The sequence below is a fragment of the Lycorma delicatula genome, chromosome 13 (assembly GCF_047948215.1).
Source record: "Lycorma delicatula isolate Av1 chromosome 13, ASM4794821v1, whole genome shotgun sequence".
Classification (NCBI taxonomy): Eukaryota; Metazoa; Arthropoda; class Insecta; order Hemiptera; family Fulgoridae; genus Lycorma; species Lycorma delicatula.
Window position 1 is genome coordinate 15407787 of NC_134467.1, and position 144179 is coordinate 15551965.

Here is a 144179-nt window from a genome sequence, read left to right on the forward strand (position 1 = left end):
TGTTAATTTTAAATATTATATGAAATTGCAAAAATGTAATTGAAAAGTTTCAAAACCAGAAATTACTAAATCTAATGGATTTTGTTATACCCTTTGGATTCATTTTATATAGTATATTTTGTTGGCTGGCCAGCCGACTAATTTTTATAAATAATAATCTCAATTGATTCTTGTATTGGTAATAATTTTAGTTATTTCATCTTTATCATCAATGTCTAATATTTTCAATAAATTGAAAAGTTAAAATTTAACCATAAATATGGATTACTATCCTTTGAATTCAATTTATATAGGATATTTTGTTGGCTCGAATTTGGGCCAACTAATTTTTGAGAATAATAATTCTTGTATTGGTAATAATTTTAGTTACTTCAACTTTATCATCACCTTTAACATCATAAAAAGATGATACTCGTGTGCGAGTAATTGGCTTTTTTATTGTAAAATTCAATTAATTCCTTCGTTTCATTATTACAAAACCAATTTTTAAATCATTTCCCATTCATTCATTGTGCCAAAGAAAAAGATAAAAACAAAGGTCGATATAGAAACGTTAAACGTTACCTTCAAAAATGATGAATTTATCGAGGTTGTTTCTATATGGATCAAAAGGTAACCAATCATAAGGTGAGAGTAATTCTTATCGTTATCGGGCACAAAATTCCAACCAATTGTATTTTTTTTATTTTTTAACCAATCATAAGGTGAGAGTAATTTTTATTGTTATCGGGTACAAAATTCCAACCAATAGTATTTTTTTTTTAACCAATCATATCGTGAGTGTAATTCTTATCGTTATCGGGCACAAAATTCCAACCAATCGTATTCTGTTTTTTACCCAATCATAAGGTGAGAGTAATTCTTATCATTATCGGACACAAAATCCAACCAATCGTATTCTTTGTTTATTACCCAATCATAAGGTGAGAGTAATTCTTATCATTATCGGACACAAAATCCAACCAATCATATTCTTTGTTTATTACCCAATCATAAGGTGAGAGTAATTCTTATCATTATCGGACACAAAATACAACCAATCGTATTCTTTGTTGTTTAATCAATTATAAGGTGATTATAATTCTTATTATCAGACACAAAATCCAACCAATCATAAGATGAGAGTAATTCTTATCATTTTCGGGCACAAAATTCCACCTTTGTTTCACAAAAAAGGTAGTTTATCTGACATCTAAGAAGAGAGTTGCACTATAATAAGAAAAAATCCAAAAGAATCTGTCAAGTTGTGATTTTTTTATTCAGAAACTTTGTGGTATATATAATGATCAAACATCTGACAAAATCAAATAAGTGTAGCATGATGGAAGAATTTTTTTACCAAGAATTCAATACAGGCTTTTAATGCATTTAGTACATGTTTAATTACATGAAAAACTAAAAACTTGGATTTGCAGAAATAATGTCATACATAGTAGAAAAAAGAGTCCATATCTGACAGCCCGAGCTATTTATGATCATTTGAAAGCAGATGTAGAAGATTCTTACTCCCTGTGCTTTGATCTACAGTATATCCAACTGATACCAAAGACACCGATACAAGAAGAGAGATGTAAAACATTATTTACATAAATTAATAAATATTTTTTTCGTTTATGATCTAGAATGGGGTGTATCCATAGACCAGTACTGAAAGTGAATGATTTCTGACAAAAATCACAAACATACTTTACTTCTTTGTGTGAATATTAAGATAAATATTTAAATTAGAACTTTGTTTGAAAGACTTATGACAAAAGTTACAGATATAATTTTTCCCTTTTGTATTAGTATTAAGATGAATCTTTAAATTTGAAATCCGATTGTAAGACTTTTGACAAAAATTACAAATGATTTTTTTCTGTTTAGTGTGGATATCAAGACGTTTCCTTAAAATAGAATTATTTTTAAATGATTTTTGACAAAAGTTGCAACTATATTTTTTCTCATAATGTGGATCTCCTAATTTTTTCTTAAGGTATCTCTATGAACTGTGTGTGTGAGTGATCTCCCCCTTCCTGAAATAATGCTTGTTGAGAAAAATTACAAAAAATAAAATGACACATAGCTCGTTTTTGCCAAAATAATTGGATTTTAATTAATCACACAAATAAACTGCAAATAGGCTAATGATATGAAAATCTGTAATTTAACAAAGCCTGAAAACAAAAGAACTTAAATCACCTTTTTTTACAATCATATACTTATAAACATAACATCAATAAACATAGTGTAACTGGAAAACTGTTGCATATTCTGTAATAATAAAAAAATTAGCAATGAACAAATGTCATTAACTTAGAAAAATAAACTACAATAATTCTTATCATTGGCACTGGCCTTTTCTGATTTATGAACATCTTCATACTTATCATTAAATAATTAAAACTTGCATTTCTAGTTTGTTATAGAAAAAAGGCCACGATAATATTCCAGTGTAAAAAAGAAAGTTAATTACAATATAATCAATTACATCCAAATTTCATGTAGTTAATATTATTCTACATGTTTTATTCTTATAAACTAGGCGTAAAGCTAAACAAAAAAAATGTATTTAAATTTAAACAAACAACATAATAGATTTTGAAAAATATGTTATCTCTGTAGTAAAAATTCACAACACAATTATCGGTGACACAACTAAATCGCATACAGAGCTTCTAAAAACAAGATACTTAATTCTGAATTTTCAACTTTTAGTGGTGACATCTCTTAGTTACAAAATGCAATGAGACTGAACATCATCGAAGAAATTCATAAACAATACACAAAAATGTGACAACCACTGCACCGTTTTAATATTGAGCGTTAATGTAAACTATGTATAAGATCAACTGACATTTAATGAACAACTAGAATATTATTAATAATAGTTATTCAATGACCTTGTCACTACATTTTGGCCATTAATAGCAATAATGCTTAAGTGATTTACTGATGATCATTTAAATAATTATAATTGAAATGATATCTCAAATAGTGGAAAAGTACTGTACAATTTACAAGAACATACGCATACGATAAATAACAAATGTATAAAAACTAATAAAACATTCTGAAATTTACTTATTTAAAAAACATTATTTCATGTATATCTTAAAATACCAGAGAAATAATAATTCGACCAATCAATACATATGGCAATTCATTTCACAATTAATAATTTTAATTGACCTTAATCACACATTATTTTTTGTAAAAAATGAACTCGTGAATTAAAGTACACATATATACATACAGTTTATCCTTGGCGTAATCTACAGTGATGTATTAGAAAATACAGAGGTAACAGTTTGTTATTAGAAATTGAATAATACAGAGCATCACAAATTTGTAATAACCAGTTTGGAAAGATCCTGCTTCAATAAATTTGGCTGGTTTGTAATAACTGAACCACTTTCAACAGAGTACAACAAGACGAAATTGCGACCGAGTATTACCACAATGAACGAGGAAGAAAACGTGACTTATTTTCAGTAACTGACTTCTGTAAGATCGAAATAAGTATAGGTCCAATATTGATTGTGTAACACATAAAAAGAACGTTTCTAGTACGAACACGTTTATGAATGCACAAAGGCGATGAATATAACCACACTATACGAGAGAGAGAAACAGGAGCGAATTGCAGGCAACCACACATCGTGAAAGTCAGTCCTGGACTATATGAGAGAGAGAAACGAGAATGACCCACACATAGTGGAAGTCAGGTCCAAACTGAAGAAAAAGGTGGCGTGATGAGAAGAGGAGGAAACAATAGACAGAAGAGAGTGTGTTGACAACAAGAGGTAGTGTGCAAGTATTGGTAAGAGAAAAAAATTAGCACAAACGGGAAGTTTGGGTAAGAAAGAACGTAATAAGATTATTTTTATAAGCAAGCAGACCATTAAAAGAGTTATGTAAGACTGATAAAATAATTGCTGAATACGAACAAGTTGAGGAAATGACATCATTGCAGACAAAGAAAATTAGACTTCTAGGAACTTTGACAACATTAAAATTAGAGATAACAAAAACAGTTAAGACTAATTTGGTTAAATAGAAATTGCTTTTATGAAACATTGCGATCACAGCAGAAAAATAATAACAAAAACATTATTGGAATAAAACAACTTTTCGCATTGGCGTAAACAATGTTTTTTTTAAATTGTGCCAGGGAGGGAGGATAAACAGGGTAGGAGGTTTACTCGGTAATGTGCAGGAACACATACGAACTTATTAACATTTTGCGGAACATGCAATGAGCCTGACACTGCTTACGAGCGCATAAATGGGGTTCCTCAATCTCTTAAAAAAAAAGGTGTTTCTCAAAATCATTATTGAAAAACTTTTAACTAAAATTACAAACAAGATTTTGCTCTTTTGTATTGCTGTTAATAAGTCTCTTTAAATAAATATAGCTTTTAAATAATCTCTGGCAAAAGTTACAAACATTTCTTTTTAGTATGGATAAAAAGGTGCATCTTCAAAGTAGAACTTTGATTAAAAAAGTTTTACAAATATTAGTATTCTGTTAATCCTCAATTTTTTCTCCATTCTGTAAACTGATAATTCATTTAAAAAAAAAACAATTACAAATTACATATTGAGATACAGTGTAAATAATTTCCGTTATACCATATATATATCATTATGTAGTTACAACACAGGAATGTTGTATCTCCTGTATATGATAAGAGGGAGATACACCTCAGAAGATTTTGAGAAATATGAGTAGGTATTAGTTGCTATTTGAAAATTTGGTTTCTAATGCATCGAAGATTTCAATTACAGTAATAATGAACATGACTGCCACAACTTAGATTCACCGCTAAGCGAGGACTAATTCGGTTTCAGAAAAGAAAGAACCTCATGGGAATCCATTCTAGTAATATAACTTTTCTTTCAAAAAAACTTGTAAAAGTAAAAATGTATTTATTACATTTTTCAACCCTATAGAAAAAACTGATATTAACTGTTACAGTAGAATAAATATGTATGTTCATGGCCAGTTCAAAGTCACAAAGTCAGGTCACTCCTTGGGAGTGACGTCACGTTTGGAGTGCCTCGACAAGGTCTATCTCCCTAAATCTAAATCTCATAGCTTATGTTGGTCCAATGTAAGGCATCTCAAGGCTGTGCGAGGTCAGAGCAGCGTGTGTTAGATCGAGACATTTCAAGGTCATGCGATGTCAGTGCAGTTGTCGCCTGTAGCTGGGGTTTGAGACACTGGCACTGACGGTTGAGATACAAACTTGTTGTAGACACTAGCATTGCAGGGTGTTAGAGCAGAACTAAGTAGGCACTAGCACTATGGTGTGTTACGAGTGGAACTGAAGTCGATAATCTAAACAGTAATAGCACGAAATATGACTGTGTAAATAACAACATCAGAGCAGTTGTCGCTAATTACCTTTCAATACACAGTTCATAATCTTTCACTTTTGGATTGGTCCATTACAACAGTCTATATCATTTACGCTTACCTTTGCAGTACCCCACTTGTAATGCTCACGACATCTCTCTTTTATCATTTCTTCACCTTGCTAAAGATATGTTGGTAAGGAATCCCAAATGGTACATATATATTCTCTGTACTTGTAAAGTAAGAAGCTTTTAGGGACGTATTTAAGACGTCAGCTTCAGGAACTGTGTACCGCATGTTGATGCAAGTTCTGATGCTTTCATCTACCTTAGCCGCCTTGTTACGCTATCCATTGTACTGTAGACTGCAGCCGATCTAAATCTAGTATCATATTAGGGTCAGGTGGAAACGCAGAAATTCAAGGCTGTGTGACATCAAGAGTAATTGTCAGCAGATGGGGTTTCTAATACGCGAGTAAATATGCAATATGCAAACTATAATCTCAGTTTAAGTTACATCATAGCCTAGCTCTACCATGGATTTACACAATGTAAATGAATCACGACTGGATATCATGGCTGAGGATATTAAAAGAAATAAAGCAAAACACAAAAAAGCAATATAAAGAAAAACTAAGATCTTTCAATAATCAAAATGTAAAGAAAAACAAATGGCCCACATTTCATTTTTATTCCTCGAGCTGGTTGGCGGCAACATCTCTACAACAAATGTGAAAAGAATGTGTAACACAAAATGGCAAAAGAATAAAGTTCATATCATTTTACATTTGTGATACACACTTTTGAATTTTTGAATGATAAACATCTGTTGCCGTGGAGACTAGATGTTATTTAATTTTTTTAAATGTTATTTGAAAACATTGGTCAAAATAATTACACCAATAATAAGACCCCATTTCAGAGATTAAAAAAAAAAATTAAAAATAAAACATAAAAGTTAAAACACAAAAATAATGTTGTAAAAATTATCTTTAACATGGTCCATAAATGCCTAAACAAAAAAGTAAGATTACAATAATGACGTATAAAAGAATAAGGAGAATTGAATGATCTGGTTCATGATCTAAATTAATAAAAATTTATAACTTTTAGCCTTGATCCCAGAAATAGTGGCATAAAGACTGTCTTGGATACCAGTATTCTGGCATCAAGAATGGCATTTTTTACAACCAAACACTAAAATAAGTGCTTTTTGTGACAGACAGTCAAAATTTGAACATCTATTCTCTCAGCAGGAAAACTCAGCATACTGTAATGATGTGGACTCTTTACTGGAAGCTTTGGAACATATGCACTATCCTGACTAATGGCGACTTTTTATTAATTCGTCAAAGCCTAGTTTGAAAGCCGTTCTACTTCACATTGGAAATAAATACCCATCAATACCATTAGCATATGCTATTCAGGTGAAGGAGTCTTATAAAAATATGAACCTTATATTAAGCAGGATTCAATACAAGAAATATTTATGGCATACTTGTGGAGATTTGAAAGTAATAGCACTTTTACTTGGCTTGCAACTTAGATACACTAAGTTCTGTTGCTTTATGTGCGAGTGAGACAGCAGGGATAGGAAAAACCATTACATAAAAGAGCAATAGCCAAAGAGAGAGGTAGCTACCGTAGGAGAGAAGAATGTTATTAGTTAGGCATTAGTAAAACCAAAAAATGTTAACGTCTGCCAGTATACATTAAGCTAGGTTTACTCAAAAATTTTGTTAAAGCAATGTATTGTAATAGTGCAGGGTTTCAGCTTCTAAAAAACAAATTCCCTAATATAAGCGATGTTAAAATAAAGGATGGTATATTTGTTGGACCACAAATAAGAAAACTAATGAATAATCCGGTGTTTGAAGAATGTTTGAATGACTTGGAGGTTGCTGCATAAAAATCATTTCAAAATGTGGTAAACATCTTTCTTGGAAACCACAAGGCCAGTAATTACAGAGAATTTGTGAGTGAACTTCTTCAAAACTACAAAGAACTTGAATGTAACATGTTGCTCAAAATCCATTTCTAACATTCAGAATTGGATTTTCCCAAAACTCTCAGTGCTATCAGTGATTCTTTCACCAGGGATATCTACAATGGAAACATGATACCAGGGAAAATTAAACCCAAAAATATAAGCCGACTATTGTTGGAATCTAAATTTTTAATTCCATAATGGCTTGAATAATTATGTTCAAAATTAGCATGGTACTTACTAAGATAAAGATCTATTGTTAGAAAAATAAACAACATTATCCAATAATATTTTTCAAAATGACACCATTTAAAACCTTTAATACGAAAACAATAAATTTTATTAAAAACTACAATAAAGTTTTTCTTTTTTAATTAAAAAAAACCCTGGCAAACTTGGTTTGTTTTACTTGCTTCGTAAAACAGATTTACCTATAGCAAATTACAGCAGAAAATCCAAAAGAAATAAATTTTAGGGGAGTAGAAAATGCATATATTATCATATTACATTCACGATACATTTTTTGTTTCAAAAGAAATTTCAATACAAAAAAAAATAAGAGACTGATGGAAAAAATCTAATAATATATATGAAATCAGCATAAAAAATACTAAAAGAATCAGCCACTCAATCTCATTTAACAAACAAAACATTTAATTTTGTTGATCAGTGTAAATTACCCCTTACACCATCGACCCCCATGTTCAATGATATTCTGACCAATTGGTTGACCTTACCTTTGTGTTGATCAAAAAACTTTTATTTTTTTTTTTACTCAATAAATAGTATATACAAATTACATATATAACAACTGTATTTTTAGTTTTTTAATAATTTTATTAAAAAAATCATCTTGTTTGAGGAATACAAGGTAGAAACCTCTCTGCATTAGTTGTAACATAAAAAAATTGAGATAAATGTAATATTAAATTATATACAATAGATAAATTTTGTTATACAGATGTATAACAAAAATTATGCTTAAATGAAAGAATGCTATAATTTTTTTTCCCTTAAACAAATTTCTTAATATAAGACTTTAAATGTCATAATAATTCTCTAATATGGATATTATCTTTTTAAAGTACTGTCTTTTTAAAGTATAACTATCATTAAAAGATTTTTGACAACAGTAACAAACAGAAATTCTTTTTAGTGTATATTAATGTGTTTTTAAATCATAACTGCGATTAAAAGACTTTTGACAAAATTTATAAAAATAACTTTACTCTCTTTGGTGGTGTGTAAATTAATATGCGCACCTTCATACTAGAAACATGATTAAAAATCTTTTGTCAGATTACAAATATACTTTTTTCCTTAGTATGAATATTTAAATGTAATTTTAAAGCAGAACTTTCATTACAAGAGTAGTGTGACAAAAGTTCCAATTACAACTAAATGACAATTAAATATAATGAATCCTTTTTATGACTATTAAAATGTCTCTTTAAATCATATTTACGATTAAATGACTTTTGACAAATGTTACAAGTATAATTATTCTCCTTAGTGTGAATATTTAAATGTAATTTTAAAGCATAACTTTGATAAAAAGACTTCTGACAAAAGTTACAAACATAATTTTTCTCTTTTGTATGAGTATTAAGATGTGCTTTTAGATTGTTTTTACGATTAAATGACTTTTGACAATATTTACAAATATAATTTTCCTCCTTAGTATGAATATTTAAATGTAATTTTAAATCAGAACTTCGATTAAAAGACTTTGAACAAAAGTTACAAATATAATTTTTCTCTTTTGTATGACTATTAATATGTCTCTTTAAATCATATTTACGATTAAATGACTTTTGACAAAAGCTACAAATATAACTGTTCTCCTTAGTATGAATATTTAAATGTAATTTTAATGCATAACTTTGATAAAAAGATTTCTGACAAAAGTTACAAATATAATTTTCTTCTTTTATATGACAATTAAAGTGTCTCTTTAAATCATATTTACGATTAAATGATTTTTGACATACATTACAAATATAATTTTTCTCCTTAGTATGAATATTTAAATGTAATTTTAAAGTAGAACGTTGATTAAATGACTTTTGACAAAAGTTACAAACATAACTTCTCTCATTTCTATGAATATTAAGATGCGTCTTTAAACTGTTTTTACGATTAAATAACTTTTGACAAAAGTTACAAATATAATTTTTCTTGGTACTTCCCTTGATTCCTTTATCGATAGTAACCTGTAAAATTAAAAATAACTAATAATTACTTCTATATCCATGTTGATCATATCTACAAACCATTTTATATATATATATTATATACAGGATATATGGTCTAAAGATCAATAACTAATGGCCTATATTTAGAAAACCAGTTTTAATCTCTTAAATGTAGACTCAAACAGGATATACTTCCAAGATTTGTTCAATATACTCTCAGAGCCAGCACAAAACTGTAATGCAGACCAATCCAATTGTAGTCAGTTGAGATGTAGAGCCCACAACAAAAGGTTCCGTGTGTGCTTTGGTTAGTGAAGTTTCACTCATTATGCATGTTCAACAGCTTGTACCAACTTAATGGAATATCAATTCTCCTATATCTAAGAATATTCATATTCCAAGAATATGACTACGAGAGACTGAAAGCTTGGTTTCACAAACTGGAAATCATCCAAAAGTTTCAGTTAGTGAAGAAGACTATGCATCAAGTAAGTGAAGCATTCATTGCTGAGCCGGTCTGCAAGAATACAAGTTATAACTCCTTCACATTAAAACAAATGACTGCTGCCAATAATATCATTCTGCTGCAGAGGTAATGATGTACCATACAAAAAGCAAACCTAATTATATTGATATTTTATTTAGTGGTGAGCAAACACTTCATACATGTGGGATAGTTAGACACAATTTTAAAATTTGGTGTACTGAAAACCCCTCACAGAGTAATCGAAAATGAAAGGGACACATTGAAAGTCAATGCTTGGTTATGACAGGAAAAAAAATGTTTTTTTTTTTTTTTTTTTTTTATTTGACAGGTCACATATACTTCCAACATACTTGAGACCTTTGCCGTTTCTCAGATTCCAGCAGGATTCAGTTTCCAATAGGGTGGTGTTCCACAATATCAAGTTGTTACCATGTTGCTGAAAAATGCTTCCCCATATGTTAGATCAGACAAGGAGGCCAACTGCATGACCATCTAGATCTCTCAGATATCACTACTTTGGAATTTTTTTAAAGTAGTAGGAATGAGAAAGTTTGAGAATTTTACGATTTAAAACTGAAAATTGTTGAAGGTATTGGTCTAATAATGTTGAAAATGCTCCTAAAACCTGGAAGGAGTTAGATTATCGTCTAAGTCTGCTGAGCTATAAATGGTGCTTACATTGAAGTTGACTAACCTACGTTAAAACATGGTGAGTTGATGTGTTTATTTAAAAAAAAAAAATTGTTAAATAATATTAACCGGTTCCCTTAAAATAACCTGTTCTTTTGGATACTTTTGTCCAGACACCCTGGAGATTATAGTGTTTACACGCATGCATGCACACACTGGTTCTGGTAATCATATAGTGGGGTGGAGAACCAAATTTTTTTTACCATACTGTCAATATAAAAATGTTCTGTACAATTTTAAAAGAATTCTATACTTGATTAACAGATTGTGAAAAAAACTATGGCTTCTTCCAAGACAAAGAAACAATGTGTTGTACACCAAACAATTCATTAGCACATGTTCATGCAGCTTTTACTATGAGCAGAGGGAAATGACCACCTTGTTCCCATGATTTATCTAACTGCAATCTTTTCCTTTAGGTTATTTAAAGGATTAGAGTTTATAAATTGAACTCCTACACTTCTGATAACTGAAGGCAAACATTCACAATAAGAAGGTGAAATCATTGACAACATTTTGCGTCAGATGACTCTCAGTTTGACTTCTTTAGGATTACTGCATCAGCTGTGCAGGTGTTCATTTTGATCATTTGTAAAAATATGGTAAATATGTTAAATTTTCCTAATGTAACTACAGAAATAAATTTTATTTTATTCTCCTTTTATTAATAAAATTTTGTGTCACTACTGTGTTTAGTCTGTATCGTGTTGGTTTTAAATTGCTTAGTTGATAAATATTCAAACATGAAAAACAAAATACAATTAACAATAAATCACCCACAGCTTAATAAAATGTGAACTCTATCTACAAGTTAGAATACAAACATTTTAGTGTTCATTCAAGTTTCAAAACAAAACTTTTGTCCTTACACATTCACCATTTATCATTCACACACACCTTAATAAGTTAATAGAATTAACATTTTTTTCCCTATAGAACACATTGAAATACTAAAATGTATGTGCACAACACACACACACACAGTAATAAAATTGAACAGACAAATCATGTTTGTTACAATATCCAATAAATAATACTTACATGACCCGGATAAAATCCGATCTCTTCTTCTGTCTTCACTGTATGTAAATATTTATCATTTATTTGAAGTTCATCTGTTTTTATATTGAAACTAAGCTGTGATGAAACTTCATCACTCAATGAGATCTCAGATTTCTTTAAAAAAAAATATATAGAAACAACCTTACAAAATGTGAAAACTAACTGATATTCAATAAATAAATTTTTTTTATTCTTACAAATTAAATAATATCAACATATAAATGAATTAGTGATTTGTTATGCTTTAGAAAATTTGATTTAAAAAAAGAAAAAATAGAAATTACACAAAAATTGTAAAATAAAAATCAGATAATATTTTTTTTTATTGAGAGAAACAAAATAAATTATTTGAAACTATTATTTCAAAGTTGGCAATAAAATAACTTGAACAAATCATTCTATATGGTTCATTAACTACATCGGTAATATGAACTGTGCAGTCATTAGTGAAGGTTTTCTGTGAATTCTAGTTTGAAAGTTATTTTAGTTTAAATACTTAGCCAATCACATTCAAACTAAAATACTTTGCCATTGAAGTAATACTGTATTTATGTCCAACAGAGGAATACATTGATATGGTATTCATCTTGAGTGTGTGAAATAGTAATATTACGGCTACTGCAATAGAATGTAAGTTTTCAGAATTGCAGGAATCAAGATCCCAAAACAATTAGAATGACTTTTAGCAATCTTTGGAAAACAGGTTCACTACCTAATATTTGTACCAGCTATGGACGGTTTGTCCAACCAACGCGCAGTTATTGATAAAACTATTACGACGCAGTTAAGCACAATCCAGGCATCGGTACATAACGTCCTTCTAAGCAGATTGAAGTTTCTCATTCAAAGAGTTAAAGTACACTTAAACAAAAACGTACAAGTACGTTTTGTTTACAGTCAAGAATTTCACTCGAGATGGCATCAACAACTTATGATATGAGCATACAGGGCAGAAGTAAAACCTCATGAAACGGTGGAAAGCTATTTTCAGCACTGACTTAACATCAATGTACAGTGCAACCTTCTTCACAACAGCTGTTTGGACAGTTTATATTACCTTGCTGCTTTAATGCTGAGGTATACTAGCACTTTCTTCAGGAAGAATGGCGGCAGCTGCTTTAGTTTGTCTGGCGCTGGGACACAAAGTATACCACCAGTATGATGACGTGCCTCACTGCTTCTATTGTGCTGTTTCCACTCACTTAAATCATCATTTCTCTGAGAAATGAATCGGTCGTTGAGATCCACATTCCTGGCCACAAGATAACCTCCTAACACCTTTACATTTTTTCGGCTGGAGATGGATGTAAAATATTCTATATAAAACAAAAATACATTCTTGAGAGGAATAATATATCTGCATTATGGATGAGGCTCAGCAACTTAAGGACAGCACTGAAGAATTAAAAAGTTTAATAAAATCAATACAAAAGCATGCCAAAGAATGTGTAGAAATGGCAGGCTCATTTTTGAACATTTATTATAAACTGGTACATACAATGCACCTAGATATAGTAGTCTGTTTCTAAATAAAATTCAAATTTGTCTAACTTTTCTTTGTTTTATTTAACTTATTCAAAATAAAATTTTTTACAAGTTTTGCTTAAAAGTTTTACAAGCTCATTACCCATTCAACAAAATTACTGTTTGTCAAACATAAAAAAAAAAATGGTTCTCATTCTAGATTTCTCAGAAGATACTGCAAATATGGTTCTGGAACATATTTTATTTAATTTTTGAGGTCAAAAACCATAAGAAATCAGTAATCCTGTCTCTTAATTAACATTCTTAAAGTTTCAGTAATACTTCATTTCAACGGGATAGCTGAAATCCGAGTGAAATTTGTAAATAGCCTAACTCACAAATGAAACATTTTAAAACAAATTTTATATGAACTTTTTCCATTATTGTCATGAGTAGAAATAGGTTATAAAAACTGTGGGAGAAGTTTGTGATACGCTTTATATATGAGTTAACAAATGAATTGTGTGTAACACAAAATTTTATTTTTAATTTCTATTTTATTCCACATTTATTCTTAATTTTACTGAAACACATTTTTTTTTTTTTAATTTTGCGTATTACCCACTAAACATTAGAATGATTAGTCCAATATAAATAATAATCCTTTTCAAATTATACTTTCCAATTATCTAGATTTGACCTTGAAAAGGTCCATCTGGATAACTGGTGTTGCAATGTATGAAAAATCTAACACCCTTACCACTTCACTTTCAACTTTTAAATTTTCTGATTTAACTAAGGTGGTCTCTTCAATTGCTAAAGGATCTTCTGGAATATCACCATTAATAATATCAAGCGGTTCCTCCTTCAGTTGTACTAAATCTACTTGCTGTAACAAAACAAAAAATGAATGCTATAAAGTAAATATGTTCATTATTTTTTGTATAACTTATATTAGAAAGATAAATTTTATTTCCAATTCACTTAGCACGTACATTAGTGCAGTCATGGTTAAATTATTATTATTATCAGGCAACTTTAATGTGCTATTTTTTGTATGGGAAAACCATGAAAATGTTTCTTTTGCTAAGTGTTATCATCCAAATTAAAAATCCTGCTACTCACCTAACACATTTTTCTATAAATTGGCATATTTTACAATAAAATAATTTGTTAAACTTTTACAATAATTCTCTTTATTTTTTTAGAACCTTACTGACATTAGTGTTAATATTGTTAACAACATTTGTTACTGTGATAAATATCATTTATTTTTGGATAACCTTACCTAAGATTTTGAATTCTATTCTTATATCTAATAAATTCATATTAGATTATAAAAATATAAATTTTGTTAGATTCAACATTTACTAAATGAGAATATGATTCTAAGTAATAGTTATTTATTATAATTATTCATTTTTAACACATAACCTGGAAGCTTGTGCATCAAAGATAGAAATTGAATACTGTAGCGCATGAAAAATGCCATTCTAGGTATTAAAAATTTGATTTAATATTGATCATGACACAGAAATTTTTGCTGAGGAATTACAACTATGAATTAATAATTTTGGTAGTTATGTACCAAATGTACTTCTAAATAATAATCTTATCAATACAAGATGGATAAGATCTACTAATTTTGTCCTTTTTATTAGCAAGTTTAAAAAAATCTTTGGGATCATTAGATAAACATTCCTTAACTTTTAACGGTATAATTTAATAATAAATCTTCACGACTAAGAGTATTACATACAATTCACTCTTAAATAATTCTTAATAATTAAATCTATATTGTTTTTGAAGCTTACTGAAATTAAACTGTGATAATAATTATCACGAAACGCGCTTCTGTAATGAACTTAATAGTTCTTAACTAAGTTTTTTAATTAAGCTCTTCAATTGTTACTTAAATACTGGTGTTTTCCTAGTGACGACATTCAGATACCAATAATTATTGTTCTATCAGCAAATGCAAGTTGTTGCCAAAATCTTGCATAAATTAGGTTTTTTGAAAATTACACCTTACCTAAAGAAATTTATAGTTCTGAACATGGTTTTTTTGGAAGATAAATCTACGCAAATGAACTCATGTGTATATATGGAAGATGCTATTCATGCACTAAATGATGGTTATTATCTTGATGCAAATTATCATTGTTTGATGCAGTTATTATTTTTATTTCAAAACTTTTGTCAGCTTGCTACCAAATCTGGATGCGTGTGTGCATAGACCAATGCACTGCTAGTAGCTGCCAGTCCTGTAGCTGAAAATGGAAATGTACCAGTAAACATGTAATCCTGAACAGATGCAGGTCAACCACTCCTGAGACATGTGGTTAATTGAAACCCTACCACCAAAGAACACCGGTATCCAAAGTGTCTAGTATTAAAATCCATATAAAGTATGGATATTGCATAAAAAAATAAAGAGCCAAATCTATTGTCAAGCTGAAAAAACAGATTTACAGGTTTTGTGAGTCTGAAAAGTTTGTAAAAAAAAAGTGATTTTACCACAAATACAGTAAAAAGAACGGATATCAATAGATTTCTGTATTTTTGAATGAAATGACATTTTTGAAGGAGACAGAAAAAAAAGAAGTAAACAGAAAACCAATAAAAGATTTCAGGGTTTTCAAAGGGAAGGAGAAAAATAAAATGACAGTTGGTCAGAACAAAAAAAGGGAAAAACAAAGCAAAAGAATCAAGAATTGTTAGAAAACTAAGTAATAAAACAAACAGAAGAAAGAGAAATGAATCCAAAATACTGCTTCAAGGTCATCAGATGGCCAAACCTACACAAAAAAATTAAAAAAACTTACATGCTCAGATGATGTATGTGATGTATCAGTTTCAGTCACGTGATTTGGTAAAAAAATGCTTATCATTTCCCCTACATTTTCTTGTTCATCCTCTAATTTAATATTTTTATTAAGAAACAGAGATTCATTAATAAAAGAATTATTTACAGGCTCATTCATTATCTGAAAAAACAAAAAACAAAATATGATGCATTTTATAAACAAAATATAAGAAATGAAAATAAATATTCTCAATAATAAAAAAAAAAAAAAACTATAAAAATAATACAGTTCATAAACACATCTCTTGTAATTCCTTAATGTTTATTCATGTTTTAATGTTTTATGGTGACTTGGATTTTGGTTATATTTGATATTGATGCAAGCTTTCTTAATGAAAAAGATAAGAACAGAACAGGTAAATATTAAAACACTGATTACCACATGTGACTCACATTATATCTGTCTGTGAGGCAATATGACATGCCATCGGCACACCGATTCTTCGAATCGGAGACCATGTTAATTACATATGGCTCAGATGCATATCTTTACATCATGAAACTCATAGTGCTCACAACAGAATTCTTTTTTCTTGTAAAGTAGAATCAAGACTCACAGTTTGCTGCACGAACTTTAGCTTTCCAGAAATTCTGTTGGCAGCAATGATGAGATGATGAATCCAGCTGCTTACATATGTTTGAAACAAAGAATGCAGTTTGTAAACCACAGTTTTTAACATCTTATCCCACTATTATAAGCTCCAATTTCGTTTTTATGATGGATCAAATGTCACTAACAATTAGCAATTTACAATAACTGGTACAACCTATACCAATTAGCTAATGAAACTCACTAAGGTAAATAAAGGTGATTCCAAATTGCACAGCAATCTCTCAGGAGATGATTCTATACCCAAAAATTAAAAAAAATATTCATATAAACATAGGTCAGAAAACAGTTTGTTACAGAGTTTAGGCTCAAGAAACATTTAGCCCTGCTTTCTGCTCTCTCTGTAAAATTAAACCATACTAAAATTCTTGGGATAAAAATTGGCTAAATCAATTTTTGATCTAAGAAATTGAATAAGTGGTCCTAGACACCTGTATCTTACTTAGGCCAAGAAAAATTGCTCAAAACAAAAACATTTTTTATCAGAAACACACATTTTTGGAATTGGAATAAAATAAATTTGTTAATTTACCAATAAACAAATAAAAATTTCTCATTAACTTTGTAGAGAATTTACTCCAGAGAAAATTTACATAAATAACGTCCGCCTATTAAAATTAAACACATATTTAGGAAGTTAAACTTAAATAAAAATCAAAACACACTAGCCACATCAGAAATGTGATAAAATTTCCATAAATGTTTGAACATAATGTAAATGAAAACATTAGAAAACTTATCAACAAAAAAGAAATGAATAACAAATACATTTAAAAAAATTAAAATTACATTCTTTTTGAATTTTTCTAAACATTATTGAATATCAAAACAATTACTTGATAAATCTGCAAGCATTTCTTCAAAGCAGTTGCTCAATGTTGCTGTCATTCTGTTCAATGCATAGTTCAGCTTAGTGAATCCATGCTAGCCATATACATCAAATAGAATCATTATTATTCCTAATAGTAGCTCCAGCTTCTATTACAATGTCTCAATCCTTCTTGTGTGCGATACGAACAGAATAGATTAATGACTTTATCCAATGCGAAAGGAAAAGGTTCACTGGGGTGAAATTGCAGTGGCCATTTTCGACCAATCCTTTGATTACTAAATGTGTTATTTAAATGATTCATCACATACGACAGCAGTGAGTAGGTGTGCCATCACTGAAAAACGACATCTGTACTCTATCTGAAAGTGGGATATCTTCCAAGAATTCCACCAGATTTGTTTGTAAAAAATGCAAGCACCACTCTCCATTGAGCGCTAAGATAAAAGGGCCTATGAGAGTATAACATAGAAGTCCACACCACATACCAAAAGTGCAATGAAATGACTTGTACCAGTCTCATGGGAATAACCCACCAGTTTGGTCTATTGGTAAACTCATCGCAGATCAGTTGATTTCAAAGTCAAGAGTTCCAGGTTCAAATCCTAGTAAAGGCGATTACTTTTATATGGATTTTAATACTAGATCGTGGATATCAGTGCTCTTTAGTGGTTAAGTTTCAATTAACCACAAATTTCGGGAATGGTCTACTGGAGATTGTACAAGACAACATTGTCAATCAGTTACATTGATACATACCATTTTCATTCATCCTCTAAAGCAATATGTTATGGTGTTTACAGAGACTAAACAGAAAAAGAAAAAGTCTCATGAGAATTTTCTTCTGCCCAAGTGTCAAAAGTTTTTAAGTTTACAATGCCATTCATCAGTAATTAATTAATTAAGATATTGGGATGATGTTCACATTATCTAATTAACCAACAATAAAATTTCTACCAGTCATCAAAATCAGGGGTAATGACTCTTGTACACATGTTGTATGGAATGTATATAATTTTTGCTCCTGTAACACTCACTACACACTTGACTGCAAAATATGAATGCGATGTGACAACCTTAAGGGCTTAAGGTGAGAGATACTTATATCGCATTCAATACTGTTTCTTCAGCATTGGCATCTTTCACAAAATGTTCACGATCAGCAATGATTCAATGTGGTTTTGGCACATCTATTTCTTGAATTTACCGCTCCAAAACTTCAAATGTTTCACCATCCAGTACACTTCAATCTGGATAATTTTCCCAACATTTGCACGCAGCACCGAATTCATTTTTATTTAACATAGATTAACATGTCCATCAACAATCCAAATGAAAACAATTTTGTGTTATCACACACTGCAAATGACTGACTGAACAATAACAGCACAAACACCGCTGCAATGAATATTCAAATCCTAGACACACAGCTTGATTGTCGATCAGGTTAATACCTGATCGACAATTGTCAATCTATGAAAAAACACATTTTTAATCAATTTAGTATTAATAAATTTAGTTTCATAATTTTTGGCATTTTATATAAATTGTTGCGTTTAAAATCATATTACTTTTCCGATCCAGTTTGTGTGAATTTTCCTAATTAAGGTGGCCTTCTCAAATTAATAATATAATAATAGTTTAATTTTGATAATGTTATTTACATTAATTTTCTCAGAAGTAATTTCTCTACGAAGTTAATTCAAAATTTTAATTTTTTTAAGCGTATTTTCCGACAAAACATTTTTGTTTTACCCCATTTTTCATAAAATCTAAATAAGATAGAGGTCTGGAACCACTTTTACTTGATTTCCTAGATAGAAAAAAATAAGGAAACACAATTTACACCTTGATTTGACCCCCAAGAATTTTAGTATGGTTTATAGTTTAATTTCCCAGCAAGTGGAGAAAGCAGCGGTAAATGTTTCTCAAGCCAAAACTCACTAAGGAGCCATTTTCTGACATATGTTTATATAAACTCTTTTTTCCTTATTTTTGGCTAAAGAATCATCTCCTGACAGACTGCCGAGCAATTTGAAAACATCTGTATATAAATGATGCTTTGTTTTTCAATTCTAGTGATAATGCAAATTCTGATGAAAACGCTATATACAGATCAAAATTAGACAAACCAGTTGTAAATGAAAGGGGCAAAAAAATCAGAGCTTTATAGAGAGTGATACAAAGGAATGTTATGATGGAACATCATCATCAGCTGTCACATTTTATTAGTAATTTAGCTGATATACGTAGGGGTAACAATAATCACATTTATTGTATTCCTGATTTACTCAGAGCATCATGAAGTGTACGCCATTGGAGCCTCCAATGCTCCAATGTTTTTAACGATGCGCAAGACAATGATAACAGTGAAGGAGGTAGTGAATTTAATCTAACTGCAGTTAATAACTTAGATATATGTGATTATATAAAATATATGTGTTACTGGGGATATTGGGACCAAAAAAATAACAATATCTTAATTGAACCGGACAACAGAATTGTTTTTATATAACTCATCACTAAATTTTGTCTTATCACTAAATTTTGTCTTACAAGAGAGATTGTTATGCTTCTGCTACCATCTTTAATAAATTGCAAATTATCTGAAAAATTTTCCCACTAAATTATTTATAATATAATTGAGGGATGTTCTTTTATGTTAACAATATTTATTACTCAGTTGATAAATTTTTAATATTTTATTTTTAAAAAAAATATTTATCTACATCCTGTTCAGAAATCATTTTGTGATTTTTTAATAATTAATATATTTACCTTCGCATTATTTCATATGTTTTATTTAAATATAAATAATAATGTACTCTTCAATCACATCTATTTTTTATTTTATAATCTACTTTTACACTTGCAATTTATTTTAGAATATATATTGAATTATTCTACACCAATCACAACAAACATTTACTTGTTTACAATTAAAAAAATTTAAGTGTTATAAATTACAATTATGTGAATATTTAACATATACAGAATGCCTAAAATAAATAAATGTATTTTAATTTTTTTTAAGTTTTATACAAAAAAAATATTTGTTTTTTGTCTATTTATTATACTTTAATAATAATGATGGGAAATCCTTTATTCCCCATCATGTTAATTTTATTCTCATATTTTCATAAATTTTTCTAGGTTAATGATTGTTATATACAAATAAAATAATAATCAGCAAACATTTTTTCCACATTCTTGTATTATATAATAAAAAATCAACTGTGATAGTGCATACAAAAGAAAAAGTAAAAGTTAAAAAAGAAAAAGGCATTATGGAAACTAGAACTCAGATCTCCCAGTTGTAAGACTGGAACACTCGTTATTTGGGTGTTGTGATTGAAAATATACAAGCAAATTACTTCAACCATTCAAAAATGTTTAATTGCAGTTTATTCCAACAACAAGTTGGAAACTGCCATTTTGGATTTAAAGGAAGAACCCCTCCACCGACAATCATGCAAAAGGGTATCAACAAACTCCATTGTAAGTTGCCTACTCACCCATGTTAGGTAAAGTTTTCATATTTATATATTTTTACGGCACTTGAAGCCGTATTACCTAACACCATGGTTCAATACATTACAGATAATAACAAAGTTTCTCAGCTGCAGTTTTATGTGGAAGTGTTGGATAGAAATGCAGACAACAATGCATTGACAATGTAATTTTTAGTGATGTGTCAATGTTTCATATCAGTGGAAAGGTGAATAACCATAACTGTCAAATATGGAGGTAGTGAAAACCCTTAAGAAACTTGGCAGCACATTTGTGATAGCCCTGGGATCAATGTTTTGTGCCCTAAGAAAATAAAGATTGTATGATCCATTTTTCTTCCAGGAGGCAACTGTAAATGGTATTGATTATCTGGACATGCTGCAAAATTTTCTGATTCTTCAGTTAAAATGATGATGACCAAGCTGGATGTTATTAATATGAGCAAGTTGAGGCATCACATCAATACTGCCTAGATGTCTGAGATTTTCTTGATATTCAATTCTCATGTCTGTGGATTGGTCATGAAGGTCTAATTGCATGGCCACTTCGCTCCCTAAATTTTTTCTTGTGGGATTTCATTAACAATCAGGTTTATGTACCACTTTTGCCTGCTCACCTTGTTGAGCTAAGACTCTGAATTAATGCAGCAGCTGTAGGAGTAACGTTGGACTTGCTAGCTAGTCTGGAATGAGAATAACTTCAGGTGGAATGTATGTTGCATTACAAATGCAGGTCATATCGAACAAAAGTGAATGTTAGATTACAAACTTGATGTGTTTTGCTATAAAATGAGACCTGTACTAAATCTGTAAGTTATCTCAATAAATTTTTATACACTTTTAAAGTTGTGAAGTCTTTTTTGAATCATCTGGTATTTGGTTAATTGTGTGGATATTTTTGTTCCTTTGTTGAATACCAAAAAATATTATTTTTTTAACACATCTTCATTTATTATAGTGAGTTTTACCAAACATGGTTGCAGGACAGACAGTTTTCAGTTACTAAAATGTTAGATGGCTAATAGGTATATGGGTTTTTCTTTACATTGCCGGAAATATCAGTTTAGGCTTATGAAAGCAACGTGGTATTTTGTTTTTTTTTCTACTTCTAGTTAGCAATCTATGAACTATTTTATTTCAATGATGTTGGGAAAACTTATAAGCATATTATTGTGCAGATGTGTTTGGAAAATTATAATTTTTTTTAAATTGTTAATGGAATCTTTGTAAATCAGAAGAAATGGAACAAAGAAAATGGAGAGGTTAAGAAAAGAACTATTCTTTCTTTAGACAGAATTTTCTTATAAGGGTAGCTAGTTGCATCATTGCCCACAAAGTATGGCTGTAAATTTGAAGATGACGAAGTTCTAATGAAAATGACACCCTTGGGCAAAATATGTAGATGAGGGTGATATATGCATAGTGCTTTTACAAATATTGCCTCAAGAATTTGACCACATTTATATCACATGGCATGACTTACCAGCAGAAGGTAAGACATGGTTTAAATTGCAGCTACGACTTTTAAAATATGAATTCAGGTTAAAAGGCTTTGAGGAACCAGTTGGAGCCATGGCTAAGTAATCTAAACTCAAAGTCGATTTTCAAACCAAGAAGAGTGCTTCTACATCTAATTCTAGAAAGGAGAATCATGCTAAGGCTAATCACAATGACAAATATTTCTCATGTGGAACATTAGGCCATCACTCACCGATTGATATAAAATGATACCGATTATGTTGGTGACTGTCACTAACTCAAAGATTAAGTGACTGTCACAATGTGTTGACAACAGTTTACTGTAACCTATCTCCGTTTATTTTAGTAAGTTTTACCTTAAACTAATAAGAAAGATTAACATATGTATAAGTTATCATATTTATATATTAGACGGATCTGTTTCCAGTTAATTGTAACATAATTGAAAGCTTCAACAGTCTTATTACAAAATTGTAAATTATCAACTGTTTTTTTTTATTGGAATACGAAAAAAACCATTATAGTTAGAAAAATAATAATAGTAAACTATAATAAACTCTAACAGTATAACAACTTTAGTCAAAATATAATAGTTAGAAAACTATTATTTACAAAAAAACTAATAATAATAATAAAAATTTGCCCACAATATATGACGAAATATTTAGTAACACTTTGTTTAAATAAACGATTTTACAACGAACTAATTGAATTTTACTTCCCAGGCTAAGGCTCACACTACAGAGTGTTAGATAACAAAAAAGAATCTAACTTAAATTCTATTAATTTATATTAAAAGAGTATAAATTACTTACTTTGTCAGATAAACAAATAAGAACACAACGAATAAATAATACTGAAATTAAAATATAGATCTTTCCGTAACAACCTGTCAGACGAACGCTAAGGTGTTGATCAATGATGCCAACACATGCAGTTTTATACATCAATACATATGAAATCTCGTTAAAATGTTGAAAATAAATATTTATATATATATTCACACACATACAAATACTATTGCACAACAGATTTAATAAATAACGTTGCATTCATTTATATTTAAAGTCGTTTAATAAAAAAATTGAGAATTTACTGAAACTTTCATAAAATTTTATGCAAAATCTATGCAAAAAAAATTGGGCTAACGTAGCAGATAGCTATGAGAGTTGTATCTCAGCCCAGGGGAGTATCCTTCAAACTGCCTCAAATTGTCAGGGAAGGGTTAACCACGCCTGATTATGTCATTCCTGCCAACCCCTCAAAGGACCGGGACTCGGTCGGTACATTTTCTCGCCTGCCTCTAACTACTAGGGAGGGGGAAACCGTGCTCGATTAGGTCGTTCCCAGGCCCCACCCGGCAAATGGGATTCGGTCTTTTGATTCCCCAACCTACAGTACCAGGAGACCCCGGCTGATCATCGGAGCTGATGTGTGTTGCCGGCGCTGTCCGCCCAGCCTTATCTAAAATCCCCTTCGACGTCCTTCGTCATCTTTTTCCCTCAAAATCGTTCTCGCCAAACCGTCGATGACTCTCCAGTTTGCCGCTGAAGCTAGCATATAATCTACTAGTTCTTCTGGTATTAGGGCAGTGACTCTCGCCCTAACCCGAGATTTTTGCCATTTCTGGTAATGGAACACAGTGTGCTCTACTAAATCTTTCTCGTGACAGTACATACACGTTGGCAATTCCCTTTCCTATTAATGCTATTCGGTGGACCCTCTGAAGCCTGTCGATATTTCGCTGGATATTAATTGTCCTGTCACAGGCCAGCGCCGCATACAGAACTGAGGCTACGAGCGACATGATTACTCTTCGTTCAGCCGATCTAGGAGCAGCACGTGAAGACGTAAGTATATTTAAGGAGTTCACTGACCTTTCCGCTTTATTACAGTGTTCTGTGCAGTGTTCACCGAATCTGCATGGGCTATATATTATTACGCCGAGGTTTTTGACCTTATCCCTCTCATGCAACAGCTGTTCACCGATTATCAGATCTATTGGCTCCACCTTGCTTTTCCCAATCAGGATTATGAACTCAAATTTGTTAACCGCCAGTTTCAGCCCATGTGTTTGCATCCACTCGTCAATTAATGATAATGCAGAATTGACCCTTTCTGCATTTCCTGTTACGTCCTACCACTGACAAGGATCGCAAGGTCATCGGCGTTAGCAATGGTCACAACACGGCGTCATAAACCAGGTTCCAAAGCAGAGCCACAGCACCGACTCCTGCGGAACACCTCCAAATAGCTGAAACCGGTGGCCACCTTGTTGTGTATCAGCTGTGGTCCACCTTTCGATAATCTCCGATCTGCCTGCACAGGTAATTACTAATATCTTTCACTCTCAATCATGTTGTTGTGGCCCAACCACCTTCATCGATTCCTTTTGTCCTTTGTGCAAGTATATTAACATCTTCCTAATGTAGGAACCGACTCGACCACCAGGCAAAGTAAAACCCAAAAACTTTGAGCTACGCAAGACTCTCTTAACTGAACTCAGGAGTAACAAATGAGAACTTTGTTCCCCCTCCGCTGTATTATAATATACTCGATACCTGTACTTCTTTTTATCCACTTTGTCCGTTCCCAGTATAATTGACACGTCACGTTCAATGTCACCCGGCTCGATCGACGGGTCCACACCCTGAGCCTGGGCCAGGTTTCTAAAGGAACATCTATCGTCAATTTCTGCTGCCAAGTCATTTATCTGCTTGACCCGATTTATAATCTCAGCCGGCCATCTACGAGGGATGAGGTTCACAAGCTCATCGTCAGTTACTTCCTCCTGTAGAGTGTCTTTGATATTGATCTTTTTTGGCCCCTCTGTCTGTGTAGCCTGCGTTATTGTCGTTATCGCTGATGATGTTTCCGATAGAGCCTTAAGCTCATTAAATATCTTTAACAAAGCCTACTCGTGCTGTCCTATAAACCTGGGCAAGCCAGACCCACGATTCTATTTTAACGCCAGCATTACCAGCCCATGCTGGTTGGTAAGCCCCGCAAACAATTTTGGGGCTGGGTCGTTTTCTTCCGAGGACACCGGCCTAACTCGTTTTTTGCCTTTGAAGTCGGGCCGCTTCTCCGTTTTCTAAGATTGCGCACTTCCAGACATAGAAGACCTTCTCCAACCGATTGCTTCAACGGGAGTGCTCGTCTTCTCTGTATTATGCGATTTTCTGCTTACAGGCCAATCCCGTGTTCAACGAGACCCCCACTCGATGGGTTTCGGGGGACTCGGAGATTAAGGAAAATGTATCCCTCAAAAATCAAATAAAAATTTTAGGAGCATCAAACGTTTGGAAGGGGTCAAATAATGGGGATGGGCGAGATTTGCCATGAATCGAAAGGAGTTTGAAATCGGGGAAAGGGTTCAGAAGATATGGATGTTTAAAGATTCCCAGTTATAGCTGTAGCATTTAGAATAGTTCACAGTTCTCACCGAGAAGAAAGAAAATATAAGTCCTTTTAATACTAACAACATGTTTACTCGTTCACCGCGTAGATTTAATAAATTATCATTTTCATCAATCAACGATATAACTAGATCACAAATTTGTCTCATCTACCGGTACAAATTCAATATAAAATGGATACTCTTCAACCCGGATCTACACGTAATTGAAACGCATGCAAAATACGTTCTTGATGTTCGTTTCTAAAACTAACCGAAATAATATTACATTTTACACGTATTACATTTACAGAAGTGATATTTATTATTTGATCTAAAAGATGTGTTATATTCCGTTTGAGAATTCTCGGGTTGTAATCCAACAGACTGCCGATACTACAATTTTAACCGAAAAATCTATCCATACAGTGCTTTTAATTTTACACTGTTATGTATTGGTGTTTGCTCGCAAGAAAATGTTTTTTTTTTTTAACTATTTCATCTCATTCTGTAAACGGTGAACGTTTACAGAATGAGTAAACGTTCACCGTTATTTTCACTTTCATAACTACGAGTCGGTATTGTTATATAATTTTTCTTTGTAAATGCATTATTATTATTTTCATCTTTTTTAACATTCTTATCCAACACAAAACACAATTTATTGTTTTTATTCTCTTCAGCGTTTGGAATAGTGTTGGTTGTCATCAATAATTTTAAACCCAATTCGTATGGGCATTTTGAAAGGTTGATGGAGGAGAAAATGATTTTTTAATCTCCGAATTATTACCGTCAATTGATAATAGACACGACATAATTATTTAGGGGAAAAAAATAAAAACAAACATATAACTTATTCACGTAACTCTAAACATAATCGACCTCAAATTACATCGTCGTCGGCTTGACATCTAGTATAATTGTGCTTTACATTAAATTTCCCGAAATAATTCATCAATTCTTGGGGAGACCGAACGTCACCTATGCTATCCAAATAACCTACATTTTTATTGATTTTTTTATAACAAACCCTATGCGTTCCGCGACCATTTGAAGTATCTAAATTGATTATAGCGCGTTCATTTTTTATAATCTTTTTCGGTAAAGAGTCCAGCATAAAAACACCACTAAAATGGGATTTTCAACTGTTTCGCAATCAATTCATAATCGCATAAAGCGCGTTTCCATACTGAATCGATTATTTATTTTTTCTTAGCAGTATTGCTGCCACCTTTCTTTAATCTACCGTCCTTTTTCAGTTTCAGTCTACCACCAAATTTAGATTTACCTTTCATCGCATTAGTTAACTGCGTAAGCCGCCACTCTTTCAGCCAAACTGCTCCGGACCGATGTGATATATTGTAAATAGCTCTTTAGATTGTTGGTTTCGCTGTCAATGTTTAAAATCTTTCCCACTATTTTAATATAATATTGTTGCATTAAAAGAACAAGTATTTGTATCGATAATTAGCTTAAAATCACCAAAGATACCGTTAGAATAGTTATCTATAATCTGTTCGTAACATACATTGATTAAATTCGTTTCTAAATCTATAAATAACACTATAATTTTTAACAATAATACATATTCGTTACTTTTTATGTAGATTTAAAAAAATGTGTAATATTTTCGAGAAATTGAATAGTTTAAATTTTAGCAATAATATTAAAAATATTAATGAAATGAATCTCAACTGGAAATATGAAATTTGAAAAAAGTTTACAAATACTAAAAATGGTGAATCAACTGAAGTAGTGAAAATATTTTTATCGGAACCATTTAGCACCCACTAGATCGCAGCACCGGACGGCTCGACGTAGAACGGAACATCATATATTCATCGATTTCTTCATGACCGTACGGGAGTATATCTATATTGTTTTCTAACACGAATCTTTTGTCAACGTACGCGGAAAGAGCTTTAAGATTTATCAATCGAGTAAATTTGATGATTAAAACTTTAATGATTTTGATGTGGAATATGAAACATTTTTATTAAACAAAGAACGTTTATATAGTTTGTGATCTTACGTGATCAAATTATGATCTTTATCAAATTTACGAGAACCATTTTTAATTCCCTTGGCTGTCTTTTTTGTTGAAAACCATAATCATTTCTTCCCCTAAGGAATACATTTTAGCTCTTAACCCGACAAATTCATAGATTGGTTTCCCCGTCATTTCATCTTTTAAACGACCTAAACCGTATTTACTCGAAGCGTAAACATTTCTATCTTTTTCAATCAAAACGTTTTCTCCCCAGGATTGGTCAAAATGTTCATCTTTGGGTATAATTGAGTATAATAACGAATCTGTAATGTCATTAAAAGTTTTATGTTTTCATGACCGTACCTAGGGTAAATGTGATTGTAATGATAACCGTACGATTAATTTTTTTTCAAATCTGTTACTTTTAAACCCACATACATGGGTTTGTTTAAGTATATATTTTTCTTCGACATTGATATTCCAACCACAATCTTTCCGTAAATATAATGATGTTTTACTCTTTGACTAGCGTTCAATTTTTTAAATTTTGATGTCATTGATCGAATTCATATAGATTCGTTTTCTTACATTTTCAATAGTTTTTCCATATACACTGTTAATTAATAGTTTTATAAACTTTTTTCTCCCATCTTTTTGTACACCACCCGCGGAAATATTTATCAACATAATCTTTCAACCATGGCTATTGATTAAAACAAACGGCTCTATGTATTTTTAACAACATCAAACCCTGTTGAAGATAGAATTTTAACGTTCTGTAATGTAGAACGTATTTGTGTTTATCTTCCAAAGTAGACAGAAACGTTTTACACGCTACACGTTTTTCATCACAAAAAACGGAGAAATCATACTATTTGGAATGGATTTTCTCTCTGGTGCGAGTGGAAAATCTTTGTGCAATTCATGTAGGAGTTTAGGATATTTTAAATCAACTTCTAAAATATAACCAGTCTCTGTATCATCTTTCACATCGTTAGCGATATCTGTGGCGACTTCCCAGGCGTTCCTGGATACTCTGTTTCTACATGCTCCGGAGGATGAAGCAGAGGACGGCGTTAGGGCTGGGGCTATGCCCTTCCCTGGCGTACGGGCTGTGGATCCCGTAGATATAGTTCGAGTGGTTTCTCGAATGGCACCGGCGATTGACCAACTTGACCCGGATATATTCTACCATCTGCTGCCTGTCATAAGAGAGCCGCTTGGCAGGCTGTTCACGAGATGCCTTCGTTGAGGCTGCTTTCCGACTTGTTGGAAAGTAGCTTTGGTGAGGGTGCTCTTAACACCAGGAAAGGATCCTAGCGAGGTCGGCAGTTATAGGCCAATCAGTTTCTTGCCGGTAATCGGCAAGTTGCTTGAAAGGCTGGTTGTAGAACGGCTCTGGGAAAGCATTGAAGTAAACTCTTTTCTAAATCGAGGTCAGTATGGCTTCACGAAAGAAATTAGCACCCCTTTCGAGGTTTGCATCTAAATGCTCTTGCCGAAATGGGAAACGCCGACAGTAAATATGTTTAGGCAATTTTTACAGACACAGAGGCTACTTTCCTTTCTTGTGTTAAAATTCTGTCCTCTATGAGTAGGAAAGCCACAATTTTCCCGCAGCCGTGCACTATTTATCTAATTGTACGGCTGTTAAAAGATGCGCTCCTAGCTGTGGAAAAATCCGTCACCAGGGGAAGCCCGTAAAGTTCCATTCTCAGTCCCCTGATGTGGAACCTGGTATTTGGCGGGTTTCTGGTACTGACATTCCCAGAAGGGGTCTCGGCCCAGGCTTTTGCCGATGACAGTCTCCTTTTAGTTCGTGGTAATTCAGAACCGCAGCTGCAAGATCGGGCACAAGCGGCCTTGTCGACCGCGGAGGGCTGGATGGATATTCAAAATTTAGAGATTTCTGTGCCCAAGACGAAGTTTATGCGTCCTCAAGGGTACACCGAAATTATCGTACAGTCGAAACCCCCACATTAAGTATAAAGGCTGTGTAATCAGCCCGGTGAGAGTTCATAAGTACCTAGGTGTTTTGTTTGATAAGAAGTTGCTGTTTAGCAACCACATTAGGCAAGTAGCGGCGGACGCAGTCTCAGTGATGTACAAAGGTGTATTCGAAAACATGATCTCTTACGCGGCGCCCGTTTGGGCACAGAGGTTGGATATGAATAGAGCACTTGTTCAAAATTTAAGGAGTGCCCAGGGCAGAGCCTTAATAGTAGCAGTAGTGTTTTTAAAACAACCTCCTACGAGACTACCACCATATTGGGAAAGGCTCTCCCAATCGATTTAGTGGTGAAAGTTAGGGCAGGTGTGTGGAGATTGAGGCCAGGAGGCAGAGGTATTTGGGATGCGGTTTCAGGCCAGAACGGAACGGTGATCACAATGCACCGAATCAAAATTTTGTTCAGTGCAAACCTCCCGCCTGCGGAAGAGGCTGCAATCTGGAATAGGATACCACAACTAAGGGAAGATCCCTGTGCAAGTTTACACAGGATCTGGGGGTATGGTATATACCCCCAGATATATACCTGTATTACTACAGGTAATGGTTCCATCATAGATTTTCTGTTAAGAGATCACACGCTATATTATTTCATTAATTTTACTGGTTTATTTTTATCATACATTTAATCGTGAATCAGACTGTTTGGTACAGCAGAACGATTAGGAATCTGATACGCCACTGAGAATACCTTTTTCAAAAATTAAATACATCAGGATGTGTAACGAGTAGCCTTGATGGTGGCAAACCACGATAAATGTGGCACAGATATGTAATGTCAAGGATCTAAATTGTTTGTTTCCATTATTTTAATACGAAAACTCTCAAATATATCAGTTAACTGAATGACGTCTTATTTCATATAGAAATCGTAATATTAATTTTAAAATGTTTCCAAACATTTCGCGAGTGGTTATAAGCCCATTCGGAGATGTGTTGTCTCTTTAAATCATAAAACGATTTCATTTGCGGTAGTTGGTGTTTCATTGAAACGGATGCAGATTTAATTTACGTATGTGGATAAACGGCTTTTTGTCTGAATTAACAACTTTAATCTATTTTTTATATCACTTCGAAAATGTGAATAAGTTGTTTTAAAGAATATATATGGTATGTGACCGTCTGACAATTCACAACAAATATAAAATAAACTTTGCACCAGTTCATCAAAGCTATAAGATAGAAGTCTATATGAACTGTAAATTGATACAATATTTTATTCTAAGTCATCGTTGTAAACTTAATTACTACACATTGAAGATTTAAAATTATTTCCATTAAAAAAAAATGCTCCAGCTAACGTGTTAAATAAGTTTGTAATTATTTTGTTAGAATTAAATTTTTTATTTACACACTTTTCTCTTCACAGTTTAAGAGATGACAGGTGGTTTACCAAAGCAGAAGAAATCTCTTGGCTGCCAGTTTTTAGGACCAAAAATAAAAATATGGAGATTAGTAATAATATTTTTATTGTGTAAAAAACAATACAAAATTGCATCACAATAGTCATAATCAGTAACTAGAAAATGTGTTTAAAAGTCTAGTGAAATGATTCAAATTCTGAAGTCCTTTCTATCCATTCAGTCACTCCATTCAGACAAACAAAACACATCGTTCACGCACAATTCACATCTTTTGACATCAGGTTCTGTCCCTATAAAATTTTGATTAATTATCCCAGCTGCCATCTATGAACTCAACAAAAAAATATCCGAGACAGTATGGTGATGTAAAAAATGTAAGGCTGCCTTCATATAGAAAACTGTACCATACTGAAATAAGTAGTAATTATTTTTTTAGCAGTGTAAATATTGAATGTATATTGTGTAAATAAAATTTAGTATAAACTGATTGGTGATATATGAATAATAATTCTGGTAAAAAATTCCTATGCTTTCTTTGCATGTCAAACGTTCAAATTTATGGGTCAGGTTTATGTTTTGTTGTAAAATTCAGACAGGAATGGATAAAATAAAAAAAGGTATACAGTTGCATTATCTAATGCTTTTACACTACCTTTATGAGACCTTTTGACTCTGATCTCTTTCTAAATAGTCATAAAAGAATGGAGAAAACCACTGCAAGTAAATGTGGTAGAAAGTTTAGGTTGCAAAAAAGGCAATCTAAGAATAGATTGTATTGCTATTATTATTATTCAAACATTATAAATTTTCATATTCCAATGCATAACCTTCTTTGTAAGCTTCTGTGGTGAATTAATTCATCAATTAAAAAAAACCTTACACACACACACATACATATATATATATATATATATATATATATATATATATATATATATGTATACAAAACTAAATCTCTTTATAAAAATGTATCAGAAATACCAGTACAGTGATAACAAAATATTTTTTTTTAATTTTAAAGATTCTTAATTTTTTGGGAAGTTTTTATCCTTTTGGGAAAAAAAAATTTCTATACAAAGTCTCACTTGTGAAATTTACACACATTTTCTTTACACACTTTGTCCGAACTGGTGGAATTCCTCAAGCACCCACCAAGTTATCTGTTTTGTCATAGTTCTGGACTTAAAATCACCCGAATATTATAAACTAGAATAATATATAAATCTAATTTTTTTTTTAATTATTATGTAGCCTTGCTAGATTCTGTGGCATGAGTGGTAGCTCATGTCAGTCAATCCCAGTCAGGCATCGTATTTTTCACATGCTACAAAAATTGCAATTTCATCTCAACCTGTGATGCAGTACCTAACAGTGGTCCTACAGATTAAAACAAAATAAAAAATTTACTTTATAGCCATAACCAAGCCAAAAGTTGGTTTTTTAATTTCATTCTAGTCTACTTTATTTTTTAAAGTTAGCCTATTATAAAACTGCCAGATTTTTACTTTCAGATAATTCCTTCAATAATTATCCCTTACACCACTGAACCCCATGTTCAGCGATACCTTGACTGATCAGGTTTTCCTTACCTTTGCGTTGATCAAAAAAATTTTTTTTTACTCTATAAATATATGTAAATTACATATTTAACAATTTCATTTTTATTAGTTTTTAATAATTTTTTAAAAAATTACCTGGTTTGAAAAGTACAAGAAAGAAACCTTCTCGCATTAAATTGTAACAAATACAAAAATGAGGTAAATGTATGGTTAAATTATAAATATTAGATAAATTTTGTTATACTTGTTTTAAATTGTGCATACTTGAAAGAATGCTATAAATTTTTTCTTTAACCAAATTTCTTAATATAAGATTTTTAAGGTCATAACGATTCTCTGATGTGGATATTAAAAAATGTTTTTTTAAAGTATAACCTTCATTAAAAGATTTATAAAGTTACAAAGTTTTTTCTTTAGCATGGAAAGTAATGTGTTTTTATTAAATCAAAATTGACACAAAAATTTTGACAAAATTTATGTACATAACTTTCTCTTTGGTATGAATCTTAAACAAGAAAGATTATTAAAAACCTTTCAGTAGAAATTATAAACATAATTTTTCTCTTTTGTATGAATTCTTAAATGTGATTTGATAGTAGAACCTTCATTAAAAAACATCTGACGAAAGTTATAAATGTAATTTCTCTTTTGTATGCCTCTTAATGTCGCTTTAAATCATTTTTTTGATTAAATGACTTTTGACATCAGTTACAAATATAATTTGTTTAATTAGTATGAATACTTAAATGAATTTTTAAAGTAGAACGCTGATTAAATGACTTCTGACAAAAGTTACAAATATAATTTTTCTCCTTAGTATGAATATTTAAATGTACTTTTAAAGTATAACTTTCATTAAAAGACTTTTGACAAAAGTTACAAACATAATTTTTCTCTTTTGTATGATTCTTATAATGTCTCTTTAAATCGTATTTACGATTAAATGACTTTTGACAAAGGTTACAAATATAATTTTTCTCTTTGGTGTGTAAATTAATATGCACCTTTAAATTAGAATAACGGTTAAAAATCTTTTGACAGAAGTTACATATATAATTTTTCTCCTTAGTATGAATATTTAAATGTACTTTTAAATCAGAACTTCGATAAAAAGACTTCTGACAGAAGTTACAAATATAATTTTTCCCTTTTATATGTCTATTAAAATGTCTTTTTAAATTGCATTTACGATTAAATGACTTTTGACAAACGTTACAAATATAATTTTTCTTGGTATTTCCCTTGATAATTCCTTTATCGATAGTAACCTGTAAAATTAAAATATAATTATGAATTAATGTAAAATTATATCAATTACAATAATATAAATATGCCACTAAATATGTAAAAAAAAATGAATATTTTAAACATATATATAATCAACATGGTTTTGAATATTAATTAATCATTATAAGGAACTTTACTTACCTTGTCGTATGTTTACACACTTGACTGAAACTTTATTCATATCCATATCTTAGGAAAACCAACAGAACTAACTATTTGGTAAATTTATAACAGATAGATATATTTATTACTTCTATATCCATGTTGATCAGATCTACAAATCCACACATTTTTACATATATATATATATATATATATATATACATTTTTACATATGCATACATACATATATATATTTTATATACAGAATATCTCATCTAAAGGTACCCAAAAGTAATGGTTATATTTAGAAAGACTCCCATAATATGGAGTTTCACTCAATTACACATGTTCAATGGCTTGTGCTAACTGAATGGAGTAACAATTCTACTATTTAATTGAGACTGGAAGCTTGGTTTCACAAACTAGAAATCATTTAGAAGGTTCAGTTAGTGACAATGCTGTGAATCAAGTGATGCATTCACTGCCAGTCCTGTTATTACATCAGGCAGCTAGTTACGAACTGCAAATTCCTCATTCTACTGTTCACAAAACATTTCAAACGAGAGTATTTTACAATCACACATTTATCTAATTTTTCCATTTTTGGGAGAATAACAAAAGCATCTTGCTCCAGATGGGATCAAACATATACTACACAAGCTATTGACCTGAAATTATATATATATATATATATATATATATATATATTTATAAACTAGTGAAGGATAATACTATATCAGTAAGATATTAGATACGTTGGCGCCATCTCTGTCAGGCTTGAGACTTATCAGCACACACTTGTATATATACAGGTTATCACAAACTTCTCCTGGGAATTTCATGACCTATTCCAATCGTGAAAGTAATGGAAAAACTACATATAAGAATAAAACGCTTAGTTGGTGAGTTACGGCTAGTGAAAGATTTTGCTTGGATTTTTCAAATACTTGGATTCTGCTTGGTGAAATGAAGTCATACTGAAATTTTTAGGACATTAATTAAAGGGCAGAGCGATTTATGGTTTTTGAAAAATTTTCTTTAAAAAACTAGAAATTACACAATAATTGTAAAATTAAAATAAATAAATAAAAATTACTTAGATAATAATATTTTTATTGATGACAAAAATACAATAAATAATTTGAAAAATTGTTATTTCAAAGTTGGCAATAAAATAACAACAGATGATCATCAACAATCTGCAATACTGTGTTAGTATTTAAAACATTCTTTAAGGTACATTAGGTAGACAGGATAATGTGAACTGTGCTGTCATTAGTGAAGAGTTTCTATGAATTTTAGTTTGAAAGTGAATTTAGTTTTAACAATGAACCGATCACATTCAAATTAAAAAAAATATGGTACTTACGTATTAACGCCACCGCAGCTACAGCTTTATTCAAAAACAAAGTAGTCAATCAGATTTCTTTATTAATTTCTCTTATCTCTTTATTAATTTTAATAAATGGTTAATATTTATTTATTTATTTTATAAATATATAACCAAACTTAACATATTCTCGCTAACCTTGACTAATTAACAGGAGTGTTTTGATTATTTAAATAATAAATAATTGCAATAATTATTGCAATTATTAAATAAATACTCAAAAAATTACGATGTTAATTAGTCAAGGTTAGCGAGCGAAGGTTAAGTTTGGTTAATAAAATAAATAAATATAAATAACCAATTATTAAAATTAATAAAGAGACTGACTGTTCATTTTCCACCGAAAACCGATTGACTACTTTGTTTTTAAATAAAGCTGTAGCTGCGGTGGCGTTAATACGTAAGTACCAAAAATACTTTGCCATTGAAGTAATGCCGTACTTATTTAACAGAGGAGTACGACATAGTATTCATTTTGGGTGTGTAATGACAATGTTAGAGTTCGCCTGTTTATTATTGCCAACTGAACATAGGTATGTAAATCATAAAATTAACCCCTCCGAAACAAGGAGTACGCATTCGTTTTCACCACCTACAAAAACTCAGCTGCAGATGGTATAGTCATAGTCATAGTCATAATTACTGTTAATTACTGTTACTGTAACCTTGTTGCATGATTTTTTAGAAGGCACATTTACAATTTGATATAAACAAAATACATTTATGTCATAAAATACACAATATAAACACAATTATATGGTAATTTGCATCTCACTTCTTGTGTTGACTGTTCAAGCATTGACGTTGACAGTACAAACCCGGTTATGGAATGAAATGTGCACGCGCTACTATTGCTAATCTCTAATGAACACCTTAAAGCACACTGTGCACAGAGGCTATGCAGGTTAATTATATTAACCTAGAGAATTAAATTCTCTACAAGTTTTGTTAAAAACGTTTTATCTATTCATTACCCATTTAAAACTGTTATTGTACATCAAACATAAAAAAAAAATATTTTATCCCACAATTTATTGGTTCTCAACCAAGATTTCTCAAAACCTATTGCAGGTATGGTTCTGGAACTATTTGATTTTCCAGGTCAAATACCATAAGAAACCACTAATTCTGTTCCAAAATTAACATCCTAACAATTTCAGTTTGACCTCATTTCATAAATATCTGGAATCTGAGTGAAACCTTTCACTAGCCTAACTCACAAATAAAGCATTTTAGGACATATGTTTATATGAACCTTTTTCATTATTTTCATGAGTATAATAGGATATGAAAATTGTGAGAGAACTTAGCAATACATTCTGTATATGAGTTAAGAAATGAACTGTACGTAATACAAAATTTACATACTATAATATATAACAATGAATCGATAATACAGCAGAATGCCAATTTTCCAGATGTCCAACTGTCTGCACTACTTAGATCCAGATTAAGCAATTAAAAAAAAAAACATATACATTATTTGTAAAATTAAAACACCATTCAAACAAAGCTTTACCTCAACAGGAATTTTTTTTATCGATCTTTATTTTACTGGATTTTTTAATTGACATGTATTTAGACCTGTGTTAAATCCATCATAAAAGCAAATTTCTACACATTGCATTTTTGATACCATATGACTATATCTGTTTTTTCTTACACTGTATGTATGCTCCGAAATTCTTTTTAATTTTACTGAAATATATTTATTTATTTTTTATTTAGTGTTGTCCACTAAACATTAGAATGATTAGTACAATATATATGATAAAATCTTTTTAAATTATCCTTTCCAATTTTCCAGACTTGGCCTTGCAAAGGTCCATCTGGATAATTGGTGTTCCATTATATGCAAAATCTAAAACCCTTACCACTTCATTTTCAACTTTTAAATTTTCTGAATTAATTAAGGTGGTCTCTTTAATTGCTAAAGGATCTTTTAAAATATCACCATTAACAACAATATCAAGCGGTTCCTCTTTTAATCCTACTAAATCTATTTGCTGCAACATAAAACAAAAAATGAATGGTACAAAGTAAACATATTTATGATTTTTTTATAATACATATTACGAACATAAATTGTATCTCCAATTCACTTACCATATACACTAATAGTGCATATACATTAAATTATTAAGTGACTTTAATGTGACAGGTTTGTATAAGAAAACCTAGAAAATGTTTCTTTTGGTAAACGTTATCCTAATTTAATGATAAAAATGCTGCTACTCACCTTACAGAATTTTCGACAAACTGAAATCTTTTAAAAGCAAATGATTTGTTCAACTATTGCCGTAATTTTCTTGATTGGTTTTTTTTCTAATCATATTATCATTAATGATAATATTGTTTATGATGAAACCTTTTATTGTGATAAATAGCATTTACCTTTAGAGATAACATTACCTAAGATTTTGAATTATTATTCTTACATCTGATAAACACATACCAGATAAAAAAATATAAGTTTTGCTAGATTCAACATTTACTAAAATGACAGTTTGATTCCAAACAATTGTTATTAAATTATTTTTTTTTATATCCTCACATAAGCTAGAAAGAAGCTTGTGCATGGAACATGGAAATGCAATTTTGTAGCATATGAAAAATGCCACTCAGCCAGAATGTAATACTGATCATTGCTACTGTGCATTAATACTTTTGATAGTTATGTACAAAAAGTACGTAAAAAAAAAATTAAGTTTACGAAATTATTCTCTAGTCAATAGTCATTAATAAGAAAAGGTTCTATAAGCTTCAAAAACATATATACAGGTTGATTTAAAGAAACGGGAAATTTTGAAAGTTGTGTTGGTAACCGTGGGCGATTGGTACCACTTTATAAGTGGTGCCAGCCTCTCTAACCTAACCTGCCATTTAGTTGTCATGGATGTTTGGAGTGGTGCAACGTGCATTTGCGTTTTACAAAAACAATGACAGTGTGGAGGGAACGCGTAGAGAATTTCACCGTCATTTTAATCTGGGACGGCACGACCGTGTTCCATCAGCACATGCAATTAAAACACGGATATCTAATTTTGAGAAAACCGGTTCGGCAATGAAAAAGAAACCTCCAGGCCGTGAGCAAACCATCCGTACACCACACAATGTTCAAGCTTTACAAGATGCTGTCTCACGAAGTCCACATCGGTCAATCCGTCATCTCTCAGCATCTTTACAATTGCATAGTTCTAGTGTTCGAAGAATGTTAGTGAAGAACTTGCAATTCCATCCGTACAAGTCGCATATCGTCCAGGAACTGAAACCGAACGATGCAGTTGTGCGAGCACAATTCTGTAATGTAATGCTTCAGAAGATAAATGATAACGAAGAGTTTCTTCACGAACTGTGGATGTCAGACGAAGCGCATTTCCACCTCAGTGGATCTGTTAACAAGCAAAATTTGAGTACTGGGCACAAGAAAATCTTATGCAGCTACACCAGCGTTCGTTGCACAGCCAGAAAGTCACCGTGTGGTGTGCTATGTCATCTTACGGTGTTATAGGCCCTTATTTTTTTGAGGATGACAACGGTCTTGCGATTACAGTGACGTCAGCTCGTTACGTAGCCGTGCTGGAAACCTTTGTTGTGGAACAACAAAAGAGATTTCCACCAATTCTTAACACAACCTCGTTTCAACAAGACGGAGAAATGTTACATTCTGCACCAATACCGATGGTAGCTGTAAACCGACCTTTTGGACAACATGTCATTTCACGAAATGGTGACATTAGATGGCCTCCCAGATCGCCTGATCTCTCAGCTTGCGATTACTTTTTGTGGGGTCACCTTAAAAGCAAAGTGTTCCACTGTAGACCTGCTACAACGGAAGAACTGAAGGCAAAGATCCGAGAAGCAATTGCGGAAATTCCAGTTGAGATGTTACGTCAAACCATGTACAATTTAACGAAGAGACTTCGTGAGTGTTTACGTAGAAGAGGAGGTCACCTGCAAGATGTCATCTTTAAAAAATAAACTAAAATGTATGTATCCTAAAATGGCAACATTTGTACAATTACATGAAATAAAATTCATTTTCTAAAAAAAATTTTTCATTAACGTTATTTAGTTTATTAAATTTCCCGTTCCTTTGAATAACTCTGTATAACAATGAAAAGATAACACAGCAGAATGCCAATTTTCCAGATGTCCAACTGTCTGGACTACTTAAATCCAGATTAAGCTATTAAAAAAAAAACAAATACAATATTTGTAAAATTTAAACACCATTCAAACAAAGCTTTACCTCAACAGGAATTTTTTTTATAGATCGTTATTTTACTGGATTTTTTAATTGACTTTTTGCAATTTATTTAGCAAAAAAATACATATATTTAGACCTGTGTTAAATCCATCATAAAAGCAAATTTCTACACACTGCATTTTTTATACCGTATTACTATATCTGTTTTTTCTTACACTGTATGTTTGTTCCAAAATTCTTTTTAATTTTAGTGAAATATATTTATTTATTTTTTATTTAGTGTTATCCACTAAACAATAGAATGATTAGTCCAATATATATGATAAAATCTTTTTAAATTATACTTTCCAATTTTCCAGATTTGGCCTTGCAAAGGTGCATCTGGATAATTGGTGTTCCATTATATGCAAAATCTAACATCCTTACCACTTCACTTTCAACTTTTAAATTTTCTGATTTAACTAAGGTGGTCTCTTCAATTGCTAAAGGATCTTCTGGAATATCACTATTAATAATATCAAGCGGTTCCTCGTTCAGTCGTACTAAATCTACTTGCTGTAACAAAACAGAAAACGAATGCTATAAAGTAAATATGTTCATTATTTTTTGTATAACTTATATTAGAAACATAAATTTTATTTCCATATTACATACAACATACATTAACAGTGCAGTCATGGTTAAATTATTATTATCAGGTAACTTTAATGTTACCTGATAAGATTAATAATCTTATCAATACAAGATGGATAAGATCTACTTTTGTCCTTTTTATTAGCAATTTTAAAAAATCTTTGGGATCATTAGACAAACATTCCCCTTAACTTTTAACAGTATAATTTAATAATAAATCTTCAACACTAAGAGTATTACATACAATTTACTCTTAAATAATTCTTAATAATTCAATCTATATTGTTTTTGAAGCTTACTGAAATTAAACTGTGATAATAATTACTGCAAAATGAGTTTCTGTAGTGAAATTATTAGTTCTTTAACGGTTTTTACCTAAGCTCTTCAATTGTTACTTAAATATTGGTGTTTTCCTAGTGGCGACATTCAAATACCAATAATTATTGTTATATCGGCAAATGTAAATTTTTACCAAAATCTTACATAAATTAGGTTTTGTGAAAATTACACCTTGCCTAAAGAAATTTATAGTTCTGAACATGGTTTTTTTCGAAGGTAAATCTATAAATGAACTCATGTGTATATATGGAAGATGCTATTCATGCACTAAATGATTGTTATTATCTTGATGCAAATTATCATTGTTTGATGTAGTTATTATTATTTCAGAACTTTCCCCAGGTTGCTACCAAATCTGGATGCGTGTGTGCATAGACCAATGCACTGCTAGTAGTTGCCAGTCCTGTAGCTGAAAATGTAAATGTACCAGTAAACATGTAATCCTGAACAGATGCAGGTCGACCACTCCTGAGACGGGTGGTTAATTGAAAACCTACCATCAAAGAACACCTGTATCCGAAGTGTCTAGTATTCAAATCCATATAAAGTAACTACAAGTACAACGTACTCGAACCTTAGTAGTCTCGACATCAAAAATTAGCTGATTTTGCGATGACAAGTTGAACCACTACATAACTGAGCAGGTTATATCAAATTAAATCACACTGATGTAGTTAATAACAACTGCTAATTACACACTTGCTGCTTGTGGATATAATAATACACTCTTGTCTTTGATACATTCATTTTGTACAAACAGAATTTCCTACATTAATATTAATGATTTTATCTCTAAGCCTATTTATGTTAGATCTGCAGAAAGACAAGGGCAGGCAAGCATTTGAGATCTCCTTGGGAATTTTCTGAATTCGCAATTCGTGCTTGATTTGAAACTGTTTAAAGCTATTACAAATCTAGTTGATATTCAGTTACTTCAAATTGATATGAACTCTGTGTAAAAATAACGGACTTAAATGGTATATCTTAAAACCTAAAAAAATTGTTTTCATATTCAATTTGGAAGGTTTGCAAATGTTAATATAATTATTTAATGAATAATAATGCAATGCAAAAGGTATCTTCAATTAAAAACTTAGGTATATATTTTGATAGCAACTTATCCTTCAGTAAATAGATTGGTTATACTGTATCTAAGACACTAAAAATTGAAAATATTATTAGAATCTCAACAAATTTTAGAAATAATAACGCTTCAGAACTTTAGCTTATACTTTTATGAATCCAGTACTAAATTATGGCTCTGTTGTCTGGTAATGTTTTACTGACTAGGAATTAAAATTAGAAATACCACATAGAATCTTTCCAAGATATGCAGCCTACAAAATCCGTGATGCTATGCACTTTTCTAGTCATCATTTTATTCATATTTCAAATTTGTTAAAAATACAAAGTACTGAATCATCTCTGATGAGGACAAATTTAATATTTGTGTAAAAAATTTTCAGTAATTATTTTGCCTATCTAATCTATTGCAACCTTTTGACTTTCATAAATCAACTAAATTGCTTAGGCATAATTTTCAACATTTTTATATCTTTATAGATGATTCTCAAAGGAGATCACCTATTACTAGGCTATCTTTACTATGTAAAGTAACTTAAGGTGGTTAGACATTTATAATACTAGATTAAGTACACTTAACACCTTATCAAGAGCTATTCTAACTTATTAATAATAAGTTTATCTATTAATTTTTTTTTAAGATTTAGTATTCATGGGTTTCAAGCCTGTTTATTTTGAAATCAATAAATAAGGTTTAAAATTTACCACACTTACCAAAATTAAAAACTTACCAAATACCAATTAACCAGCCAATACTTTAGGATAAAAATGGAAAATTAGGCCTTAACAACAAAGAAATTTCAAAATTATAGTATGTACTTTGAAAAATTATTAACTATCAAGAAACTGAGGTAAGATTTCAATTCCAAAATATAACATGAAATGAAAAATCCAAACCATCTAATCAAATAAAAATAAACAAAATCATCCAGCAATTAAACAAGGTAGCAAGTTATGGCTTGATTGCAGAAGAATCACGGACATAATTGGAAAAATACATTAATACACCCACTACCACAAATAAAAAGATAAAACAGAATACCTACAAAGGGATTTCCCTCTTACATATGATATACAACATCCTTTCAAAAGCAATTTGAAATAGAATCAAATTAATCGTAGACTCTAACAAGTAGGAGAATACCAAGGATTCAGAAAAGCAAGATCATGTGCAAAACAAATCTCAAATCTTAAAACAATAATTAGGGGAAAAATGACAAGGCATAAAAATAAGTATTAGTCTTTGTAGATTTCAAAAAGACATACAGGCTAAAATGTTTTTTCAAAAAGGCAGAATTCATGATGAACAAGTCTACAGATTTCCTCAAGTCCCTAAAAACAAATATGGAAAAATCAATAAAGTAAACAAATATAAATAAATTGGAGAAATAATTCAAATTAATGATTTAGATAAGGAAACCAATCTAACAAGAATGAGAAAAATAAAATTAGCCTACAAATTAAGGAACAGTATTTTCAACAAAACAACATCTCAATAGATGCTAAAATCAGGCATTAAAATATGTAATCAAACAAGTTTCCATCAGATGCATCTTAGTGAGAAATCACAAAAAAAATTAATAGAAAAAATCAAGTAAAAACTTCAGAAAACTCCTAGGACCAATAAAAATACAAAAAAATGGATACAAATTAATTGGTAATAAAGATATTTAAACATACAATGAAATTGGGAAAATGTCAGATTACATAAAAAAATGAAGAGCCAAATCTATTGTCAAGCTGAAAAAACAGAATTACAGGTTTTGTGAGTCTGAAAAGTATCTAAAAAAAAGTGATTTTACCACAAATACACAAAAAAGAATAGGATATCAATAGATTTCTGTATTTCTAAATGAAATGAAATATTTGAAAGAGATAGTGCACAGAAAACCAATAAAAGATTTCAGGGATTTCAAAGGGAAGGAGAAAAATAAAAAGACAGTTGGTCAGAACAAAGAAGGCAGAAAAACAAAGCAAAAGAATCAAGAATTGTTGGAAAACTAAGAAATAAAAGAAACAGCAGAAAGAGAAATGAATCCAAAATACTGCTTCATGGTCCTCAGATGGCCAAACATACACAAAAAAAAAACTTACATGCTCAGATGATGTATCAGTTTCAGTCATGTGATTTGGTAAAAAAATGCTTATCATTTCCCCTACGTTTTCTTGTTCATCCTCTAATTTAATATTTTTATTAAGAGACAGGGATTCATTAATAAAAGAATTATTTACAGGCTCATTCATTATCTGAAAAAACAAAAAAACAAAATATGATGCATTTTATAAACAAAATATAAGAAATGAAAATAAAAATTCTCAATAATAAAAAAAAAAAAAAACTATATAAATAATACAGTTCATAAACACATCGCTTGTAATTCCTTAATGTTTATTCTTGGTTTAATGTTTTATGGTGACTTGCATGTGGTTATATTTGATATTGATGCAAGCTTTCTTAATGAAAAAGATAAGAACAGAACAGGTAAATATTAAAACACTGATTACCACATGTGACTCACATTATATCTGTCTGTGAGGCAATATGACATGCCATCGGCACACCGATTCTTCGAATCGGAGACCATGTTAATTACATATGGCTCAGATGCATATCTTTACATCATGAAACTCATAGTGCTCACAACAGAATTCTTTTTTCTTGTAAAGTAGAATCAAGACTCACAGTTTGCTGCACGAACTTTAGCTTTCCAGAAATTCTGTTGGTAGCAATGATGAGATGATGAATCCAGCTGCTTACATATGTTTGAAACAAAGAATGCAGTTTGTAAACCAAAGTTTTTAACATCTTATCCCACTATTATAAGCTCCAATTTCGTTTTTATGATGGATCAAGTGTCACTAACAATTAGCAATTTACAATAACTGGTACAACCTAGACCAATTAGCTAATGAACCTCACTAAGGTAAATAAAGGTGATTCCAAATTGCAAAGCAATCTCTCAGGAGATGATTCTATACCCAAAAATTAAAAAAATATTCATATAAACATAGGTCAGAAAACAGTTTGTTACAGAGTTTAGGCTCAAGAAACATTTAGCCCTGTTTTCTGCTCTCTCTGTAAAATTAAACCATACTAAAATTCTTGGGAAAGAAATTGGCTAAATAAATTTTTGATCTAAGAAATTGACTAAGTGGTCCTAGACCTGTATCTTACTTTGGCCAAGAAAAATTGCTCAAAACAAGAACATTTTTTTATAGAAACACACATTTTTGGAATTTGAATAAAATACATTTGTTAATTTACCAATAAACAAATAAAAATTTCTCATTAACTTTGTAGAGAATATACTCCAGAGAAAATTTATATAAATAATGTCTATTAAAATTAAACACAAATTTAGGAAGTTAAACTTTAATGAAAAACAAAAAACACAAACCATATCAGAAATGTGATAAAATTTCCATTAATGTTTGAACATAATGTAAATGAAAACATTAGAAAACTTATCAACAAAAAAGAAATGAATAACAAATACATTTCAAAAAGCAAAAACTACATTCTTTTTGAATTTTTCTAAAAATTATTATATATCAAAACAGATACTTTATAAATCTGCAAGCATTTCTTCAAAGCAGTGGCTCAATGCGGTCATTCTGTTCAATGCATAGCTTTGAACATAGCTTTATGTTAAGTAATTAATTAAGATATTCGGATGATTACATTATCTAATTATCTAATACATTATCTAACATTATCTAATTAACCAACAATAAAATTTCATCCGTTCATCAAAATCAGGGGTAATGACTCTTGTATACATGTTGTATGGAATGTATATAATTAAATTATTTCTCCTGTAACACTACTCACTACGCACTTGACTGCAAAATATGAATGCAATGTGACAACCTTAAGGGTTTGAGGTGAAAGATACTTATATCGCAATCAATACTGTTTCTTCAGCATTGGCATCTTTTACAAAATGTTCACGATCAACACTGATTCAATGTGGTTTAGGCACATCTATTTCTTGAACTCACCTCTCCAAAGCTTCAAATGTTTTACCATCCAGTATACTTCAATCTGGATAAGTTTCCTCACATTTGCACGCAGCACTGAATTCATTTTTATTTAACATAGATTAACATGTCCATCAACAATCCAAATGAAAACAATTTTGTGTTATCACACACTGCAAATGACTGACTGAACAATAACAGCACAAACACCGCTGCAATGAATATTCAAATCCTAGACACACAGCTTAATTGTCGATCAGCTGTTATTGTCAATCTATGTAAAAACACATTTTTAATCTATTTAGTATTAATAAATTTAGTTTCATAATTTTTGGCATTTGTATATAAATTGTTGCGTTTAAAATCATATTACTTTTCCGATCCAGTTTGTGTGAATTTTCAAATTAAGGTGGCCTTCTCAAATTAATAATATAATAATAGTTTAATTTTGATAATATTATTTACATTAATTTTCTCAGAAGTAAATTCCCTACAAAGTTAATTTAAAATTTTTTATTTTTTTAATAATAAATTAACAATGCTATTTTATTTCAAACCTAAAAAAGCGTATTTTCCGACAAAACATTTTTGTTTTTTACCCCGTTTTTCATAAAACCTAAATAAGATAGAGGTCTGGAACCACTTTTACTTGATTTCTTAGATAAAAAAAATAAGGAAACACAATTTACACCTTGATTTGACCCCCAAGAATTTTAGTATGGTTTAATTTCACAGCAAGTGGAGAAAGCAGCGGTAAATGTTTCTCAAGCCAAAACTCACTAATTTTCTGACATATGTTTACATAAACAATTTTTTCCTTATTTTTGGCTATAGAATCATCTCCTGACAGATTGCCGAGCAATTTGAAAAGACCTGTATATAAATGATGATTTGTTTTTCTATGATTCTAGTGATAATGCTAATTCTGATGAAAACCCTACATACAGATCAGAATTAGACAAACCAGTTGTAAATGACAGGACAGAAAATCAGAGCTTTATAGAGAGTGATACAAAGGAAAGTTATGATGGTACATCATAATCAGCTGTCACATTTTATTAGTAATTTAGCTGATATACGTAGGGGTAACAATAATCACATTTATTGTATTCCTGATTTACTCAGAGCATCATGAAGTGTACGCCATTGGAGCCTCCAATGCTTACAACGATGCGCAAGACAATGATAACAGTGAAGGAGATAGTGAATTTAATCTAACTGCAGTTAATAACTTAGATATATGTGATTATATAAAATATATGTGATACCGGGGCCTAAAAAATAACAATATCCATCTTAATTGAACCAGACAACAGAACTGTTTTTATATAACTCATCACAAAATTTTGTCTTACAAGAGAGGTTGTTATGCTTCTGCTACCATCTTTAATAAATTGCAAATTATCTGTAAAATTTTCCCACTAAATTATTTATAATATAATTGAGGGATGTTCTTTTATGTTAACAATATTTATTACTCAGTTGATGAATTTTTAATATTTTTTTTTTTTAAATATTTATCTCCATCGTGTTCAGAAATCATCTTGTGATTTTTTAATAATTAATATATTTACCTTCGCATTATTTCATATTTTTTATTTAAATAATAATGTACTCTTCAATCACATCTATTTTTTATTTTATAATCTACTTTTACACTTAGAATTTATTTTAGAATACATAATGAATTATTCTACACCAATCACAACAAACATTTACTTGTTTACAATTAAAAAAAATTACGTGTTTATAAATTACACTTATGTGAATATTTAACATATACAGAATGCCTAAAATAAATAAATTTATTTTAATTTTTTTTTTAAGTTTTATACAAAAAAAAACTCTGTTTATTGTCCATTTATTATCCTTTAATAATAATGATGGGAAATCCTTTATTCCCTATCGTGTTAATTTTATTCTCATATTTTCATAAATTTTTCTAGGTTAATGATTATTATATACAAATAAAATAATAATCAGCAAACATTTTTTCCACATTCTTGTATTATATAATAAAAAAATCAACTGTGATAATGTGTACAAATGAAAAAGTAAAAGTTAAAAAAAGAAAAAGGCATTATGGAAACTAGAACTCAGATCTCCCAGTTATAAGACTGGAACACTCGTTATTTGGGTGTTGTGATTGAAAATATACAAGCAAATTACTTCAACCATTCAAAAATGTTTAATTACAGTTTATTCCAGCAACAAGTTGGAAACTGCCATTTTGGATTTAAAGGAAGAACCCCTCCACCGACAATCATGCAAAAGGGTATCAACAAACTCCATTGTAAGTTGTTTACTCACCCATGTTAGGTAAAGTTTTCATATTTATATATTTTTACGGCACTTGAAGCCGTATTACCTAACACCATGGTTCAATACATTACAAATAATAACAAAGTTTCTCAGCTGCAGTTTTATGTGGAAATGTTGGATAGAAATGCAGACAACAATGCATTGACAATGTAATTTTTAGTGGTGTGTCAATGTTTCACATCAGTGGAAAGGTGAACAACCATAACTGCCAAATATGGGGTTAGCCAAAGCCCATAGAAACTTGGCAGCTCATTTGTGATAGCTGTGACGTCAATGCTTTTGGCCCTTAAGAAAATTAAGATGGCTCATTCTTCTTCCAGAAGGCAACTGTAAATCGTATCGATTAGCTGGACATGCTTCAAAACTTTCTAATTCTTCAGTTGAGACAATGACCAATATGGACACTGGTAATATGAGCAAGACAACGCAGCAACATCACTACCTCCTAGATGTCTGAGATTTTCTTGATACTCGATTCTCAGGTCTGTGGATTGGTCGTGATGCTCCAATTACATGGCCACTTTGTAATCGCTAGATTTCTTCTTGTGAGATTTCATTAATGATCGGGTTTATGTACCACTTTTGCTTGCTGATCTTGTTGAGCTAAGATTCTAAATTAATGCAGCAGCTGCTGAAGTAATGTTAGACTTGCTAGCTAGTCTGGAATGAGATCAACTACAGGTGGGATGTATGTTGCATTACAAATGGAGGTCATATCGGACAAAAGTGAATGTTAGGTTAAAAACTTGATCTGTTTTGCTATGAAATGAGACCTCAATCAAATCTGTAAGTTATCTCAATAAATTTGTATGTACCTTTAAAGTTGCGAAGCCTTTTTTGAATCATCTGGTATTTGGTTAGTTGTGAGGATATTTTTGTTCCTTTGTTGAATACCAAATAAATAGTTTCTGTAACTCATCTTCATTTATTATAGTCAGTTTTACCAAACACGGTTGCAGGGCAGACAGTTTTCAGTTACTGAAATGTTTGATGGCTAAAAGGTATATCGGTTTTCTTTACATTGCCGGAAATATCAGTTTAGGCTTATCAAAGCAATGTGGTATTTTGTTTTTTTTTCTACTTCTAGTTAGCAATCTATGAACTATTTTACTTCAATGATGTTGGAAAAAAGCAAATTTGAAAAACTTATAAGCATATTATTGTGCAGATGTGTTTGAAAAAGATTTTTTTTTAAGTTGTTAATGGAATCTTTGTAAATCAGAAGAAATGGAACTAAGAAAATGGAGAGGTTAAGAAAAGAACTATTTTTTCTTAAGACAGAATTTTCTTTTAAGGGTAGCTAGTTGCATCATTGCCCACAAAGTACAGCTGTGAATAAAACAAATCTGACATCCAAATCTTGCCAAAAATTTTGAAGTTCAAATGAAAATGCACCCTTGGGCAAAATATGTAGATAAGGGTGATATATGTGTACTGCTTTTACAAATATTGACTCAAGAATTTGACCACATTTATATCACTTGGCATGGCTTACCAGCAGAAGGTTCTTACCTTCTGCTGGTCTAAATTGGAGTTACAACCTTTAAAATATGAATTCAGGTTAAAATGCTTTGAGGAATCAGTTGGAGCCATGGCTATGTTATCTAAACTAAAGTCAATTTTCAAACCAAGAAGAGTTCTTCTACATCTAATTCTAGAAAGGAGAGTCAGTTATATTTCATAAAAGTTTGTGTAAATAAACGATTTTACAACAAAGTAATTGTATTTTACATCCCAGCATAAGGCTTACACTACATTGTTTTAGATAACAAAAAATAAAATCAAACTTAAATTCTATTAATTTATATTGAAAGAGTATAAATTACTTACTCTGTCAGATAAACAAATAAGAACCCAAAGAATAGATAATACTAAAATCAAAATATAGATCTTTCCATAACAACCTGTCAGACAAACGCTAAGATGTTGATCAATGGTGCCAACACATGCAGCTTTATACATCAATACATATGATATCTCATTAAAATGTTGAAAACAAATAAATATATATATATATATATATATACACATATACATATACTATTGCACAACAGATTTAATAAATAACGTTGCATTCACTGATTATTTAAAGTGGTTTAATATAAAAATTGAGAATTTACTGAAACTTTCATAACATTTTTAGAAGCAATTCTTTTTTATTAAACTATGCAAAAAAAAATTGAACTGGCATAAAAGATTGCTATGAGAGTTGTATCTCAGCCCCCGGGCTGAGCTCTCAGCCCAGGGGAGTGTCCTTCAAACTGAAACGAGTCTCCAGTTCGGTTCGATATTTTCTGCCTCAAATTGTCAGGAAAGGGTTAACCACGCAAAACTACGTCATTCCTGCCAACCCCTCAAAGAACCGGGACTCGGTCTATACATTTTCTCGCCTGCCACTAACTACTACGGAGGGAGATACCGTGCTCGATTAGGTCGTTCCTGGGCCCCACCCAGCAGCTGGGATTCTACCTTACGATTCCCCAGCCTACAGCACCAGGAGACCCCGGCTGATCATCGGAGCCAGCACACCTCAGCATGTCGGCCCTCCCAGCCGGGGCTGTCCGCCTTGTCCTATTCTAAAATCCCCTTCGTCATCTTTTTCCCTCTAAATCGTCCTCGCCGACTCTCCAGTTTGCCGCTGAAGCTAGCATATAATCTACTACTTCTCTGGTGTTAGGTCGCGACTCCCGCCCTAATCCGAGATTTTTGTCATTTATGGTAATGGAACACGGTGTGCTCTATAAATATTTCACGTGACAGTACATACACGTTGGCAATTCTCTTCCTTATCAATGCTCTTCGATGAACAGAACTAAGGCTACGGCCGACATGATTACTCTTCGTTTGGCCGAGCTAGGAGCAGCCCGTGAATACGTAAGTCTATTTAAGGAGTTCACTGACTGACCTTTCCGCTTTATTACAGTGTTCACAGAATCTTCATGCGTTATATATTATTATACCGAGGTATTTGACCTTATCCCTGCGATGCAACAGCTGGTCACCGATTCTCAGTTCTATTGGCTCCACCTTGCTTTTCCCAATTAGGATTATGAACTCAAATTTGTTAACCGCCAGTTTCAGCCCATGTGTTTGCATCCACTCGTCAATTAATGATAATGCAGAATTGCCCCTTGCCTGTATTTCCTCTTTCGTCCTTCCGCTGACAAGGATCGCAAGGTCATCGACGTATGGAATGGTCTCCGTCCGTGCTGGCAGACGGAGGTTCAACACGCCGTCATAAACCATGTTCCAAAGCAGGGACCCAGCACCGACCCCTTCGTCGGGCCGCATCTCCGTTTTTTGAGATTGCGCACTTCCAGACATAGAAGAACCTTCTCCAACTGCTGCTAGCATTTAGAATAGTTCACAGTTCTCACTGAGAAGAAAGAAAATATAGGTCCTTTTCATACTAACAACAGGGTTTCGGGGGGGGTCGGGGATTAAGGAAAATGTACCCCTTAAAAATCAAATACAAATTTTAGGGGCATCAAAATTTGGAAGGGGTAAATAATGGGGATTGGCGAGATTTTCCATGAATCGAAAGGAGTTTGAAATCGGGGAAAGGGTTCAGAAGATATGGATGTTTAAAGATTTCCAGTTATAGCTGTAGCATTTAGAATAGTTCACAGTTCTCACCGAGCAGAAAGAAAATATAAGTCCTTTTCATACTAACAACATGTTTACTCGTTCACCGCGTAGATTTAATAAATTATCACTTTCATCAATCAATGATATAACTAAATCACAAATTTGTCTCATCTGCCGGTAGAAAATCAATATAAAATGAATACTCTTCAACTCCGATCTACACTCAATGGAAACTCATGTAATAGGTTCTTCATGTTCATTTCTAAAACTAACCGAAATAATATTACATTTTACACGTATTAAATCTACAGGAGTGATATTTATTATTTGTCCTTGTAAGCATCCTACCATCTGCTGCCTGTCATAAGAGAGCCGCTTGGCAGGCTGTTCACAGGTGCCTTCGTTGGGGCTGCTTTCCGACTTGTTGGAAAGTGGATTTGGTGCTCTTAAAACTAGCAAAGGATCCTACCGACGTCGGCAGTTATCGGCCCATCAGCTTCTTGCCGGTAATCGGCAAGTTGCTTGAAAGGCTGGTTGTGGAACGGTTCTGGGGAAGGAAAGAGGTAAACCGTTTTCCAAATCGAGGCCAGTATAGCTTCACGAAAGGGATTAGCACCCCTTTCGAGGTTTGCATCTTAAATGCTCTTGCCGAAAAGGGAAGCGCCGACAGTAAATATGTTTTGGCAATTTTTATAGACACAGAGGCAGCATTTCCTTCCTTGTGTTAGAGTTCTGTCCTCTATGAGTTAAAACGCCACAATGATCCCGTAGCCGTGCACTATTTGTCTAATCTTACGGCTGTTTAAAGATGCGCTCCTAGCTTTGGAAAAATCCGTCACCAGGGGAAGCCCGCCGGGTTCCGTTCTCAGTCCCCTACTGTGGAACATGGTATTTGACATTCCCAGAAGGGGTCTCGGCCCAGGTTTTTCCAATGACAGTCACCTTTTACTTCATGGTAATTCACGACCGCAGCTGGAAGATCGGGCACAAGAGGCCTTGTCGACCGCGGAGGGCTGGATGGATATTCAAAATTAAAAGATTTCTGTGCCCAAGACGAAGTTTATGCTTCTCAAGGGTGCAGAGAATTTATCGTACAGTCGAAACCCCCACACATTAAGTGTAAAGGCTGTGTAATCAGCCGAGACGGAGTTCATAAGTACCTAGATGTTTTGTTTGATAAGAAGTTCCTGTTTAGCAACCACATTGGGCAAGTAGCAGCGGGCGCAGTCTCAGTGATGTACATGATGTACCGAGGTGTCTTCGAAAGGATGATCTCTTACGCGGCAGCCGTTTGGGCGCATAGGTTGGATATGAATATAGCACTTGTTCAAAATTTAAGGTGTGTCCAGCGCAGAGCCTTAATTTTAGCACTAGTGTTTTTAAAACAACCTCCTACTAGGCTACCACCGTATTTGGAAAGGCTCTCCCAATCGATTTAGTGGTGAAAGTTAGGGCCGAGGTATTTGGGATGCAGTTTCGGGCCGGAACGGAACGGTGACCACAATGCACCGAATCAAAATTTTGTTCAGTTGCCCACCTCCCGCCTGCGGTAGAGGCTGCAGTCTCGCGATGGAAGCTGGAATCGGACACCACGACTAAGGGAAGATCCCTGTGCACGTTTATACGGGATCTGGGGGTATAGTATACCTCGAGTTCGTTCTTAAGGGCAACGGGTGCCCAGGTGATCACAAACCATGTTAATTTAAACCAATATCTCTTTCGGTTCCGCCTGGCAGCTGATGAGCTGTGCATCTGTGGGGAGGTCCAGTCAAATGAACACCTGGTTTGACTGCCTTGGTCTTGGGGGAGCCACCCTGGAACTTAAAGAGGTCAAGGGGAAAATTGGCCACTCACAAGCGGCGAGTCAATGTGGCAAGAGCCACGTTGTCGGACCGTGTGGGAGTTCCTTGATACGGTTGCTATTTTCAACAGACATCAGTAGTTTACTTTAGGGAGACTCCTAACGCACTGTTGTGGGAGCTAACCTTGAGATATATGGCCGACTACCAGCCAAATAAGGCTCCAAGCAGGGTGCGTCTACCCATTTTAATAAATATACAAGTGGGCAGTTGGGCCATGTAAGCCGTTAGTGTACGGCACTGCACTCAGTCCACACACGCCGCTCAAGCAAACCAATTCACATCGTTAAGTTGCTTTGCAGATATTCAATTTCTTTTACATCACACAATCTGTGAATCCGTCTACAGGTAACGGTTCCATCATAGATTTTCCGTTAAGAGATCACATGCTAATATTATTTCATTAATTTTACTAGTTTATTTTTATCATAAATTTCATCATGAATCTGATTGTTTGCTACAGCAAAACAATTAGCAATCATCGATATGCCGCCGTGAATACCTTTTTCAAAAATCAAATACATCAGGATGTGTAGAGTAGCTTTGAGGGTGGCAAACCACGATAAATGTGGCACAGATATGTAATGTAAAGGATCTAAATTGTTTGTTTCCATTATTTTAATACAAAAACTCTCAAATGTATCGGCCAACAGCATGACGTCTTATATAGAAATCGTAATATTAATTTTAAAAAGTTTCCAAACGTTTCGCGAGTGATTATAACCCCATTCGGAGATGTGTTGTCTCTTTAAATCATCATAAAATGATTCCATTTGAAACAGATGCAGATTTAATTTACGTATGTGGATAAACAGCTTTTTGTTTGGATTAACAACTTTAATATCTATATTTTATATCAGTTCGAAACTGTGAATAAGTTGTTTTAAAGAATATATATGCTATGTGACCGTCTGACAATTCACAACAAATATAAAATAAACTTTGCACAAGTTCAACAAAGCTATAAGATAGTAGTCAATATGAACTGTAAATTGATACGATATTTTATTCTACCTCATCGTTGGAAACTTAATTACTACACATTGAAGATTTTTAATTATTTCCATTAAAAAAAAAATGCTCCAGCTAATGTGTTAAATAAGTTTGTAATTATTTTGTTAGGAGAATAACATTTTTTATTGTACACACTTTTCTCTTCACAGTTCAAGAGATGACACAGGTGGTTTACTAAAGCAGAAGAAATCTCTTGGCTGCCAGTTTTTAGGACCAAAAATAAAAATATGAAGATTAGGAATAATATTTTTATTGCGTAAAAAATAATACAAAATTGCATCACAATAGTCATAATCAGTAACTAGAAAATGTGTTTAAAAGTCCTTATAAAATTTTGATTAATTATCCTAGCTGCCATACATGAACTCAACAAAAAAATATCTGAGACAGTATGGTGATGTAAAAAATGTAAGGCTGCCTTTTGACCTTTTGACTCTGATCCCTTTCTGAATAGTCATAAAAGAATGGAGAAAAACACTGCAAGTAAATGTGTTAGAAAGTTTAGGTTACAAAAAAGGCAATCTAACAATAGATTGTTTTGCTGTTACATATATATATATATATATGTATGTATGTATGTATACAAATCTAAATCGCTTGAAAAATGTATCAGAAATACCAGTGCAGCGATAAAATATTTTTATATATGTATATTTATTTACTTATTCTGTGCGTATGTGTCACTGAACTTCTCCTAAACGACTGGACTGATTTTGATGAAATTTTGTGTGTGTGATCAAGTTGATTCGAGAATGATTTAAATTCACAATTTGATCAGATAGAAAATATTTTTTTAATTAATTTATTTATTTACGTGTTGTTGTTGAGGTTAAGGTGGTTGCAATGGTTAAGGTTCACAATTAAATCCGGTAGGCAGCACTGCGATTGGATTCTAGGAATTTTTTTAATTTTGTTGCTTTTTCGCATATCGGTTACTTGCGTCGTAGCTTAATGTTGTTATTACATTAAAATTCGTATTTTTAACGGTCTACTGTGTTTAGAGAGTAGTTTGAATTAAATCCGATAGGTAGTGGCGTTCTGACAATTGGATTTATTTACATTCTGACTTTTTATAAAGTGAAAGGTTAAATTTTATGAAGTTCCGTAATGTTCATTGTTTTTAAGGTTTTATGAAACTTTCAATTGTGTTCATTTAATTTGTATATATACAAAATCTAGCAACAGCAAAGCATTGCCGAGTCTGCTAGAATTGGGCGCTTATTGAGAATATTATTTATTTAAATAACGTTTTAAAATGTAATTAAAAAATATATATTGTGCAAATTTGTAAGATGCAGTATTGACGTGAGTATTTTACATGATTTTTCGTGAATTTTAATGATGTATACACCTGCATTCAATAACAATCAAATTTAGATTGCCAGTTCTCATTTGATTCTATGCAACTTATGAAGTATTGAATGGCTCTTTGAAAATAAAAATGTCAGTTTATAAAATAAATTATAGCATTTATAAAATTAAAATATAATTTACGTATAATAATTATAGTTTAAAGTATATTTAAAAAATTGAAGTTATAATTTTTGTTGCTGATAAATTTTATAAAAAATGTTCTAAAATTGTTTTTAATTTACAATTATCTAAAATTTGGTAAAATAGATGTTAAAATACAGATTGAGAAAAATGATAAAAATTTCTACTAAAATTTTAACAACGTTGCTTTTTTTACAGTGCTTTAATTTTTTATTAACTGATTAATTAAGCTATCACATGGTTATGAAACTTAAAAATTAATTAATTTAAAAAAAATGCAGGAGGTACTTTTTTAAAATGATCTTAAGTGAAAATTAGAAGTAATGGGGATGAAAATTTAGGCACTTACGTATTAACGCCACCGCAGCTACAGCTTTATTTTTAAAAAAGTAGTCAATCGGATTTCGGTGGAAAATGATCAGTCTTTTTATTAATTTTAATAAATGGTTATTTATATTTATTTATTTTATAAATATAATTTAACCAAACTTAACCTGCGCTCGCTAACCTGGACTAATTAATACCGTAATTTTTTGAGTTTTTATTTAATAAATTCAGTAATTATTGCAATTATTTATTATCTAAATAATCAAAACACTCCTGTTAATTAGTCAAGGTTAGTGAGCGTAGGTTAAGTTTTGGTTAAATGTATTTATAAAATAAATAAATATAAATAACCATTATTAAAATTAATAAAGAGACTGTTTTGAATCTATGTTAAACTCTATATCGGCCCATTTTTCACCGAAATCCGATTGACTACTTTGTTTTTAAATAAAGCTGTAGCTGCGGTGGTGTTAATAAGTAAGTACCAAAATTTATTAATTACACTAATTATTAATTTTACGTCGTTTCAATTTTCATCAGATATCTCAATATTTAGTGAAAATAAATATTAACCATACTACACATAAATAATCAATAAACCCAATACAATAATACAACAATTGCAAACTGATAATAGTCATATTAATGAAATTTCATTCACATTCCTGCTAATTTTAACTTAAATAAGTTAATATTTATGTGTTGTGCATTTATTACAGAACAATGCCACGTCAGGATAATGTCTGTCGGTATATATATATATATATATGTATACAAATCTAAATCTCTTTAGAAAATGTATCAGAAATACCAGTGCAGTGATAAAATATTTTTTTTTAATTTTAAAGATTCTTAATTTTTTGGAGGTTTTTATCCCCCCTCTTTTGGGAAAAAAAATTTCTATACAAGTCTCACTTGTAAAATTTACACACATTTTCTTTACACACTACAAAGTTACAAATGTAATTTCTCTTTTGTATGTCTCTTAATATGTCTCTTTAAATCGTATTTATGATTAAATGACTTTTGACATAAGTTACAAGTATAATTTTCCTCCTTAGTATGAATATTTAAATGTAATTTTAAAGCATAACTTTGATAAAAAGACTTCTGACAAAAGTTACAAATATAATTTTTCTCCTTAGTATGAATATTTAAATGTACTTTTAAAGTATAATTTTCATTAAAAGACTTTTGACAAAAGTTACAAACATAATTTTTCTCTTTTGTATGATTCTTATAATGTCTCTTTAAATCGTATTTACGATTAAATGACTTTTGACAAAGGTTACAAATATATTTTTTCTCTTTGGTGTGTAAATTAACATGCACCTTTAAATTAGAATAACAGTTAAAAATCTTTTGACAGAAGTTACATATATAATTTTTCTCCTTAGTATGAATATTTAAATGTATTTTTAAATCAGAACTTTGATAAAAAGACTTCTGACAGAAGTTACAAATATAATTTTTCTCTTTTATATGTCTATTAAAATGTCTTTTTAAATCGTATTTACGATTAAATGACTTTTGACAAACGTTACAAATATAATTTTTCTTGGTACTTCCTTTGATTATTCCTATATCCTGTAAAAAATAAAATAACCAATAATTAAAATATAATTATGAATTAATGTAAAATTATATCAATTACAATAATATAAATATGCCACTAAATATGTACAAAAAATGAATATTTTAAACATATATTTATAATCAACATGGTTTTGAAAATTAATTAATCATTACAATAAGGAACTTTACTTACCTTGTAGTATGTTTACACACTTGACTGAAACTTTATTCATATGCATATCTTAGGAAAACCAGCAGAACTAACTATTTGGTAAATTTATAATAACAGATAGATATATTTATTACTTCTATATACATGTTGATCAGATCTACAAATCCACACATTTTTACACATATATTTTATATACAGAATATCTCATCTAAAGGTACCCAAAACTAATAGTCTATATTTAGAAAGACTCCCATAATATTAAGGTTCACTGTGAAATTAAAAGTAAAATATAACGGATAAAAGAGAAATTCACTGCTAATAAAATTGCTTTAAAAACAAGTGTACATTACCTAACCACAGTATTAACACTAACAACAATACAACATATCATATTGAAATCAAAACAGTAAATGAGCCTTCTACAATGTTTACATTTAGGATTACCCAAACATTCATGTCCATGCATGTCTATTCAAATTCATGTTTAAAGATGAGTTTGTGTGTATGACTCATACTTTAAGTAACAAACTAGCTAGAACATAAGCTATCTTATTATAGACAAATCAAAATATTTCATATAGTAGGCCTACATTATTATCTGAAAAAATACATGCTCTGAAGGAGCATTTTTAATGAAGGACACTTGGTAGCAGTCCAATTTTTTTATAAGTACTACTAGTAAAAGGAAAAAATAGGCCTGTTTCACTAAGCTTTTCATTCATACACAATTTAATAAGTCGGTGTTAATTAAATAGAACTAAATAAAATAAAAAATTTATTTTTTCTGACAGAACATATTGGAAGAACCAAAATATACATTTATACACAGTAATAAAATTACTAAAAGACAAATGTTTGGATGTTAATACAAACAATAATTAATACTTACATGGCTCGGATAAAATCCGATCTCCTTTTCTGTCTTCACCATGTGTAAATACTTATTTATTTCAAGATCATTCGTTTTCATATTAAAATTAAGCTGTGATGTAACTTCATCATTCAGGGAGATCTCAGATTCCTTTAAAAAAAAAGATATAGAAATAACCTTACAAAATATGAAAACTATGAAAAATATGAAATATTCAGGAAGCAATTTTTTTTTTCATTATAACAAACTGAATATAATATATAAATGACATCATCATAAAATAAATACTAATAGAAAAACAAATTATAAGATAAAAAAAATAAATTACTATTCTATTATTATTCTATTACTAAAGTTGGCAATAAAATAACAACAGATGATCAACAATCTGCAATACTGTGTTAGTATTTAAACCATTATTTAAGGTACATTAGGTAGATTGGATAATGTGAACTGTGCTGTCATTAGTGAAGAGTTTCTATGAATTTTAGTTTGAAACTGAATTTAGTTTTAACAATGAACCGATCAAATTCAAATTAAAAAAAATACGGTACTTACGTATTAATGCCGCCGCAGCTACAGCTTTATTTAAAAACAAAGTAGTCAATCGGATTTCTTTATTAATTTCTCTTATCTCTTTATTAATTTTAATAAATGGTTAATATTTATTTATTTATTTTATAAATATATAACCAAACTTAACATATGCTCGCTAACCTTGACTAATTAACAGGAGTGTTTTGATTATTTAAATAATAAATAATTGCAATAATTATTGCAATTATTAAACAAATACTCAAAAAATTACGATGTTAATTAATCAAGGTTAGCGAGCGAAGGTTAAGTTTGGTTAATAAAATAAATAAATATAAATAACCATTTATTAAAATTAATAAAGAGACTGTTCATTTTCCACCGAAATCCGATTGACTACTTTGTTTTTAAATAAAGCTGTAGCTGCGGTGGCGTTAATAACTTAAGTACCAAAAATACTATGCCATTGAAGTAATGCCGTACTTATTTAAAAGAGGAATATGACATAGTATTCATTTTGGGTGTATAATGACAATGTTAGAGTTCGCCTGTTTATTATTGCCAACTGAACATAGGTATGTAAATCATAAAATTAACCCCTCCAAAACAAGGAGTACGCATTCGTTTTCATCACCTACAAAAACTCAGCTGCAGATGGTATAGTCAGTCACACTTACTGTTATAAGCTTCTCCTTGTTGCATGATTTTTTAGGAGGCATATTTACAATTTGATATAAACAAAATACATTTATGTCATAAAATACACAATTACATGGTAATTCGCATCTCAATTCTTATGTTAACTGTTCAAGCATTGACGTTGACAGTATGAACCCAGTTATGGAATGAAATGCGCATGCGCAATTATTGCTAATCTCTAATGAACACCTTAAAGCAAACTGTGCACAGAGGCTCCGCAGGTTAATTAAATTAATTAGAGAATTAAATTCTCTACAAGTTTTGTTAAAAACTTTTTATGTATTCATTACCCATTTAAAACTGTTACTGTACATCAAACATAAAAAAAAAATATTTTACCCCACAATTTATTGGTTCTCACCCAAGATTTCTCAAAACCTATTGCAGGTATGGTTCTGGAACTATTTAATTTTCCAGGTCAAAAACCATAAGAAACCACTAATTCTGTTCCAAAATTAACATCCTAAAAATTTCAGTTGGACCTAATTTCATAAATATCTGGAATCTGAGTGAAATTTTTCACTAGCCTAACTCACAAATAAAAACGCATTTTAGGACATATGTTTATATGATCTTTTTCCATTATTTTCATGAGTATAATAGGTTATGAAAATTGTGGGAAAACTGTGCGATACATTCTGTATATGAGTTAAGAAATGAACTGTACGTAATACAAAATTTACATACTAAAATATATAAAAATGAAACGATAACACAGCAGAATGTCAATTTTCCAGATGTCCAACTGTCTGAACTACTTAGATCCAGATTAAACAATTAAAAAAAAAAAACAAATACATTATTTGTAAAATTAAAACACCATTCAAACAAAGCTTTACCTCAACAGGAATTTTTTTTATCGATCTTTATTTTACTGGATTTTTTAATTGACATATATTTAGACCTGTGTTAAATCCATCATAAAAGCAAATTTCTACACATTGCATTTTTGATACCATATTACTATATCTGTTTTTTCTTACACTGTATGTATGCTCCGAAATTCTTTTTAATTTTACTGAAATATATTTATTTATTTTTTATTTAGTGTTGTCCACTAAACATTAGAATGATTAGTCCAATATATATGATAAAATCTTTTTAAATTATCCTTTCCAATTTTCCAGACTTGGCCTTGCAAAGGTCCATCTGGATAATTGGTGTTCCATTATATGCAAAATCTAAAACCCTTACCACTTCATTTTCAACTTTTAAATTTTCTGAATTAATTAAGGTGGTCTCTTCAATTGCTAAAGGATCTTTTAAAATATCACCATTAACAACAATATCAAGCGGTTCCTCTTTTAATCCTACTAAATCTATTTGCTGCAACATAAAACAAAAAATGAATGGTACAAAGTAAACATATTTATGATTTTTTTATAATACATATTACGAACATAAATTGTATCTCCAATTCACTTACCATATACACTAATAGTGCATATACATTAAATTATTAAGTGACTTTAATGTGACAGGTTTGTATAAGAAAACCTAGAAAATGTTTCTTTTGGTAAACGTTATCCTAATTTAATGATAAAAATGCTGCTACTCACCTTACAGAATTTTCGACAAACTGAAATCTTTTAAAAGCAAATGATTTGTTCCAACTGTTGCCGTAATTTTCTTGATTGGTTTTTTTTCTAATCATATTAACATTAATGATAATATTGTTTATGATGAAACCTTTTATTGTGATAAATAGCATTTACCTTTAGAGATAACATTACCTAAGATTTTGAATATTATTCTTATATCTGATAAACATATACCAGATTAAAAAAATATAAGTTTCCAAGATTCAAACATTTACTAAAATGACAGTTTGATTCCAAACAATAGTTATTAAATTATTTTTTATATATCCTCATATAAGCTAGAAAGAAGCTTGTGCATGGAACATGGAAATGCAATTTTGTAGCATATGAAAAATGCCACTCAACCAGAATGTATTACTGATCATTGCTACTGTGCATTAATACTTTTGATAGTTATATACCAAAAGTACGTAAAAAAAAAATTAAGTTTACGAAATTATTCTCTAGTCAATAGTCATTAATAAGAAAGGGTTCTATAAGCTTCAAAAACATATATACAGGATGATTCAAAGAAACGGGAAATTTTGAAAGTTGTGTTGGTAACCGTGGGCGATTGGTACCACTTGATAAGTGGCGCCAGCCTCTCTAACCTAACCTGCCATTTAGTTGTCATGGATCTTTGGAGTGGTGCAACGTGCATTTGCTATTAAAGCGTTTTACAAAAACAATGACAGTGTGGAGGGAGCGCGTAGAGAATTTCACCGTCATTTTAATCTGGGACGGCACAACCGTGTTCCATCAGCACATGCAATTAAAACACAGATATCTAATTTTGAGAAAACCGGTTCGGCAATGAAAGAGAAACCTCCAGGCCATGAGCAAACCGTCCGTACACCACACAATGTTCAAGCTTTACAAGATGCTGTCACATGAAATCCACATCGGTCAATCCGTCGTCTCTCAGCATCTTTACAATTGCATAGTTCAAGTGTTCGAAGAATGTTAGTGAAGAACTTGCATTTCCATCCGTTCAAGTCGCATATCGTCCAGGAACTGAAACCAAACGATGCAGTTGCACGAGCACAATTCTGTAATGTAATGCTTCAGAAGATAAATGATAACGATGAGTTTCTTCACGAACTGTGGATGTCAGACGAAGCGCATTTCCACCTCAGTGGATTTGTTAACAAGCAAAATTTGAGTACTGGGCACAAGAAAATCCTACACAGCTATACCAGCGTTCATTGCATAGCCAGAAAGCGACCGTGTGGTGTGCTATGTCATCTTGCGGTGTTATAGGGTCTTATTTTTTTGAGGATGGCAACGGTCTTGCGATTACAGTGACGTCGGCTTGTTACGTAGCCGTGCTGGAAACCTTTGTTGTGGAACAACAAAAGAGATTTCCACCAATTCTTAACACAACCTGGTTTCAACAAGACTGAGAAATGTTACATACTGCACGAATATCGATGGTAGCTGTACGCCGATCGTTTGGACGTGTCATTTCACGAAATGGTGACATTAGATGGCCTCCCAGATCGCCTGATCTCTCAGCTTGCGATTACTTTTTGTGGGGTCATCTTAAAAGCAAAGTGTTCCACAGTAGACCTGCTACAACGGAAGAACTGAAGGCAAAGATCCGAGAAGCAATTGCAGAAATTCCAGTTGAGATGTTACATCAAACCATGTACAATTTAACGAAGAGGCTTCATGAGTATTTGCATAGAAGAGGAGGTCACCTGCAAGATATCTTTAAAAAATAAACTAAAATTTATGTATCCTAAAATGGCAACGTTTGTACTATTACATGAAATAAAATTCATTTTCTAAAAAAGTTTTTCATTAACGTTATTTTTTTTTTTAATTTCCCGTTTCTTTGAATCACTCTGTATAACAACGAAAAGATAACACAGCAGAATGCCAATTTTCCAGATGTCCAACTGTCTGGACTACTTAAATCCAGATTAAGGAATTAAAAAAAAAACAAATACAATATTTGTAAAATTTAAACACCATTCAAACAAAGCTTTACATCAACAGGAATTTTTTTTATAGATCGTTATTTTACTGGATTTTTTAATTGACTTTTTTGCAATTTATTTAGCAAAAACATACATATATTTAGACCTGTGTTAAATCTATCATAAAAGAAAATTTCTACACACTGCATTTTTTATACCGTATTACTATATCTGTTTTTTCTTACACTGTATGTATGTTCCAAAATTCTTTTTAATTTTAGTGAAATATATTTATTTATTTTTTATTTAGTGTTATCCACTAAACATTAGAATGATTAAAATCTTTTAAATTATACTTTCCAATATTCCAGATTTGGCCTTGCAAAGGTGCATCTGGATAATTGGTGTTCCATTATATGCAAAATCCAACATCCTTACCACTTCACTTTCAACTTTTAAATTTTCTGATTTAACTAAGGTGGTCTCTTCAATTGCTAAAGGATCTTCTGGAATATCACTATTAATAATATCAAGCGGTTCCTCGTTCAGTCGTACTAAATCTACTTGCTGTAACAAAACAAAAAATGAATGCTATAAAGTAAATATGTTCATTATTTTTTGTATAACTTATATTAGAAACATAAATTTTATTTCCAATTTACATACAACATACATTAACAGTCCAGTTAAATTATTATTATCAGGTAACTTTAATGTTACCTGATAAGATTAATAATCTTATCAATACAAGATGGATAAGATCTACTTTTGTACTTTTTATTAGCAATTTTAAAAAATCTTTGGGATCATTAGATAAACATTCCCCTTAACTTTTAACAGTATAATTTAATAATAAATCTTCAACACTAAGAGTATTACATACAATTTACTCTTAAATAATTCTTAATAATTCAATCTATATTGTTTTTGAAGCTTACTGAAATTAAACTGTGATAATAATTACTCCAAAATGCGTTTCTGTAGTGAAATTATTATTTCTTTAACGGTTTTTACCTAAGCTCTTCAATTGTTACTTAAATATTGGTGTTTTCCTAGTGGCGACATTCAAATACCAATAATTATTGTTATATCGGCAAATGTAAATTTTTACCAAAATCTTGCATAAATTAGGTTTTGTGAAAATTACACCTTGCCTAAAGAAATTTATAGTTCTGAACATGGTTTTTTCGAAGGTAAATCTATGCAAATGAACTCATGTGTATATATGGAAGATGCTATTCATGCACTAAATGATTGTTATTATCTTGATGCAAATTATCATTGTTTGATGTAGTTATTATTATTTCAGGACTTTCCCCAGGTTGCTACCAAATCTGGATGTGTGTGTGCATAGACCAATGCACTGCTAGTAGCTGCCAGTCCTGTAGCTGAAAATGTAAATGTACCAGTAAACATGTAATCCTGAACAGATGCAGGTCGACCACTCCTGAGACGGGTGGTTAATTGAAAACCTACCATCAAAGAACACCTGTATCCGAAGTGTCTAGTATTCAAATCCATATAAAGTAACTACAAGTACAACGTACTCGAACCTTAGTAGTCTCGACATCAAAAATTAGCTGATTTTGCGATGACAAGTTGAACCACTACATAACTGAGCAGGTTATATCAAATTAAATCACACTGATGTAGTTAATAACAACTGCTAACTACACACTTGCTGCGTGTGGATATAATAATACACTGTTGTCTTTGATACATTAATTTTGTACAAACAGAATTTCCTACATTAATATTAATGATTTTATCTCTAAGCCTATTTATGTTAGATCTGCAGAAAGACAAGGGCAGGCAAGCATTTGAGATCTCCTTGGGAATTTTCTGAATTCGCAATTCGTGCTTGATATGAAACTGTTTAAACCTATTACAAATCTAGTTGATATTCAGTTACTTCAAATTGACATGAACTCTGTGTAAAAATAACGGACTTAAATGGTATATCTTGAAACCTAAAAAAATTGTTTTCATATTCAATTTGGAAGGTTTGCAAATGTTAATATAATTATTTAATGAATAATAATGCAATGCAAAAGGTATCTTCAATTAAAAACTTAAGTATATATTTTGATAGCAACTTATCCTTCAGTCAATAGATTGGTTATACTGTATCTAAGACACTAAAAATTGAAAATATTATTAGAATCTCTACAAATTTTAGAAATAATAACGCTTCAGAACTTTAGCTTATACTTTTATGAATCCAGTACTAAATTATGGCTCTGTTGTCTGGCAATGTTTTACTGACTAGGAATTAAAATTAGAAATACCACATAGAATCTTTCTAAGATATGCTGCCTACAAAATCCGTGATGCTATGCACTTTTCTAGTCATCATTTTATTCATATTTCAAATTTGTAAAAAATACAAAGTACTGAATCATCTCTGATGAGGACAAATTTAATATTTGTGTAAAAAATTTTCAGTAATTATTTTTCCTATCTAATCTATTGCAACCTTTTGACTTTCATAAATCAACTAAATTGCTTAGGCATAATTTTCAACATTTTTATATCTTTATAGATGATTCTCAAAGGAGATCACCTATTACTAGGCTATCTTTACTATGTAAAGTAACTTAAGGTGGTTAGACATTTATAATACTAGATTAAGTACACTTAACACCTTATCAAGAGCTATTCTAACTTATTAATAATAAGTTTATCTATTAATTTTTTTTTAAGATTTAGTATTCATGGGTTTCAAGCCTGTTTATTTTGAAATCAATAAATAAGGTTTAAAATTTACCACACTTACCAAAATTAAAAACTTACTAAATACCAATTAACCAGCCAATACTTTAGGATAAAAATGGAAAATTAGGCCTTAACAACAAAGAAATTGCAAAATTATAGTATGTACTTTGAAAAATTATTAACTATCAAGAAACTGAGGTAAGATTTCAATTCCAAAATATAACATGAAATGAAAAATCCAAACCATGAAATCAAATAATACAATCAAATATAAACAAAATCATCCAGCAATTAAACAAGGTAGCAAGTTATGGCTTGATTGCAGAAGAATCAAGGACATAATTGGAAAAAATACATTAATACACCCACTACCACAAATAAAAAGATAAAACAGAATAAATACCTTTAAAGGGATTTCCCTCTTACATATGATACACAACATCCTTTCAAAAGCAATTTGAAATAGAATCAAATTAATCGTAGACTCTAACATGTAGGAGAATACCAAGGATTCAGAAAAGCAAGACCATGTGCAAAACAAATCTCAAATCTTAAAACAATAATTAGGGGAAAAATGACAAGGCATAAAAATAGGTATTAGTCTTTGTAGATTTCAAAAAGACATACAAGTCAATCAATAGAACTTCTTAATTTAAAATCACAGAAGAATTTGGTGTAGATCCCAAAATAATTAAAATTACTATAAATTGCGTAGAAAATAAGGTTAAAATGTTTTTTCAAAAAGGCAGAATTCATCTCAATTCATTTCAACAACATCTCAATAGATGGTAAAATCGAGCATTAAAATATGTAATCAAATAAGATGTCCTGTTTCCATCAGATGCATCTTAGTTAGAAATCACAAAAAAACATTAATAGAAAAAAATCAAGTAAAAATTTCAGAAAAATCCTAGGACCAATAAAAATACAATAAAATGGATACAAATTAATTAGTAATAAAGATATTTACACATACAATGAAATTGGGAAAATTTCAGATTAAATAAAAAAATGGAGAGCTAAATCTATTGTCAAGCTGATAAAACAGATTTACAGGTTTTGTGAGTCTGAAAAGTGATTTCACCACAAATACACAAAGAACGGATATCAATAGATTTCTGTATTTCTAAATGAAATGAAATATTTGAAGGAGATAGTGCACAGAAAACCAATAAAAGATTTCAGGGATTTCAAAGGGAAGGAGAAAAATAAAAAGACAGTTGGTCAGAACAAAGAAGGCAAAAAAAAACAAAGCAAAAGAATCAAGAATTGTTGGAAAATTAAGAAATAAAAAAAAACAGAAGAAAGAGAAATGATTTCAAAATACTGGTTCATGGTCCTAAGATGGCCAAACATACACAAAAAAATTAAAAAAACTTACATGCTCAGATGATGTATGTGATGTATCAGTTTCAGTCAAGTGATTTGGTAAAAAAATGCATATCATTTCCCCTACATTTTCTTGTTCATTCTCTAATTTAATATTTTTACTAAGAGAAAGAGATTCATTAATAAAAGAATTATTTGCAGGCACATTCATGTTATCTGTAAAAAACAAAAAAACAAAATATGATGCATTTTATAAACTAAATATAAGAAATGAAAATAAATATTCTCAATAATAAAACCACAGTTTTTAACATCTTATCCCACTATTATAAGCTCCAATTTCGTTTTTATGATGGATCAAATGTCACTAACAATTAGCAATTTACAATAACTGGTACAACCTAGACCAATTAGCTAATGAAACTCACTAAGGTAAATAAAGGTGATTCTAAATTGCACAGCAATCTCTCAGGAGATGATTCTATACCCAAAAATTAAAAAAATATTCATATTCATAAAAATAAACATAGGTCAGAAAACAGTTTGTTACAGAGTTTAGGCTCAAGAAACATTTAGCCCTGCTTTCTGCTCTCTCTGTAAAATTAAACCATACTAAAATTCTTGGGATGAAAATTGGCTAAATAAATTTTTGATCAAAGAAATTGAATAAGTGGTCCTAGACCTGTATCTGACTTAGGCCAAGAAAAATTGCTCAAAACAAGAAACATTTTTTATCAGAAACACACATTTTTGGAATTGGAATAAAATAAATTTGTTAATTTACCAATAAACAAATAAAAATTTCTCATTAACTTTGTAGAGAATTTACTACAGGGATAATTTATATAAATAATGTCTATTAAAATTAAACACAAATTTAGAAAGTTAAACTTTAATGAAAAACAAAAAAACACAAACCATATCAGAAATGTGATACAATTTCCATAAATGTTTGAACATAATGTAAATGAAAACATTAGAAAACTTATCAACAAAAAAGAAATGAATAACAAACACATTTCAAAAAGTTTGGTAAAGTTTTCATATTTATATATTTTTATGGCACGAAGCCGTATTACCTAACACCATGGTTCAATACATTACAGATAATAAAGTTTCTCAGCTGCAGTTTTATGTGGAAATGTTGGATAGAATAGCAGACAACAATGCACTGACAATGTAATTTTTAGTGATGTGTCAATGTTTCATATCAGTGAAAAGGAGAATAACCATAACTGCCAAATATGGAGGTAGCGAAAACCCTTTTGGCAGCACATTTGTGATAGCCCTGGGGTCAATGTTTTTGTGCCCTAAGCAAATAAAGATTGTATGATCCATTCTTCTTCCAGGAGGCAACTGTAAATGGTATTGATTATCTGGACATGCTGCAAAATTTTCTGATTCTTCAGTTAGAATGATGATGACCAAGACGGATGTTATACAAGGATAAACTGCGAAGAATGCACAGAACGGCATTGTTGGAAGTGATGGCAGGGAATCGTAACCTGTCATATGAAGCTATATGTGTGCTTTCGTCGGTCCCGCCGATAGAACTTCAGATCAAGAGCAGGAAAGTGAGAGCGGAAGGGTGTAGTACAGCTGAGACTGAGGTGATGACCTGACAGTGGTGGAAGGAAGTATGGGCAGTCACTAACGCTGCGTCCTGGACCAGAAGGTTAATAAGTGATTTGGACGCATGGCTGAATCGCCAACATAGCGAGGTGAACTTTTACATACCACAGATGATGTCGGGTCATGGATGTTTTGGTTACTATTTAAAAAGATTCGGCAAGAGAGACACCCAACTGCGACTACTGCCAGGAGGTGGACGACGCAGAGCATACGATGTTCGAATGCTGGAGATGGGCACAATACAGACAATTTATAGCAGTCAATAACCTGAACGCGAATAACATAGTAGAGTGGTCGCTAAGGAGGGAGCAGAACTGGAACGTTTTTAACAATTTCGCTGGTACGGTTTTTCACACTAAGGAAGAGGAGGCGTGATGAAGGAATCGTTAGGTTCAATCGTAAATAGGGATAGGTGGACAGCCCCGTCTCTGAAAGCCTGTATGACCTGGCGTGTAGGTTTTGGTGAGGGGACAGGGAGATTTCGCGGGGATAAAATTAACAAACCTAGACCAGGCCAGTGTGGCTGGTTTTGGGGGTGCGTACGTTCCTTGTACTGGTCACACTGGTTTGAGGCAATTAGCATAAAGACAGAGACCCGGTTTCTATCAGCGGGGGTGGGGAACGGCATAGCCAGGCTTTGCCCTCATCGGCGGGAATTAGAGGCAGGCAAGAAAAAATCTAGTACCGGGGTAGTTGACCTGCCGTGCCGGGTGTAAATCCGGTGGGTGGGAAGACCGCCTTAGAGTCAAAAGACACATCTCTGGGCCGAGAATACTTAATTGGATGTCCGGCCTAGGGATGTAGGAGAAAAAAAGAGAAAAAAAAAAGATGGATGTTATTAATATGAGCAAGTTGAGGCATCACATCACTACTGCCTAGATGTCTGAGATTTTCTTGATATTCAATTCTCAGCTCTGTGGATTGGTCATGAAGGTGGAACTGCATGGCCACTTCACTCCCTAAATTTTTTCTTGTGGGATTTCATTAACAATCACATTTATGTACCACTTTTGCCTGCTCACCTTGTTGAGCTAAGACTCTAAATTAATGCAGCAGCTGCTGAAGTAACGTTAGACTTGCTAGCTAATCTGGAATGAGATCAACTTCAGGGGGGATGTATGTTGCATTACAAATGGAGGTCATATCGAACAAAACTGAATGTTAGGTTACAAACTTGATGTGTTTTGCTGTGAAATGAGACCTCAATCAAATCTGTAAGTTATCTCAATAAATTTTTATGTACTTTTAAAGTTGTGAAGCCTTTTTTGAATCATCTGGTATTTGGTTAGTTGTGAGGATATTTTTGTTCCTTTGTTGAATACCAAATAAATAGTTTCTGTAACTCATCTTCATTTATTATAGTCAGTTTTACCAAACATGGTTGCAGACAGTTTCCAGTTATTAAAATGTTAGATGGCTAATAGGTATATGGGTTTTCTTTACACTGCTGGAAATATCAGTTTAGGCTTATCAAAGCAATGTGGTATTATGTTTTTTTTCTACTTCTAGTTAGCAATCTATGAACTATTTTACTTCATGATATTGGAAAAAACAAATTTGAAAAACTTATAAGCATATTATTGTGCAGATGTGTTTGGAAAAAGATAATTTTTTTGAAGTTGTTAATGGAATCTGTAAATCAGAAGAAATGGAACAAAGAAAATAACTATTCTTTCTTTAGACAGAATTTTCTTTTTTAAGGGTAGCTAGTTGCATCATAGCCCACAAAGTACAGCTGTGAATAAAACAAATCTGACATCCAAATCTTGCCAAAAATGATGAAGTTCAAATGAAAATGCACCGTTGGGCAAAATATGTAGATAAGGGTGATATATGTGTACTGCTTTTACAAATATTGACTCGAGAATTTGACCACATTTATATCACTTGGCATGACTTACCAGCAGAAGGTAAGACATGGTCGAAATTGCAGTTACGACCTTTAAAATATGAATTCAGGTTAAAATGCTTTGAGGAAGCAGTTGGAGCCATGGCTATGTTATCTAAACTAAAGTCAATTTTCAAACCAAGAAGAGTTCTTCTACATCTAATTCTAGAAAGGAGAGTCAGTTATATTTCAGTAACAGTTTGTGTAAATAAACGATTTTACAACAAAGTAATTGAATTTTACATCCCAGCATACGGCGCACACTACATTGTTTTAAATAACAAAAAAAATTCAAACTTAAATTCTATTAATTTATATTGAAAGAGTATAAATTACTTACTCTGTCAGATAATCAAATAAGAACCCAACGAATAGATAATACTAAAATTAAAATATAGATCTTTCCATAACAACCTCTCAGACAAACGCTAAGCTGTTGATCAATGGTGCCAACACATGCAGTTTTATACATCAATACATTTGATATCTCATTAAAATGTTGAAAATATATATATATATATATATACACACACATATACATATACAATTGCACAACAGATTTAATAAATAACGTTGCATTCACTGCTTATTTAAAGTGGTTTAATATATAAAAATTACGAATTTACTCAAACTTTCATAACATTTTTAGAAGCGATTCTTGTTTATTAATCTATGCATAAAAAAATTGAGCTGGCATAACAGATTGCTATGAGAGTTGTATCTCAGCCTCCGGGCTGAGCTCTCAGCCCAGTGGAGTGTCCTTCAAACTGAAACGTGTCTCCAGTTCGATTCGCCGGTTGGGCCTTTTCTGCCTCAAATTGCCAGGGTTAACCTCGCCAAACTACGTCATTAGTACGTCCCGGTCCTTTGAGGTCCTGACTACGTCAGGACTCTGTCTATACATTTTCTCGCCTGCCACTAACTACTAGGGAGGGAGAAACCGTGCTCGATTAGGTCGTTCCTGGGCCCCACCCAGCAGCTGGGATTCTACCTTACGATTCCCCAGCCTACAGCACCAGGAGACCCGTCGGAGCCAGCACACCTCAGCATGTCGGCCCTCCCAGGCGGGGCTGTCCGCCCTGCCCTATTCTAAAATCCCCTTCGACATCTTTTTCCCTCAAAATCGTCCTCGCCAAACCGTCGACAACACTCCAGTTTGGCGCTGAAGCTAGCATATAATCTACTAATTCTTCTGGTGTTAGGTCAGTAACTCCCACCCTATTCCGAGATTATTGCCGGTGTGCTCTATAAATCTTTCTCGTGACAGTACATACAAGTTGGCAATTCCCTTCCCTATTAATGCTCCTCGTTGGACCCTCCGAAGCCTGTCGAGATTTCGCTGGATATTAATTGTCCAGCCACAGGCCAGCGCCGCATACAGAACTAAGGCTACGGCCGACATGATTACTCTTGGTTCGGCCGAGCTAGGCGCACCCCGTGAAGACGTAAGTCAATTTAAGGAGTTCACTGACCTTTCCGCTTTATTACAGTGTTCTGTGCCGTGTTCACAGAATCTTCATGCGTTATATATTATTACACAGAAGTATCTGACCTTATCCCTGCGATGCAACAGCTGGTCACCGATTCTCAGTTCTATTGGCTCCACCTTGCTTTTCCCAAATAAGATTATAAACTCAAATTTGTTAACCGCCAGTTTCAGCCCATGTGGTTGCATCCACTCGTCAATTAATGATAATGCGGAATTGGGATACGGGAAGCAGAAAATCCGTTACGTTGAATCCCGCGTTCATCGAGACCACCAATCGATGGGTTTCGGGGGGCTCGGGGATTTATGAAAATGTACCCCTTAAAAAACAAATACAAATTTTAGGGGCATCAAAATTTGGAAGGGGTAAATAATGGGGATTGGCGAGATTTTCCATGAATCGAAAGGAGTTTGAAATCGGGGAAAGGGTTCAGAAGATATGGATGTTTAAAGATTTCCAGTTATAGCTGTAGCATTTAGAATAGTTCACAGTTCTCACCGAGAAGAAAGAAAATATAAGTCCTTTTCATACTAACAACATGTTTACTCGTTCACAGAGTAGATTTAATAAACTATCATTTTCATCAATCAACGATATAACTAAATCACAAATTTTTACACTCAATGGAAACTCATGTAAAATACGTTCTTGAGGTTCATTTCTAAAACTAACCGAAATAATATTACATTTTACACGTATTACATCTACAGGAGTGATATTTATTATTTGTGCTTGTAAGCACTGAAAAAGGCACCGGGGCTTGACCAACTTGACCCGGATATATTCTACCATCTGCTGCCTGTCATAAAAGAGCCGCTTGGCAGGCTGGTCACGGGTGCCTTCGTTGGGGCTGCTTTCCGACTTGTTCGAAAGTGGCTTTGGTGAGAGTGCTATTAAAACCAGGAAAGGATCCTAGCGACGTCGGCAGTTATCGGCCCATTAGCTTCTTGCCGGTAATCGGCAAGTTGCTTGAAAGGCTGGTTGTGGAACGGCTCTGGGAAAGGATTGAGGTAAACCGTTTTCCAAATCGAGGCCAGTATGGCTTCACGAAAGGGATTAGCACCCCTTTCGAGGTTTGCATCTTAAATGCTCTTGCCGAAAAGGGAAGCGCTTACAGTAAATATGTTTTGGCAATTTTTATAGACACAGAGGCAGCATTTCCTTCCTTGTGTTAGAGTTCTGTCCTCTATGAGTTAAAACGTCCCAATGATCCCGTAGCCGTGCACTATTTGTCTAATTGTACGGCTGTTTAAAGATGCGCTCCTAGCTTTGGAAAAATCCGTCACCAGGGGAAGCCCGCCGGGTTCCGTTCTCAGTCCCCTACTGTGGAACCTGGTATTTGACATTCCCAGAAGGTGTCTCGGCCCAGGCTTTTTCCAATGACAGTCACCTTTTAGTTCATGGTAATTCACGACCGCAGCTGGAACATTGGGCACAAGAGGCCTTGTCGACCTCGGAGGGCTGGATGGATATTCAAAATTAAAAGATTTCTGTGCCCAAGACGAAGTTTATGCTTTTCAAGGCTGCAGAGAAATTATCGTACAATCGAAACCCCCACATTAAGTATAAACGCTGTGTAATCAGCCGAGACGGAGTTCATAAGTATCTAGGTGTTTTGTTTGATAAGAAGTTGTTTAGCAAACACATTGGGCAAGTAGCAGCGGACGCAGTCTTAGTGATGTACCGAGGTGTCTTCGAAAGCATGATCTCTTACGCGGCGGCCGTTTGGGCGCATAGGTTGGATCTGAATGTAGCAATTGTTCAAAATTTAAGGTGTGCCCAGCGCAGAGCCTTAATTTTAGTACTAGTGTTTTTAAAACAACCTCCTACGAGGCTACCACCGTATTGGGAAAGGCTTCGATTTAGTGGCGAAAGTTAGGGCAGCCGCGTGGAGATTGCGAAGAGGCCGAGGTATTTGGGATGCGGTTACGGGCCGGAACGGAACGGTGATCACAATGCACCGAATCAAAATTTTGTTCAGTTGCCCACCTCCCGCCTGCGGAAGAGGCTGCAGTCTCGCGATGGAAGCATGGCAGCTGGAATCGGACACCACGACTAAGGGAAGATCCCTGTGCAAGTTTATACGGGATCTTGGGGTATAGTATACCTAGAGTTCGTTCTTAAGGGCAACGGGTGCCCTCTTAACGTCATCCCGTGCACCCGTTAAGGGCAACGGGTGCACGGGATGACAAACCATGTTAATTTGAACCAATATCTCTTGCGGTTCCACCTGGCAGCTGATGATCTGTGCATCTGCGGGGAGGTCCAGTCAAATGAACACCTGGTTTGACTGCCTAGGTCTTGGGGGGGCCACCCTGGAACTTAAGAGGTCAAGGGGAAAATTTACCACTCACAAGCGGCGAGTCAATGTGGCAAGAGCCCTGTTGTCAGACCGTGTGGGAGTTCCTTGATACGGTTGCTATGTTCAACCGACATCAGTAGTTTACTTTAGAGAGACTCCTACCGCACTTCTGTGGGAGCTAACCTTGAGATATATGGCCGACCACCAGCCAAATAAGCTCCAAGCGGGGTGCATCTACCCATTTTAGTAAATATACAAGTGGGCGGTTGGACCACGTAAGCTGTTAGTGTATGGCACTGCACTCAGTCCGCTCAAGCAATCAAATTCACATCGTTAAGTTGCTTTGCAGATATTCAATTTCTTTTACATTACACAATCTGTGAATCCGTCTACAGGTAACGGTTCTATCATAGATTTTCCATTAAGAGATCACACGCTATATTATTTCATTAATTTTACTAGTTTATTTTTATCATAAATTTCATCATGAATCTGATTGTTTGCTACAGCAAACTAGAAAATGTGTTTAAAAGTCTAGTGAGATGATTAAAATTTTGAAGTCCTTTCTATCAATTTAGTCACTCCATTCAAACAAACAAAACACATCGTTCACGCACAATTCACATCTTTTGACATCAGGTTCTGTCCTTATAAAATTTTGATTAATTATCCCGGCTGCCATCCATGAACTCAACAAAAAAATATCTGCGACAGTATGGTGATGTAAAAAATGTAAGGCTGCATTCATACAGAAAACTGTACCGTACTACATTAAGTAGTAATTATTTTTTTAGCGATGTGTAAATATTGAATGTATATTGTGTAAATAAAATTTAGTATATACTGATATATTCTTGTAAGAAAACATCCTATGCTTTCTTTGCATGTCAAACGTAGAAATTAATTCAGTCAGGTTTATGTTTTGTTGTAAAATTCAGACAGGAATGAGTAAAAAAAAAAGGCGTACAGTTGCATTATCTAATGCTTTTATACTACCTTTATTAGACCTTTTGACTCTGATCCCTTCCTAAATAGTCATAAAAGAATGGAGAAAAACACTGCAAGTAAATGTGGTAGAAATTTTAGGTTACAAAAAAGGCAATCCAACAATAGATTGTTTTGCTGTTACATATATATATATATATATATATATATATATATATATGTATGTATGTATGTATACAAATCTAAATCTCAAGAAAATGTATCAGAAATACCAGTGCAGTGATAAAATATTTATATATATATATATTATATATTTATTCTGTGAGTGTGTGTCACTGAACTTCTCCTAAACGACTGGACTGATTTTGATGAAATTCTGTACGTGTGATTATCTCAACCCAACAATAAACAAATAAAATCAGGTATTAAAATAAAAAAACCATACTTAAAATAAATAAAAAAACCAAATAATAAAAGCGAACTAATAAGTTGATTCGAGAATGATTTAGATTCACAATTTGATCAGATAGAAAATAATTTTTTAATTAATTAATTTATTTATGTGTTGTTGAGGTTAAGGTGGTTGCAATGGTTAAAGTTCACAATTACATCCGGTAGGCAGCACTGCGATCATATTCTAGGAATTTTTTTTAAAAAAATACCAAATAATAGAAATTTATAAAATATAAATTAAATTTAGGCTTAAAACTATTTCTGTATAACTGGTTTCAACAAACCAGATAAAATAAGACAAGATAGTATTATTGGTACCTTATTCACCAATTGTCCAGTTAAACAGCAGGAAAGTTACTAAAAACAAAACTCTAAAACCTGGTGAAGAACAAGATTAAAATACAACTTATTTTTTACCTACTTTGCAATTTGGTAATGTTCCAGTTTACAATACAGTTTTTCTTTCAGGTATAGGTTGAACTAGGCTAAAAAGTATTGTTACAAAAGTTAATTCTGGCAGCCCAATTGAAAAAAAAAGAGAGGCGATAGGAAAAGCCACCTTTGTTTCACAAAAAAGGAAGTTTATCAGACATCTAAGAGGAGAGAGTAGCACTATAATAAGAAAAAATCCAAAAGAATCTGTCAAGTTGTGATTTTTTTTATTCAGAAACTTTGTGGTATATATAATGATCAAACATCTGAGGAAATGAAAGCAAGTAGGGCAATGTTATAAGAATTTTTTTTACCAAGAATTCAATACAGGCTTCAGGCCTGTGGCTTCTAATACATGTCGTTTAATTACACGAAAAACTAAAAATGCACAACTTGTATCTACAGAAATAATGACATGCATAGTAGAAAAAAGTGCTCATACTGGACAGCCCGAGCTTTTATTATCATTTGAAAGCAGATGTAGAAGATTCTTACTCCCTGTGCTTTGAACTACAACATATCCAGCTGATACCAAAGACACAGATACAAGCTTTCTATGCCTTGCATATAAATTTAACTAATTTATGCAATACTGACATCAAGACAAAAAGTCCATATTTTATTTTTAGTCTTAAGACCAAGCTGACAAAGGCAACCAAGAGAATTTCTTCTCCTTTGCTAAAGCACCTATCATCTCTTGACTTTGAATGTAATTGTACATCACAGATAATGCTCCTAACATATTTAAAGGACTCCACCTTTCTTCTCCTTTTAGGTTAACTAACATTCTTTTCTTATCCTTGCCAGTCATCAAAGATGTAGTTTTCTACTATTGATTTTCATACCTAAGTCGTTACACACTTTATCTAAGTTCTTCAGGATTCCTCTAAGTGTTTTGATATTTTCTATTGTATGAATAATTTTCTACTTTCTTGTCTGGATAATTGACGTAGTAAGAATATGTCGTGTTTTGAAAATATAAATGCGGTTTAAAAAACCCAGCTTGATAAAATAAATTTTATTGATTTTTTATTTTAATTCAATTATATTACACAGCTTTAAGAGGAAAATATTTAGTTTGACGAAGATTTAAAAAAAAAACTACCTTCTTGTCCGAATAATTGACGTAGAAGAATATGTCGTGTTTTGAAAATATAAATGCGGTTTAAAAAAACCCAGCTTTATATTAATCAATTTTATTGATTTTTTATTTTAAATTCAATTATATTACACAGCTTTAAGAGAAAAATATTTAGTTTGACGAAGATTTAAAAAAAAACTACCTTCTTGTCCGAATAATTGACGTAGTAAGAATATTCAATATTCAATAATATTTATTGAATTATCAATTTTATTGATTTTTTATTTTAAATTCAATTATATTACACACCTTTAAGAGAAAAATATTTAGTTTGACGAAGATTTAAAAAAAAACTACCTTCTTGTCCGAATAATTGACGTAGTAAGAATATGTCGAAATATGAATATATTGAAAATATAAATTCATATAAATATATATTCAATAACATTTTACATTTGTGATTCACGCTTTTGAATTTTTGAATGATAAACATCTGTTGCCGTGGAGACTACATATTATTTAATTTTTTTTTAATGTTATTTGAAAACATTGATCAAAATAATTACACCATTAATAAGAGCCCATTTCAAAAATTCAAAAAAAAAATTTTGGTGACTCCTTTAAGAAATAGAAAAAGATGATTATGGAAAGAAATGGACTGGAGAAATAGAAAGAAAATGAGTTAAAACATAAAAATAATGTTGTAACAAATTATCTTTAACATGCTCCATAAATGCCTTAACAACAAAGTGTGATTACAATAATGACATATAAAAAAATAAGGAATATAGGCAGTGTATAAACACACGTAGAAATAACTATTCAACCATTTAACATAGAAAAATGAAATTTTTATAAATAATACAACCTCAAAACAATTTATTTGTTAATACGAGACTATTTCACCCAAATGCCCATGGTTGCAACACTAAAAATTTAAATGTAAGGGAAAGGTTACACATCAGTTTTAAAAGGAATTGATCGAAAAGAAATTTAAAATACAAAAGATACTGGTAAATTATATATTATCTTTTATTTATTTAAACTGACAGGCTGACAAATATCTTCAGTCACTTACAAATAATTTATTTATGTAATCTATTAAAAAATTCAAAACCAACCTTAGATTCAAACCCCAAACCTGGATGTAGACATACAGTAGTACCACTCTTACCAAGTAGATTGGATAAAATGGGTAAATTTTAGTTTTAATCATCATTACTAGTACAAGATAAATAATAAACTTGCATCAGATTACACTACAATACAATGTATTTGTTTTTACGAAAAGGTATTGTGTAAGTTTTAAATAAGAAAGCAATTTGGAATGTACATTTGAAAATTAAACAATAATAAGTTTTTTTAAATAAATATAAATATATACAAACTATCGTTAGTGGATGTTAAAGTATTGATTTCAGAGACATATAATAAAATAAAACCAATAATTCTAAAATCTTTTTCATTATGAACAAAATATTATTTACATCATATAAAGATCACAATTTACATATTATAAACACATTTCTTAAACTGACTACCACTTCTGAGATGTGTAGTTAAGTGAAAACCTGACCACCAAAGAACACTGGTATCCATGCTCTAGTATTTAAATCCGCATTGAAACCTGGAATTCATCAGCTGTTTTCTCAATACTCCAGCTACTGGGTGCCAATGTGAAAATCTGATCTTCTTGTGGGTGAGCTGAGATCAAAAGCACTTTGAAGAGCACTTTGTGCTCTTCAATCAGAATATTCAGATTTTTAAATCCATAACACTGCTTACACTTTAATGTTTGCAATACATCAGTAACACTCAAACCAGCAGCAGCTGCTGCTGTAGTGGCAGTAGCATCTTGTGCTTTTCTTATCTTCTGCTTTTCTTTCTTACCTCCTGAGATTCTGAGTGATGACAGTGAGGCATCACTTTTCCAGAAGCCAAGCCAATTCTGCTTACATCATGTACATAATTTTTGAATTGGCTTGAAGTCACAGTTTTTTAAAGCTTTTAATCGATCAGCAGAATCAATATCAATAAGCCACAATCCTTTTCTGGCTTTGTGCGACCCTTTCCAAAATGGATTACAGTCATGTAAACCATTAATTTATATATAATATACATAATAATTTACATATGTAAATTATGTGATCAGGACAAATCTTCTACTCATATTTGCTGTGTTTCTTGTGTAATATTGTTGACTAAATGGATCTTGTCACATGCTATTTGGAATTCAAAAGGCTTGGAAGGAACCAAAGGATTAAATCACAGAATGTTATTTTTGTGTAATAAAGATATCTGGAATAACAGCTAAAGCTAGACGTACTGTTAAACATCCTGATATTCGCTATACCAAGCAATCAGTACCACACTAGCCTAGAGCTTCCAATTCCAGTACCACCAGAAACATGGAACTTAGATGAGAAGATGAAAATATTTAATCTTGTGCTGACTTATGAGGCGATGAAGAAGGAGATCAAAACTTTTTAGAAAATAGATATACTAAACCCCATATAATTAATCAGTCAGATTTAAATGATCTGGTTCGTGATCTAAATTAATAAAAATTTATAACTTTCAGTCTTGATCCCAGAAATTCTGGCATATAGACTGTGTTGGATACCAGTATTTCTTACAATAAGACTGAGGATGGCATCTTTTACAACCAAACACTAAAATAAGTGCTTTTTGTGACACAGTCAAAATTTGAACATCTCTTCTCTCCGTATGAAAACTCAGTGTACGGTAATTATGTAAGTGTATGTAATGATACAAACAGCTTCTAAAAAACAATTTCCTCTAATATAAGTGATTCTAAAATAAAGGAAGGTATATTTGTTGGACCGCAAATAAGAAAACTAATGAATGATCTGGTGTTTGAAGAATGTTTGAATGACTTGGAGGTTGCTGCAAAAAAATCATTTCAAAATGCGGTAAACATCTTTCTTGGAAACTACAGAGAACTTGTAAGTGAACTCCTTCAAAGCTATAAAGAACTTGGGTGTAACATGTTGCTCAAAATCCATTTCTTACATTAAAAATTGGATTTTCCCAAAACTCTCAATGCTATCAGTGATGAACATGAAGAACACTTACACCAGGAGATATCTACAATAGAAACATGATACTAGGGAAAACTGAACCCAAAAATGTAAGCTGAATATTGTTGGAATATAAATTTTTAATTCCATAATGGCTTGACTAATTATGTTGAAATTTAGCATGGCACTTACTACGATAAAGATCTATTTTTAGAAAAATACACAACCTTATCTAATTTTTCAAAATGACAGCCATTTAAAACCTTTAAGTCCAAATAATGCGAAAACAATAAATTTTATTAAAAATTAAAAACATATTTAAGTTTTTCTTTTTTAATTAAAAAAAAAAAAAACTAGCATACTTGGTTTGTTTTACTTGCTTTGTAAACAGCAAATTACAGCAGAAAATCCAAAAGAAATACATTTTAAGGGAGTACAAAATGCATATATTATCATATTACATTCACAATACATTTTTTGTTTCGAAAGAAATGTCAATACAAAAAAAAAATATAGAGCCTGATGGAAAAAATCTAATAATATACAACATAAAATTCAAACAAAACATAAAATTTTGTTGACCAGTGCAATTAGCCTGGTGTAATTACACCATCAACCTCCATGTTCATTGATATCCTGACCGATCTGTTAACCTTACCTTCGTGTCAATCAAAAAACCTTTATTTTCATTTTTACTAAATAAATATTATATACAAATTATATATATAACAATTGCATTTTTAGTTTTTTAATAATTTTTTTTAAAAAATCACCTTGTTTGAGACATATAAGCTGCATTAGTTGTAACATAAAAAAATTGAGATAAATGTAATATTAAATTATATACAATAGATAAATTTTGTTATACAGATTTAAAATTATGCTTAAATGAAAGAATGCTATAATTTTTTTCCTTAAACAAATTTCTTAATATAAGACTTAAATGTCATAATGATTCTCTAATATGGATATTATCTTTTTAAAGTACTGTCTTTTTAAAGTATAACTCTCATTAAAAGATTTTTGACAACAGTAATAAACAGACTTTTTTTTAGTGTATATTAATGTGTTTTTAAATCATAACTGCAATTAAAAGACTTTTGACAATATTTATATAAATATAACTTACTCTCTTTGGTGGTGTAAATTAATATGCACCTTCATACTAGAAAGATGATTAAAACTCTTTCGGCAGATTACAAATATAATTTTTTGCCTTAGTATGAATATTTAAATGTAATTTTAAAGCAGAACTTTCATTAAAAGAGTTGTGACAAAAGTTGCAATTATTACTAAATGACTGTTAAATGTAATGAATCCTTTTTATGAATATTAAAATGTCTTTTTAAATCATATTTACGATGAAATGACTTTTGACAAAAATTACAAACATAATTTTTCTCATTTGTATGAGTATTAAGATGTGCCTTTAGATTGTTTTTATTTTTAAATGACTTTTGACAATATTTACAAATATAATTTTCCTCCGTATGAATATTTAAATGTAAATTTAATTCAGAACTTTCATTAAAAGACTTTGAACAAAAGTTACAAATATAATTTTTCTCTTTTGTATGACTATTAATATGTCTCTTTAAAGCATACTTACGATTAAATGACTTTTGACAAAAGTTACAAATATAACTGTTCTCCTTAGTATGAATATTTAAATGCAATTTTAATGCATAACTTTGATAAAAAGACTTCTGACAAAAGTTACAAATATAATTTCCTTCTTTTATATGACAATCAAAGTGTCTCTTTAAATCATATTTACGATTAAATGATTTTTGACATACATTACAAATATAATTTTTCTCCTTAGTATGAATATTTAAATGTAATTTTAAAGTAGAACGTTGATTAAATGACTTTTGACAAAAGTCACAAACATAACTTCTCTCATTTCTATGAATATTAAGATGCGTCTTTAAACTGTTTTTACGATTAAATAACTTTTGACAAAAGTTACAAATATATTTTTTCTTGGTACTTCCATCGATTCCTTTATCGATAGTAACCTGCAAAATTAAAAATAACTAATGATTACTTCTATACCCATGTTGATCATATCTACAAACCATTTTATATATATTGTATACAGGATGTATGGTCTAAAGATCCATAACTAATATGTCTATATTTAGAAAACGTAATTCTTAAATGTAGACTCAAACAGGATATACTTCCAAGATTTGTTCAGTATACTCTTAGAGCCAGCAAAAAACTGTTATGCAGACCAATCCAATTGTAGTCAGTCGAGATGTAAAGCCCCTAACAAAAGGTTCAGTGTGTGCTTTGCTTAGTGAACTTTCACTCATTATGCATGTTCAATGGCTTGTACCAACTTAATGGAATATCAATTCTCCTACATCTAAGAATGTTCATATTCCAAGAACATGACTAAGAGAGACTGTATGGTAAATATGTTAACTTTTCCTAATGTAAATACAGAAATAAATTTTATTGTATTTTCCTTTTATTAATAAAATTGTAAATTGCTAAGTTGATAAATATTCAAATATGACAAACCAATACAATTAACAATAAATCACACACACCTTAATAAAATGTTACTTCTATCAACAAGTTAAAATACAAAGATTTTAGTTATCACTGAAGTCTCAAAACAAAACTTTTGTCCTTACACATTCATCATTTGTCATTCACACACACCTTAATATGTTAATAGAATTAAATTTTTTTTTCCTACAGTACACATTGAAATACCAAAATGTACATACAGGTGCACACACACACACACACACACACACACACACACACACACACACACACACACACATATATATATATATATATATATATATACACACATGCATGCACGCACACACAGTAATAAAAATAAGCAAACAAATCATATTTTTTACAATATGCAATAACTAATACTTACATGACCGGGATAAAATCCAATCTCTTCTATCTTCACTGTGTGTAAATATTTATCATTTATTTGAAGTTCACTTGTTTTTATATTAAAATTAAGCTGTGATGAAACGTCATCATTCAACAAGATCTTAGATTCCTTTAAAAATAAATTATATATATAGAAATTACCTTACAAAATATGAAAAGTTGATATTCAATAAATAATTTTTTTTTATTCTTACAAATTAAATAATACCGACACACACATATATATATATAAAATACACATAATAAAATAAATTACTAATAGAGAAACAAATTATAAGATAAGAAATATCTATATTAACTATTTATATAAAATAGAAGAAATAATGTTAAATATTTAACACATACATGTAGCCTGGAGGTAAAGGACACCATCTCTATTCTTACAATAGAGCAGTTTGAAGTTTTGAAATTCATTTTTTACTAATTTCCATCGTAACTTTTTCTACCAAAATACCTTATTTAGATCTACTTTAATAGATGCTATTACATATTTATTAATTTTTATTTTACATTTAAAAAAATGGAAAATTTTATTTTACATGGAACTAGCAGTTAATTATGTTAAAGAACAATTTAGATTCGGAGTAACAATACAAGGTGAAAAGATAAAGACGCTACGATTTGCTGGTGATATAGTAATTCTAGCCGAGAGTAAAAAGTATTTAGAAGAAACAATGAACGGCATAGATGAAGTCCTACGCAAGAACTATCGCATGAAAATAAACAAGAACAAAACAAAAGTAATGAAATGTAGTAGAAATAACAAAGATGGACCCCGCTGAATGTGAAAATAGGAGGAGAAAAGATTATGGAGGTAGAAGAATTTTGTTACTTGGGAAGTAGAATTACTAAAGATGGACGAAGCAGGAGCGATATAAAATGCCAAATAGCACAAGCTAAACGAGCCTTCAGTAAGAAATATAATTTGTTTACGTCAAAAATTAATTAAAATGTCAGGAAAAGATTTTTGAAAGGGTATGTTTGGAGTGTCGCTTTATATGGAAGTGAAACTTGGACGATCGGAGTATCTGAGAAGAAAAGATTAGAAGCTTTTGAAATGTGGTGCTATAGGAGAATGTTAAAAGTCAGACGGGTGGATAAAGTGACAAATGAAGAGGTATTGTGGCAAATAGATGAAGAAAGAAGCATTTGGAAAAATATAGTTAAAAGAAGAGACAGACTTATAGGCCACATACTAAGGCATCCTGGAATAGTCGCTTTAATATTGGAAGGACAGGTAGAAGGGAAAAATTGTGTAGGCAGGCCACGTTTGGAATATGTAAAACAAATTGTTAGGGATGTAGGATGTAGGGGATATACCGAAATGAAACTACTAGCAGTAGATAGGGAATCTTGGACAGCTGCATCAAACCAGTCAAATGACTGAAGACAAAAAAAAGAAAAGAAAATGGACATGGTGTCTTACAGCTTTATGTACTTAATATATTTCTTGGTGAATACTAATCTCATGTCCAGTCTTTGTGAAAGAAAAACAAGAAGTCTGAAGAAAATTATGATTTATTTTGCAAAAAACATATTTTATGAAAAAATATCATTGATAAAAGATAATATTAGTACAACACAACTTCCTGATTGTATTGTCCTAGAGACAAATATACTGTGCGAGAAAAAATGATTGTACAATATTATTAACATTGTTACAAAAAAAGGAAAAAGGTAACTTAAAGACTATTATTGTTATAAAATTATTTTGATTATATGAAAAATGTGTGATACAACATATTATTGCTATGGACCCTCAAAAATATTTACAAAGAATTAAAAAATGTAATCATTTCTTCAGAAGTAATATTACCTGCTGTACAATAAAAATTCAAAATTAATAATAAAAAATTATTAAATAGTAGAAAATCTACAACATATTCAAATAAAATTTATTAATAAAACTAATATTCTAAACTAAATCTTTCATTAAAACTAATTATTTCCTCTAATCTTCATCGCTTTCTTCTTCAGGGAAATTATTTACTTCACTAGGGACATACGGCACATCCTACGAAATGACAAGAAAGTACTTGACCGGATATTCTTATTTCTAAAAAGAATTAATATACTAAATAAGATCTAACCCATTAAAATTCTGATATTATTTTGTGATTCACGTTTCATGTATTACCATAATTGTTACGTTTCTTTTACTATTCCAATTTTATCTCTATTATTATCTTAGTTCTCTTATAGTTTTAACCTGTTTTACGGATATTTTATTATCTGAGAAGTAGCCTCTCACAGGTCTTTGTATTTTAAACAATGATATCAGATATGGATCTACTCTAATGACATCAAGTACATCTGGAAACTTGATGTCATTATTTTTAAAAGTTAACTAAAAGAAATCCTTCGTCAACATCAGTTTCATATTTTTAAAAAATAAGCTAGCTTATATATATATAAGCTAGTGACAGATAATAGTATAGAATGCCAGAACGACATTATACCTATCAAGTTTTTGTTTAACCTCCGGGTCCACTGTTAGATATTGCTTCAGTGGATGAGATGAATGATTTGTAGCGTGTGTGAGAATGCCATGCCTGACCAGGATTTGAACCTGGGTCCTCCGGATGAAAGACCTAGACGCTACCACTTTCGCCACGGAGGCCGGCAAGATATTATACCTGCTAGCGCTATTTCTCTGTCAGACCAGAGACTTATAAGTTCACACTCATATATACACAGAGTATCACAAGCTACTCCCAGGACTCTCCTAATCTATTCCATTCGGGAAAATAATGGAAAATGTTCATATAAAAAATTTCCTAAATTGCTTTGTTTGAGTTACAGCTAGTGAATGATTAGCTCAGAATTCAGCTACCCCGGTGAAATAAGAAGGTACCAAAAATTTTTAGGATGTTAATTAAGGGGCAGAATTAGTGATTTCTTATGCTTTTGAAAATTTGTTTTAAAATAAGAGAAAATAGAAATTACATATTAATTGTAAAATAAAAATCACTTAGATATTGTTTTTATTAATGAAAGAAACAAAATAAATTATTTGAAACTATTATTTCAAAGTTGGCAATAAAATAACATGCGCAATAATGCTTTGTTAGTGTTTAAATCATTCTGTACGGTACATTAAGTATAAGTTAATGTGAACATTAAGTACATCGGTAATGTGAACTGTGCAGTCTTTAGTAAAGATTTCCTGTGAATTCTAGTTTGAACGTTATTTTGGTTTAAATATCTGTACATTGTTGGCATCGGTACATAACGTCCTACTAAGATTGAAGTTTTTCATTTGAAGAGTTACAGCACACTTAAAATAAAATTTTTTTCCCTTACCATATACAGCCAATTTAAAATCTACGAACAGGAGATTATCAGCTTCACTCGTAGTTCTGCAACTGGTAGAATACAAACCAACCCTACAAGTACGTTTTGTTTACAGTCAAGAATTTCACTCGAGATGGCATCAACAATTTATGATATGAGCATACAGGGCAGAAGTAAAACCTCATGAAACTGTGGAAAGCAATTTTCAGCACTGACTTAACAACAATGTACAGTGCAATCTTCTTCACAACAGCTGTTTGGACTGTTTATATTACCTCACTGCTTTAATACTGAGATATACTAGCACTTTCTTCAGGACGAATTGCGGCAGCTGCTTTAGTTTGTCTAGCACTGAGACACAAAGTATACCTCCAGCACAATGACACGCCTCACTGCTTCTATTGTGCCGTTTCCACTCACTTAAATCATCATTTCTCTGAGAAATGGATCGGTTGTTGAGATCCACATTTCTGGGAACCAAGATCACCTGATATAACACCTTTAGATTTTTGCAGCAAGGGTTGGATGTAAAATATTCTATATAAACAAAAATACATTCTCATGATGAATTAATTATCTGCATTATGGATGAGGCTCAGCAACATAAGGACAACACTAAAGAACTAAAAAGTGCAATAAAATCAGAACAAAAGCGTGCCAGAGAATGTGTAGAAATGGCAGGCTCATTTTTGAACATTTATTATAAACTGGTACATAAAATACACTTAGATCTAGGGGTCTGTTTCAAAATAAAGTTCAAATTTTTCTAACTTTTCTTTATTTATTTAGCTTATCTTATATCATTTTATTCAGAATATAATTTTCTTCAAATTTTGTTTAAAAGTTTTACAAGTTCATTACCCATTTAACAATGTTATTTTTCATCAAACATAAAAAAAATTATTCCTACTCTACATTTCTCAAAAGATACTGCAAATATGGATCTTGAACATATTTTATTTAATTTTTAAGGTGAAAAACCATAAGAAATCAGTAATCCTGTCTCTTAATTAACGTCCTAAAAGTTTCAATAAGACTTCATTTCAACGGGATAGCTGAAATCTGAGTGAAATTTGTAAATAGCCTAACTTGCAAATGAAGAACTTTAAAACAAATTTTTTATGAACTTTTTCCGTTATTGTCATGAGTAGAAATAGGTTATGAAAACTGCGGGAGAAGTTTATGATACGCTTTATATAAGAGTTAACAAATGAATTGTATGCAATACCAAATTTTATTTTTAATTTCTATTTTATTCCAAATTTATTTTTTATTTTACTGAAACACAGTTTTTTTTTCAATTTTGCGTATTACCCACTAAACATTAGAATGGTTAGTACAATATCCTTTTCAAATCCTACTTTAATCGTTTTAAAATTTTACTTTCCAATTATCTGGATTTGGCCTTGCAAAGGTCCATCTGGATAACTGGTGTTCCAATGTATGAAAAATCTGACATCCTTACCACTTCACTTTCAACTATTAAATTTTCTGATTTAACTAAGGTGGTCTCTTCAATTGCTAAAGGATCTTCTGGAATATCACCATTAATAATATCAGACGGTTCCTCTTTCACTCGTACTAAATCTACTTGCTGTAACAAAACAAAAAATGACTGTTTTAAGTAGAAGTAAACATGTTCATGATTTTTTATATAAATTACGTTAGAAAAATAAATTTTATTTCCAATTCACTTACCACATACATTAACAGTGTAGTCATGGTTAAATTATTATTATCAGGTAACTTTAATGTGCCATTTTTTATATGGGAAAACCATGAAAATGTTTCTTTTGCTAAGTGTTATCATCCAAATTTAAAAATCCTGCTACTCACCTAACACATTTTTCTATAAATTGGCATCTTTTACAATCAAATAATTTGTTAAACTTTTGCAATAATTCTCTTTGGTTTTTAGAACCTTACTGACATTAGTGTTAATATTGTTATGACAAAATTTTTTACAGTGATAAATATCATTTATCTTTAGGTAACCTTACCTAGATTTTGAATTCTATTCTTATATCTAATAAATTCATATTAATTATAAAAATATAAATTTTGTAAGATTTAACATTTACTAAATGAGAATATGTTTCTAAATAATAGTTATTTATTATAATTATTCATTTTTATTTATTTTTTTTAATATCAACACATAAACTTGAAGCTTGGGCATGAAAGATAGAAACTGAATACTGTAGCGTATGAAAAATGCCATTCGAGGTATTAAAAATACGATTTAATACTGATCATGACGCAGAAATTTTTGCTGAGGAATTACAATTATCCATTAATAATTTTGGTAGTTATATACCAAATGTACTTATAAATAATAATCTTATCAATACAAGATGGATAAGATCTACTACTTTTGTCCTTTTTATTAGCAAGTTTAAAAGAATCTTTGGGATCATTAGATAAACATTCCTTAACTTTTAACAGTATAATTTAACAATAAATCTTCACAACTAAGAGTATTACATACAATTCACTCTTAAATAATTCTTAATAATTCAATCTATATTGTATTTGAAGCTTACTGAACTTTAACTGTGATAATTACTATGAAATGCCTTTCTGTAGTGAAATTATTAGTTCTTGTCCGTTTTTAATTAAGCTCTTCAATTTTTACTTAAATACTGGTGTTTTCCTAGTGGCGACATTCAGAAACCAATAATTATTGTTCTACCAGCAAATGCAAGTTTTTGTCGAACTCTTACATAAATTAGGTTTTTTGAAAATTACACCTTGCCTAAAGAAATTTATAGTTCTGAACATGGTTTTTTGGAAGGTAAATCTACGCAAATGAACTCATGTGTATATATGGAAGATGCTATTCATGCACTAAATGATGGTTTTTATCTTGATGCAAATTATCATTATTTGATGCAGTTATTATTTTTATTTCAAAACTTTTTCCAGCTTGCTACCCAATCTGGATGCGTGTGTGCATAGACCAATCCACTGCTAGTAGCTTGCCAGCCCTGTAGCTGAAAATGTAAATGTACCAGTAAACATGTAATCCTGAACAGATGCAGGTCAACCACTCCTGAGACATGTGGTTAATTGAAACCCTACCACCAAAGAACACCACTATCCAAAGTGTCTAGTATTCAAATCCATAATTATTAAAAAAAGAAAGTAAAAACTTGAGAAAAATCTGAGGACAAATAAAAATACAAGAAAATGTCAGATTACATCAAAATATAAAGAGCCAAATCTATTTTCAAGCTGAAAAAACAGATTTACAGGTTTTGTGAGTCTGAAAATTGTCTAAAAAAAAGTGATTTCACAGCAAATACAGCAAAAGGAACGGATATCAACAGATTTTTGTATTTCTAAATGAAATGAAATATTTGAAGGAGATAGTACAATATTCAACAATGTTCAGAAAACCAATTAAAGATTTCAGGGATTTCAAAGAGAAGGAGAAAAGTAAAAAGATGGTCAGAACAAAGATGGCAAAAACAAAGCAAAAGAATCAAGAATTGTTGGAAAATTAAGAAATAAAACAAACAGAAGAAAGAGAAATGAATCCAAAATACTGCTTCATGCAGTAACAAACTTACATGCTCAGATGTTTGATGTGATGTATGAGTTTCAGTCATGTGATTTGGTAAAAAAATGCTTATAATTTCTCCTACATTTTCTTGTTCATTCTCTAATTTAATATTTTTATTAAGAGACAGAGATTCATTAATAAAAGAATTATTTACAGGCTCATTCATTATCTGAAAAAACAAAATATGATGCATTTTATAAACAAAATATAAGAAATGAAAATAAATATCCTCAATAAAAAAAAATTATATAAATAATACAGTTCATAAACACATCTCTTGAAATTCCTTAAAGATTTATTTATAGATTTATTAAGTATTTTCCTTTGTTTATTCTTGGTTTAATGTTTTATGGTGACTTGCATGAGGTTATATTTGATACTATATGCAAACTTTCTTAATGAAAAAGATAAGAACAGAACAGGTGAATATTAAAATACTGAATACCACTGTGACTCGCATTAAATCGGTCTGTGAGGCCACATGCCATCAGCACACAGATTCTTCGAATCGGAGGCCATGTGAATTACATATGGCTCAGATGCATATCTGTACAATAAGACCTCATAAACTCATAGTGCTCAAACGGAATTATTTTTTCTTGTAACGTATAGTCAAGACTGACAGTTAGCTGCATGAACCTTAGCATTCCAGAAATTCTTAATATCTTTTTTTTTTAATAGTTTTTAATATCTTATCCCACTAGCATATACTTGACTTTCGTTTATATGATGGATCAAGTGTCACTAACAATTAGCAAATTACAATAACTGGTACAACCTAGAACAATTAGCTTATGAACCTCACTAAGGTAAATAAAGGTGATTCCAAATTGTACAGCAATCTCTCAGGAAACAATCGTATATCTAAAAATAAAAAAAAGTCCATATAAACATAGGTCAGAAAACAGTTTGTTAGCGAGTTTAGGCTCACGAGACATTTAGCCCTGCTTTCTGCTCCCTCTGTGAAATTAAACCATACTAAAATTCTTGGGATAAAAATTGTCTAAATCAATTTTTCATCTAAGAAATTCAATAAGTGATCCTAGACGTGTATCTTACTTAGGCCAACAAAAATATTTAAAAAAATTTTATTAAAAAAATATATATATTTATATTTATCTGCATCCTGTTCAGAAATCACCTTGTGATTTTTTTATAATTAAAATATTTACCTTTACATTATTTCATGTGTTTTATTTAAATAATACTGTACACTTCAACCACATCTATTTTTTATTTCATAATCTACTTTTATACTTACAATTTATTTTAGAATACATAATGAATTATTTTACACCAATCACAAAAAACATTTATTTATTTACAATTAAAAAAATCTAAGTGTTTATAAACTACACTTTTTCCAAGTGCCTAAAATAAGTAAATTTATATTAATTTTTTTTTACAAAAAAATCTGTTTGTTGTTTATTATACTTTAATAATAAAGAACTTTTATTCCCCATCATGTTAATTTAATTCTCATATTTTCATATATTTTTCTAGGTTAATGATTATTATATACAAATCAAATAATTATCAGCAAACATTTTTTCCAGATTCTTATATTATATTGTAAAAAATCAACTTTGATAGGGCATACGTAAGAAAAAGTAAGTTAAAAAGAAAAAAGGCATAATGGAAAATAGAACTCAAAATCTCCCAGTTATAAGACTGGAACACTTGTCATTTGGGTGTTGTGATTGAAAATATACAAGTAAAATACTTCAGCCATTCAAAAATGTTTAATTGCAGTTTATTACAGCAACAAGTTAGAAACTCCCATTTTCCTTAGTTGTGAGGATATTTTTGTTCCTTTGTTGAATACCAAATAAATAGTTTTTTTGTAACTCATCTTCGTTTATTATAGTGAGTTTTACCAAACATGGTTGCAGAGCAGACAGTTTTCAGTTATTAAAATGTAAGATGGCTAATACATATATGGGTTTTTCTTTACATTGCTGGAAATATCAGTTTAGCCTTATAAAAGCATTGTTGTATTTTGTTTTTTTTCCTACTTCTAGTTAGCAATCTATGAACTATTTTATTTCAATGATGTTGGAAAAAAGCAAATTTGAAAAACTTATAAGCATATTATTGTGCAGATGTGTTTGAAAAAGATTTTTTTTTAAGTTGTTAATGGAATCTTTGTAAATCAGAAGAAATGGAACTAAGAAAATGGAGAGGTTAAGAAAAGAACTATTTTTTCTTAAGACGGAATTTTCTTTTAAGTGTAGCTAATTGCATCATTGACCACAAAGTATGGCTGTGAATAAAACAAATCTGACATTCATCTTGCCAAAAATGATGAAGTTCAAATAAAAATGGCACTCTTGGGCAAAATATGTAGATAAGGCTGATATGTGTGTACTGCTTTTACAAATATTGACTCAAGAATTTGACCACATTTATATCACATGACATGACTTACCAGCAGAAGGTAAGACATGGTCAAAATTGCAGTTACAACATTTAAAATATGAATTCAGGTTAAAATGTTTTGAGGAACCAGTTGGAGCCATGGCTATCTAAACTCAAAATCAATTTTCAAACCAAGAAGAGTGCTTCTACATCTAATTTTAGAAAGGCGAGTCATGCTAAGGCTAATCACAGTGACAAATGTTGTTCTTGTGGAACATTAAGCCATCTCTCACAAATTGTGAAATATAGTGATACCGATTATGTTGGTGACAGTCGCTCGCTCGAAGACCAAGTGACTGTCACAATGCCAGAACAGTTTACTGTAACCGATCTCAGTTTATTTTAGCGAGCTTTACCTTTAACTAATAAGAAAGATAAACATGTGTAAAAGTTATCATATTTATATATTAGACGGATCTGTTTCCTGTTAATTTTAACATAATTGAAAGCTTCAACAGTATTACAAAATTGTAAACTATCAACTATTTTTTTTTTTTTTAATAGGAAAATAACGGTTAAGAAAATAAGTATTATAATTTCTATTACCATTATAGTTAGAAAAATAATAATAGTAAACTGTAATAACTCTAATAGTATAACAATTTTAGTCAAAATATAAGTTAGAAAATTACTATTTACAAACAACTAATAATAATAAAAATGTGCCCACAATATATGATGAAATATTTCAGTAACACTTTAAATAAACGATTTTACAACGAAGTAATTGAATTTTGCATCCCAGAATAAGGCTCACACTACACAGAGTATTAGATAACAAAAAAAAAAAAATCAAATTTAAATTCTATTAATTTACATTAAAACAGTATAAATTATTACTTTGTCAGATTAAACAAATAAGAACCCAAGTAATAAATAACACCGAAATTAAAGTATAAACACTTCCGTAACAACCTGTCAGACAAACGCTAAGGTGTTGATCAATGATGCCAACACATGCAGTTTTATACATCTATACGTATGATACCTCGTTAAAATGTTGAAAACATATATATATATATATATATATATATATATATATATATATATATATATATATATATACTATACACATTGTATTATATACACATACATATACTATTTCACAACAGATTTAATAAATATCATTGCATTCACTGAATATTTTAAGTGGTTTAATATAAAAATTGAGAATTTAATGAAATTTTTAGAAGCGATTCTTGTTTATTAATCTATGCAAAAAAAAATTGAGCTGATGTAGCAGACAGCTATGAGAATTGTGTCTCAGCTCTCTGGGATGAGATAGCTCAACCAAGGAGAGTGTTCTTCAAACTCAACGAGCCTCCAGTTCGGCTCGCCGGTTGGATCTTTGTGATCAACGCTGCCTCAAATCGTCAGGGAAGGGTTAACCACGCCCGACTACGTCATTCCTGCCAACTCCCCAAAGGACCGGGACTCGATCTGTACATTTTCTCGCCTACCTCTAACTACTATGGAGTAGGAAACCGTGCTCGATTACGTCGTTCCCGGGTCACGCCCAGAAGCTGGGATTCGGTCTTTTGATTCCCTAGCCTACAGCTCCAGGAGTCCCCGGCTGATTATCGGAGCCAACACACCTCAGCATGTCGGTCCTCCCAGCCGGGGCTGTTCGCACTGCCCTATAGTCGTAGATGACTCTCCAGTTTGCCGCTGAAGCTAGCATATAATCTACTATTTCTTCTGGTGTTAGGTCAGCGACTCCCGCCATAACCCAAGAGTTTTGCCTCGGGATAGGCATTTCTGGTAATGGAACACGGTGTGCTAGACTAAATCTTTCTTGTGACAGTACATACGCGTTGGCAATTCCCTTCCCAATTAATGCTCCTCGGTGGACCCTCCAAAGCCTGTCGAGATTTCGCTGGATATTAATTGTCCTGTCACAGGCCAGCGCCGCATGCAGAACTAAGGCTACGGCCGACATGATTACTCTTCGTTTGGCCGAGCTAGGAGCAGCCCGTGAAGACATAAGTCTATTTAAGAAGTTCACAGACCTTTCCGCTTTATTACAGTGTTCTTTGCCGTGTTCACAGAATCTTCATACGCTATATATTATTACGTCGAGTTATTTGACCTTATCCCTTCGATGCAACAGCTGGTCACCGATTCTCAGTTCTATTGGCTCCATCTTGCTTTTCCCAATTAGGATTATGAACTGAAATTTGTTAACCGGCAGTTTCAGCCCATGTGTTTGCATCCACTCGTCAATTAATGATAATGCAGAAGTGACCCTTACCTGTATTTCCTGTTACGTCCTTCCACTGACAAGGATCGCAAAGTCATCGGCGTAAGCAATAGTCACAACACGCCGTCATAAACCAGGCTCCAAAGCAGGGCCACAGCACCGACTCCTGCAGAACACCTCCAAATAGCTGAAACCGGTGGCCACCTTGTGTATCAGCTGTGGCCACCTTTAGATAATCGCAATCTGCCTGCACGGGTAATTACTAATAACTTTCTCTCTCAATGACTCTTTCATTCATCTTGTTGTGGCCCAACCACCTTCACCAGTTTCTCTTGTCCTCTGTGCAAGTATATTAACATCTTCCTAATGTAGAAACCCAGCTGACCACCAGGCAAAGTAAAAACCAAAGACTTGGAGCTACGCAAGACTCAACTAACTGAACTCATGAGTAACAAATGAGAACTTTGTTCCCCCTCCGCTGTATTATAATATACTCAATACCTGTACTTCTGTTTATTCACTTTGTTCGTTCCCAGTATAATTTACACGTCACGTTCAATGTCACCCGGCTCGATCGACGGGTCCACACCCTAGCCTGGGGCAGGTTTCTAAAGGAACAACATCTATCGTCAATTTCTGCTGTCAAGTCATTTATCTGCTTGACCCGATTTATAATCTCAGCCAGCCATCTATGAGGGATGAGGTTCATAAGCTCATCGTCAGTTACTTCCTCGTGTAGTGTCGTTGACATTGGCCTTTTTTTGTCTTCTCTGTCTGTGAAGCGTGCGTTATTGTCGTTATCGCTGATGATGTTTCCGATAGAGCCTTAAGCTCATTAAATATCTTTAACAAAGCCTTCTCGTGCTGCCCTATAAACCTGGGCAAGCCTGACCCACGATTCTATTTTAACCCCACCATTACCAGCCCAAGCTGTTTGTGGCTGGGTCCTTTTTTTCCGAGGACACCGGCCTAACTATTTTTTTGCCTTTGAAGTCGGGCCGCTTCTCCGTTTTCTAAGATTGCGCACTTCCAGACATAGAAGAACCTTTATCCAACCGATTGCTCTAACGGGATTGATCGTCTTCTTTGCATTATGGGATTTTCTGCTTACGAGGCAATCCCATGTTCAACGAGAACCCCACTCGATGTGTTTCGGGGGGCTCGGGGATTAAGGAAAATGTATCCCCAAAAATCAAATAAAAATTTTAGGGGCGTCAAAATTTGGTATTGGGTCAAATAATGGGAATGGGCAAGATTTGACATGAACCGATAAGACTTTGAAATCGCGGAAAGGACTCATAAGATATGGATGTTTAAACATTCCCAGATATAGCTGTAGCATTTAGAATAGTTCACAGTATTCACAGAGACGAAGGAAAGTATAAGTCATTAAGTTTTTTCATCAATAAAATACTGAGAAAGTTCTTTTTGTCAGCTTCGAAAGCACATAATTATTGTATTTTTTTGCAACCTTGCCGTCTTGATCCTAACAGTTCAGGTTGATTTTTTGATAAATTTAAATCCCTAACCAAGTCATTTAATTCACCTTGTGATATAAGATGTGGCTTATTGGAAGATAATTAAAATTAAAATCATTATAGTCTTCTTCAGTATTGCTTGATTCTTCAAAGCTGCTTTCGAAACATACATTCACAGGTGGTTCAGGAACTGGAATAATTTCAATGTGAGGTACAGGCCTGATTGCAGATTGCAATGAAGTATATATTTTACAGTATGTTTAAATTTCTTAGAAATTCCAGACACACTTGTTAAATAAAACTAACAATCGGTAAAATGATCCTTTGGATCATTCAACCATTTAACATAGAAAAATGTAATTTTTATAAATAATACAACCTCAAAACAATCTATTTGTTAATACGAGACTATTTCACCCAAATGCCCATGGTTGCAACACTAAAAATTTAAATGTAAAGGGAAAGGTTACACATCAGTTTTAGAAGGAATTGATAGAAAAGAAATTAAAAATACAAAAGATACTGGTAAATTATATATTATCTTTTATTTATTTAAACTGACAAATATCTTCAGGCACTTACAAATAATTTATTTATGTAATCTATTAAAAAATTCAAAACCAACCTTTGATTCAAACCCCAAACCTGGATGTAGACATACAGTATTACCACTCTTACAAGTAGATTGTAAAAAATGGGTAGCTTTTAGTTTTAATCATCATTACTAGTACAAGATAAATAATAAACTTGCATTCGATCACACTACAATACAATCGATTTGTTTTTACGACAAGGAATGTGGTAAGTTTTAAATAAAAAAGCTATATGGAACGTACATTTTAAAATTAATCGATAATACAAATTTTTTAATATATAAACCATCCTTTGTGGTATTGATTTCACAGACTTATAATAAAATCAAAGTTATAATTCTAAATCTTTTACATTATGAACAAAATATTATTTAAATCATATAAAAATTGCAATTTACATATTATAAATGTATTTCTTAAACTGAGCTTTTTATTACGATAAAATAGTATATTTAACAAGGAAAATTGTTTTCTAAAAAATTAAGTACAGATAAAGTATAAGTCATATAAACCTGCAATTGTAAAATTTTAGAAAATTATTTTGAAAACACCTGTAAAAACCTAAGAAAAGTTCTACTTTTTGTATAACCTGTAACTAAACTAAAAAACTAAAGTCCCCCTCAGTATATAAGAATAAAGATATAATCAGATCTCTGAAAAATAATAAAACTTCTGGTGAGTGATAACTGAGCAATTTTTAAAATTATAATGATTTGGTAAACAAAAAAAATGCCAAAAGAATGGCAGCCTACCCTAATTCATCTACACAAAAAGGGAGCAAAAATGTACATTAATTATTACAAAGGAATTTCTCATCTTTCAGTAACCCATACAATCTTATCAATAGTTGTAGAGAATAGAAGAGCACATCAACAATCAATCTGGAGAATATATCAGAGTGGTTTACAAAGGGATAATCTTGTGTCGGAAAAAACAGGTTATGTAAAATTAATAATCAGGGATAGAACAGTAAAATACAAGAATATGTAATGACTTTTTACAAAGGTAATGGGCACCAATAATAAACTTTTTAACTGAACAATTCTCCAAAACCTTTTCTAAAGTTAAATTTAATCTTGAATTATCACAACCATTAAAATAAAAAAAGGCATAAGGTATACAATAGTGTTAACTCTGATCTCTTTTAATTGTGTTCTAGATAGTTATAAAATAATGGAGGAAAACACTGAAACTAAATGTGGTAGAAATAATAAGTTTAGGTTACAAAAAGGACAATCTAGGAAATAGATTGTTTTGTCTTTATTATTCAAACATTACAAATTTCCATTTTCATATTCCCATGCACAACCTTCTTTATATGCTTCTGTGGTGAATTAATTTATTAGTAAAAGAAAAAAAACAACCTTAAATATAAATCTCTTATAATAAAATATTTCTTTAAAAAATGTACCAGAAATACCAGTGTAAAGAAAATATTTTTTCATTTTAAGGATTCTTAATTTTTTACGGAGGTTTTTACTTTATTGGGTAAAAAAAGTTTTTTTATTTTCTGACAATATCTTTATAAATTTTTAAGTATAAATACATAATATTGATGAAGTTATAACAACTTAAAATAGTAGAGATGCACACAGAATTTCAGAGTGCGATGAGAAATCTGGATAGCAAGTCTCTGCCCTCTATTGTTTAGATTTCCACCTCCTACCTTTTCTAAAACTTTTTTCTATTCTAAACAGAATATAATTGAGAATGTAATAATATTATCAAAATGATTTGAGACATTTCAAAATGTTACTTTTTACTTTCAAGATTATGGTGCATTTTTCATCATGTTTGTTAGTGTGAAAGAAAAATATGGAAAATAATTTACAACCAGGACATAACAATAAAAAATACATTTTTACTGAATTGTTAATAGTTTTTAATTTTTTACCAACATACTTGTAAAATATGACTAACAATTTTGAGATCAATATTAATGACAGGCACAGGTATCAGGATTACTAAAATGCAAAATGTGTAATGTTAGGTAAACTTTAATACAAAAAAAGAACTAGACTTATTAGATTTATTCAAGATCACTGTTATTTGTGAAAATGCATTTGAGGAAAACAGTTTTCAAGTAATTTGTGTTTTGTATAATAAGTTTCACTTGTGAACTTTACACACATTTTTTCTACGGAAATATTAAGGGAGTAGTCAACATTGAGATATCCCAAAAATACTTTTTTGGCAATTTTTTTCCTCATTTTATTACACTGAAACTTGTAGAATATGAATATGTTATTATCTCTAATATAAAACTATCAGAAGTCATAAAAAATGATATTTTTTAGAGAGATGTCATAAGATATTTTGCTTAAAAAAGTTCTGTTTTTTGATGCTAAATCTATTTGGGTCATTTGAAATGTCAGTTTATGTAGCTGCTACAGAAACAGCACAGTATATATGCTAAAATAATATTAGAAAAATCAGCTGGTATTGTGATACTGCCATGTTTTTTTTTGTTGTTGTTCTAGTGTGGTAAAAGTGTGATATGATTGAAAACTTCAAAATAAAATATTATATTGTTTTATTTTTATTAAATATTTATAACTCAAACTTTTGGAAGTGAAGAGGTTATAATTTTGTGGTTGGCTAATATTTTAACTGTTTCAACTAAATTTTTATTTATATTATTGAATAAAATATCAAACTGAGTGTATCAAAAAGCCAAAAGTTAAAAAAAAAAAAAAACAGAAAATAAAACTGCTGAAGCTGGATCTGCAGCCCACAAATGATGGCACTAGAACTTTCATATCGGGCCATCTGATGACTTACTTGCACAAGGATGCAGAAGGACCTATGTAAGTAAAAATAGGATAAGTATGTCAGATTTTGAGAAATGAAAAATTTCTGATGCAGAATTAGGAGATCCAGAATACATTCATGTTGATGTTCTAAAATGTTTAGTTAGGAATTTAGCTTGACTGGTTCTGGGCTTAAAATGTTCATATATATTCCCTCTCCATATTATAAACTAAACATTCAATTTACAGTGGACCAGGGGTCCCAGTCTACCATATCCAAATTTTATCAAATTTTGCACAGATATTTGTTGGTCTTAAATGACATTTTACCAAATTGTAGCTCTCTTATCTGCTAGTGATGACTTTCTGTGTTCTCTTGAAAAAAAGGGTACTTGCTGATATTTGGTGCAAACATGTAAAAAATTGTAACTCTAACATATAATTTTGAAGGCAATAAAGCTAAAGGTTTGAATTTTAATAATTTCAGTTATTTTATACTGAATTCAAACATGTTATTCACAAGTTTCTTACATTTTGTAAGTGAAAGTTAAAGTACTTTAATCAGAACGATACTTTGTAACCTGAAAGAGGGCATAATTGTGTTATCCTAAAGTTTCAAAGCAACTGGAGACTTATGTCAGAAGATATTCCATCATCAAATTTAGTCAAAACTTCTTTACCTTGATTCTTAACCTACCTTTGAAAGCTTGTATCTCAGGTATACCTTGTTAGATTTTGTTAGTTTTATAATAAAAACAGTAACTTTTAAACCACAAAATCCATGCAGTTTGTTTTTTCGGCAGAAAAAAACAGTTGAAAGATAGTGTATTTTTCACAAAGGGGGCAATTTTTGCATAATGTTTATTCATTTAATCTCTACTAGAAAGTAATTTTTTATTATGTAATATCCATTCTGCTACCTATTAATATAAAGTTCTTAACTATTAGCTGTATCGTGCCTGCTATTGAATGCAAAGGAGACAGTTTCAACTAATATCTCACACCAAGCACAATTTTTTTAAAATATTTATTACACCGCACAAAAATCATAAACAAAATAAAATATAGTTGTAGTAATAATAACAGAGTGCAATAAAGTATTACGATATTATTAGAACTCAGCAGCTTCAAAATAAAATAAAAATATCTAACATAGTCAGAAATATTTTAGCGCAATACTTTTAATTCTACTTCAGCTTAAACTGTTTCTCAATCATAGACTGTATATATTCTAGATACAAATATTTTCGTCCTGATGATGTTGTTGGTGGTGCTTCAAGAGTAGCAAAAATCTGCTTTTCTGGAATCCATATAGAGTGTCCCTTCCAGGGAACCAATGATAAGAACGAGCTGCACCATGTGGGCGCATAAAACATCATGATCTTCAAAAGATATCACACACATTTTCAATCCGCCAAGTATTGTCATACATGCAAGCCACATTGGCCTGGTTGCAAGCTGGCAAGTGATATGCCTTGAATAGGTATATCAGTTTCATAACCATCAGCTTCAAATACTGAAGTATCATTTGAGAATCTGCTGACTTAGATTTTAGCTTTGCTAACTGGCTTGAAACTAGTGGTCCTCTATTGTTCCAGCAATTTTATGACCTCTACTAAACCAGCTATCCTGTTCAGGTCGGATTCTCTCAACTTCTTCGCCTGGAATAAAAAGAACCCATTCCTGGTATATTTTCTTTACAAAATTCAAATAAGTCTCTTAGTGTCAATATCTTGTTTTCTACAGGTCACTAAATACGGGCACATGCAGCTGATTGTTTTGTAGTAATTTCAATTCCATCACAAGATAATTTTCCACAGCTAGTACCAAAGAAGTTCCATTCAGTTGTTATGCCAAAGTCTTCTTCATGGCACAATTTGATAACATTCCTGAACTGAGCAGCTGAACCATCACTGACATAGCGTATATGTTTTATTTCAGTCACGACCTTCAAATACTTGAATAGTTCAGTCAAAAATATATGAACAGCAATGATATCATGGTGCAGACAACCACTGACCAAGCAAATGATAAGATTCTGAAGCTTGTTTCTATTGTAATAAACCATGAATGGATGCAGTGTAGCTTGGCTGTTTTCCTAATTGAATCCTTGTACAGCACCTTGCACAACAAAAGAATAGTTCTAAGAAAAATCAATCAGGATAATGATATGATTATCATTTAAATCTTCCCTCAGTTGTTTTAAATATGAATTTAATTTAAGGACCGATGATCCTAACTGAAACAAAATCTTTCTTTCCTGGACAGATTCAGTAAAATTATCATCTTCAAAAAAATCTAAGTCTAATATCATGCTTCAATTTTTTCTGAGTCGCCAAAATACTAACTTTAGATTTGAGCTTTAGAGCCTGATTCTCCATTCACATTGAAACTTTTTTTCTTTTTCAGTTTAGCCTCCGGAACCACTATCAGGTATTACCTCATAGGATTATATATATGAGAGTAAATGAAGTGTAGCCTTGTACAGTATGGGGGTCTAACATTTCTGATGTGTAGTTAAGTGAAAACCCAACAACCAAACAACACTGGTATCCATGCTCTAGTATTCAAATCCGCATTGAAACCTGGAATTCATCAGCTGTTTTCTCAATACTCCAGCTACTGGGTGCCAATGTGAAAATCTGATCTTCTTGTGGGTGAGCTGAGATCAAAAGTTTGGCTTTGTGCTCTTCAATCAGAATATTCAGATTTTTAAATCCATAACACTGCTTACTCTTTAATGTTTGCAATACATCGGTAACACTAAAACCAGCAGTAACAGCTGCTGCTGTAGTAGCAGTAGCATCTTGTGCTTTTCTTTCTTACCTCCTGAGATTCCGAGTGATGACAGTGAGGCATGACTTTTCCAGAAGCCAATTCTGCTTACATCATGTACATAACTTTTGAATTGGCTTGAAGTCACAGTTTTTTAAAGCTTTTAATCGGTCAGCAGAATCAATATCAATAAGCCACAATCCTTTTCTGGCTTTATGCGACTCTTTTCCAAATGGATTACAGTTATGTAATCCATTAATTTACATATAATAAACATAATAATTTACATATGTAAATTATGTGATCAGGACAAATCTTCTACTTATATGTGCTGTGTTTCTTGTGTAATACGGTTGACTACGGATCTTGTCACGTGATATTTGGAATTCAAAAGGCTTGGAAGGAACCAAAGGATTAAATCACAATGTTATTTTTGTGTAATAAAGATACCTGGGATAACAGCCAAAACTAGACGTACGGTTAAACATCCTGATATTCCCTATACCAAGTAATCAGTACCACACTAGCCGATAGCTTCCAATTCCAGTACCCATCACTGTTTCACATTGGAAATAAATACCCATCAATACCATTAGCATATGCTGTTCACATGAAGGAGTATTATGAAAATATGAAACTTGTATTGAGCAGGATTCAATATGAGAAATATTTATGGCATTAAGTTGTAACATATACAAAAATTGAGATAAATGTAATGTTAAATTATATACAATAAATAAATCCTGTTACACTTGTATTAAATTATGCATAAATGAAAGAATGCTATAATTTTTTTTCCATAACCAAATTTCTTAATCACTTTTTAAAGGTCATAATGATTCTCTAATTTAGATATTATTAAGATGTCTTTTTAAAGTATAATTCTTGTTAAAAGATTATTGATAACATTTACAAACAGAAATTTTTTTTTAGTGTGAAAGTTAATGTATTTTATACATTATATTATTACAAACATTAAGTTATTGTCTCTTTAAATTGTTTTTATGATAAAATGACTTTTGACAAAAGTTTCAAGTATAATAATTATTCTCCTTAGTATGAATATTAAAATGTCTTTTTAAATCATATTTACGAAGAAATGACTTTTGACAAAAGTTACAAACATAATTTTTCTCATTTGTATGAGTATTAAGATGAATCTTTAGATTGTTTTTATTTTTAAATGACTTTTGACAATATTTACAAATATAACGTTCCTCTGTATGAATATTTAAATGTAAATGTAATTCAGAACTTTCATTAAAAGATTTTGAACAAAAGTTACAAATATAATTAATCTCTTTTGTATGACTATTAATATGTCTATTTAAATCATATTTACGATGAAATGACTTTTGACAAAAGTTACAAACATAATTTTTCTCATTTGTATGAGTATTAAGATGTATCTTTAGATTGTTTTTATTTTTAAATGACTTTTGACAATATTTACAAATATAACGTTCCTCCGTATGAATATTTAAATGTAAATGTAATTCAGAACTTTTATTAAAAGACTTTGAACAAAACTTACAAATATAATTTTTCTCTTTTGTATGACTATTAATATGTCTATTTAAATCAGGTTTACGATTAAATGACTTTCGACAAAAGTTACAAATATAACTGTTCTCCTTAGTATGAATATTTAAATGTAATTTTAATGCATAACTTTGATGAAAAGACCTCTGGCAAAAGTTACAAATATAATTTTTCTCTTTTGTATGACTATTAATATGTCTCCTTAAATTGGTTTTATAACTAAACGACTTTTGACAAAAGTTACAAATGTAATTGTTCTCCTTAGTATGAATAATTAAATGTAATTTTAATGCACAACTTTGATAAAAAGACTTCTGACAAAAGTTACAAATATAATTTCCTTCTTTTGTATGACTATTAATAAAGTGTCTCTTTAAATAGCATTTACGATTAAATGATTTTTGACAAACATTACAATTATTATTTTTCTCATTAGTATGAATATTTAAATGAAAGTTTAAAGTAGAACGCTGATTAAATGATTTCTGACAAAAGTTACAAATAAAATTTTTTGTGGTACTTCCCTTGATGATTCCTTCATCCAAAGTGACCTGTAAAATTTAAAAAAAAATAATAATTACTTTTATATCCATGTTGATCAGGTCTACAATCCTTTATACATATATTATATACAGGATGTCTGGTCTAAAGGTATCCAAAATTAATAGCCTATATTTAGAAAACCAGTCGTAATCTGTTAAATGTAGGCTCAAACAGGATATACCTCCAACATTTGTTTAATGTACACTCAGAGTCAGCAGAAAACTGATGTGCAGACTAATCCAATTGTAGTCAGTTGAGATATGGAGCCTACAACAAAAGGTTCAGTGCGTGCTTTGGTTAGTGAAGTTTCACTTGCTACATACATTCAATGCCTTGTATAAACTGAATGGAATATCAATTTTCATACATCTAAGAATATTCATATTCCAGGAATACGACTACAAGACTGGAAGCTTGGTTTCACAAATTGAAAATCATCCAAAAAATTTCAGAATGAAGAAGACTGTGCATCAAGTAAGTGAAACATGGTCCTGTTAAGTCAATCAGGCGAAGTAGTTATAAACTGCAGATTCCTCTTTCAACTGTTCACCACATTGCTCATAAGCACTCTGCAAGAGTACAAGTTACAACTGCATCACATTAAAACAAATGACTGCTGCCAATGATATCATTCTGCTGTAGACGTAATGATGCATCATACAAAAAGCAATCCTAATTATATTGATATTTTATTTAGTGATGAGAAAACTCTTCATACATGTGGGATAGTTACGACATAATTTAAAAATGTGGTGTACTGAAAACCTCCCACAGAGTAATCGAAAATGAAAGAGACACACTGATAGTCAATGTTTGGTTATGACAGGAAAAAAATATCAGTGTTTTTTTTTCGAACTCCTACAATACTGATAACTGCAGACGAATGTTCATGATAAGAAAGTGAAGTCATTGATAACATTTTGCGTCAGATGATTCTCAATTTTAATGCTTTAGGATTGCTGCATTAACTGTGCACCCTGCTGCACAGTTAATGCAGCAATCCTAAAGCATTCAAATTGAGGGTCATCTGATGCAAAATGTTATCAATGACTTCACTTTTTTATCATGAACATTCATCTGCAGTTATCATTAGTGTAGGAGTTTGATTTATAAATTCTAATCCTTTAAATAACCTAAAGGGAAAAATTGTAGTTAGATAAATCATGGGAACAAGGTGGTCACTTCCCTCTGCTCATAGTAAAAGCTGCATGAATTGTTTGGTGTTTGGCTCACTTTCAACATCATTTGTAAAAATATGGTAAATTTTCCTAATATAAATACAGAAATAAATTCTATTTTATTTTCCTTTTATTAATAAAATTTTATGTCACTACTGCGTTTAGTCTGTATCGTGTTGGTTTTAAAGTGCTTAGTTGATAAATATTCAAATATGACAAACCAATACAATTAACAATAAATCACCCACACCTTAATAAAATGTGAACTCTATCAACAAGTTAAAATACAAACATTTTAGTTATCACTCAAGTTTCAAAACAAAACTTTTTCCCTTACACATTCACCATTTGTCATTCACACACACCTTAATATGTCAATAGAATTAATTGTTTTTTTCCTACAGTACACATTGAAATACCAAAATGTACATGTGTGCACACATACACACACACACACACAAACATACACACATCCATGCACGCATACACAGTAATAAAATTAAACAGACAAATCATATTTGTTAAAATATCCAAAATGTTGTTGGATATTGACAAACATGTCCTGTTTCTTACTAATACTTACAAGACCCGGATAAAATCCGATCTCTTCTTCTGTCTTCACTGAGTGTAAATATTTATCATTTATTTGAAGTTCATTTGTTTTTATATTAAAATTAAGCTGTGATGAAACTTCATCTTTCAACGAGATCTTAGATTCCTTTAAAAAATATACATATAGAAATTACCTTACAAAATATGAAAACAAACTTTTATTCTTACAAATTAAATAATACAATATATATATATATATATATATATAAATATTCATAAAATAAATTACTAATAGAGAAACAAATTATAAGATAAGAAATATCTATATTAACTATTTATATAAAATAGAAGAAATAATGTTAAATATTTAACACATACATGTAGCCTGGAGGTAAAGGACACCATCTCTATTCTTACAATAGAGCAGTTTGAAGTTTTGAAATTCATTTTTTACAAATTTCCATCATAACTTTTTCTACCAAAATACCTTATTTTACATTTAAAAAAATGGAAATGGTGTCTTACACCTTTATGTACTTAATATATATTTTGGTGAATACTAATCTCTTATCCAGTCATTTGTAAAAGAAAACAGCAAGTCTGAAGAAAATTATGATTTATTTTGCAAAAAACATATTTTATGAAAAAATATCATTGATTAAAGCTAATATTAGTACAACACAACTTCCTGATTGTTTTGTCCAAGAGACAAATATACTGGGCAATAAAATGATTTTACGATATTGTTAACGTTGTTACAAAGAAAAGAAAAAGGTAATTAAAAGACTATTATTGTTATAAAATTATTTTAATTATATGAAAAATGTGTGATCATTTCTTCAGTAGTAATAATATTATCTACTGAACAATAAAAATTCAAAATTAATAATAAAAAATTATTAAATAGTAGAAAATCTACAATTCAAATAAAAATTATTAATAAAACTAATATTCTAAACTAAATCTTTTATTAAAACTAATTATTTCCTCTAATCTTAATCGCTTTCTTCTTCAGGGAAATTATTTACTTCACTAGGGACATACGGCACATCCTAGGAAATGACAAGAAAGTACTTGATCGGATATTCTCATTTCTAAAAAGAATTAATATACTAAATAAGATCTAACCCATTAAAATTTTGATATTATTTTGTTATTCACGTTTCATGTATTATCATAATTGTTACGTTTCTTTTACTATTCCAATTTTATCTCTATTATTATCTTAGTTTTCTTCACAGTTTTAACCTATTTTACTGATATTTTATTATCTGAGAAGAAGCATCTTGTAATTAATTGGATCCAGGTAATGACAACGCAAAAGCATTTTTCACTCCCAAAAAAGTAAATAAAATAGTGAGGTAAATAAACTATACCTCACTTTATGTATGTTTCGTGATAAAAAAATCACACTCTGATGGTAAATACTTAAATGAGTTAACAGATCTGTGTATTTTTAACAGTGATATCGATTTTGGATCAACTCTAATGACATCAAGTACATCTAGAAACTTGATGTCATTTTTTGTCAAGATAACTGAAAGAAATCCTTTGTCAACATCAGCTTCATATTATTAAATGCCAGTAAGATATTATACCTATCAAGTTTTAGTTTAACCTTCAGGTCCACTGTTAGGTATTCCTTTAGAGGATGAGATGAATGATTTGTAGCTTGTGTGAAATTGCCATGCCTGACAGGGATTCGAACCTGGGACCTCCGGATGAAAGGCCAAGACGCTACCACTTGCGCCACGGAGGCCTGCAAGATATTATACCTGCTAGCGCTATTTCTCTGTCAGGCCAGAGACTTATCAGTTATATACTCATATATACACAGAGTATCACAAGCTACTCTCAGGACTCTCCTAATCTATTCCATTCGTGAAAATGATGGAAAATGTTCATATAAAAAATTACCTAAAATGATTTGTTTGAGTTACAGCTAGTGAATGATTTGCTCAGAATTACTGATTTCTTATGCTTTTAAAAATTTGTTTTAAAAAAAGAAAAAATTGAAATTACACAATAATATATTTATTTTATTAATGAGAAACAAAAATGAATTATTTGAAACTATTATTTTAAAGTAGGCAATAAAATAACATGAACAACAATGCGCAATAATGCCCTATTAGTGTTTAAATCATTCTGTATGGTACATTAAGTATATCGTTAATGTGAACATTAAGTACATCGGTAATGTGAACTGTGCAACCATTAGTGAAAGATTACATTGAAAGTACAGTGAAAGTTTTAATTTTCTACAAGCTTTGTTTAAATGTTTTACAAGTTCATTACCCGTTTAACAATCTTATTGTTTGTCAAACAAAAAAATGGTTCTCACTCTAGATTTCTCAAAAGATACAGCAAATATGGTTCTATAACATATTTATTTGATTTTTGAGGTCAAAAACCATAAGAAATCAGTAATCCTGTCTCTTAATTAACATCCTAAAAGTTTCAGTAAGACTTCATTTCAACGGGATAGCTGAAATCTGAGTGAAATTTGTAAATAGCCTAACTTGCAAATGAAGCACTTTAAACAAATTTTATATGAACTTTTTCCGTTATTGTCATGAGTAGAAATAGGTTGTGAAAACGGCTAGAGAAGTTTGTGATACGCTTTATATACGAGTTAACAAATGAATTGTATGCAATATCAAAAAAATTATTATTAATTAATATTTTATTCCAAATTTATTTTTAATTTTACTGAAACACATTTTTTTTTTCAATTTTGCGTATTACCCACTAAACATTAGAATGATTAGTACAATATCCTTTTCAAACCATACTTTAATCCTTTTCAAATTTTACTTTCCAATTATCTAGATTTGGCCTTTCAAAGGTCCATCTGGATAACTGGTGTTGCAATGTATGAAAAATCGTAATACCCTTACCACTTCACTTTCAACTTTTAAATTTTCTGATTTAATTAAGGTGGTCTCTTCAATTGCTAAAGGATCTTTTGGAATATCACCATTAATAATATCAAGCGGTTCCTCCTTCACTCGTACTAAATCTACTTGCTGTAACAAAACAAAAAATGAATGCTATAAAGTAAATATGTTCATTATTTTTTGTATAACTTATATTAGAAACATAAATTTTATTTCCAATTTACATACAACATACATTAACAGTGCAGTCATGGTTAAATTGTTATTATTAGGTAACTTTAATGTGCCATTTAAAGAAACCAGTCAAACAAGAATAAGAAAAATATAATTAGCTTACAAATTAAGGAACAGTATTTTCAACAAAAAAACATCTCAGTAGATGCTAAAATCAGGCAAAAATATGTAATCAAACAAGATGAACTGTTTCCATCAGATACATCTTAGTTAGAAATCACAAAAAAAATTAATAGAAAAAATAAAGTAAAAACTTGAGAAAAATCTTAGGACCAATAAAAATGGATAAAATGAAGAAGTAATAAAGATATTTAAATATACAATGAAATTGAGAAAATTTCGGATTACACCAAAAAATGAAGAGCCAAATCTATTTTCAAGCTGAAAAATCAGATTTACAGGTTTTGCGAGTCTGAAAAGTGTCTAGAAGAAATAGTGATTTCGCCACAAATACAGCAAAAAGAACGGATATCAATAGATTTCTGTATTTCTAAATGAAATGAAATATTTCAAGGAGACAGTGCACAGGAAACCAATAAAAGATTTCAGGGATTTCAAAGAGAAGAAGAAAAATAAAACGACAGTTGGTCAGAACAAAGAAGGCAAAAACAAAGCAAAAGAATCAAGAATTTTTGGAAAAATAAAAAATAAAACAAACAGAAGAAAGAGAAATGAATCCAAAATACTGTTTCATGGTCCTCAGAAGGCCAAACATACATAAAAAAATTAAAAAAAACTTACAGGCTCAGCTGTTGTATGTGATGTATCGGTTTCAGTCATGTGATCTGGTAAAAAAATGCTTATAATTTCCCCTATATTTTCTTGTTCATTCTCTAATTTAATATTTTTACTAAGAGGCAGAGATTCATTAATAACAGAATTATTTGCAGGCACATTCATGTTATCTGTAAAAAAATCAAAATATGATAAAAACAGAAATTAAAATAAATATCCATAATATAAAAAAAAAACAAAAAAAAAACTATATAAATAATACGGTTCATAAACACATATCTTGTAATTCCTTAATGATTATTCTTGGTTTAATGTTTTATGGTGACTTGCATGAGGTTATATTTGATATTGATACAAGCTTTCTTAATAAAAATGATAAAGAACCGAACAGGTGAATATTAAAACACTGATTACCACATGTGACTCACATTAAATCTGTCTGTGAGATATCAATCAGCACATTGATTCTTCGAATCGGAAACCATGTGAATTACATACCAGAAATTCTCAATATCTTTTTTTTAATAGTTTTTAATATCTTATCCCACCAGTATATGCTTGAATCTCATTTTTGTGATGCATCAAGTGTCACTAACAATTAGCAAATTACAATAACTGGTACAACCTAGACCAATTAGCTTATGAAAATCACGAAGGTAAATAAAGGTGATTCCAAACTGTACAGCAATCTCTCTCGAGACAATTGTATATCTAAAAATAAAAAAATGTCTATATAAACATAGGTCAGAAAACAGTTTGTTAGCGAGTTTAGGCTCAAGAGACATTTAGCCCTGCTTTCTGCTCCCTCTGTGAAATTAAACCATACTAAAATTCTTGGGATAAAAATTGGCTAAATCAATTTTTGATCTAAGAAATTCAATAAGTGATCTTAGATCTCCAACTTACTTAGGCCAGGAAAATATTTTTAAATATTTTATTAAAAAATATATATATATTTATCTGCCTCCTGTTCAGAAATCATCGTGTGATTTTTTTTATAATTAATAAATTTACCTTCACATTATTTCATGTGTTTTATTTAAATAATAATATACACTTCAATCACATCTATTTCTTATTTAATAATCTACTTTTATACTTACAATTTATTTTAGAATACATAATGAATTATTTTACACCAATCACAATAAATATTTATTTATTTACAATTAAAAAAATTTTAGTGTTTATAAACTACACTTATGCAAATATTTAACAAATACAGAATTTTCCACGTGCCTAAAATAAGTAAATTTATTTTAATTTTTTTTTACAAAAAATATCTGTTTGTTGTCAATTTAGTATACTTTAATAATAAAGAACTTTTATTCCCCATCATGTTAATTTAATTCTCATATTTTCATATATTTTTCTAGGTCAATGATTATTATATACAAATCAAATAATTATCAGCAAACATTTTTTCCAGATTCTTATATTATATTGTAAGAAAAAGTAAAAGTTAAAAAAAAATGCATCATGGAAAATTGAACTCAAGATCTCCCAGTTATAAGACTGGAACACTTGTCATTTGAGTGTTGTGATTGAAAATATACAAGTAAATTATTTGAGCCATTCAAAAATGTTTAATTGCAGTTTTATTCCAGCAACAAGTTGGAAACTGCCATTTTCCTTAGTTTGAGGATATTTTTGTTCCTTTGTTGAATACCAAATAAATATTTTTTTGTAACTCATCTTCGTTTATTATAATGAGTTTTACCAAACATGGTTGCGGAGCAGGCAGTTTTCAGTTATTAAAAAGTTAGATGGCTAACAAGTATATGGGTTTTTCTTTACATTGCTGGAAATATCAGTTAAGCCTTATCAAAGCAATGTCGTATTTTGTTTTTTTTCCTACTTCTAGTTAGCAATCTATGAACTATTTTATTTCAATGATGTTGGAAAAAAGCAAATTTGAAAAACTTATAAGCATATTATTCTGCAGATGTGTTTGGAAAATGGTAATTTTTTTAAAGTTGTTAATGGAATCTTTGTAAATCAGAAGAAATGGAACAAAGAAAATGGAGAGGTTAAGAAGAGAACTATTCTTTCTTTAGACAGAATTTTCTTTTAAGGGTAGGTAGTTGCATCATTGCCCACAAAATACGGCTGTGAATAAAACAAATCTGACATTCATCTTGCCAAAAATGATGAAGTTCAAATATAAATGACACACTTGGGCAAAAAATATTCATGAGGGTGATATATGTGTACTGCTTTTACAAATATTGACTCAAGAATTTGACCACATTTATATCACATGACATGACTTACCAGCAGAAGGTAAGACATGGTCTAAATTGCAGTTACAACATTTAAAATATGAATCCAGGTTAAAATGCTTTGAGGAACCAGTTGAGCCATGACTATTTTATCTAAACTCAAAGTCAATTTTCTAACCAAGAAGAGTGCTTCTACATCTAAGTCTAGAAAGGTGAGTCATGCTAAGTCTAATCACAATGACAAATGTTTTTCTTGTGGAACATTAGGCCATCTCTCACAAATTGTAACATATAATGATACCGATTATGTTGGTGACAGTCACTCGCTAGAAGACCAAGTGACTGTCACAATGCCTGAACAGTTTACTGTAACCGATCTCAATTTATTTTAGTGTTTTACCTTAAACTAAGAATGATAAACATGTATAAAGTTATCATATTTATATATTAGACCGATCTGTTTCCTGTTAATTGTAAACTTCAACAGTCTATTACAAAATTGTAAACTATCAACTGTTTTTTTTTTTATTTGAATAGGAAAATATATATTTAACACTTTGCCTAAATAAACGATTTTACAACGAACTAATTGAATTTTACATACCAGGATAAGGCTGACACTACAGAGTTTTAGATAAAAAAAAAAATCACACTTAAATTCTAGTAATTTATATTAAAACGGTATAAATTACTTACTTAGTCAGATAAACAAATAAGAACCCAACGAATAAATAACACTGAAATTAAAATATAAATCCTTCTGTAACAACCTGTGTGACAAACGCTAAGCTGTTGGTCAATGATGCCAACACATGCAGTTTTATACATCTATACATATATCTCGTTTACATGTTGTAAATAAATATTTATATATATATATACACACACATACATATACTATTTCACAACAGATTTAATAAATATCGTTGCATTCACTGAATATTTAAAATGGTTTACTATAAAAATTGAGAATTTAACGAAACTTTCATAACATTTTTTGAAAGCGATTCTTGTTTATTAATCTATGCAAAAAAAAATAGAGCTGACATAGCAGACAGCAATGAGAGTTGTGTCTCAGCCCCTTGGGCTGAGATAGCTCAACCAAGGAGAGTGTTCTTCAAACTCAAACTAGCTTCCAGTTCGGCTCGCGGGTTGGATCTTTTGTGATTAACGCTGCCTCAAATCGTCAGAGAAGGGTTAACCATGCCCGACTACGTCATTCCTGCCAACCCCCCAAAGGACCGGAACTCGGTCTGTACATTTTCTCGCCTGCCTCTAATTACTACGGAGTAGGAAACGGTGCTCGATTACGTCGTTCCCGGGCCACACCCAGCAGCTGGGATTCGGTATTTGATTCCCCAGCCAACATCTCCAGGAGTCCCCGGCTGATCATCGGAGCCAACACACCTCAGCATGTCGGCCCTCCCAGCCGGGGCTTTCCGCCCTGCCCTATTCTAAAATCCCCTTCATCTTCTTTTTCCCTCAAAATCGTCCTCACCAAACCGTCGAGGACTCTCCAGTTTGCCGCTGAAGCTAGCATATAATCTACTACTTCTTCTGGTGTTAGGTCAGCGACTCCCGCCCTAACCCGAGATTTTTGTTTCGGGTTAGGCATTTCTGGTGATGGAAGGGGGGGGGTCTGCTAAATCTTTCTCGTAACAGTACATACACGTTGGCAATTCCCTTCTCTATTAATGCTCTACGGTTGACCCTCCGAAGTCTGTCCAGATTTCGATGAATATTAATTGTCCTGTCACAAGCCAGTGCCGCATACAGAACTTAGGCTACGGCCGACATGATTACTCTTCGTTTGGCCGAGCTGGAGCAGCCCGTGAAGACATAGGTCTGTTTAAGGAGTTCACTGACGTTTCCGCTTTATTACAGTGTTCTGTGCCGTGTTCAAAGAATCTTCATGCTCTATAAGTTATTACGCCGAGGTATTTGACCTTATCCCTTCGATGCAACAGTTGACCACCCATTCTCAGTTCTATCGGCTCCACCTTGCTTTTCCCAATTAGGATTATGAACTGAAATTTGTTAACCGCCAGTTTCAGCCCATGTGTTTGCATCCACTCGTCAATTAATGATAATGAGGTTTGCCCCTTGCCTGAATTTCCACTTCCTTCCTTCCGCTGACAAGGATCGCAAGGTCATCGGCGTAAGCAATTGTCTCCATCCGGAGGTTCAACACGCCGTTAAAAACCGGGTTTCAAAGCAGGGTCCCAGCACAGACTCCTGCGGAACACCTCCAAATAGCTGAAACCGGTGGCCACCTTGTTGTATATCAGCTGTGGCCACCTTTAGATAATCGCCGATCTGCCTGCACAGGTAATTACTAATAACTTTCACTCTCAATGACTCTTTCAATCATCTTGTTGTGGCCAACCACCTTCACCGGATCCTCTTGTCCTCTGTGCAAGTATATTAACATCTTCCTAATATAGGAGCCCAGTCGACCACTAGGCAAAAGTAAAAACCAAAGACTTAGAGCTACGCATAACTCTCCTAACTGAACTCAGGAGTAACAAAAGAGAACTTTGTTCCCCCTCCGCTGAATTATAGTATACTCGATACCTGTACTTCAGTTTATCCACTTTGTTCGTTCTCAGTATAGTTGGCACGTTACGCTCAATGTCACCCGAATCGATCGACGGGTCCACACCCTGAGCCCGGGACAGGTTTCTAAAGGAACATCTATCGCCAGTTTCTGCTGCCAAGTCATTTATCTGCTTGACCCGATTTATAATCTCAGCCGGCCATCTATGAGGGATGAGGTTCACAAGCTCATCGTCAGTTACTTCCTTCTGTAGTGTCGTTGAGGTTGACCTTTTTTGGCTTCTCTGTCTGTGTAGCCTGCGTTATTATCGGTGATGTTGTTTCCGATAGAGCCTTAAGGTCATTAAATATCGTTAACAAAGCCTTCTCGTGCTACCCTATAAACCTGGGCAAGCCAAACCCACAATTCTATTTTAACCCCACCATTACCAGCCCAAGCTGTTTGGGGCTGGGTCCTTCTCTTCCGAGGACACCGGCCTAACTAGTTTTTTGCCTTTGAAGTCGGGCCGCTTCTCAGTTTTCTGAGATTGCGCACTTCCAGACATATACGAACCTTATCCAACCGATTGCTCCAACGGGAGTGAGCGTCTTCTTTGCATTATGCGATTTTCCTTTTACGGGCCAATCTCGTGTTCAACGAGAACCCCACTCGATGTGTTTCGGGGGGCTCGGGGATTAAGGAAAATGTATCCCCAAAAATCAAATAAAAATATTAGGGGCGTCAAATTTTGGTATTGGGTCAAATAATGGGGATGGGCAAGATTTGACATGAACCGATAGGAGTTTGAAATCGCGGAAAGGACTCATAAGATATGGATGTTTAAACATTCCCATATATAGCTGTAGCATTTAGAATAGTTCACAGTATTCACAGAGACGAAGGAAGGTATTAGTCATCAAGTTATTTTCATCAATAAAATACTGAGAAAGTACTTTTTGTCAGCTTCGAAATTTTTGTATTTTTTTCCAACCTTGCCGTCTTGATCCTAACAGTTCAACTTGATTTTTTGATAAATTTAAATCCCTAACCAAGTCATATAATTCACCTTGTGATATAAGATGTGGCTTATTGGAAGATAATTAAAATTAAAATCATTATAGTCTTCTTCAGTATTGCTTGATTCTTCAAAGCTGCTTTCGAAACATACATTCACAGGTGGTTCAGGAACTGGAATAATTTCAATGTGAGGTACAGGCCTGATTGCAGATTGCAATGAAGTATATATTTTACAGTATGTTTAAATTTCTTAGAAATTCCAGACACACTTGTTAAATAAAACTAACAATCGGTAAAATGATCCTTTGGATCATTCAACCATTTAACATAGAAAAATGTAATTTTTATAAATAATACAACCTCAAAACAACCTATTTGTTAATACGAGACTATTTCACCCAAATGCCCATGGTTGCAACACTAAAAATTTAAATGTAAAGGGAAAGGTTACACATCAGTTTTAGAAGGAATTGATAGAAAAGAAATTAAAAATACAAAAGATACTGGTAAATTATATATTATCTTTTATTTATTTAAACTGACAAATATCTTCAGGCACTTACAAATAATTTATTTATGTAATCTATTAAAAAATTCACAACCAACCTTAGATTCAAACCCCAAACCTGGATGTAGACATACAGTAGTACCACTCTTACCAAGTAGATTGGATAAAATGGGTAGCTTTTAGTTTTAATCATCATTACTAGTACAAGATAAATAATAAACTTGCATCCGATTACACTACAATACAATCGATTTTTTTTACGAAAAGGAATGGGGTAAGTTTTAAATAAAAAAGCAATATGGAATGTACATTTTAAAATTAATCGATAATACAATTTTTTTAATATATATATAAACCATCGTTTGTGGTATTGATTTCAAACTTACAATTCTAAAATCTTTTACATTATGAACAAAATATTATTTACATCATATAAAATTCACAATTTACATATTATAAATGTAAATGTTCTTAAACTGAGCTTTTTATTACGATAAAATAGTCTAATTAACAAGGAAAGTAATTTTTAAAAAAATTAAGTAAAGAAAGTATAAGTCATATAAACCTGCAATTGTAAAATTTTAGCAAATTATTTTGAAAAATCTGTAAAAAAACCTAAGAAAATCTCAACTTTTTGTATAACCTGTAACTAAACTAAAAAACTAAAGTCCCCCTCAATATATAAGAATAAAGATATAATCAGATCTCTGAAAAATAATAAAGCTTTTGGTGAGTACTTGGTAACTGTGCAATTTTTAAAATTATAATTTTTTGGAAAACATAAAAAAATGCCACGAGAATGGCAGCCTACCCTAATTCATCTACACAAAAAGGGAGAAAAAATGTACATTAATTATTACAAAGGAATTTCTCATCTTTCAGTAACCCATACAATCTTATCAATAGTTGTAGAGAATAGAAGAGCACATCAACAATCAATCTGGAGAATATATCAGAGTGGTTTACAAAGGGATAATCTTGTGTCGGAAAAAACAGGTTATGTAAAATTAATAATCATGGATAGAACAGTAAAATACAAGAATATGTAATAACTTTTTACAAAGGTAATGGGCATCAATAATAAACTTTTTAACTGAACAATTCTCCAAAACCTTTTCTAAAGTTAAATTTAATCTGGAATTATCACAACCATTAAAATAAAAAAAGGCATAAGGTATACAATAGTGTTGACTTTGATCTCTTTTAATTGTGTTCTAGATAGTTATAAAATAATGGTGGAAAACACTGAAACTAAATGTGGTAGAAATAATAAGTTTAGGTTACAAAAAGGACAATCTAGGAAATAGGTTGTTTTGTCTTTATTATTCAAACATTACAAATTTCCATTTTGTTTTCCATTATGATATTATCTCTAATATAAAACTATCAGAAGTCATAAAAAATGATATTTTTTAGAGCGATGTCATAAGATATTTTGCTTAAAAAAGTTCTGTTTTTTGATGCTAAATCTATTTGGGTCATTTGAAATGTCAGTTTATGTAGCTGCTACAGAAACAGCACAGTATATATGCTAAAATAATATTAGAAAAATCAGCTGGTATTGTGATACTGCCATGTTTTTTTTTTGTTGTTGTTCTAGTGTGGTAAAAGTGTGATATGATAAAAATAAAATATTATATTGTTTTTATTTTTATTAAATATTTATAACTCAAACGTTTTAATTGAAGAGGTTATAATTTTGTGGTTGGCTAATATTTTAACTGTTTCAACTAAATTTTTATTTATATTATTGAATAAAATATCAAACTGAGTGTATCAAAATGCCAAAAGTTAAAAAAAAAAAAACAGAAAATAAAACTGCTGAAGCTGGATCTGCAGCCCACAAATGATGGCACTAGAACTTTCATATCGGGCCATCTGATGACTTACTTGCACAAGGATGCAGAAGGACCTATGTAAGTAAAAATAGCATAAGTATGTCAGATTTTGAGAAATGAAAAATTTCTGATGCAGAATTAGGAGATCCAGAATACATTCATGTTGATGTTCTAAAATGTTTAGTTAGGAATTTAGCTTGACTGGTTCTGGGCTTAAAATGTTCATAAATATTCCCTCTCCATATTATAAACTAAATATTCAATTTACAGTGGACCAGGGGTCCCAGTCTACCATATCCAAATTTTATCAAATTTTGCACAGATATTTGTATGTCTTAAATGACATTTTACCAAATTATAGCTCTCTTTATCTGCTAGTGATGACTTTCTGTGTTCTCTTGAAAAAAAGGGTACTTGCTGATAGTTGGCGCAAACATGTAAAAAATTGTAACTCTTAACATATAATTTTGAAGGCAATAAAGCTAAAGGTTTGATTTTAATAATTTCAGTTATTTTATACTGAATTCAAACATGTTATTCACATGTTTCTTACATTTTGTAAGTGAAAGTTAAAGTACTTTAATCAGAACGATACTTTTTAACTTGAAGGAGGGCATAATTATGTTATCCTAAAGTTTCAAAGCAACTGGAGACTTATGTCAGAAGATATTTCATCATCAAATTTAGTCAAAACTTTTTTACCTCGATTCTTAACCTACCTTTGAAAGCTTATATCTTAGGTATACCTTGTTAGATTTTGTTAGTTTTATAATAAAAACAGTAACTTTTAAACCACAAAATCCATGCAGTTTGTTTTTTGGGCAGAATGAATATTTAAATGTAATTTTAAAGTAGAACTTTCATTAAAAGAGTTGTGACAAAAGTTGTAATGACTTCTAAATGACTATTAAATACAATGAATCTTTTTTATGACTATTAAAATGACTCTAAATTGTTTTTATGATTAAATGAGAAAAGTTTCAAGTATAATTATTCTCCTTAGTATGAATATTAAGATGTCTTTTTAAATCATATTTACGATGAAATGACTTTTGACAATATTTACAAATATAACTTTCCTCCGTATGAATATAATGTAAATGTAATTCAGAACTTTCATTAAAAGACTTTGAACAAAAGTTACAAACATAATTTTTCCTTTTTTTATGACTATTAATATGTCTATTTAAATCATATTTACGATGAAATGACTTTTGACAAAAGATACAAAAATAATTTTTCTCATTTGTATGAATATTAAGATGTATCTTTAGATTGTTTTTATTTTTAAATGACTTTTGACAATATTTACAAATATAACTTTCTTCCGTATGAATATTTAAATGTAAATGTAATTCAGAACTTTCATTAAAAGACTTTGAACAAAAGTTACAAATATAATTTTTCTCTTTTGAATGACTTTTGATATGTCTAATTAAATCATATTTACGATGAAATGACGTTTGACAAAAGTTACAAACATAATTTTTCTCATTTGTATGAGTATTAAGATGTGCCTTTATATTGTTTTTATTTTTAAATGACTTTTGACAACATTTACAAATATAACCTTCCTCCATATGAATTTTGAAATGTAAATTTAATTCAGAACTTTCATTAAAAGACTTTGAACAAAAGTTACAAATATAATTTTTCTCTTTTGTATGACTATTAATATGTCTCTTTAAATCATGTTTACGATGAAATGACTTCTGACAAAAGTTACAAATAAAACTTTTTGTGGTACTTCCCTTGATGATTCCTTCATCGATAGTGACCTGTAAAATTAAAGAAAATAAATAATTACTTCTATATCCATGTTGATCAGATCTACAATCCTTTATACATATATTATATACAGGATGTCTGGTCTAAAGGTCACCAAAATTAATAGCCTATATTTAGAAAAACAGTAGTAATATTAAAATGTTAAATGTAGGCTCAAACATGATATACTTCCAACATTTGTTTAATGTACTCTCAGAGTCAGCAGAAAACTGTTGTGCAGACTAATCCAATTGTAGTCAGTTGAGATATGGAGCCCACAACCAAAGGTTCAGTGTGTGCTTTGGTTAGTGAAGTTTCACTTGTTACATACGTTTAATGCCTTGTATAAACTGAATGGAATATCAATTTTCGTACAATATGAAGAATATTCATATTCCACGAATACAACTACGAGACTGGAAGCTTGGTTTCACAAACTGAAAATCATCCAAAAATTACAGAATGAAGAAGACTGTGCATCAAGTAAGTAAAACATTCATTGATGGTCCTGTGAAGTCAATCAGGCGGGGTAGTTATAAACTGCAGATTCCTCTTTCTACTGTTCACCACATTGCTCATAAGCACTCTGCAAGAGTACAAGTTACCACTGCATCACATTAAAACAAATGACAGCTGCCAATGATATCATTCTGCTGTAGACGTAATGATGCATCATACAAAAAGCAATCCTAATTATATTGATATTTTATTTAGTGATGAGAAAACTCTTCATACATGTGGGATAGTTAAGACACAATTTTAAAATTTGGTGTACTGAAAACCTCCCACAGAGTAATCGAAAATGAAACAGACACACTGAAAGTAAATGTTTGGTTATGACAGGAAAAAGTGTTTTTTTTTTTTTTGACAGTCCACACATACTTGAGACCTTTGCCGTTTCAAAGATTGCAGCAGGGCAGTTTCCAACAGGGTGGTGTTCCACCAGACTTTTATCAAATTGTTACCATGTTGCTGAACAATGCTTCCGCAGATGTTAGATCAGACAAGGAGGCATGACCAACTGCATGACCATATATATCTCTCAGATATCACTTCTATGGAACCTGGAAGGAGTTAGATTATCGTCTAAGTCTGCTGAGCTATAAATAGTGCTTACATTGAAGTTGACTAACCTACGTTAAAACATGGCGAGTTGTGTTTATTAAAAAAAAATTGTTAAATAATATTAACTGGTTCCCTTAAAATAACCTGTTCTTTTGGATACTTTTGTCCAGACACCCTGCAGATTTTTTTTTTTTTTTTGTTTAACCTCCGAGTCCACAGTTAAGCATTACTTCAGAGGATGAGATGAATGATTTGTAGTGTGTGTGAAAAATGCCATGTCTGACCGGGATTCGAACCCGGATTATAGTGTTTACAGGCATGCATGCACACACTGGTTCTGGTAATCGTATAGTGGGGTGGAGAACCAAATTTTTTTTTACCATAAGTCAATACAAAAGTATACAATTTTCAAAGAATTCTATACTTGATTAACAGATCGTGAAAAAAACTATGGCTTCTTCCAACAAGATAAAGAAATAATGTGTTGTACACCAAACAATTCATGCAGCTTTTACTATGAGCAGAGGGAACCTTGTTCCCATGATTTATCTAACTACAATTTTTCCCTTTAGGTTATTTAAAGGATTAGAATTTATAAATCGAACTCCTACACTAATGATAACTGCAGACGAATGTTCATGATAAAAAAGTGAAGTCATTGATAACATTTTGCGTCAGATGACCCTCAATTTGAATGCTTTAGGATTGCTGCATCAACTGTGCAGCAGGGTGCTTGCTCACTTTCAACATCATTTGTAAATATATGGTAAATTTGTTAAATTTTCCTAATATAAATACAGAAATATTTTCCTTTTATTAATAAAATTTTATATCACTGTTGCGTTTAGTCTGTATCGTGTTGGTTTTAAATTGCTTAGTTGATAAATATTCAAATATGACAAACCAATACAATTAACAATTAATCACCCACACCTTAATAAAATGTGAATATAAACAAGTTAAAATACAAACATTTTAGTTATCACTCAAGTTTCAAAACAAAACTTTTGCCCTTACACATTCACCATTTGTCATTCACACACACCTTAATATGTTATAATAGAATTATAAAATTTTTTTCCTACAGTACACATTCAAATACCAAAATGTACATGTGTGCACACACACACACATGCATGCACGCACACACAGTAATAAAATTAACAGACAAATCATATTTGTTACAATATCCAAAATGTTGTTGGATATTGAGAAACATGTCATGTTTCTTACTAATACTTACATGACCCGGATAAAATCCGATCTCTTCTTCTGTCTTCACTGAGTGTAAATATTTATCATTTATTTGAAGTTCATTTGTTTTTATATTAAAACTAAGCTGTGATAAAACTTCATCTTTCAACGAGATCTTAGATTCCTTTAAAAAATATAAATATAGAAACTACCCTACAAAATATGAAAACAAACTTTTATTCTTACAAATTAAATAACACCGACATATATATATATATATATATATACATGTATATATAAAATATACATCATAAAATAAATTACTAATAGAGAAACAAATTATAAGATAAGAAATATCTATATTAACTATTTATATAAAATAGAAGAAATAATGTTAAATATTTAACACACACATGTAGCCTGGAGGTAAAGGACACCATCTCTATTCTTACAATAGAGCAGTTTGAAGTTTTGAAATTTTTTACTAATTTCCATAATAACTTTTTCTACCAAAATACCTTATTTAGGTCAACTTTAATAGATGCTATTACATATTTATTAATTTGTATTTTGCATTTAAAAAAAATAAAATGGTGTCTTATACCTTTATGTACTTAATATATTTTTTGGTGAATACTAATCTCATGTCCAGTCATTTGTAAAAGAAAAACAGCATGTCTGAAGAAAATAATGTTTTATTTTGCAAAAAACATATTTTATGAAAAAATATCATTGATTAAAGCTAATATTAGTACAACACAACTTCCTGATTGTTTTGTCCAAGAGACAAATATACTGGGCAATAAAATGATTTTACAATATTGTTAACATTGTTACAAAGAAAAGAAAAAGGTAATTAAAAGACTATTATTGTTATAAAATTATTTTGATTATATGAAAAATGTGTGATCATTTCTTCAGTAGTAATATTATCTACTGTACAATAAAAATTCAAAATTAATAATAAAAAAATATTAAATAGTAGAAAATCTACAAAAATTCAAATAAAAATTATTAATAAACCTAATATTCTAAAATAAATCTTTTAATAAAGGTAATTATTTCCTCTAATGTTCATCGCTTTCTTCTTCAGGGAAATTATTTACTTCACTAGGGACATACGGCACATCCTAGGAAATGACAAGAAAGTACTTGACAGGATATTCTTATTTCTAAAAAGAATTAATATACTAAATAAGATCTAACCCATTAAAATTTTGATATTATTTTGTTATTCACGTTTCATGTATTACCATAATTGTTACATATATTTTACTATTCCAATTTTATCTGTATTATTATCTTAGTTTTCTTCATAGTTTTAACCTATTTTACTGATATTTTATTATCTGAGAAGAAGCCTCTTGTAATTAATTGGATCCAGGTAATGACGACGCAAAAGCATTTTTCACCCCCCAAAAAAAATAAAATTTACCTCACTTTATGTATGTTTCGTGATAAAAAATTGACACTCTGATGGTAAATACTTAAATGAGTTAACCGGTCTTGTGACCTGTTAACGGTATTGGATCAACTCTAATGACATCAAGTACATCTGGAACCTTGATGTCATTTTTTGTCAAGTTAACTGAAAGAAATCCATTGTCAACATCAGCTGCATATTATTAAATGCCAGTAAGATATTATACCTATCAAGTTTTTGTTTAACCTCTAGGTCCACTATTAGGTATGTATTAGAAAATTTTTAGGATGTTAATTAAGGGACAGAATTAGTGATTTCTTATGCTTTTGAAAATATGTTTTAAAATAAGAAAAAATAAAAATCACTTAGATTTTTTTTTATTAATGAGAGAAACAAAATATATTATTTAAAAATATTATTTCAAAGTAGGCAATAAAATAACATGAACAACAATGCGCAATAATGCCCTATTAGTGTTTAAATCATTCTGTATGGTATATTAAGTATATCGTTAATGTGAACATTAAGTACATCGGTAATGTGAACTGTGCAATCATTAGTGAAAGTTTACTGTGAATTCTAGTTTGAACGTTATTTTGGTTTAAATAGTGAACCAATCACATTCAAACTAAAATACTTTGCCATTGAAGTAATACTGTACTTATGTCCAACAGAGGAATACACTGATATGGTATTCATCTTGCGAGTGTGTGAAATAGTAATATTACAGCTACTGCAATAGAATATGAAATAAGATTTCAGAATTGCAGGATTCAAGATCCCAAAACTATTAGCATGACTTTTACAACCTTTGCGAAACAGGTTCACTACCTAATATTTGTACCAGCTATGGATGATTACGATTTGTCCAACCAACGCTGTTTTGATGAAACTATTATGACGCAGTTCAGGCAACGATACGTAACGTCCTTCTAAGTTTGAAGTTTCTCATTGGAAGAGTTACAGTACACTTAAAAATAAATGTTTTTCCCCTTATCATAAACAGCCAATTTAAAATCCGCAAACAGGAGATTGTCAGCTTGACTTGGAGTTCTGCAACTGGTAGAATACAAACCAACTCTACAAGTACGTTTTGTTTATAGTCAAGAATTTCACTCGAGATGGCAACAACTTATGATATGAACATACAGGGCAGAAGTAAAACCTCATGAAATGGTGAAAAGCAATTTTCAACACTGATTTTGCATCAATATACAGTGTAGCCTTCTTCACAACTGTTTGGACTGTTTATATTACCTTGCCGCTTCAATGCTGAGGTATACTAGCACTTTCTTCAGGAAGAATTGTGCCAGCTGCTTTAGTTTGTCTAGTGCTGAGACACAAAGTATACCTCCAGCATGATGCTGGAGGTATGGCTCACCTCACTGCTTCTACTGTGCCGTTTCCACTCAGTTAAATCATCATTTCTCTGAGAAATGGATCGGTTGTTGAGATCCACATTCCTGGCCACCAAGATCACCTAATGTAACACTTTTAGATTTTTGCAGCAGGGGATGGATGTAAAATAGTCTACATAAAACAAAAATACATTCTCATGATGAATTAATTATCTGCATTATGGATGAGGCTCAGCAAGGACAACACTAAATAACTAAAAAGTGGAATAAAATCAGTACAAAAGCATGCCAAAGAATGTGTAGAAAGGGCAGACTCATTTTTGAATATTTATTATAAACTGCTACATAGAATGCACTTAGATCTAGTGGTCTGTTTTTAAATAAAATTCAAATTTGTCTAACTTTTCTTTGTTTTATTTAGCTTATCTTACATCATTTTATTCAGCATATAATTTTCTACAAAATTTGCTTAAATGTTTTACAAGTTCATTACCCGTTTAACAATGTTATTGTTTGTCAAACAAAAAATTGTTCTCACTCTAGATTTCTCAAAAGATACTGCAAATATGGTTCTGGAACACATTTTATTAAATTTTTAAGGTGAAAAACCATAAGAAATCAGTAATCCTGTCTCTTAATGAATTATTAAATGAATTATTTGAAACTATTATTTTAAAGTAGGCAATAAAATAACATGAACAAAATTTGCGCAATAATGCCCTATTAGTGTTTAAATCATTCTGTATGGTACATTAAGTATATCGTTAATGTGAACATTAAGTACATCGGTAATGTGAACTGTGCAACCATTAGTGAAAGATTACATTGAAAGTACAGTGAAAGTTTTAATTTTCTACAAGCTTTGTTTAAATGTTTTACAAGTTCATTACACGTTTAACAATGTTATTGTTTGTCAAACAAAAAAAAAAATGGTTCTCACTCTAGATTTCTCAAAAGATACAGCAAATATGGTTCTATAACATATTTATTTGATTTTTGAGGTCAAAAACCATAAGAAATCAGTAATCCTGTCTCTTAATTAACATCCTAAAAGTTTCAGTAAGACTTCATTTCAACGGGATAGCTGAAATCTGAGTGAAATTTGTAAATAGCCTAACTTGCAAATGAAGCACTTTAAACAAATTTTATATGAACTTTTTCCGTTATTGTCATGAGTAGAAATAGGTTGTGAAAACGGCTAGAGAAGTTTGTGATACGCTTTATATACGAGTTAACAAATGAATTGTATGCAATATCAAAAAAATTATTATTAATTAATATTTTATTCCAAATTTATTTTTAATTTTACTGAAACACATTTTTTTTTTCAATTTTGCGTATTACCCACTAAACATTAGAATGATTAGTACAATATCCTTTTCAAACCGTACTTTAATCCTTTTCAAATTTTACTTTCCAATTATCTAGATTTGGCCTTGCAAAGGTCCATCTGGGTAACTGGTGTTGCAATGTATGAAAAATCTTAATACCCTTACCACTTCACTTTCAACTTTTAAATTTTCTGATTTAATTAAGGTGGTCTCTTCAATTGCTAAAGGATCTTTTGGAATATCACCATTAATAATATCAAGCGGTTCCTCCTTCACTCGTACTAAATCTACTTGCTGTAACAAAACAAAAAATGAATGCTATAAAGTAAATATGTTCATTATTTATTGTATAACTTATATTAGAAAGATAAATTTTATTTCCAATTCACTTACCACATACATTAACAGTGCAGTCATGGTTAAATTGTTATTATTAGGTAACTTTAATGTGCCATTTAAAGAAACCAGTCAAACAAGAATAAGAAAAATATAATTAGCTTACAAATTAAGGAACAGTATTTTCAACAAAAAAACATCTCAGTAGATGCTAAAATCAGGCAAAAATATGTAATCAAACAAGATGAACTGTTTCCATCAGATACATCTTAGTTAGAAATCACAAAAAAAAGATTAATAGAAAAACTAAAGTAAAAACTTGAGAAAAATCTTAGGACCAATAAAAATACAAAAAAATGGATGCAAATTAAGAAGTAATAGAGATATTAAAACATACAATGAAATTGAGAAAATGAAATGAAATATTTGAAGGAGATAGTGCACAGGAAGCCAATAAAAGATTTCAGGGATTTCAAAGAGAAGAAGAAAAATAAAATGACAGTTTTAGAACTGTCATATACTTAGGTCAGAACAAAGAAGGCTAAAAGAAAGAAAACTAAAAAATAAAACAAACAGAAGAAAGAGAAATGAATCCAGAATACTGCTTCATGGTCCTCAGATGGCCAAACATACACAAAAAAATTAAAACAACTTACATGCTCAGCTGTTGTATATGATGTATCGCTTTCAGTCATGTGGTTTGGTAAAAAAATGCTTATCATTTCCCCTATATTTTCTTGTTCATTCTCTAATTTAATATTTTTACTAAGAGGCAGAGATTCATTAATAACAGAATTATTTGCAGGAACATTCATGTTAACTGTAAAAAAATATGACAAACAGAAATTAAAATAAATATCCTTAATAAATTAAAAAAAACTATATAAATAATACAGTTCATAAACACATGTCTTGTTAATGATTATTCTTGGTTTAATGTTTTATGGTGACTTGCATGAGGTTATATTTGATATTGATACAAGCTTTCTTAATAAAAATGATAAAGAACAGAACAGGTGAATATTAAAACACTGATTACCACATGTGACTCACATTAAATCTGTCTGTGAAGCCATATATCATGCCATCACCACACCGATTCTTCGAATTGGAGGCCATGTGAATTACATATAGCTCAGATGCATATCTTTACAAGAAGACCTCATAAACTCATAGTGTTCAAAACGGAATTCTTTTTTCTTGTAAAGTATAGTCAAGACTGACAGTTAGCTGCACGAACCTTAGCATTCCAGAAATTCTTAATATCTTCTTCTTTTTTTAATAGTTTTTAATATCTTATCCCACTACTATATGCTTGAATTTCGTTTATATGATGGATCAAGTGTCAGTAACAATTTAGCAAATTACAATAACTGGTACAACCTACACCAATTAGCTTATGAACCTCACGAAGGTAAATAAAGGTGATTCCAAATTGTACAGCAATCTCTCAGGAAACAATTGTATATCTAAATATTAAAAAAATGTCCATATAAACAAAGGTCAGAAAACAGTTTGTTAGCGAGTTTAGGCTCAAGAGACATTTAGCCCTGCTTTCTGCTCCCTCTGTGAAATTAAACCATACTAAAATTCTTGGGATAAAAATTGGCTAAATCAATTTTTGATCTAAGAAATTCAATAAGTGATCTTAGACCTGTATCTTACTTAAGCCAAGAAAAATATTTTCAAATATTTTATAAAAATATATATATATATATTCATATTTATCTGCATCCTGTTCAGAAATCACCTAGTGATTTTTTTATAATTAATATATTTACCATCACATTATTTCATGTGTTTTATTTAAATAATAATATAAACTTTAATCACATCTATTTCTTATTTTATAATCTACTTTTATACTTACAATTTATTTTAGAATACATAAAGAATTATTTTACACCAATCACAACAAACATTTATTTATTTACAATTAAAAAAATTTAAGTGTTTATAAACTACACTTATTCGAATATTTAACAAATACAGAATTTTCCAAGTGCCTAAAATAAGTAAATTTATTTTAATTTTTTTTTACAAAACAATCTGTTTGTTGTTTATCTATTATACTTTAATAATAATGAACTTTTATTCCCCATCATGTTAATTTAATTCTCATATTATCATAAATTTTTCTAGGTTAATGATTATTATATACAAATAAAATAATAATCGGCAAACATTTTTTTCAGATTCTTATATTATGTTGTAAAAAATCAACTTTCATAGTGCATACGTAAGAAAAAGTAAAAGAAAAAAAAAGGCATCATGGAAAATTGAACAAGATCTCCCAGTTATAAGACTGGAACACTTGTCATTTGGGTGTTGTGATTGAAAATATACAAGTAAATTACTTCAGCCATTCAAAAATGTTTAATTGCAGTTTATTCCAGCAACAAGTTGGAAACTGCCATTTTCCTTAGTTTAAGGATATTTTTGTTCCTTTGTTGAATACCAAATAAATAGTTTTTTTGTAACTCATCTTTGTTTATTATAATGAGTTTTACCAAACATGGTTGCAGAGCAGACAGTTTTCAGTTATTAAAAAGTTAGATGGCTAACAAGTATATGGGTTTTTCTTTACATTGCTGGAAATATCAGTTTAGCCTTATCAAAGCAATGTCGTATTTTGTTTTTTTTTTCCTACTTCTAGTTTGCAATCTAAGAACTATTTTATTTCAATGATGTTGGAAAAATACAAATTTGAAAAACTTATAAGCACATTATTGTTCAGATGTGTTTGGAAAATGATAATTTTTTTTAAGTTGTTAATGGAATCTTGTAAATCAGAAGAAATGGAACAAAGAAAATGGAGAGGTTAAGAAAAGAATTATTCTTTCTTTAGGCAGAATTTTCTTTTAAGGGTAGCTAGTTGCATCATTGCCCACAAAGTACGGCTGTGAATAAAACAAATCTGACATTCATCTTGCCAAAAATGACGAAAGTTCAAATGTAAATGACACCCTTGGGCAAAAAATATACATGAAGGTGATATGTGTAGTGCTTTTACAAATATTGCCTCAAGAATTTGACCACATTTATATCACACGGCATGACTTACCAGCAGAAGATAAGACATGGTCTAAATTGCAGTAACGACCTTTAAACTATGAATTCAGGTTAAAATGCTTTGAGGAACCAGTTGGAGCCATGGCTATTTTATCTAAACTCAGTCAATTTTCAAACCAAGAAGAGTGCTTCTACATTTAAGTCTAGAAAGGTGAATCATGCTAAGTCTAATCACAATGACAAATGTTTTTCTTGTGGAACATTAGGCCATCTCTCACAAATTGTAACATATAATGATACCGATTATATTGGTGACAGTCACTCACTCGAAGACCAAGTGACTGTCACAATGTGTGAACAGTTTACTGTAACCGATCTCACTTTATTTTAGTGAGTTTTACCTTAAACTAAGAAAGATAAACATGTGCAAAAGTTATCATATTTATATATTAGACGGATCTGTTTCGTGTTAATTGTAACACAATTGTAAGCTTCAACAGTCTATTACAAAATTGTAAACTATCAACTGTTTTTTTTTTATTTGAATACGAAAATAACGGTTAAGAAAATAACTAATATAATTTAACACTTTCCCGAAATAAACGATTTTACAACGAACTAATTGAATTTTACATCCCAGGATAAGGCTGACACTACCGAGTTTTAGATAACAAAAAAAACACACTTATATTCTATTAATTTATATTAAAACAGTATAAATTACTTACTTTGTCAGATAAACAAACAAGAACCCAACGAATAAATAACACTGAAATTAAAATATAAATCTTTCCGTAACAACGAGTCAGACAAACGCTAAGCTATTGATCAATGATGCCAACACATGCAGCTTTATACATCAATACATATGACATCTTGTTAAAATGTTGAAAATAAATATTTTTATTTATATATACATACACACACATACATATACTATTTCACAATAGATTTAATAAATATCGTTGCATTCACTGAGTATTAAAAATGGATTAATATAAAAATTGAGAATTTAAGCGATTCTTGTTTATTAATCTATGCAAAAAAAAAAAATAAGAGCTGACATAGCAGACAGCTATGAGAGTTGTGTCTCGGTCCCATGGGCTGAAATAGCTCAACCACGGAGAGTGGTCTTCAAACTCAGACGAGCCTCCAGTTCGGCTCGCGGGTTGGATCTTTTGTGACCAACACTGCCTCAAATCGTCAGGGAAGGTTAATCGTGCTCGATTACCTCGTTCCCAGGCCACACCCAGCAGCTTGGATTCGGTTTTTGATTCCTCAGTCTACAACTCCAGGAGCCATCCCACTTCAGCATGTCAGCCCTCCCAGCCGGGGCTGTCCGCCCAACCCTATTCTAAACTCCCATCCGTCTTCTTTTTCCCTCAAAATCGTCCTCGCCAAACCGTCGAGGACTCTCCAGTTTGCCGCTGAAGCTAGCATATAATCCAGTAGATGTTCTGGTGTTAGGTCAGCGACTCCAACCCTAACCCGAGACAAAAATCTCGGGTTAGGCATTTCTGGTAATGGAACACAGTGTGCTCTACCAAATCTTTCTCGTGACAGTACATACGTGTTAGCAATTCCCTTCCCAATTTATGCTCCTCGGTGAAGCATTATATTATTACGCCGAGGCATTTGATCTTATCCCTTCGATGCAACAGCTGGTCACCGATTCTCAGTTCTATCGGCTCCACCTTGCTTTACCCAATTAGGATTATGAACTGAAATTTGTTAACCGCCAGTTTCAGCCCATGTGTTTGCATCCACTCGTCAATTAATGATAATGCAAATTGCCCCTTGCCTGTATTTCCTCTTCCGTCGATAAGGATCGCAAGGTCATCGGCGTAAGCAATGGTCTCCAAGCTGTTTGGGGCTGGGTCCCTTTCTTCCGAGGACACCGGCCTAACGAGTTTTTTGCCTTTGAAGTCGGGCCGCTTCTCAGTTTTCTGAGATTGCGCACTTCCAGACATAGACGAACCTTATCCAACCGATTGCTCCAACGGGAGTGAGCGTCTTCTTTGCATTATGCGATTTTCCTTTTACGGACCAATCTCGTGTTCAACGAGAACACACTCGATGTGTTTCGGGGGGCTCGGGGATTAAGTAAAATGTAACCCCAAAAATCAAATAAAAGGGCATCAAAATTTGGAAGGTAGTCAAATAATGGGGATGGGTGAGATTTGACATGAACCGATAGGAGTTTGAAATCGCGGAAAGGACTCATAAGAAATGGATGTTTAAACATTCCCATATGTAGCTGTAGCATTTAGAATAGTTCACAGTATTCACCGAGATGAAGGAAGGTATTACTCATTAAGTTATCTTCATCAATAAAAGACTGAGAAAGTTCTTTTTGTCAGCTTCGAAATTTTTGTATTTTTTTCCAACCTTTCCGTCTTGATCCTAACAGTTCAACTTGATTTTTTGATAAATTTAAATCCCTAACCAAGTCATTTAATTCACCTTGTGATATAAGATGTGGCTTATTGGAAGATAATTAAAATTAAAATCATTATAGTCTTCTTCAGTATTGCTTGATTCTTCATTGCTGCTTTCAATACATACATTCACAGATGGCTCAGGAACTGGAATAATTACAATGTGAGGTACAGGCCTGATTGCAATGAATTATATTTTACAGTATGTTTAAATTTCTTAGAAATTCCAGACACACTTGTTAAACAAAACTAACAATCGTTTACATGATCCTTTGGATCATGCCAAACCGTAGGTACATCAAATTGCAATGCGTTCCGTGTACCTTTCTGCCATCTTCTTAAATATACAGTTCACCGATATCCATGATGTAGTATTCAAATCTGCATGAAAATAACTGCCTTTACTAGGATTTGAACCTTAGAACTCTGATCTTTGAAATCAGCTGATTTGTGATGACGAGTTCACCACTATAATCCGGTGGGTTGTTAAAATATTAACAAAAAATTACATTTATTTTATGAATACTATTAATATGTCTAACCAAGCTGAATTTGTGAGTAAATGATTTCTTAACAGTCATTTCAGAAATAATTTTTCTTATTAGCAAGGGTATTTAAGAGTACCTTTAAAGAAAGAGATGTAAAACATTTACAAAAATTAACAAATATTTTTTTCGCTTATGATGTAAAATGGGGTGTATCCATAGACCAGTACTGAAAGTGAATGATTTCTGACAAAAATCACAAACATACTTTACTTCTTTGTGTGAATATTAAGATAAATATTTAAATTAGAACTTTGTTTGAAAGACTTATGACAAAAGTTGCAGATATAATTTTTCCCTTTTGTATGAGTATTAAGATGAATCTTTAAATTTGAAATCCATCTGTAAGACTTTGTCAAAATTTACAAATTAATTTTTTCTGTTTAGTATGGATATCAAGATGTTTTCTTAAAATAGAATTATTGTTATATATGACTTTTGATAAAACTTGCAACTATATTTTTCTCTTAATGTGGATCTCCTCATTTTCTTTTTATCTTTATTAACTGTATGTGTGAGTGATCTCCCCCTTACTGAAATAATGCTTCTTTAAATTGTGCCAGAGAAGGAGGTTTAGTCAGTAGAGCGCAGGAACAAATACAAACTTATTAACATTTTCCGGAACGTGTAGTGAGCTTGACATTTCTTACGAGCCCATAAATGGGGTTCCTCCATCTTGTAAAAAAAGGTGTCTCTCAAAATTATTATTGAAAAACTTCTAACAAAAATTACAAACAAAATTTTGCTCTTTTGTATTGTTGTTAATGAATCTCTTTAAATAAATATTGCTTTTAAATAACCTTTGGCAAGAGTTACAAACATTTCTTTTTAGTATGAATAAGAAGGCGTGCCTTTAAAGTAGAACTTTGATTAAAAAATATTTGACAAATATTAATATTCTGTTAATCCTCAATTTTTTTCTCCATTCTGTAAACTGATATAACACTTATTTTAAAAAAATAATTACAAATTATATACAAGTTTTGTGATACAATGTACTAGCAACAAACAAAATAATGTTAATACAACATAGCGATATCATTATTACTAAAACTTTTGGAGAACTGTTTTAAAAAAATCAAATTATTAATCAATAAATGTGTTTAAAATCAATTCCACGTGAGGGAAAAGTTAAATATAAATAATTTCAGTTATATCATATAAATAACATTTTGAAGTTACCTAGGAAAGTTGTATCTCCTATATATGAGCGAGGGAAATACACCCCAGCGGAATTCCAGAAATAGGTATTAGTTGCTATTCCAAAGACAACACTTTCCAAAAACACATTCCAAAGAAGAGTTTCAAAAGCCAAGTTTGCTTTCTCATGCATCAATGATTTCAACTACAGTAATAATGAACATGACTGGCATAACTTAGATTCATCGCTAAGTGAGGACCAATTCGGTTTCAGAAAAGAAAGAAGGTCAAGAGAACCCATTCTAACAATATGACTGTTCTTTCAAAAAAACTTGTAAAAATGTATTTATTACATTTATCAACCCTAAAATAAACTGATATTAACCATTACAGTAGAATAAGTATGTTCAGGGCCAGTTCAGTCACAGCAACAGCATGAGGGTGCCGGACGCCGGGGAGTGGAGTGCTCTGGCCTGCATTGAGTGTGGCGTCACAGGTGGGATGCCTTGACATGGCCTATCTCCCTACATCTAAATCTCGTATTTTATGTTGGTCCAATGTTAAGCATCTCAAGGCCGTGTGAAGTCACAGCAGTGTGTGTGTTAAGATTGAGACATTTCAAGGTCATGTGAGATCAGAGTAGTTGTCGCCTGTATCTGGGGTTTGAGACACTGGCACTGGTAGTTAAGATACGAACTTGTTGTAGACACTAGCACTACAGGGTGTTAGAGCAGAACTAAGTAGGCACTAGTGTTGCGGCATGTTAGACCAGAACTGAAGTCGATAATCTAAACAGTAATAGCAGGAAATATGACTTTATAAATAAATGACATCAGAACAGTTGTTGCTAATTACCTTTCATCATACACAGTTGACAATCTTTCACTTTCAGATTTGCCCATCACAATTGTCAATATCATTTATGCCTAACTTTGCAGTACGCCATTTGTAATGCTCGTGACATCTCTCTTTTATCATTTCTTCCTCTTACTAAAGATATGTTGGTAAGGAATCCCAAATGGTACATATATTTTCTCTGTACTTGTAAAGTAAGAAGCTTTTAGGGACGTATTTAAGACGTCAGCTTCAGGAACTGTGTACCGCATGTTGATGCAAGTTCTGATGCTTTCATCTACCTTAGCCGCATTGTTACGCTATCCATTGTACTATAGACTGTAGACTGTAGACTGCAGCCAAACTAAACCTAGTATCATATTAGGGTAGGGTGGAAGTGCAATTCAAGGCCGTGTGACGTCAAGAGTAATTGTCACGGATGACGTTTCTAATATGCGAGTAAATATACACTATACAAACTATAATCTAAGTTTAAGTTACATCATAGTCCAGCTCTATCATGGATACACACTGCAAATGAATCACGACTGGATACTATGGATGAGGATATTAAAAGAAATAAAGCAAAACATAAAAAACAACATAAAGAAAAACTAAGATCTTTCAACAATTGAAATGTAAAGAAAAACAGATGGTCCGCATTTCATTTTTATTCCTCGAGCTGGTTGGTGGCAACATCTCTACAATAAATTTTCAACTAATAGAGAAAAGAATATGTAATGAAATGGCAAAATAATAAAGTTCGTACCATTTTACATTAACGAGATACAAGCTTTTGAATTTTTGAATGATAAACATGTGTTGCTGTGGAGACTAGATGTTATGTAATTTTTTTTAATGTTATTTGAAAACATTGGTCAAAACTAATTACACCAGTAATACGAGACCCATTTCAGAAATTAAAAAAAAAAATTTCACCGTCTCCTTTAAGAAATAGAAAAAAAAGATGATTATGAAAAGAAATGGACAGAGAAAACAGAAAGAAAATCGGTTAAAACATAAAAATAATGTTGTAACAAATTATCTTTAACATGGTCCATAAATGCCTTAACAACAAAGTAAGATTGCAATAATGACATATAAAAGAATAAGGAATATAGGCAGTGTATAAACACACATAGAAATAACTATTCAACCATTTAACAAAGAAAAATGAAATTTTTATAAATAATACAACCTCAAAACAATTTATTTGTTAATACGAGACTATTTCAACCAAATGCCCATGGTTGCAACACTAAAAATTTAAATGTAAAGGGAAAGGGAAAGGTTAAACATCAGTTTTAAAAGGAGTTGATCGAAAAGAAATTAAAAATACAAAAGATACTGGTAAATAATATTTTATCTTTTATTTATTTAAACTGACAGGCTGACAAATATCTTCAGTCACTTACAAATAATTTATTTATGTAATGTATTAAAAAATTCAAAACCAACCTTAGACTGAAACCCCAAACCTGGATGTACCCATACAGTAGTACCACTCTTACAAGTAGATTGTATAAAATGGGTAGCTTTTAGTTTTAACCATCATTACTAGTAAAAGATAAATAATAAACTTGCATCCGATTACACTACAATACAATCGATTTGTTTTTACGAAAAGGAATGCGGTAAGTTTTAAATAAAAAAGCAATATGGAATGTACATTTTAAAATTAATCGATAATACAATTTTTTTAAATATATATAAATATATAAAACATCATTTGTGGTATTGATTTCACAGACTTATAATTAAATCAAACTAATAATTCTAAAATCTTTTACATTACGAACAAATCATGATTGATTTACATCATATAAAAATCGCAATTTACATATTATAAATGTATTTCTTAAACTGAGATTTTTATTACGATAAAATAGTCTATTTAACAAGGAAAATTATTTTCAAAAAAATTAAGTAAAGAAAGTATAAGTCATATAAACTTCCAATTGTAAAATTTTAGCAAATTATTTTGAAAAAACTGTAAAAACCTAAGAAAAGCTCAACTTTTTGTATAAACTGTAACTAAACTAGAAAACTAAAGTCCCCTGAATAAACAAGAATAAAGATATAATCTGATCTCTGAAAAATAATAATGCTGCTGGTGAGGACTTGATAACTGTGCAATTTTTAAAATTATAATTTTTTGGAAAACATAAAAAATGCCACGAGAATGGCAGCCTACCCTAATTCATCTACACAAAAAGGGAGAAAAAATGTACATTAATTATTACAAAGGAATTTCTCATCTTTCAGTAACCCATACAATCTTATCAATAGTTGTAGAGAATAGAAAAGCACATCAACAATCAATCTGGAGAATATATCAGGGTGGTTTAGAAAGGGAAGATCTTGTGTCGGAAAAAACAGGTTATGTAAAATTAATAATCAGAGATAGAACAGTAAAATACAAGAATATGTAATAACTTTTTACAAAGGTAATGGGCATCAATAATAAACTTTTTAACTGAACAATTCTCCAAAACCTTTTCTAAGGTTAAATTTAATCTGGAATTATCACAACCATTAAAATAAAAAAAGGCATAAGGTATACAATAGTGTTGACTTTGATCTCTTTTAATTGTGTTCTAGATAGTTATAAAATAATGGTGGAAAACACTGAAACTAAATGTGGTAGAAATAATAAGTTTAGGTTACAAAAAGGACAATCTAGGAAATAGATTGTTTTGTCTTTATTATTCAAACATTACAAATTTCCATTTTGTTTTCCATTATGATATTATCTCTAATATAAAACTATCAGAAGTCATAAAAAATGATATTTTTTAGAGCGATGTCATAAGATATTTTGCTTAAAAAAGTTCTGTTTTTGATGCTAAATCTATTTGGGTCATTTGAAATGTCAGTTTATGTAGCTGCTACAGAAACAGCACAGTATATATGCTAAAATAATATTAGAAAAATCAGCTGGTATTGTGATACTGCCATATTTTTTTTTGTTGTTGTTCTAGTGTGGTAAAAGTGTGATATGATTGAAAACTTCAAAATAAACTATTATATTGTTTTATTTTTATTAAATATTTATAACTCAAACTTTTGGAAGTGAAGAGGTTATAATTTTGTGGTTGGCTAATATTTTAACCGTTTCAACTAAATTTTTATTTATATTATTGAATAAAATATCAAACTGAGTGTATCAAAATGCCAAAAGTTAAAAAAAAACAGAAAATAAAACTGCTGAAGCTGGATCTGCAGCCTACAAATGATGGCACTAGAACTTTCATATCGGGCCATCTGATGACTTACTTGCACAAGGATGCAGAAGGACCAAATAGATTAAGTATGTCAGATTTTGAGAAATGAAAAATTTCTGATGCAGAATTAGGAGATCCAGAATACATTCATGTTGATGTTCTAAAATGTTTAGTTAGGAATTTAGCTTGACTGGTTCTGGGCTTAAAATGTTCATATATATTCCCTCTCCATATTATAAACTAAACATTCAATTTACAGTCGACCAGGGGTCCCAGTCTACCATATCCAAATTTTGCACAGATATTTGTATGTCTTAAATGACATTTTACCAAATTATAGCTCTCTTTATCTGCTAGTGATGATGACTTTCTGTGATCTCTTGAAAAAAGGGTACTTGCTGATAGTTGGCGCAAACATGTAAAAAATTGTAAATCTAACATATAATTTTGAATGTAATAAAGCTAAAGGTTTGAATTTTAATTTCAGTTATTTTATACTGAATTCAAACATGTTATTCACATGTTTCTTACATTTTGTAAGTGAAAGTTAAAGTACATTAATCAGAACGATACTTTGAAAGAGGGCATAATTATGTTATTCTAAAGTTTCAAAGCAACTGGAGACTTATGTCAGAAGATATTTCATCATCAAATTTAGTCAAAACTTTTTTACCTCGATTCTTAACCTACCTTTGAAAGCTTATGTCTTAGGTATACCTTGTTAGATTTTTTTAGTTTTATAATAAAAACAGTAACTTTTAAACCACAAAATCCATGCAGTTTGTTTTTTGGGCAGAATGAATATTTAAATGTAATTTTAAAGCAGAACTTTTAAAAGAGTTGTGACAAAAGTTGTAATGACTTCTAAATGACTATTAAATACAATGAATCTTTTTTATGACTATTAAAATGACTCTAAATTGTTTTTATGATTAAATGAGAAAAGTTTCAAGTATAATTATTCTCCTTAGTATGAATATTAAGATGTCTTTTTAAATCATATTTACGATGAAATGACTTTTGACAAAAGTTACAAACATAATTTTTCTCATTTGTATGAGTATTAAGATGTATCTTTAGATTGTTTTTATTTTTAAATGACTTTTGACAATATTTACAAATATAACTTTCCTCCGTATGAATATAATGTAAATGTAATTCAGAACTTTCATTAAAAGACTTTGAACAAAAGTTACAAACATAATTTTTCTCTTTTGTATGACTATTAATATGTCTATTTAAATCATATTTACGATGAAATGACTTTTGACAAAAGATACAAACATAATTTTTCTCGTTTGTATGAATATTAAGATGTATCTTTAGATTGTTTTTATTTTTAAATGACTTTTGACAATATTTACAAATATAACTTTCTTCCGTATGAATATTTAAATGTAAATGTAATTCAGAACTTTCATTAAAAGACTTTGAACAAAAGTTACAAATATAATTTTTCTCTTTTGTATGACTTTTGATATGTCTAATTAAATCATATTTACGATGAAATGACGTTTGACAAAAGTTACAAACATAATTTTTCTCATTTGTATGAGTATTAAGACGTGCCTTTATATTGTTTTTATTTTTAAATGACTTTTGACAACATTTACAAATATAACCTTCCTCCATATGAATATTGAAATGTAAATGTAATTCAGAACTTTCATTAAAAGACTTTGAACAAAAGTTACAAATATAATTTTTCTCTTTTGTATGACTATTAATATGTCTATATAAATCATGTTTACGATGAAATGACTTTTGACAAAAGTTACAAACATAATTTTTCTCATTTGTATGACTATTAATATGTCTCTTTAAATCAGGTTTATGATTAAATGACTTTTGGCAAACGTTACAAATATATTTTTTCTCTTTTGTATGAGTATTAAGATGTACCTTTAAATTGTTTTTATTATTAAACGACTTTTGACAAAAGTTACAAATAAAACTTTTTGTGGCACTTCCCTTGATGATTCCTTCATCGATAGTGACCTGTAAAATTAAAGAAAATAAATAATTACTTCTATATCCATGTTGATCAGATCTACAATCCTTTATACATATATTATATACAGGATGTCTGGTCTAAAGGTCACCAAAATTAATAGCCTATATTTAGAAAAACAGTAGTAATATTAAAATGTTAAATGTAGGCTCAAACATGATATACTTCCAACATTTGTTTAATGTACTCTCAGAGTCAGCAGAAAACTGTTGTGCAGACTAATCCAATTGTAGTCAGTTGAGATATGGAGCCCACAACCAAAGGTTCAGTGTGTGCTTTGGTTAGTGAAGTTTCACTTGTTACATACGTTTAATGCCTTGTATAAACTGAATGGAATATCAATTTTCGTACAATATGAAGAATATTCATATTCCACGAATACAACTACGAGACTGGAAGCTTGGTTTCACAAACTGAAAATCATCCAAAAATTACAGAATGAAGAAGACTGTGCATCAAGTAAGTAAAACATTCATTGATGGTCCTGTGAAGTCAATCAGGCGGGGTAGTTATAAACTGCAGATTCCTCTTTCTACTGTTCACCACATTGCTCATAAGCACTCTGCAAGAGTACAAGTTACCACTGCATCACATTAAAAAAAATGACAGCTGCCAATGATATCATTCTGCTGTAGACGTAATGATGCATCATACAAAAAGCAATCCTAATTATATTGATATTTTATTTAGTGATGAGAAAACTCTTCATACATGTGGGATAGTTAAGACACAATTTTAAAATTTGGTGTACTGAAAACCTCCCACAGAGTAATCGAAAATGAAAGAGACACACTGAAAGTAAATGTTTGGTTATGACAGGAAAAAATATAAGTGTTTTTTTTTTTTTGACAGTCCACACATACTTGAGACCTTTGCCGTTTCAAAGATTGCAGCAGGGCAGTTTCCAACAGGGTGGTGTTCCACCAGACTTTTATCAATTTGTTACCATGTTGCTGAACAATGCTTCCGCAGATGTTAGATCAGACAAGGAGGCATGACCAACTGCATGACCATATATATCTCTCAGATATCACTTCTTTGGAACCTGGAAGGAGTTAGATTATCGTCTAAGTCTGCTGAGCTATAAATAGTGCTTACATTGAAGTTGACTAACCTACGTTAAAACATGGTGAGTTGTGTTTATTAAAAAAAAATTGTTAAATAATATTAACTGGTTCCCTTAAAATAACCTGATCTTTTGGATACTTTTGTCCAGTCACCCTGCAGATTTTTTTTTTTTTTTGTTTAACCTCCGAGTCCACAGTTAAGCATTACTTCAGAGGATGAGATGAATAATTTGTTGTGTGTGTGAAAAATGACATGTCTGACCGGGATTCGAACCCGGATTATAGTGTTTACAGGCATGCATGCACACACTGGTTCTGGTAATCGTATAGTGGGGTGGAGAACCAAATTTTTTTTTACCATAAGTCAATACAAAAGTATACAATTTTCAAAGAATTCTATACTTGATTAACAGATCGTGAAAAAAACTATGGCTTCTTCCAACAAGACAAAGAAATAATGTGTTGTACACCAAACAATTCATGCAGCTTTTACTATGAGCAGAGGGAAGTGACCACCTTGTTCCCATGATTTATCTAACTACAATTTTTCCCTTTAGGTTATTTAAAGGATTAGAATTTATAAATCAAACTCCTACACTAATGATAACTGCAGACGAATGTTCATGATAAAAAAGTGAAGTCATTGATAACATTTTGCGTCAGATGACCCTCAATTTGAATGCTTTAGGATTGCTGCATCAACTGTGCAGCAGGGTGCTTGCTCACTTTCAACATCATTTGTAAATATATGGTAAATATGTTAAATTTTCCTAATATAAATACAGAAATATTTTCCTTTTATTAATAAAATTTTATATCACTGCTGCGTTTAGTCTGTATCGTGTTGGTTTTAAATTGCTTAGTTGATAAATATTCAAATATGACAAACCAATACAATTAACAATTAATCACCCACACCTGAATACAATGTGAGTATAAACAAGTTAAAATACAAACATTTTAGTTATCACTCAAGTTTCAAAACAAAACTTTTGCCCTTACACATTCACCATTTGTCATTCACACACACCTTAATATGTTAATAGAATTAAAAATTTTTTTCCTACAGTACACATTCAAATACCAAAATGTACATGTGTGCACACATACACACATGCATGCACGCACACACAGTAATAAAATTAACAGACAAATCATATTTGTTACAATATCCAAAATGTTGTTGGATATTGACAAACATGTCATGTTTCTTACTAATACTTACATGACCCGGATAAAATCCGATCTCTTCTTCTGTCTTCACTGAGTGTAAATATTTATCATTTATTTGAAGTTCATTTGTTTTTATATTAAAACTAAGCTGTGATAAAACTTCATCTTTCAACGAGATTTTAGATTCCTTTAAAAAATATAAATATAGAAACTACCTTACAAAATATGAAAACAAACGTTTATTCTTACAAATTAAATAACACCGACACATATATATATATATATGTATGTATGTATAAAATATACATCATAAAATAAATTACTAATAGAGAAACAAATTATAAGATAAGAAATATCTATATTAACTATTTATATAAAATAGAAGAAATAATGTTAAATATTTAACACATACATGTAGCCTGGAGGTAAAGGACACCATCTCTATTCTTACAATAGAGCAGTTTTGAAATTCATTTTTTACAAATTTCCATCATAACTTTTTCTACCAAAATATCTTATTTTACATTTAAAAAAATGGAAATGGTGTCTTACACCTTTATGTACTTAATATATTTTTTGGTGAATACTAATCTCTTATCTAATCATTTGTAAAAGAAAACAGCAAGTCTGAAGAAAATTATGATTTATTTTACAAAAAACATATTTTATGAAAAAATATCATTGCTTAAAGCTAATATTAGTACAACACAACTTCCTGATTGTTTTGTCCAAGAGACAAATATACTGGGCAATAAAATGATTTTACAATATTGTTAACATTGTTACAAAGAAAAGAAAAAGGTAATTAAAAGACTATTATTGTTATAAAATTATTTTGATTATATGAAAAATGTGTGATCATTTCTTCAGTAGTAATATTATCTACTGTACAATAAAAATTCAAAATTAATAATAAAAAAATATTAAATAGTAGAAAATCTACAAAAATTCAAATAAAAATTATTAATAAACCTAATATTCTAAAATAAATCTTTTAATAAAGGTAATTAAATCCTCTAATGTTCATCGCTTTCTTCTTCAAGGAAATTATTTACTTCACTAGGGACATACGGCACATCCTAGGAAATGACAAGAAAGTACTTGATTGGATATTCTTATTTCTAAAAAGAATTAATATACTAAATAAGATCTAACCCATTAAAATTTTGATATTATTTTGTTATTCACGTTTCATGTATTACCATAATTGTTACATATCTTTTACTATTCCAATTTTATCTCTATTATTATCTTAGTTTTCTTCATAGTTTTAACCTATTTTACTGATATTTTATTATCTGAGAAGAAGCCTCTTGTAATTAATTG

General features: G+C 31.0%; 5 protein-coding genes across 5 annotated transcripts in view; all 5 read right to left on the bottom strand.

Moving 5' to 3' along the window:
- Nucleotides 1–7443: 7443 nt before the first annotated feature.
- Nucleotides 7444–71824, bottom strand: LOC142334018 (uncharacterized). The gene is made up of 17 exons (XM_075381685.1): nt 71723–71824; nt 67915–68078; nt 64257–64385; nt 61511–61642; nt 59102–59233; nt 57674–58052; nt 50014–50135; nt 43975–44127; nt 40252–40380; nt 37490–37621; nt 33721–34104; nt 23334–23480; nt 16051–16212; nt 13986–14114; nt 11741–11875; nt 9072–9540; nt 7444–7580 (listed from the first exon to the last, which is right to left on the bottom strand). The coding sequence occupies exons 2-17, from the start codon at nt 68071–68073 to the stop codon at nt 7444–7446; spliced, it is 3030 nt and encodes a 1009-aa protein (XP_075237800.1). The 5' UTR covers nt 68074–68078; nt 71723–71824.
- Nucleotides 71825–82086: 10262 nt separating this feature from the next.
- On the bottom strand, nt 82087–94262 carry LOC142333926 (uncharacterized). The gene is made up of 5 exons (XM_075381548.1): nt 94175–94262; nt 90924–91085; nt 88817–88945; nt 84035–84166; nt 82087–83144 (listed from the first exon to the last, which is right to left on the bottom strand). The coding sequence occupies exons 2-5, from the start codon at nt 91080–91082 to the stop codon at nt 82416–82418; spliced, it is 1149 nt and encodes a 382-aa protein (XP_075237663.1). The 5' UTR covers nt 91083–91085; nt 94175–94262; the 3' UTR covers nt 82087–82415.
- A 7668-nt stretch (nt 94263–101930) lies between these two features.
- On the bottom strand, nt 101931–113834 carry LOC142334019 (uncharacterized). The gene is made up of 6 exons (XM_075381686.1): nt 113733–113834; nt 110821–110984; nt 109846–109974; nt 106977–107111; nt 104665–105223; nt 101931–102016 (listed from the first exon to the last, which is right to left on the bottom strand). Exons 2-6 carry the CDS (start codon nt 110977–110979, stop codon nt 101931–101933), a joined length of 1068 nt encoding a protein of 355 aa, XP_075237801.1. The 5' UTR covers nt 110980–110984; nt 113733–113834.
- A 5389-nt stretch (nt 113835–119223) lies between these two features.
- LOC142333979 (uncharacterized) lies at nt 119224–131266 on the bottom strand. Its single transcript, XM_075381636.1, has 6 exons — nt 131150–131266; nt 128066–128229; nt 127239–127367; nt 123011–123145; nt 120164–120713; nt 119224–119417 (listed from the first exon to the last, which is right to left on the bottom strand). Exons 2-6 carry the CDS (start codon nt 128222–128224, stop codon nt 119224–119226), a joined length of 1167 nt encoding a protein of 388 aa, XP_075237751.1. The 5' UTR covers nt 128225–128229; nt 131150–131266.
- A 6302-nt stretch (nt 131267–137568) lies between these two features.
- LOC142334020 (uncharacterized) overlaps nt 137569–144179 on the bottom strand; it is a 13694-nt gene continuing 7083 nt past the window's right edge. The window contains exons 4-6 of the mRNA XM_075381688.1: nt 142906–143040; nt 140048–140600; nt 137569–137582 (exon numbers count right to left, since the gene is read on the bottom strand). Coding sequence (XP_075237803.1) covers nt 137569–137582; nt 140048–140600; nt 142906–143040 — 702 coding nt within the window. The remainder of the gene's footprint in view (nt 137583–140047; nt 140601–142905; nt 143041–144179) is intronic.

Excerpts from the sequence above, each read along its gene's own strand:
- LOC142334018 (XM_075381685.1), bottom strand. The coding sequence starts at position 68,073 with ATGAATGTGCCTGCAAATAATTCTTTTATTAATGAATCTCTTTCTCTT. Across the intron at positions 50,136-57,673 it reads AAAAGAGAAAAATTATGTTT|CTGCATGTGTTGGCACCATT; the intron begins GTAACTTTTGTC and ends TGATGTATAAAG. Across the intron at positions 9,541-11,740 it reads TCGGATTTTATCCGGGTCAT|GTTACTATCGATAAAGGAAT; the intron begins GTAAGTATTATT and ends TTAATTTTACAG.
- LOC142333926 (XM_075381548.1), bottom strand. The coding sequence starts at position 91,082 with ATGAATGAGCCTGTAAATAATTCTTTTATTAATGAATCTCTGTCTCTT. Across the intron at positions 88,946-90,923 it reads CACATCAAACATCTGAGCAT|CAAGTAGATTTAGTACGAGT; the intron begins GTAAGTTTGTTA and ends GTTTTGTTACAG. Across the intron at positions 84,167-88,816 it reads TAATAGTTGAAAGTGAAGTG|GAATCTAAGATCTTGTTGAA; the intron begins GTAAGGATGTCA and ends TTATTTTTAAAG.
- LOC142334019 (XM_075381686.1), bottom strand. The coding sequence starts at position 110,979 with ATGAATGTGCCTGCAAATAATTCTGTTATTAATGAATCTCTGCCTCTT. Across the intron at positions 109,975-110,820 it reads CACATACAACAGCTGAGCCT|CAAGTAGATTTAGTACGAGT; the intron begins GTAAGTTTTTTT and ends GTTTTGTTACAG. Across the intron at positions 107,112-109,845 it reads TAAAAGTTGAAAGTGAAGTG|GAATCTAAGATCTCGTTGAA; the intron begins GTAAGGGTATTA and ends TATTTTTTAAAG.
- LOC142333979 (XM_075381636.1), bottom strand. The coding sequence starts at position 128,224 with ATGAATGTTCCTGCAAATAATTCTGTTATTAATGAATCTCTGCCTCTT. Across the intron at positions 123,146-127,238 it reads TAAAAGTTGAAAGTGAAGTG|GAATCTAAGATCTCGTTGAA; the intron begins GTAAGGGTATTA and ends TATTTTTTAAAG. Across the intron at positions 120,714-123,010 it reads TCGGATTTTATCCGGGTCAT|GTCACTATCGATGAAGGAAT; the intron begins GTAAGTATTAGT and ends TTAATTTTACAG.